Source organism: Manis pentadactyla, chromosome 9, assembly GCF_030020395.1.
Source record: "Manis pentadactyla isolate mManPen7 chromosome 9, mManPen7.hap1, whole genome shotgun sequence".
In the NCBI taxonomy this organism is placed as follows: Eukaryota; Metazoa; Chordata; class Mammalia; order Pholidota; family Manidae; genus Manis; species Manis pentadactyla.
The window spans coordinates 14,486,684-14,628,656 of record NC_080027.1 but is presented as its reverse complement, the minus strand read 5'-3'; the positions used below and the strand labels follow the sequence as shown (position 1 = coordinate 14,628,656).

At 48.8% G+C, this 141,973-nt stretch overlaps 4 protein-coding genes across 8 annotated transcripts; 1 reads left to right on the top strand and 3 right to left on the bottom strand.

The window, feature by feature from the left end:
* Window positions 1–2,002: 2,002 nt before the first annotated feature.
* SLC22A6 (solute carrier family 22 member 6) lies at window positions 2,003–9,274 on the bottom strand. The gene is made up of 10 exons (XM_036926428.2): window positions 8,639–9,274; window positions 8,215–8,318; window positions 7,807–7,961; window positions 6,442–6,610; window positions 5,840–5,963; window positions 5,568–5,683; window positions 4,317–4,531; window positions 4,098–4,206; window positions 2,565–2,768; window positions 2,003–2,279 (listed from the first exon to the last, which is right to left on the bottom strand). Exons 1-10 carry the CDS (start codon window positions 9,005–9,007, stop codon window positions 2,189–2,191), a joined length of 1,656 nt encoding a protein of 551 aa, XP_036782323.1. The 5' UTR covers window positions 9,008–9,274; the 3' UTR covers window positions 2,003–2,188.
* A 10,038-nt stretch (window positions 9,275–19,312) lies between these two features.
* On the bottom strand, window positions 19,313–34,096 carry LOC118931574 (organic anion transporter 3-like). The gene is given in 14 exon segments (XM_057506660.1): window positions 19,313–19,565; window positions 19,648–19,829; window positions 20,818–20,888; window positions 20,891–21,006; window positions 21,941–22,056; window positions 22,237–22,377; window positions 23,267–23,591; window positions 25,582–25,924; window positions 25,927–26,003; window positions 26,317–26,604; window positions 27,233–27,297; window positions 27,299–27,328; window positions 33,829–33,970; window positions 33,972–34,096. Coding segments are annotated over 14 exon segments (2,274 nt in total).
* A 62,197-nt stretch (window positions 34,097–96,293) lies between these two features.
* PLAAT5 (phospholipase A and acyltransferase 5) lies at window positions 96,294–111,425 on the bottom strand. The gene is given in 8 exon segments (XM_057506658.1): window positions 96,294–97,031; window positions 99,535–99,662; window positions 99,665–99,708; window positions 99,710–99,791; window positions 100,632–100,740; window positions 109,520–109,628; window positions 110,838–110,899; window positions 111,312–111,425. Coding segments are annotated over 8 exon segments (780 nt in total). The 3' UTR covers window positions 96,294–96,899.
* Window positions 111,426–120,763: 9,338 nt separating this feature from the next.
* On the top strand, window positions 120,764–132,117 carry LGALS12 (galectin 12). 5 transcript variants are annotated; one of them, XM_036926456.2, is made up of 10 exons: window positions 121,158–121,271; window positions 121,798–121,887; window positions 122,915–123,003; window positions 123,141–123,354; window positions 124,170–124,289; window positions 124,863–124,901; window positions 125,420–125,446; window positions 126,005–126,090; window positions 129,540–129,690; window positions 130,248–132,117. In XM_036926456.2, the coding sequence occupies exons 3-10, from the start codon at window positions 122,963–122,965 to the stop codon at window positions 130,392–130,394; spliced, it is 825 nt and encodes a 274-aa protein (XP_036782351.2). In that variant the 5' UTR covers window positions 121,158–121,271; window positions 121,798–121,887; window positions 122,915–122,962; the 3' UTR covers window positions 130,395–132,117. The 5 variants fall into 5 exon arrangements, with proteins under 5 accessions (XP_036782341.2, XP_036782335.2, XP_057362944.1 ...); XM_057506962.1 differs by having other exon boundaries at window positions 121,186–121,271; window positions 121,689–121,887; XM_036926440.2 differs by lacking the exon at window positions 121,798–121,887 and having other exon boundaries at window positions 121,080–121,271.
* The last annotated feature ends 9,856 nt before the right edge of the window (window positions 132,118–141,973 follow it).

Below are 141,973 nucleotides of genomic sequence, written 5' to 3'. Positions count from 1 at the left end.
ATGGGATGGGAGACAGTGTTTGGGGATGACTCCTGGGGGACACAGGTTGGAAGTCACCTACTGGTGACTTAAAAGGGGGAGGAAGGTGGGGTTCCATTTGGTCAAGGGCACGAGGTGAGCATAGGAAGTTCCAGGCCAGGAGCTGGGGAGATGGATTCTGTGCAGATGGCATGAGCTGTCTGAGTCACACCAGGACTTGGACCAGGTGGGGCCCACCAGGGGTTGGCTCTGATGGAGATGGAGATACCAGGTGACCTGAGCACAGAGAGGAGAAACCCACACCGGTCAGAGTATGTCAGAGTTGCTGGCAGGGTTTCGAGGCACGGATAAGGCAAGTCACTGGTCCCAAGATACCCAGATCTGTAGAATCAGGGCTAGACCCAGTGTCCTGCGTCCCAGGCCTGTCTCCCTGCTCACGGCTGTGAGAAGGCCACCCTAGGTCCCTCTTGTCAGCCTTGAGGGCAGTGCTGCACAGGAAATAGCAGTGGGGGCAGGATTGGCAGCCCTCGGACATCTATTGGGTCTATGATGGCTGAAAATTCTTGGGGAGCATGTGGAGTATCATCACCAGGAGGGAAGACCAAGGCCCCAGATGCTCTGGGGGGTGGGGTACATTAGGGATTTCAGCTGTGCCCAGTTTGTCCCTGAAGTCCTTTGTCTGAGCTGCTGTGAGCTGTCCCAGGGCTTTGTGGCTTTTCCAGAAGGAGCTTTTTCAGGCTACTTCTCCCCTCCAGGTTGCCCTGTCTCAGCTCAAGCCCTAGAGTGCCACCTGAAAGGCAACATGGACAACTTGAGAGGTGCAGATTTTCCTTGAGGGATGAGGGGCTGGGGGTCTGGGTCAGCCGCAGTGGAAATAGTAAAGTGTAGAGGAGGCAAGCAGGACTGAGCACGCGCATACACTGGGCGCTAAGGTGGCTGTCTTCTCCACGCCCCCAGGCTTCCCTGACACAGACCATTGGATACCCCCGGGGTTTGTTTTTTTTTGTTTTTTTTTTTTTACTGTGACCTTTAACCCGCCTTTCAATCCCTCCTTTCACATGGTTCCTACCAGGATCCCTTCTCTCTCTTCCTCCTTCCCCTCCCGCTTCTCTCTCTTTTTTCAGCCCAGAAGCCAGTCTCTGGGGGGTGGAGGAGGTCAAAGTCTCAGGGCCTTCCAGCCCTGGGGTTCTGCAGAGGTCAGGCGCACACATTCCAGAGCCAGATTTTCTGCATTGTAATCCTGACTCCACAATTTAGTAGCTGCGTGAACTTGGGCAAGTGACGGAACCACTCTGTGCCTTGATTTCCTTATCTGGGATAGCAGGTGGTACCTATGGGATATAGGTACCTCCATCTGGGATATATAGGTAAAATGGGGTAATAATAGTACCTATCTGGAGAAAGTTGGGGGGAGATTAAATGAGCTAATATATGCACAGTGCTCAGGACAGTGCCTGGCACCCAGTTAGCGCTCAGGGATGGCTGTCTCTGGCTGGGGTCCACCCTCCCCTTTTCTTCATCTGTCCATTCCGCCAGCCCAGGGTCCGCAGGAGGCCAGCAGCAGAGAAAGCCCAGGAAGTATGGCAGGAGGGCTTAGGGTAACCAGCAGGCTGAACCTCCAGACGCAGAGCTGGAAGTGGCAACCTGAGTCCGGACCCTGCTGGGGTCTAGAGGAGCAGCTTCCAGCGTCGCTGTTGTCCTTTTCCTGCCTTGCTGCCCGAGGTTCCCATCTGCCTTCAGAGCAGAAGAAGCTGGAAACAAAGCCTCTGCTTTCATTTCAGTCTGACGGGAGGGGAGGGCCACAAGGTATTTAAAATTCACAGAAACATTTGAATAGCTTAGAGAAAGAGGGTTGGGTTAGAGGGAGGAAAGGAGGGACAGGGGAAGGGGGCCACGGTTAGAGATTCGTCTCCAGTTGTCTGGGATGGTTTGTGAAGTCCTGGGGGACTGTGTGAGCTTCTGGGCTGGAAGCTGGCTGGTGCTGACTGGCTGCCACGTTTGGGACAGGAGAGATAAAGGGAGATGCTGCGCACAAACCTTTTAATGATGTGGTCTTGGTGGGGTCTATTCAGGGAGGGGGCTCCTGGGAGGTGCTTCCCTGAACCGCAGCCCCAACACTTGGGCCACCATGTCCCCTTTCCCTCTGGGTGACCCGGGATCTGCAGGACCCTCACTCCCTTTAGGGCTCTGTAAGGCCCCTTCTCAGTGCTTAGAGCCCGATCTTCTGCTGTGCTGAGGCCTGGAGTGGGACCATCTGCTTCTGCTTCTCTTGCTGCTGTCGCCTTGGTTTTCCTCTAGTCCTGGGGGGCGAGAGAACGGCACCTTGGGTGTGCAGCCTCCAGGCCCTGGGCTGGGAGCTGGGGCCTCTGCACTCCGCTGTGCCCAGCTACCAGGGCCCAGCCGCAAACATCTGCCACTCCCCTGGAGCCAGGAGCCCCAGGAAAGGCTGCAGGAGGCTTAGCCCACTGGGGAAGCAGACGAAGAGCCCTGGCCTGGAAGAGGATGCCTGGTTTGAGGTCCAGCACCCTGAAGCCTGGATGCAGGACCTGGGGGAAGCCCGTGCTCCCCTCTGGGCGGGGTCCCACCTGTTTTCCAGGTCTTGCACAGTGTCTGGCAGTGGCTGGCCCAGAGTCTCCGGCAGGAGGGCAGTGGCAGCGCTGGCAATCACAGGGACAATGCCGTAGATGAAGAGAGGCACAGAGTGGTAGAGGTCGGCTGTCAGGCTCACCAGTGGGCTCACGATGCTGCCTACTCGTGCCATGGTGCTGCCTATTCCCAAGCCTGTCTGCCTGTGGGGCCCAAGGTGGGAGGTACTGGTTAGTCTTCTGGCATGAATGCTAAGGTGTTAGCTGAATCTGGAGCCAGAGAAGCTCAGGACAAGCCTCAGCACAAGTCTTAGGACACCCCCTGGTGCCTCCTCTGTTCCCCATTTGATCAGCAAACCAATTTGGCATTTGTTTTGGAGATTTAAAAAAAAAGTTTGGAAAGCCCTCTGGCCAGAGTCAGACAACTGAATTTTGCCTCTGTCCTTAATTTGCTGTGTGACCTTGGGCAAGTTCCTTTTCCTCTTGGGTCTTGTTTCCTGAGCTGTCAAATTAGACAGGTGAGTTAGGCCATTGGTTCTCTGGTCACCTTGTGGGCTTTGAGCACCAGTTGCACACCGACCCATTGGGTTAGAACCCCCTAGGTGAAAGCACCTGGAATCTGCATGTCAAGAATATGTTCAGACCTTTCTCTATGAGAGTAGAAGTCAAAAACATTAACTCAGGAGACAAATCACTTGGGGTTCAAATCTAAGCTTCCTCACTTACAAGCTGTGTGACCTTGGGCAAGTCACTTAACCTTTTTGTGGCTCAGTTTAATAATCATATAACTACCTCACAGGCTTGTTATAGGATGAAATGAGTTGATTTTTGGAAAAAGCTCAAGACAGTGCCTGGCATATAGCAAGTGCTTTATAGTAAAATTCTTGGCCCTGAAATTCCATGAAGACCCAGAACAGTAACCATGACCCCTCAGGGTCCTCATTTGAACCCAGGGAAGCTTAGGGAATTCTAACCTAGGGAAGCCTGGCATTTCTTTGACATCTCATATGAATTTTGCATCCTGTTCTTAAAATAGACATGTGTTCCTTGTTTCTGAATGCAAAAAACCCTCTCCCCCCAGTCAAAAAAACTATGTTTATCCATGCAACTATTCAGTACCACCAATATTAATTGTGGCTCTTGTGATAGAAAATTACTTTCATGCTTGTGGTCTTTGATTTCAGACATACCACTTGGCTTATAGATGGAGTTTAGATTTGGTGGCCGCTTCTAACTTGTGCTTTGGAGATCAAGGGAGGATTTCAATTAATTGCCTCTGAGATGAATCATCTTGGCTCCCAACCGTGCCCCTGTTGGTGGCTCCTGAGATCTCCTTGGGTCAGGTAAAGGCTTAGTGGGCAGCCACATCTGTGTCAGCCACGAGGTGTATGCTGAGTGACTGATAGGCACCTTGCATGGAAAGGTGTAGGGAGGGGGCTTTGGGCTGGGGCGTACTGGACCATGCTTTGGGGCCTGACCTGTAGGGGGCAGAATGTCATGCTCCCAAACCCCTCCTATTAGGCTCCCACTCACCGGATGACTGTGGGGTACAGCTCCCCAGTGTACAGGAAGATGCAGTTGAAAGAGGCAGCTAGGCAGCCCTTCCCCAGCACAGCAAGGGAGGTTCGGACAATGGACTGATCTAGAGGGAAAGGAGGGGGTCAGTGGGAGCTCGGGAGTAGAGGCTGGGAAGTTGGACCATGTCTGGGGATGGGGCCAAGGCTGAGGGCCCAAAGCGCTCATGGTGCTCACCCTGGGGTACCACCCCATTGACCAGGATGCAGATGCCCGCCAGCAGCAGTGAGGCCATCTGTGCAGGCCGGCGGCCCAGAGAGTTGATGACAAGGAAGCTCACAAACTTGGCAGGCAGGTCCACGGCACCAAAGATCACCTGGATCAGGTAGATGCTGACCCCAAAGCTCTGCAGGTCCATGACCAGCCCGTAGTAGGCAAAGCTAGTGGCAAACCTAGTGGGGAGGGATGAGGGGTGTGGAGTTTGTTAGGAAAGCTTAAAGGTGGGGTGCTCATTCAAAATAGGGGTGAGCTGTACTGGATAACCTGCTAAAGAAGCTGGAATCTGCCTTGGCTAATATTTCTTCAGTTTAAGTATTGGGGTAGTCCTCCAACACCCCAAACTTCTATCTTCTGATGACTAATGTCCCCAGTGTGTTAGGGAATTTTCACTTAGTTGCCATGTAGGATTTACATACTTTTAGTCTTTATCTTATTTGTTGATATTGAGTGGAGGGCAGGTGGATATCGAAGCCACATCTTTAGGGTCAACCTATGGGAGAGGCCAGAGCCTTCGAGGATCTGTCCGTGGTCCTGAGATGGGTGCTGGGCTTCCTAAAATACTAAGCACCCACAAGATGAAGCTCAGGTAATTGAACAGAACCCACAACCTGGAGTAAGTCCCAAATGGAGTCAAAGAAATCGCTGGTAGGTTTGTTCCTTCTGCCCGTGCTCCTCCTGCCTGTCGCAGGAGTGCTGCGGTGATGGGGTCAGGAATGCAGCACATAAGGGCAACTGGATGTTGCAACTGGAAAGAAACATTTTTGGCTGATATCAGCCTTGGCCAAAGTCAACTTTTGGAGCTGAACTTTAGGCATCTTACTGCCTGTGCCTGTGTTTCTGGCAGACACCACAAGGCCAGTAAAATCTCCAAATGTTTTGCAAACCAGACTGGTGCCTGCCTTCACTCTGTACGTCAAGGGCCACTGATCCTGTTGAGGTGTTTCAATACTGGATCAGGTCTGATAAAAGGAGAAAAAGATGGAGAGACTGGTGCCCAGTTTGGGGACTGGAACTGAATGGAGGCTGGAGTTTCATCTGCTTCTTCAAGACTCCCTGGTGGACGATTATCGCCTCGCAGGGCAGGTCTGTTGTCTTTTCCTCCCTCCTGTCTGGCTTCTTCCATACACTGTATCCACTCTCTCCCTGACCAGCCTTTTGTCTCTTGGCCTGTCTGTCTGTCTGTGTTTCCGTCAGTCTGTCAGGGCCTACCACAGCATGGAGAGGCAGAGGAAGAGTCGGCGAAGGGCAGGGCAGCGCAGCAGCTCCATGGCTGAGGCCTGGCCATTGCCCATGGTCAGCTCCTTCTGCAGACTGGCCCGGAGCACCTGCCAGGACGGACAGGGCTCAGGGCCTGGGCTCCCGCAGGACCTCCTCCCAGCCTAGCCCCTTTCTCAGGGAAGCCCTCGGGTCCTGGGACCTGAGCTCTGGGTTTGGGGATGGAGCCCTGGTGGGTGGCATGGGAGGCCCTGGAGGGGTCTCACCTCCATATTTAGCTTGGCCCCCTCTTTCTGCTTCCCATTGATCCAGGCCACTCTCTGCAGGGCCTTCAGGGTGAGGTCTACTCTCCCAGAGGAGGAGTGCCAACGGGCTGACTCAATGAAGAACCTGGAAATGGGGGGGAGGGGGTCCGGGTGCTGACAGGGCTTCGGTTCCGGTCAGCTGGCCTGGGGTGGGGCTGGGGGCTGGGCTTTCCAGGGACCTGCAGTGAGACTTTATTTAAGGCCAGGAACCCAGGGACTTGGCCAAATCCCTCTCTCTAGGACCACAGAGCAGTGCCCAGCTTGGTGACGGCTCATGTCCCAGCCCAAGAGCTCAGCTTTTGGGTGCTGGATGAAGGGAGAAGTTTAGGCAGGGTGAAGAACTGGGGGAAGCCGGAGAACTAGGCGCCCTGGGGCAAATCCTTCCTCCCACAGCCTCTATTTCCCCATCTGTCACACTGAGGCACTGGCCTGGGTTTGAGCTTTTCGCTTTGACCTTCTCTGATTCTGTGAGGTAGTGTGTGCATCAAGATCTGGGAGATGTCTTGTCCCCTGCAGCCCCCTGGGCTCCTGTGGCACGCCCACCCACCCTGGGTCCCACTCACCAGGAGTAGATGAAGGCGGCAAAAAAGGGCGCAGAGACCATCAGCTGCAGATGGCGCCAGTGGGGCATGGCATAGGCCACACCGGCCAGGATAAACTGGCCCAGGCTGTAGACATAGCCCATCAGGGTGCCCACCAAAGCCCGCGTATGGATGGGCATCCACTCCATATCTAGAAGGAGGGGTAGAACAGGGTGGTGGTACAACTTACTGGGCTGCCAGGCGGTAGGGACCCCTGGGGCAGGCAAAGACCCCTCCCTCCACCCAAACTTCAGTCTGCCCCTAGGCTCAGTGGAAGATGCATCAAATGTGGTTGGGTGCCATGGCAGTGGAAGTGGGGGACTTCCGGTGGAGGTGGGGATGGGGAGGCGGCTTCAGAATCCCCAGGAATGGGCTCTTCCCCTCCACTGCTATGTCTCTGCTCCTCCCCAGTCTACTCTTCTGGCTTGGGCCCCCTTTCCCTTCAGAGCATCTTTGACCACTTGAGCCATCCTCAACAATGGCCATTCCTCTGGTCTTCCTCAGCCTGGGCTGGATTTAGTGGCCAGAGCAGCTCGGACCTGGTGGCGACCTTTCTGCTTCCTGGAGAGGCAGGTAGGATGGGACCACCTTTCCGCTGCGGTGTGAAGAGGACCTGATCCGGTTCCTGGGGCAGCAGCTCGGAAACTAAGGGCTTCCCAGCCGGATTCTAGGTGTCCTGCCCTGGCCCTGGCTCAGTCCTGGGTAATTCTTTTAGTCCATAGAATCCCAAATCCTTAGATACCCTGTTGGGCTTGAGGGATGACCCTCCTGGGATGACCTTTCCCTTCTCTCCACCTCAGGGTCCTCATCTGAGGACCAGGGGAAGGGAGGTGATCTGTGAGAGGGTACACATTGATGGCTCGTGGAGAGATCGTGCTCGGTCCACAGAAGGTCAGCATGATGCTGGCTTGCCCATGTTAAAAATATTAGATCAGTTGCCACCCTTAAAAAGCTGGGATATTTTACATTAATAAAAACGAGTGCAGAAGGTCCAATAGCCCTGAACCTCCTGGCGGGAGCCGCTAAGTGTCTTTGGCCCCTCTGGATGGGGTGGGACTCTCCTTTGGATATAGTCCTCACCACTCCCTAGTGCTTCTTGCACCTGGTCTCCTTCAGTCATTTATGGAGCCTGCCTGGCCCTGAAAATGGAGTTTGCCCATGAGGGGTCAGGATGGCTTGGGCCTGAGAAAGAGGCTGTTCTGTTGGCTGGAAGGGAAGACCCAAAGGAGAGGCCAAGGGCAGGCAGGACGCAGGGAGGGCGGGCCGGGAGAGGCTGGAAACAGGCTGCTAGGTTGGGTGGTCTGCGGGGAGTAGGAGGGGACCCGCCTGCCCCCAGGCATCCCTTACTCAGTGTCATGGTGTTGAGGGCAATGCCAGACATGGACATGCCTGTGAGGAACCGGAAGGCACAGTAGACGGAGAAGTTGGGAGCAAAGGCTGTGCAGCTTCCTGACACAGCTGCCTGCAGGTAGTTCAAGATCAGCAGCTTCCGGCGGCCCAGCCTGTGGGGAGAGGAAGCCCAGCAGCAGGAGTCCTGAGGACTGTGGGGGGCCAGCTGGGCAGAGCCGGAGGAGCACCTGCCCTGGGTGAGGTTGTCAGGTGGGGGTCTCTGGAGGACTGGGCAGATCTTGAGGCTGGTGCTGTGGGTCCTCAGTCCAGACCCAGCTGGGGATGCCGACCTTCCACCCAGCTCCCCCGAGCCCAAGCGAGGAGCCCCCGCCCCAGCCGGGCCCCTTGGCCCTACTCAGGACTGACCTGTCTGCCAGGTACCCGAACACAATGGCTCCGACAAGCACCCCCACCATGTACAGGGACTGAGCCAGATGGTGTAAGGCCCTGTGAGAGCAGACGAGGTCCCACTGCGAGGAGGGGAGGCAAAGGTCAGATGGCGATGAGCCTGGGCGCAGGGACGCTCCTTCCCCTCCTCTGGGTGGCCCCCTGAGGTCTGTGTCGCCCTAATCCCGACACTTCCCCTTGCTGTCTGCCTCCCTGGCCTCAGTAGCTGAGAGACTTTTTTTGACTCTGCAACTACCAGGAGCGCCTCTCCCACAAAGGCCCCCATCTTGAACCCCTTTCTCCATCTTCCCATCTTGGCCTCTGGTGAGTCTGAGACAGTCTGTCCCAGAGGACAAGGCATAGCCGACACGGTGCATGGAGCAGGGAGCCGCAGGCGCCTCACCTCAGTCACGATGGTGGAGGAGAAGGTGCTGTTGTCGTAGACCCAGCCGTCGATGCAGGGCTCTGTGGCCCCTGTGCTGTTGGCCTCAGTGCCATTGGGAAAGGGCAGTCCCTCCTGGGGGGAGGTGAAGCGGACGCAGGACTTGGGCAGTCCCTGCCTGTCCCTGGGCAGCCAGGCCTCCAGCTCCCCGTCCTTGCTGAGGTTGGCGTCGGCAGGCGGGCGGCAGTGGTGGGTGGGGATGGCGGCCGTGAAGTTCTGCATGGTGTTGTGGGAGGCCATCAGGAGCAGAGGGAGGATCACCAGGGTGACCTGGATCTGCTGGAAGCGGCCGACACCCCCCACCTGCTTCAGGAGGTCATTGAAGGCCATGAGGTCAAGCCTGGCTGAGCGGCTGGGGACCAAGGACTTCCAGTCCCAGGACCTCTGTCTGTGTCTCTCTGCCTGCTGCCCTTCGCTGGAGGAGAGGGGCTGCTGCTGTTTCCGCAGCTGAGTGGTTCCCAGAGCTGGTCTGGGCTGGCTCTGCAGGAGGACAGCAGCCGGCCGACTGCCCCTCCTTCCCTCTGTCCGAGTCTGTCCCTCCCTTCCCTGTGGGGGGAGAGGGGACTCGGCTTTCAGGGTCTGCTGTAGCCCTGACCCCTACGTGGGTAGTATTTAATCCTTGGCCTGGAGGGAATGAGTTAAAGTGTGACTTGGTATCAGAAGGATTAACCCTCGGGGTGTCCTTGTGTCAGTGGAATTTCTCCAAGTGGGAATAAAGGGCAGGGAGAGTGGCCTGGAGCGGGGGTGGTGGCAGTAGGGTGGGAGGGCCACATCTGGGCATGTGGGGTAGGAGGGGGCAGAGTGGGGTCCTTCTGTCTTCCTTTCAGAGAGAAGCCTGGCCTCTGGGAAGTGCAGTGGTCTCTGGAGGGGCTTCTGCCTTTTTTAGTGGGCAGGATCCAAACAGTCTGTCTTTGGGAAGGGTTGCAGAGAAAATACAGGACGCCCTGTTCAGTTGAATTTCAGATCAACAAACAAATATTATTTTAATGAAAGTATGTCCCTAATATTACATGGGACATGCATCTACTAAAAAGTTATTCATTGGTCTGAAATTCAAATTTAATGGGGCATCCTGTATTCCTATTTGCTGAAGATGGCCACCCTGGTCTTCGGTCTTCTGGGGACAGCTCACCGCTTACAGGACCATGGCCTTCGTCAATAGGAAGAAACAAGATGAGAGGCAGCTTTTGAGGGAGAGGGACCTGAGGCCAACCCCTTGTGTGATGGGGATCGGCCGTCCCAGGGTCTCAGCCCTCGTCTTCTTGCTTACCCTGAGTTAAAGTTTTCCCTTTGTCTTGTTGTGTTCTGTACATACGCTTTTTTTTTCTCTCAGTGAGCATGAACTTAGTTTATTTTTAGCCCCAACCCTAAGACAATCACTTGATTTCCTCCAGTAGTTTGACGCCTGGGTCCTGGTTGCTCAGGATCAGAGTAGTGGGCGTGCTGACTGGATGGGTTCCTAAGGGATCTGATTGGTTGCATCGGGGGTTGCAGCTTCTGGCTTTTAATTTGCACAGTATATATTATAGAAAATGGTTCTGGAGACAGTTTATTTGAATCTAAATCCTCACTCCACACTTACTGGCTGTGGAACCAGGGGCAAGTTGCTAAACTCTATCTCAGTGTCATCATTTGCAAGATGGGGATAGTAGTTGGGGCTGCTTCATGCGGTTGCTGGACGGTTAAATGAGTGGACACCACGAAGGTCCTCCAGCAGCCCTGCCCCGCAGTGCAGTGACTGCAAGCTGTTCTTTTTTGTACAAAGGTGAGACTATCACACTGATTTTAGAGAGAAAATATATCTAAGTGAAACTTACCCTAAGAACAGGGATTCTCCTCTGGGAGGGATTTTGTCCCCCCAGGGGATGTTTAGCAATATGTAGTGACACGTTTGGCTGTCCCTATTGGGCAGTACTATTGGCACCTGGTGGGTACAGTCTGGGGGCACTGCCGAACATCCTGCAGTGCACAGGATGGCCCCTATAACCAGGAACTTTCTGGGTCCAAAACGTCAGTAGTTCTAAGGTTGAGAAACCCTCCCCTAAAAGATGTCTCAGCCTTATTTCACGTAGTGACCAATCCCGTACCTGCCTGGCGGATAGTATTGCAGTCCTCCAGATGATTCCTACCAACGGATTTCTAAGAATCCCCATGCTCATCTGAGTGGGGAAAATGTCTGCAGGGTGAGGACGAGGATTCCTCCTCCACGCTCTGCCTGAGGACAGCACAGTCGCCTGGGCTCCGAAGCGCTGCAGCTCTTTCTCCGGTCAGGCCTCCCCAGCCAGTTTTGCCACTGGAATGGCTGAATCAGGATCCCGATCTTCCGGCTTCCTGTGTCCAGGCCAACACTCTTCAGCACGTTGGAGCTCGATTAGTGAGTTTTGGTTACCGTGTTCGACTCTCCCGTGCCCTTTGTGGTGTGTTTCCTTTTGGGGTCTCTGGCTGCCCCTCTGTAATCCGCCTCCTATTGACTGTCCCCCCACGCCACTTCAACAGATATTTTGGCATATGGCTGATCAAGATGAAGGGTCAGGGCTCCCCGGTTTTAGTCAGTACCCCAGGCCCTGTATGAATCAGCTGATGCAAACAGCCGTGAAGGGAAGGAGCACTTCTCAGTTCTTCTGGGCGCAGTTCCCAGGTCTTGTTGTTGAGGGGAAGCAGTTTGACTTCTGGCTTCTTTGGTAAGGACTCAAGGCGCCCTGTTGTCATTGCGCAGTTTACACAAACTACACTTTTGTGCATTAAGTTGGGAGGGTGTTTATTATCTATCGAGGCCCTGGGACACTTGAGGTCTTACACTGGTTCAAAACCTTCTTAACTGCCGCTCTAGAGGTGTGGAATGCCCAGCTAAAGAGGTCTTGGAGATCATTCTGTACAGAAGAGAACAGGGTAGGACAAGCGAGGGGTGTGCCTCAGTCCAGCCTCCCTCCTCCCACCCAGTGTTGGTTCAGAGCTGGAACCCAGTGGGTGTCCAGATGCCTAACAACATTCTCCAGGCCAAGGTACATAACAGCCTTGTGGCCTGGGGATGTGAAGACAGCTGGACAAATAGCGTGGGGTTCTGGGGCCAGCCTCCTGCTAGGACTTGGTGCCTTCATAGGGGAGAGGGTGGAAGGGTGAGGGCAGCAGGGGAGACAGTGGGCCCCTACAAGCACCCCTGTTTCTGAGCCTGGGCCCACCCTCACCTTGGAGAAGAGCACCCTCCCTGAGCCATATCCAAGGCAGACTGAGTCTGGAAAAGGCTCAGTTAGAGACTCCAGAGACTAAATTATGGTTGGCTTCTGGGGTCATCTGGTTAGCAAAGGGATCCACCAGCCTTCCAGATCATGGAGAGTTTCTAGATGGAAACGATCCCATGGCAAATGATTTGTAGAGTCAGGAACCATTCTGGGTTATTAAATACTCGGAGTTGGACTCCCTGTGCTGACTGAAATGTGGACTTAAGATCTGGCCATGCTCACTGAGAAGGGGTCAAATCCAGAGACTGCTGATTGGTCAAAAGCCACAGAACCACATGCCATCAAAACTTCTCTTTGTACAGATAAGGAAACCAAGGCCCAGAGCAGGCAAGGGATTTGCTCATGATTACTCAGCAAGCAAATCTAGAACTCAGCCCTCTTGATTCCATTGCTCTTTCTACCATGCTAACTGCCATCCCATGTTCCAGATTTTCTGAGACATCCAGATTTTGTTTAATTTTATTCTGTTAAATGGGATTTCATGTGTGTGACTACATGTGATTTTGATTTTGATTCTTTTGTGAGACTTTTCAAATGAATAATTTATAGATCAAAGAAAACACTTGCTCAGATCACATGCCCTAAGTGTGAGTTTGAAATGATTGACCTGGAGAGAAGTCTGGCCGACTCCAAGCGCCTGCCAGACCCACGGCAACATTTGATCAGAGAGCCAAATTGTGAGCTTTATGTCTCACAGCCTGGCCCTTGGGGTCGATGGATGGTGCAGAAATTAGAAATTCATCCAACGCCTGCCATTTAAAGGCTGAACACGAGGCCAGTCACCAGTGAGGTGGTGTAGTGTGAGGACTCTGCCCCGGAGAGGTGCTCCACCCTGGATGGCAAACACAGCCAGTTGGAGGCCTAGGTCAGGGACAGAGAGACTTGAATAGGGAAAGCAGGAGGAGCTGGAGTTGCAGAGGAACCAGCAGAGATGGGGAGAGGATGGAATCCAGAATGAGGATTCGGGAATGGCAAGAGGGGGCAATACATCCTGCCCGGCATCCCAGTTCACCAGGGGTCCTGACCTTGTGACTGGGAGATGCTTCCCTGGGGGTTTTCTCTTCCCTTCCTGTGCGTCTTTTCAGTAAACACCCTGAAACAGCACAGGAGTGGTCATGGCCAGGACATCCTGGGAGCTGCCCTGAATTCTGGACAACTGAAGTATAGGAGTGGGGAGAGGGGGCTAGTTCCCCATTGAGTCCAATCCTTGCTCCTGGTTGAGACCCAGCCAAGCCAAGGGGAGGCACTGGTGGCCCCATTGTCAGCTGACCCTAAGCCAAGTGCAGTGGGGGTCAGTGGGGATGGGATGGGGAGAGGTCAAGTGCTGGGCATGAATGAAGGGCAGGGGTAGGGGGAGGATGGTGCAGATTAGGAACTGAAAGAGGTGAAGTGAGGCTGTATTTCAGGGTGCAAACCTCACCGTAGAGGGTGTTCGAAACCGAAGCCATTGAGGCCCAAGTTTAGACTTCATTGCAATGGAAAGTTACCAAAGAGTTGAAGAAGGGATCCAGTATGATGTCTCTCATGCTCCTTAAGCTCTCTCTCACATATCTGGATACAGATTTGAGAGTGATTAGCTCTATGGCTGATAACTGAAACTCTGGAGTGTGTCTGAGTTGTACGATATGGTAGCCATGAGCTACTATCAAATGCGTGAATTGAGTCTGAATTAAGATACGCTGTTAGGGTAAAATACATACCAGATTTTGAAGATTTAGTTTGAATTAAAGGCTAGAAAACATGTCATTCATATTGAGTGTATGTTGAAATGATAATATATGGATATATTGGGTTAAATAAAAGATATTATGAAATTATTTTTACCCTTTTTTTTTGTGTGTGTGAAAACTATTCATTTATTAAAAACAAACTTCAGAGAAACATGCCTGCTAAAATACGGTTAATTTTAACAACAGGATGTCAGCAAAAAGTGTGCCAAGGAAGCAAGAATATCAGTTACTAAGTAATATTATATCCACTTCATCAATTATACCCCTGGTTATGTTGAAAATATAATGGTAACTCTAAGGACTTTAGACATAGCCCTGGGCTATATCATGATTTGCCTTTCATGTTTTATTGATTTCCAACATCTAAAGTATAAGCCAAAAGTGTGATATTTATGATACAGAATCAAATGCATATCCAAGGAATATTTTCCCCCTTTTTAAACTTAAAAAATTAGCTACTGTGAATTTTTTAATTGCATAAGTGGCGTGTGTGGTATTCCACTGGACAGTGCTGGTAAAGAGGATCAGAGGAAGAGGTCCTTGGAAAGAGTTCTGCGGAATGGTAGTGCTTATGAGATGATAGAGGGAGGGAAGCTACTTTGGAAATTGTTTGGTTACAAAGAACAGAAACCCTGGAATTTAGCTTAAACAAAAGGAGGAATTTATTCAGAGATTTCAGAACATGAATAGAACCCAGGGTCGGAGAGCGCACCCAGGGTTGAGGGGGTCTGAGACCTGGCATTGTAAAGAATCAATGCAAACAGTTTCACCAGCTCTTTTATCTTTATCTGTGCCCATGATGTGTCCTCTTTCTTTTCTTTCTCTAGAACTCACTCTATCTGCTCTGTTTGCATCTGGGTCAGCTTACCCTCATGCAAACTTGTCTTCCTAGGACAATGACCCAGGGACAGACTAGAACCTCCATGACTCAAATTCCAGCCCAGGAGAGATCATGGGATTTATGGGGTCTGGACCAGGGGTGCTGTCTGGGCCCATCTGTCAAGACCAGAGGTGTAGGGTCTTGTGACTGTTCAGTTAGCAGGTTCTGGGGCTGTACACCCTTGAGGAAGGGGTGACAGGCAGGACAGGCAAAGTGACCACTGTAGCATTTGCAGGAAACCCCAAAGGGCACAGCCAGCCTATGGGAGGGCGCTGCAAGCACACAGCATCTCAGAAACCAAGGAAGGAGGGTGTGGTCAGTAGGACACAATCTGCTGAGAGGCAGGAAGGGAGGGATAAGCGACCCAGCACAGGGGTGATGAGCGCTCTCCATGAAAGCAGTTTCAGGGGAGGCGTGAGAGCGGGAGGGCAGTGTGGAGGTGATGAGGTTAGAGAGTGGAAGCAGGGGAGGCAGGCATTTTCTTTATGAAGTTTGGTTGTGAAGGGGAGAGAGAGAGACAATGTGGTCCCCCTAGGGAGACAAAGCATCCAGGGAGGGTTTATTTGTTTGGTTTTTGTTAAGATAGAAGAGGCTTGAGCTTATTTAACTGCAGATAGGAAGGAGCCAGGAGGAGAGAATGGGCAGAGATCTAAGGGGGAAAGTGGATGGTTGCAGAACTGGACTTCCTGCTGTGGCTGGAGAGAATCTGGGAGCATGGCAGATGTCAACAGCATTCAGCCGCGGCTGCCATTTTCTCTGTTTAATGGGAGACAAAGCTGTTCAGTGGGCATGGGGCTGGGACACAGATCAGAGGGTTCTAGGTGTTTCACTGTAAAAATCTTTGCTGTAGACATCTTTGCAGGAAGCACTTTGCCATACAACTAATTGGCCCCAAGGCAATTTTGTCATAAAAGATAAAATAATGAAAAACAAAAGAGCATTCGAAAATCCATTAACATCATCCACCACATCAACAAAAAGGACAAGAACCATAGATGCTGAAAAAGCATTTGACAAAATTCAACATCCATTCATGATAAAAACTCTCAACAAAATGGGTATAGAGGGCAGGCAAGTACCTCAACATAATAAAGGCCATATATGACAAAGCCACAGCCAACATCATACTTAACAGCGAGAAGCTGAAAGCGTTTCACCTAAGATCAGGAACAAGGCAGGAATGCCCACTCTCCCCACTGTTATTCAACATAATACTGGAGGTCCTAACCACAGCAAACAGACAAAACAAAGAAATCCAAGGCATCCAGATTGGTAAAGAACTCAAACTGTCCCTGTTTACAGATGACATGATATTGTACATAAAAAACCCTAAAGACTCCACTCCAAAACTACTAGAACTAATATCTGAATTCAGCAAAGTTGCAGGATACAAAATTAATACACAGAAATCTGTGGCTTTCCTATATACTAATGATGAGCTAGTAGAAAGAGAAATCAGGAAAACAATTCCATTCACAATTGCATCAAAAAGAATAAAATACCTAGGAATAAACCTAACCAAGGAAGTGAAAGACTTATACCCTGAAAACTACAAGACACTCTTAGGAGAAATTAAAGAGGACACTAACAAATGGAAACTCATCCCATGCTCTTGGCGATGAAGAATTAATATTGTCAAAATGGCCATCCTGCCTAAAGCAATCTACAGATTCAATGCAATCCCTATCAAAATAACAACAGCATTCTTCAACAAACTGAAGCAAATAGTTCTAAAATTCATATAGAACCACAAAAGATCCCGAATAGCCAAGCAATCCTGAGAAGGAAGAATAAAGCAGGGGGGATCTTGCTTCCCAACTTCAAGCTCTACTATAAAGCCACAGTAATCAAGACAATTTGGTACTGGCACAAGAACAGAGCCACAGACCAGTGGAACAGAATAGAGAGTCCAGATATTAACCCAAGCATATATGGTCAATTAATATATGATAAAGGGGTCATGGATATACAATGGGGAAATGACAACCTCTTCAGCAGCTTGTGTTGGCAAAACTGGACAGCTACATGTAAGAGAATGAAACTGGATCACTGTCCAACCCCATACACAAAAGTAAATTCGAAATGGATCAAAGAGCTGAATGTAAGTTATGAAACCATAAACTCTTAGAAAAAAACATAGGCAAAAATCTCTTGGACATAAACATGAGCAACTTCTTCATGAACATATCTCCCCGGGCAAGGGAAACAAAAGCAAAAATGAACAAGTGGGACTACATCAAGCTAACAAGCTTCTGTACAGCAAAGGACACCATCAATAGAACAAAAAGACATCCTACAGTATGGGTTCATAAATGACAGATCCAGTAAAGGGTTGACATCCAAAATATATGAAGAGCTCACGCACCTCAACAAACAAAAGCAAAAATGGGCAGAGGATCTGAACAAACAGTTCTCCAAAGAAGAAATTCAGATGGCCAACAGGCACATGAAAAGATGCTCCACATCGCTAATCATCAGAGAAATGCAAATTAAAACCACAATGAGATATCACCTCACACCAGTAAGGATGGCCACCATTCAAAAGACAAACAACAAATGTTGGCGAGGATGTGTAGAAAGGGGAACCCTCCTACACTGCTGGTGGGAATGTAAATTAGTTCAACCAGTGTGGAAAGCAGTATGGAGGTTCCTCAAAAAACTAAAAATAGAAATACCATTTGACCCAGGAATTCCACTCCTAGGAATTTACCCTAAGAATGCAGCAGCCCAGTTTGAAAAAGACATATGCACCCCTATGTTTATCGCTGCACTATTTACAATAGCCAAGAAATGGAAGCAAACTAAGTGTCCATCAGTAGATGAATGGATAAAGAAGATGTGGTACATATACACAATGGAATATTATTCAGCCATAAGAAGAAAACAAATCCTACCATTTGCAACAACATGCATGGAGCTAGAGGGTATTATGCTCAGTGAAATAAGCCAGGTGGAGAAAGACAAATACCAAATAATTTCACTCATCTGTGGAGTATAAGAACAAAGAAAAACTGAAGGAACAAAACAGCAGCAGAATCACAGAACCCAAGAAGGACTAACAGTTACCAAAGGGAAAGGGACTGGGGAGGATGGGTGGGAAGGGAGGGACAAGGGGGAAAAAGGGGCATTACAATTAGCAGACATAAACTAGGGGTGGGGCACAGGGAGGGCTGTACAACACAGAGAAGACCAGTAGTGACTCTATAGCATCTTACTATGCTGATGGACAGTGACTGTAATGGGGTAGGAGGTGGGGACTTGATGATGGGGAGAGTCTAGTAACCACAATGTTGCTCATGTAGCTGTAGATTAATGATACTAAAATAAAAAACAAAAGAATAAATAAATAAAAAAGAAAAGAGGAACATTAAAAAGGACATGATGAAACATGAGAAAAATCAATAAAGGTAATTATTAGTTTCTTCCTTCCTTCAGTGTTGCAGATACTAGGATGTCTATTTGTAACTGAGCTTTGTGGTGCATTGTGAAAGCGTCCTGCTACACGTTGTTCATTCTTGGCATATGGGCACATGTCTGTTGATAGACAGTCCAAAGTTCTATGGAAATGTGGAAGAAATGCTAATGCCGCAAGGCCTTTCTAACTGAGCTTTGCTATCGTTGTATCTGATATGTAATCATTTTCTGGTTCAATATAGTGTGCAATCTGACTCTGTACTCTTTCATTTCACACTTCCAGTAAGTTTTATCACTGTATTTGCTATCAAGTTGCCATAAAGAGTTGTTTTCACCCACTATTTTGAGACTTCTCATGGTACAGACCATTATGAGGGCCAGCTACAATTTATGTAAGAATGTGAACTCTGCCAATGGAGAAATGAAACCAAACTGATAACCAGCTATTTTATCTTTTACAGTGAAATTGCCTTACAGCCAATTAATTATGCAGTAAAAATGTTTGTGGTGAAAATGCTTACAGCGAAAATACTAGACATAAAATCAGAGACTGAGGCAAGGGGGTTGGGGGATCAGGGCTGGGGAACCCCGGCTTCTGTCTGTAGCCACCCTGGGTTTGTTCTGTCATCTGTTCACACACACGCTGGACATGTAGATATGTATGTGGTATGTCCCAGCACAGGACTTGCTATGGTCTGCATTGTGTGCCCTTGCCCAAATTCATATGTGGAAGCCCTAACTTCCAGTGTAACAGCATTTAAAGATGGGGCATTTGGGGGTGATCAGGGTCAGAGGAGGTCGTGAGGGTGGGCCCTCATGCTGGAATCAGTGCCCTTACAAGGAGACACCATGTCTCCCTCTGCCATGTGAGGGCACATGCAGGGAGAAGGCAGCCGTCTGCAACCAGGACGGGGCCCCCAGCAAGCACTGAGTTGGCTGGCATCTAGGATTTCCTAGCCTCCAGAACTGTGAGGAGCAAACTGTTGACTAAGTGATCTAGTCTGTGGCATGTTCTAGCAACCCAAGCAGACTATTACAGGCTTGGTGTACACACACCTCAGCCTGCTCATGTTCACATCAGCCTTGTTTGCATGTGCCTGTACCTGCACATACATGCACGTGTGGACAGATGGATGTGCAGCTCACGTGTCCACCCGGTGGCCTCCCCCTTCCCCACCCCTATGCCGAGCAGCAGGGCCTGAGCTCTCCGTTGTGCTTATTGAGGCCTCCCATTGAAGAGAGGGGTGGGGAGCAAAAGCAGAGGCTGTCTTTGTTAGGATTGAGCCCAGGGGACCTCAGGGGAAGGGGGCTGGAACAATGGGGGGCAGTGGCCAGTGGGGAAGGGCTGGACGGAAGAATGGCTGGGCCTGAGCTACAGGGAGGATGTGGGCAAGGGGAGGGGTGTGGGTGAAGCACTCAGAAGACTTTGGGAAGTAAGGACCTTCCCAGGACCTCCTAAGGGGTCTGAGGAGCCCAGAGGCAGGCAAGCCAGGGACCTGGCCGGGATTGGCCTCTGGAGGGCGGGAAAATGGGGTTCTGCTGTCCTCGGCTGGGGCCCACGCCCGGTCCTGTGGGATGTTTCTACTGCTTCTGGTTCTTCCTTCGGCTCCTTTGCCCACAGGGACCTAGGGAAAGAGAGCTCAGGACAAGTTGGGGCCCAGACCTGCTTCCCCAAGGAGGAGTACCGGCAGGGCCAGAGGGACTGACCAGGTTTCCATGTCTTCTATAGTCTCTGGCGTGGGCTGATTGAGGGTCTCAGGCAGGAAGAGGGCGGCACTGCCTACCAAGAGGGCGATGGTCCCAAAGATGGTGTTGGGGACGCGGGGCTGCCACTTGCCTGTGATCTTCACCAGCGGGTCCACGCAGTGCTTATGCCCATACCTGTTTGTCTGGGAAAGTTCAGAGCAGGGATTGGCAGCCTGAGTGGGGGATTCTTAAAAGACGGCTCTGAGACCCCTGGGCAGGGGGCAGGAAGATGCCACAGCCCACCTGACCCTGTATCTTTTGGCTGGGCTGGCGCCAGGCCCAGCACCTCTTAGATAAGAGTGGGAGGCACGGGTAGAGGCAAGAGGCAGCTGAAGCAGCCTGGGGTGGTGGGGAGGGCGCTGGCATCCCTCCCCCAGCACAGCCAGTTCTGCCCTCAGGGTCTGCATGTCCGCAGGAGGAAGGAAATGCAGTGCCCCTTGCAGCTTGAAGGCACCTGAATGCTCTCACTTCTCAGCAGAACTCATTCCCTTTGCTTTGGGCTGCTGGAGAGCTCAGACCCAAACTTAAAGCTGAGCGATAGCCCCTCTGCTCTTCCTAGGGCTTTGCAGATGTGTGTCCTGCTGCATTTGTATTTTTTCTGACTCTGGCTCCCTATTCCCATTTACACTGTGTGGTATATGTTCTTGTCCTAAAATACCTCAAACTGCTTTGGAAGGATGTAGGGGTATCCACCCACAAACATCTGTATAAAAGAAACGTGACTTTTCCAAGGTCACGGTGGAGTAGGTTGTGGGGCCTTCCTTAAGCACTGGGCTCTGTCATTTCCCCATCCCAGCTCGTCTTCTGCAGCGATGTCACCCAGGCAAGCCCAATCCCTGAGCAAGTCTTCACACTGTCCAGGCCCCACCATACTTTGCTCAGCCTGAGTCAGATCTGGAAAGGACCTTCAAGGTCATCTAGCCCAACTAAGCTATTTTCTAGATGAGATGGTTGAGTCCCAGAGAATGCAGGGACCTATTCAGAGTAACACAGTGAACCGGAGGCAGGGTCAGCAGAACTGGAGACTTGGCATCCCACCTCCCAGCCCGTGAGGCCCGTGGACATGCTGGCCTGCATGGATCAGGCCCTTTCAGAGGGTGCTAGGCTAGCCAGTTTCTCACCCAAGGGCACAAAGATGAGAGCCAGGATGGACCCTCCTGCCAGGAGTAGAGCAGCAGCCTGGGTAGTGCGCCAGTCCAGATGGTAGTGTACTTGGCCTGGATGTCCACCCCACCAAAGATGGGCTGGAGGAAGTTGATGTTGACTCCAAATTCTTCCACACTCATAGCCAAATTTTAGTAGGCAAAATTGGTGGAAAACCTGAAGAGCAGAGAGGGATTGATTAGCACCTGCAGCCAGGCTGGGGCCTCTCCCCTTACTGGTCATTGGGTCAGCAGCATGATGAACAGTTTCATTTCTTGGCCCAACTGTAATGATTGGTAGGGGCTGCCTGTGTGCTAGTTTGAGGTCTCTGAGACTGTGTCTGGGCTCAGTGAGAAGGTGCTGCGGTTGATTGCTTATGCCTGACCTGGGCATGGCCTAGGCTGTGGTGGCAAAGATGCCACATAAATGACTCCAGAGAAAATCAGGCCTGGAGGTACTCTCAGAGACCCAAGGAGGCAGTGAATGATCTCTCTTTGCTGGGCAATAGTTCAACACCCAGCACGGGGGAGGTGGAGTCAAGCTGCCCACGTGGGTCGGATTCCACCCCTTTGCCTCTCAGAATTCCTCTTTTGAAGAGTTCCTGGATGAACTGGTTGGGGATGGCCTCCTGCCCTGTTCATGTGGGGATGGCCAGCATGGAAGAGGGCATCAGAACCAGGTCGCAGAGAGGGCTTTGAAGGAGCTGCAGAACGTCAGACATTAGAAAACATGCGGGAGAAACATGAGGTCTGTCTTCAAGTCTGAAGCCCTGATGACCAGCCTTGCTTTGTGGGGTCCTAGAGGGTAGAGATGGACAGAGAGGTCCAACATGGGCAAACTGCTGTGGCAGGGATGTGAGCTGGTGAAGGGCTCTGGAACACCTGCCCTGTGGGTGGAGTGGATGTGACCCCAGAGGGATACAGACCTGGTAGTCTGGACCTGAGTGTGAGGCAGGACACAGGGGGTTCTGGGACTGGGGCTGGGCTGGGCCGGCCCAGGAGAGGGGAGGTGGCCTCCTGCAGGTGCCCTTAGCCTTGTTTTCAGGTGAGCCCACTGGGGGCTTCGTTCATGCCCGCCGTCTGGGGTGTGAGCAGGTGGTGTGCTGGGGTACCAGGCTGGGGCAAGACAGAAGGTCACAAGGCACAGGATGGGCATCCAGAACAGGTCAGTGATGCTGTGATTGGTCTTGGCCAAGGAGATCTCCTTCTGCAGGTTGAGTGTGAGCTCCTTGGGGCAGAGGAAAGGGAGGGCAGGAGGAAGACAAGAAGGAGGTGCAGGCCTGGTGCCTCTAGAGTAGATGGCTTGGGGCATCATGTTGGCTTGTGAGCAGGGGAAACAGAGGCAAGAGGGGGGCACAGCCCAAGAGCAGAGCCCAGATTCCTGCCCCAGACGACAATCCCTGTCAGCCCCTCCCTCTAACGTGAGCGTCTCTCCCCCCTCCTCCTTGCCATTGGAGACAACTACCTGCTGGCGGGTCTTCGGGGCCTTCAAGGACTCCCCACCACCTAGGGTGCAGCCTCTGGTATCCATCTGGGGACCAGAATCACATCACAGCGGCTCCCCCCACACCTGAGGCACTTTAAAAAAAAAAAAAAACTCTCAAGATCTTAATTTTAATCCTAGAATATTAAAAGAAAAAAAGTTCATATAATCTATTCCATTTTATCCTACAAGTATGTCCTTCCTTCAATTTCAATACTAAAAAAACTGTTTTATGAAGAGATGCTGATAGAGAATAGCTGTTTTAATACTTGATATTAAAGTAGAAAGTTGAAAGTCTTATCATGGTCTTAATTTTTTTGACATTTTACTGGTCTGTGAAATCCAAACGTCTGGGAATGTGAATAGTCAAATCTCTCATTTTATAGGAGCTTCACATGGGAAGTCATCTTCTCATGGCTCAAGGACCTGTGTAGATGAATAAGGGAAAGGGGGTTACTCCATCCCCAAATACTTTGAGCATGCTGGATGGACAGGGTCTGGGTCACTGCTTATTTCTTTGACTACTTTATTCCAAAGAACCAGTATTCCCTGCCTGCCTTGGGATTCCAACATGGATAGTTTCAGAGTTTGTTCTATTTTAAATTTATTTTCACTGCCTGCTTTGTTAGAATTTCATACATTCAGGACGAAATGATACAGTGATGACATGCTTCAGTCCTCAGTTCTTCTCTGTCTCAGTAAATAGAAAGGAAACATAGCCCATCTGTCTGGACGTCCACCTTGATGGTGCACCTTCCAATGGCCGGCACAGCTTGGCGAACAAAGTCAACATCCACCTCTGTGGCACAGTCCCTCAGTTCTGCTAGAACCTGAGCAATGTTGGCTTGGGATGCCATACGAATCGTTATGTCCAACTTCTCTAGTTTAACACAGAGAGGGTCATTGTATTTCATAAAGAAGACTTTGATTTCCTGCTTCAAGATTCAGGCCGCACCATATTGTAGTAGTCAGAGTCTTTAGGTAACAACTCTAGAAATTTCATTAGGACTTTTGCTGCTGAAAGCACCACCACTGAGTTGCCATGAGATAGTCGGGGAGTTAGCCGCTCACAGATGCTCTGAGCCTCCCGGTCATCTTTAGGGTTGTAATTAGACAGGCAGTCCAGGATGAAAATCTGGCCCCCTTTGCTGTACTCACTCAGGGCTGTCAGAAGCTTATTAATGTTCTGTGGGTTCAGATCAAGTAAGTTGCTCTTTGGGTGAGATTCACTGATGTCAGGTGACGCTGCTACAGCGTTAGCCACCACCTCTGGGGTGGTACTTGGGATAGCGACCAAGCTATTCCAGACGAGCCCCCAAAGATGATGCCGGGGGTTCTTGTTTGCGGAGTCGAAGAATGAACTTAGCAAACACCCAAGGGTAGGAGAGCCAGGGAGAGGCTTTTACTGGAAAGATACAGTGAGAGGACAGAGCTCCTGGCTCGCACCAGGAGGGGACAAGAGAGCCCCTGAAGCACTTTTTGACAGGCAAGAAGAACATCAGCTTCCAGGGCCAAGGGGTGGGAGGCCCAGAAACCCCAGCTGCTGTACTGCAGATTTCCTGGAATTCAAACTTGGCATGGCTTTGAACCTCGGCTGCCTGCAGCCGGCACAAACTCCAGCATTCTCTTCTTTCCTTCCCAGAAGAGCCTTTCCCCCGCTCCCCCACCTGGGCTGCTTGTTATCATTGGGTGTCTTCCTTAGCTAGGAGCCTTGGGCCCTTGGCCAAGGCAGGTGGGGCCTGGGGAAGGTACAGCATGTTCTAGGTGGGACAGCTGGAGAGTCCTGCATGCCCACCCTGGCCTTCCTTGGGCTGCATTCCAGGGGCAGCCTAGGGAGGGGGCTAAGGTTAAGGCCTGAGGACTCTTGGATTCTTCCTGAGAAGGACCGACTCCGCTAGTTGGGTTGGGGGTGGGGGTGGGGCACGGGCAGCACAGGGTCTTGGGATGGGCAAGTGGGCAGCCGACCTCACTCTCCCCAGTGCTGGGGCTGTACTTTTGGGATCTGTTCGCCCTGAGCAGTCCCTGAGGGTCCCTGGGCAGAGAGGAGCGGAGGAGGCAGAGGGCTGGGGAAGGGGAGCCAGGTTTCAGGCTGGCCGAGGTGCGGTGAGCTCCCGCTGTGGCCGCACGGGCTCTAGCGAGGCCCCCAGGGGAGCGGACCCATTAGCTCAGCGGATCATGGAGGCCTCCTGGGACCACTGCCAGCCCCACTCCTGGCCTGGTGGTCCTGTTTCTGCCCTGACATTCTTCCCAGCCTGCTGCGCCGAGATTATCAGTGACTTCCTCCCAGACACCCCAGGCAGGGCCTGGCCTTCCTCCTCCTCCTCCCCCTGAGAATGAGGGTGACAGTGGCTTCCAGTCAGTGAGCCCTTCTGTGGATCAGGCACGTGTCACTCTGGGTGGCAGGCGTTATTATCCCCATTTTGGCTAGAAACTTCTTGAGGCTCAGAGTGGGTGAGGCTTGTCTCAAGTCATAAAATGAAGGGGCCTGAGCTCTTGACTAACCTGCTGTCCACCCATCCACCTTTACTTTGTCCCCAGACTCTGTGCTCCATCTCTATTCCATCCTGGGCTGCATTCCATGGCTCTACCCTGGACCCTCTGACCATATCTCTCACTGCAAAATGGCCCACCTGCCTTAGGCGCTCCTATTCTGATTTCAAATAGAGGTCCCATTCCCGTTCTACGTCCTTTCTGTGTACACCGGGCATTACTTCACTGCTCTGAGCCTGTTTCCTCATCTGTACAACAAGAATAATAATGCTTCTTCGTACAGAAATGGCATTTGGATCATGGAAGTCGATGCCTTGCGTGTAGTGATTGGTCATAAAGGGGTGCCCTAAGACTTCATTTCTTTTCCTGAGCTCATTCATTATTTCCTCTTTTTTGGCTCCAACTACCTTCTGGAGATTTGTTTTCTGTCTTCAATGTATCCTCAGGTTTGACACACTGATAATGAGCTCTCGAACCACCTTGGGGTCTCTGACCTGGACGCCCTGACTGCCCCAGGGTCTCAGGTTTGAGCCTTCCTTTCTTTATACCCCTTTGGCGGCTTTTTCCCCAATAGGACTTGATCCAGAAGTCCCCAAACTCTGGCTTTTTCCTTCAAAATGCCCCTCAGACTTGTCCCCCAGGCTCCTCCTGCCCACACAGTCACCTCCTTTTTTTCTCGTGTCCCCACCCACCTGGGTCTGTTCTTCTGAGCTGTTACATCACAACAAGCGTGGTCAGGCCTTTCCCCACAGGCACCTTCAGAGGTGTTCTCTGTCCTGCCACACGGAGCCAGGGCCACCCTGGGCTTCCATGCTCTCCGTGGCCTGACCCCATCCCATGCATCTCACCGCACCCCGCTTTTCCACTGCAGGCAGCCCCTGGGAACCCCCAGACAGCTGCTCCCCCTGCAGCATGCCTCTGTGTATACCACTCCGCCTCCCTGGAAGGCCCTTCCTGACTCCTGCCTGGTGGGGCTTGGGCCTCCTCCATTGGGCCCCAGGGCGCCTACGGAGGGAGGTCAAGAGGAGAGGGAGGGCCACGTGCCAGGACAGCAGGAAGAAGGCAAAGAAGGGAAGGGACGTGGTTGACTGTGGCCAGTGACACTGGGGGATGGCGTAGGCCGGATGAATTGGCCAGTGGTGTAGAAGCAAGCAGTTACAGTCAGCGTGATGCCCACACCTAGGTGGACGTCCCCTCGGCACCTGTGGAGAAGCCCAGGGACCAGATTAGTGATCTGGTGGCCCTGGGCACCTCTCTATAAGGGGCACCAGCTCCTGCCCCCCACTGGATACTTGATTGGACTCTGATCCTAAGGGTTCATTGCGCCCATTACACAGATGCTGTGACTGAGGCCCAAGAAAGCAGAGCTCAAATTTAGATCTGCCTGACTCCCAGGCCCACACTCCTGACTGCCTCTCCAGTGACAGATACCTTCCCTTGTTTTGCCCCAATTTCCTGCTCAGTAAAATCGGGACAACAGTATTGCCCACCTGTGTGGGGACCAGATTGGCTCGCATATCCAGCAGCGTCCGGCCCAGGGCAAGTGCTCGGCGCTGACGGCTGCTGCTGTCATGTTTGTCATGGTTATCTTCAGGGGGGGCCTCTGAGGTCCTCAGAGTGACAGCTCCTGGCCTGACCAAAGTCCCAGAGAGCCTGCGGTTGAGCTGGGCCCAAGACCCCACTCTCTCGGCTTCAGGCTGGGGTTCCCAAAACTCCTGTTCCCCTGCCCCCTCCCACAGTAGCTCTCTCAGATTCTTGATGGACGAGGGAGGACCATCTTGGAGGACGAGGGAGATGCTGCAGCTGCACAGGAGGCAGAGGACCAGAGAGCGGGAAGCGTGGGGCTGAAGGCTTCCCGGGCCACTGGCTGTCAGCAGCCAAGAGCTCCGGGTCTGGTGGGCTTTGGCGGGAAGGAGAGGAGGGGCTGGGTTAGCCACGGGGAGCCAGGTAAGGCAGTGACTCCACAGCCTGGGGGCAAAGGGCTGGCCCCAGCTCCCCACAAAGAGCCAGTGGGCATGTAATTTCCTCTCCAGAGAGCCTTGCTGGTAATTGCTGTTTTTGACAAGTTTTCAATTACAGGTTTGAGTTAATGAGTGATCTCCTCCACCCCCAGCTGGGCTGCCTGAGCAGGGGTCAGAGGACCAGCGTCTCTAGGCAGTCCCTCTGCCCCGCCCCACGGCCACACAGCCCGCACAGGGGTCTGAAGGCCTTGAGGCTTTCCCCAGGGCTCTGGGGGCTGGAGACCCAGGTTGCAGAGCTCTGGGGCAGGGAGAAGCCTGTGGCCAAGGAAGGGTCTAGGACTTGCCCAAGGCTACACGGCAAGGACCATCTTCTGCCTCCCCCAGCTCTCGGCCTTTCAGGGGGTGCGTGGGTGGAACACGGCGTGGGCCTTCCAGGGGTTATGCCTCCCCTTGGGAGGCCCTAGTCTTACCTGTTTCCCAGGATGAGGCCCCTAGTCACTATGTCGGCCGTGTAAATGGACTGGGTCACCTCCTTCGGTTTTCCCGGAGTCACACATCAAGTGCCACTGCGCAAAGGCAAGGCAGTGCCAGCCCGGCCTGGCCCAGCTCACCCGCTCTCCTGGTTCCCCTGACTTAGCCGAGCCTGGACCCCTGCTCCAAAGCACCATCTCCCCTCGCAGCCTGGCCCGGGGCTCTTTGGGTCCCTGACCTGAGGTTGTGCAATGACGGCTTCCCTCCAGGGTGGGTGGCCGGTCCCACAGCTTGCAAAGTCTGCTGTGCCATCACCGCCAGGCCTGTCCCCCGCCTCCTCCCTCAGCCCCTGCCAGCTTGCCTGCAGCCGGTGGCTCCCCGCTCTCCCCTCCCCACCTCACTTGTCCACAGCCCGTCCCTCTGCTTGCGCCCTGAGGACCTCGTGCCCTCTCCTCCATGGGGCCGTGGCTCTGTGGCTCCCACCTGCTCCCTCCTACATCCTCAGCCTCCCTGGCCCCCTCCTGACTCCTCCCCAACAGCATTTGCATGAGCTCAGATCTGAACGGCTTTCTAAAACACGTCTCAAATCGGATTCCTGTCTTGACTAAAGCACTCACTGGCCTGCTCTTCAGGTAAAGAGAGGCTCTGTTAACTTGGATTTATGAAGCCCTCGTGCTCTGACCCCTGCCTACCTGTCTGGACTAATCCCCTGGTAATCCCCAGCAAGTACCCTTGGTCCAGCTGCCCTGCATTACTTGTATAATGAAGTGGGGAATTGTATTCACTAGAAATGCCTCACAAGAATGGTTTGGAAGTAAAGCAGTGTGGGAGGAGACCCACACGTCCCGGGGAGCTCGCTCCACTTCCCCCAGCTGGAAGTGAGGGGCCTGGGGGGTGAGGACTCCGGGTTCTCCTGCTGTCTCAGAGCGGCCCAGCGTGGCGGCAAACCCCAGGCTCTCCTGGTGGAGAAGGAGTCTGCGTGGCATGGGGGTAGGGTGCGGAGGGAAAAGGGCAGAGGAGGAAGAGAAGGGGGGTGAGAAGGAGTCCTGCAGTGAGTGTCTGGAAGCCACAAGACATGCAGCTCAAGATGGGCCAGAATCGTGGTGGAAGAGGCGGTCAAGTGGGCTGGTCTGATAACAGGTCCAAAAGGTGAAGCACAGGCTTAGTCCTGGAGCAACAGCAAGATGACAGGCCCGGAGGCCCCTCGGCAGAGGCAGCAGGGGGCAGATGGAAGGTTACGGCAGGCCATCCAGGATGGAGACCGTGGTCAGCAAGGTGGGGGCCCTGCTCTGCGTGTGTGTAGGACACACATGGTCTGTACCCCCCAGAGCAGGAATGAGGGTAACAGCCTTCCCTAGCTTTGGTGTCTTTTAGAATCAGGCTGGGCCTTGAGGAGAGTTGCTGCAGCCCCTGTGGGCTCTCAGAGCCTACTGGTACCTGCTCTGGGCACAAGGGTGGGAGAAGATGAGCCAGGCACCTGGGGAGAATCAGAAGGGCATGAGGCTCCAGGTCCGCCGCTTGGCACCTGCGTGATCCTGGGTCAGTCACCCTCCCTCTGACTCAGTCCCCTGGTCTGTAGTATGGGGCTAAGACTAGTAGTACCTGCTTCTGAGGATCTTAGATGGCAGAAGGAGTGAAAAGCACCCAGCCCTACACCTGGCCCACAATCGGCGCTCAGTAGGTGGTAGCTGTTTGATTATTATTGCCCCGTGCACTGTAAGGCCTGTGCTCACGGGGCGTGTGCTACAGTAGAAAGGGCCTACACTCTGGAACGAGAACTCCCATAATGGGGCCGATGTCCACACTGTCATGGAAGAAGGAATGCAAAGCACTAGCCCAGGACCCTGCACACAGTAGGTGCTCACTGAGCTAGTTTCTGTCGTGGGAGGCCCCAGGCCCCTCCTGCACACACGATTGGTGAGGCTGTCACTGAGGCTCAGGCCGGGCCAGGAACAAGGCTGGGTGGGGCTGTCTGCTCCTTGCCCAGGAGTCAGAGTGCAGATGAGGGAAGGAGAGATGATGGGAGGGGTGCCCAGCGCAGGGCTGAGGGCAAGCACATGAGGATGCACAGCAGGTGTGGAGCCCGAGACAGGAGATGGACATGTGGTCTGGGCACTGGGCAGCATGGGGACAAGAAAGGGTGGAGGGAGGCCAGACACTCAGCAGGGGCATCTCCTCAGGGTGGAAACCTGCTCCCCGAGGATCCACTGGGCAGGCTGTCTGCTCCTCCAGCGGCTGACCTGGGGCCTCCACAGACTCGTGTGGAGACGTGACCGAAGGCTAAGGCCCAGAGAGGAATGGAGGGGCCCGAGAGAGAAGGGCCTGCTCATCCAAGGCCGACCCAGGCCTCCAAGGGCCACAAGGTTGCATTTGAGGACCCCCAGGCCCAGCCAGGCACCCACAGGGCTGAGGTTCAGAGGTGCAGGGTCTGTGAGCTACAGCTCCTCTCAGGGAACCCAGAACCACAGTGCACGCTCCCCACACTTCCCAGACTTCAAAGAAGTGCCTGTTTCCTCTTAATATCCTAGTAAAGCCCCTAAAAAATTCCAACCTTGTCTCCACTGAACTCCAGAAAGGAATGTGTGGTCACTTCTGCCAGGAAGGCTTAGCGGATCTGAAGGGGGAGGGCCACGTGCTCCTCTCTGGACCCTGTGCCCTGCTCACTCACACTAGCCAGGCCCTCCCGCCCCGTGTCCTGGAGGGAAGGTCATTGTCTCATTCTATACTTGTTGCATTTTATGGATGAGGAACAGAGACTTCTAGGGTCATGGCTTCCTTGGTAAATGGCACAGTCAGCATGTGGACTCTGCTGCCTGACCCCGGCTCGGCATCCCAAACTGTTCATCGGCAAGTGGCCCCTTGCCTCCACCAGCCAGGGTCACCTGGACTAAGCCGGTTGCCAGAGGCTGTGCCTTCCTACCACCCTCCCACCAGCACACCCAGAGCGCCGCGGCCACCCTGGAGACCTACCCCCTGGTAAGGCCCAGCCGCTGTCCCACCTCTGCCACTGTTGGGGACCGGCACCGACGCCACCCTGCCCCATGCAGACCCCTAGACAGGAAAATCATAGGGGTTGGATCTCGCTCTGCTGGAACCTGTGCCTGGCTGGGTCTGGCCACTGACCCTCCCTGGGCTGGCAGGGACCCCTCCTCCGGGCTCTCGCAGCTGAGAGTTCAGGGAGCCAGGCCCAGCCCAGACATGTCCCCGGGAGAAGTGCAGTCACCTGCGGCCTGTGAGCTGCTGTGCTTTGTCCGCACACAGATTCAAACGGCCTGACTGCAGGAATGGTGACTGGGCACTTGGCTGGCACAGATGTGAGTTGATGCTTGACCCAGGGCAAGACCTATGCCGCTGCCCTTGGCCAGGCTCCCTGGGGCGTGAGGTGCGTCCTGGAGGAGGAGCCACTTAGCCGTCAGCAGTGTCTGAGTCTCCCCTGCCAGGCTCTGAGGGCCACGGCCTTCATTCAGCAGTAATGAGCACCTAGCCCAGGACGACAACGACAGGCGGGCGAGAACTTCCCTCTGGCAGGAGCACTGCCAGTGGGGAGGCAGATCTGTGAACCACAGCCCCCTGGGGCCGCAGTGTGCAGGGCCCTGTCACTGGTCCCGGGCTGGGGCTTATTCAGTCTTCAGGAGCCAGGGGACCCTGCCTGCCGGGGTTTGACTCCCAACTCCACCACTTATGAAATGCGGTGCCTTGGGCCAGTGCCCTGGCCCTTGGTTTCCTCATCATTAAAAACGGGACAATAACGGTGCTAACTCCAGGGAGCTGTGAGGATGAAATGAATGAGTCCATGCCAAGTGCTCAGAGCCGGCTGGCTCGGGGTGTACATGCACAATGGTCGTTTTACCTAACTGCGCCCTCTGGGATTTTTGTTTTTTCAGCTAGGTTCTGTGTCTTTGGAGGACACAGATGGTAGCTTCCACTCCTTCCTCCTGTCTTCCCAGGCACCAGGTGGACAGCGAGCCACCCACACATTTGGAAAGCCACGTACAGGTGCTGCGGCATCTTTGACTCCCTCCTGGTCCCTCATCCCCCACGTCCATTCGGTCCCCGAGCCCCATGGACTCTGACCCCCTCACCAATCTGTTTTCTAGTCTGACTGCCCTTTCTATCTGTCATCTTTTTCCTGGATCCCTGTGGTGCCACCTGCTAACGGGTTTCCCTGCTGCTGGACCCAGACTTTTCAGAAGCTCTGTGGTTGGAGTGACCATCATTAGCAGGTGGTCTGAGCAGCCACTCTCCTGCTTAAGACCATTCAGTGGCTCACTGTCGCCCTGGGGACAGGGGCCACACCTTTGCCTTAGCATCCAAGCCCGGCCCTCCTGCTGTCCTCTCCAGCCCCATGTTCAGTGGCCTCCACACCCCACTGCGCAGCCCTCCAGCCTTCCTCTGTATTTTGCCCCCTTCGTGCCTCCATGACTGTGCGTTTGACTTCATACACGCTGTTCCTTCTGCCTGGGGCGCTTTGCCCACTCAGCCTGCTGGCTTGCTCTCACCCCTGCCCATTCTGGCAGGCCCCCCTGGGTCCCTCTCCAGGCTGGCTAGATGCCCCTCCTCTGGGAACCCCGAGCACTCAGTTTATAAGGCTCCTACTCATTCATTCCACATGTATTTATTTCACAGAGTGCCTCCTTGGGACCAGGCACTATTCCAGCTGCTGGGGACATGGTAAAGCCGCTGAAAGCCTACACCCCAGGAAGCTCGCCCACCCCACCACCCTGCCGGTAGTCCTGGAGGAGTGGTCCGCCTCCTCACTCAGGGCTCTCTGGGAGGGCAGGGAGGGCTCCTGTGGCCTTCGGCTCCACACCCTCCATATCATGCATGGAGCTCTCAATAAACGGTGCTTGGATACTGGATGCATTTCAGCCACCATGCTTGGTGCTGGGGGAAAAGGGCACATACGACAGGGAGGAAATCTAATCTCGGGGATGTGAGAGTCAGCAAGTGTGATGGTCAGGGGCACAGCTCTGGGACCAGGTGTCTGTGTTTGGGTCCTGAATCTGCCACTTCCTAAAAGGGCGGTGGGGGTGGGGGGCTGGGGGTGATCTTGACCATCCAGTGCTACAGCTACCCAGCTGGAAAATGGGCTGGTAATACTAACTACCTTGCAGTGTTGACAAGGTTAAGAATGTTAATATTTATAAAATGCTAGAACAGTGCCTGGCACATAGTAAGCAAGCACTTTATATATAAATAGATAGTCATAATTAAATACAATCATATAGATGCTGAACATGGATAGTCCTGAGTTCAAATCTTACCTCTTGTCATGTCCCAGCAGGATGTAGTCCTGGGAAAGTCAAGGCCCAGGCTGAGCCTGTGTTTCCTCGTCTGTAAACTAGAGATACTAATAATATTTCCCTCACTGAGATGCCCTGTCCTGGGATTCCAGGAGCCCATACATTAGCGTGCCCAGTGCAGGACTGGCAGTGGATAAAGACTTTGGAATGTAGCTCTTCTAAGGAGGCAAAAGCAGGATTCTGCTCCCAAGGGCTCATGGTCCCCGAGGGGAAATGAAAACACTGGCCTCTGCTCGCTGCTCAGATGCCACCTCCAGGAGGCCCCTCTAGAATCCTGAGTCTTCCCTCTTCTGAACTGCCATAAACGCTTGTCCCCCGTGCCTCTAATGAGCTTTAGCTTTAAATTCATTCTGAAACTGACAAGCTGTGTGGCACTAGGCCTTTACTTCCCTTCTCTGAATCTTAGGGTTTTTGACCCATCAGAGGAGATAAAATCGCCTTCAACAGAATACCTTGGTGGGAATCAGACTGTGGGAGACCATGTCTGCAAGGCACTAAAATGTGCCTGGCAGTTTGTAGATCCTCAACAAATGCCCATCCCCATTTCCTCCTCTCCATCCTACCGTCGTCCCTTGGCTGGCCTGACAGTTCATCCAAATCAGATTTCACCCTGTGATTCCTGGAGAGGGCAGGGGAAAGAATCAGGGAATAAACAAAGGGATGAATGAATGGGGGTGACCCCATGAATGAGCATGGGACGGGATGAGATGTTTTCTGGGTCTGCGCAGGCATGTTTCAACCCGCCACCCTGTCCAGTCCCTGCCACACACCCTCCCACCTTGGGGCCTGTGCACCCGAAGGAATTTCCTTTCCTCACAGCCTGGCTAACTCTTGGTGGACATTCTTATCTCAGCACCAGGGTCTCTGTTTTAGGGAAGCTTCCTCTGATGCTCCCCGTGCCACGCGCCCCACCAGCCCACAGACAGGCCATAGTCTAAGGTCAGTCCTAAGTACTTAGAAGTTATAATTTTACATTTCTTTGTGTGGTACTTTTGAGAGTTGACATGACCCCCTCCAGGCTGTGGATCCCTTGAGGGCAGCATCTTTGTATTCCCAGAGCTAAGCACTGTGTCTGTCACAGAGTGGGTTGCTTATTGAAGAAATGCTCGCGTGGAGTGTGAAGAACCAAACCTTTCAGCTGGCATGCATCTGCCCCCAGGCCCCTCCTCTCTGCCTGCCCAGCGCCCAGTCCTTGGGTCCTGGGGAGGCCAGGCCCCAGCCTGCAGTCCTGCCCATGGACACAGCAGGATGTGGCTGTGCACTGTAAGTGGGAGGGTTGCCTCTGGGCATACCGCAGGCAGAATGGACTCCCCGGTGCTGGTGTGGGCCCAGCCGTGCAGGCACGGCTCAGTGGCCCCCTGGGTGTCGTTGGGCAGGCTGGTGTTGAGTGATGTTGGAGCACCCAGGTCCCCCAGAGGCCTTGGTGGGCAGCATAGTAGCTGTGAGGATCTGCAGCAGGTTGTGGGAGGCCATGGCGAACATGGGGAGGCCTAGGACCACGTGCAGGACCTAGAAGGGACGCATGCTGCCCACATGGTCTGTGATCTTGGGGAAGGTCATCATGCTGGCCGAGGTGAACCAGAGCTGCAGGCGAGGCACCAGGCTTGGGGGAGTTGCAGTGCGTGGGTGTGTGGGTGGGCGTGTGGGTGGGTGTGGGAGCACAAGCAGAGGCTGTGTCCGGGTGGATGTGCAAGTTCAAGTGTGTGGGTAGCATTTGTAACAGGTAAGGATGTGGGGCTCAGATGTGTGTATCCACAGAGACACCAGGATGTACCCGACTGCACGTATAGAGGTGGGGCTGCTGGTGTGGTGTGTGTGCCCAGGTGTGTTTTCACAGGGGTGTCCACATGGTAGAGTTAGGCTGGAGTGTAAGGGCACAGCTTGGTGAGCACAGGTGTGTGGCTGTGTGTGTGTGTTTATTTGTGTGTGTGAGGATGTGCTGACCATCCAGGCTGGTCACACATGCTGCATGCATGGGGCAGGGCAGTCCACACAGTGGGACCAAGGGGCCCCGTCTTGGATGTTGGCCACCTGGGATGGGTGGCGGGGGTGGGTGAGGAGGTCGCTGGCCACCCCTGCTGCCTGCTGGGAATGTCCCTAAGCCCAGAGCCTCCTGTCCCCTGGGGCAGCAGAAGGGGCCCAGGTGGGTAGCAGAGGGCACAAGGACTTGACCAGGTGCAGTGAGGACACACGGCCTGCTCTTGGGGGCTTCTCAGGGTCCCTGGGGGCCAGGGCTTGGGGGGTGCTCCAGCCTCCTCACCTGGTAGCTGGACCGGGCTTCCCGGTGGGGCTGGTGGTCAGTGTGGCTGAAGCCCCCGCTCTGCCCCGGGCCTGGCGCTGCCGCAGCTGGGCAGCTCAGCTCCAACAAACTGTGGCTTTCCTCGGGTGGAGGGGTGGGGCTTATACAAGGCATAAGCTGTTTCCTGGGTTTGACTTTCTTTTGAGGACTAATGGCACCGCCAGGGACTGCTGACCCACCAAACTCAGCTTCCCTCGAAGGGCCACCTTACCAAAGGCAGGGCTGAGCCTGGCAGGCTGCTGGCTGGACAGTTGGACAGGTGGTCCGGCAGGCTCACCCGGGAGGGAGCCGATCTGAGCCCTGAGAGCCCAGGGTCCTGTCTGTGCTGGTATTCTGGAGACTTGGAGCCGAGGATAGCCAATGAGAGGTGCCCCTGCCTGTGGGCAGAAGACATTTCCCAGGACACCAAGCTCCCCTGCCTGGCGTCACCTAGCCTGGCCTTGGGCATCATCCCTGCCTGCTTTTAGCTCTCTGGCTCTGCCTCCAGGGACCCTGGGGAGCTGCCCCATCCACCTGCTCTGGACGCTAGGACGCCCTTCTTGGTTGGGGAGGGGGCTTCCTATTCTCTCCCCGGCCCCCCTTTCCACCAAGGCAGCATCAGCTTCAGGGCTCAGCCTGGGCTCCTCCCGGACGCCTCCTCCAGCCCCACCCCAAGGGCAGGGTAACGGGGGTCCAGCCCCTCCCCTCCACTCCTCCCCACCTGGCCCAGCCTTGATTGATGTTCTGAGTGCCTGGAGGCAGGGTGAGATCCGGAGTCAGCAGAGGAAGATTAAATTATGCTCCGAAGCCCCGGGGTTGTTTTAGGAAGGTTTTTGACGGTGAAGCTTGCAGAGAGCTTGGCTGTTGCCCTGAACCCCCCTCTTCTGAGCTTTCACCCTATGCGAGATTTTCCAGTTCCTAACTGGGCCTGGGTTTTCCGTCTGTTCTTGTCCTGGTGGAATGTTGTTTAAAGAAGCCTGGTGACTTCCCGTGGAGGCTGCTGGAGGTGAGCCAGGGTATAAATCCAAGCCCAGCCAGGGGCAGTGCCCCTCACCCCCCAAGTGGATGCGCTTGGATTCGTGATCTGAACCACGCGTTCTGTTAGCCAGGCGGGTGGGCATTGTGTCAGTGCCCTTGCTGTGTGACCTTGGGCAAATCGCCTCCCTCTGGGTCTCTTGTTTCTCTTTATTAAGTTAAGTGGCTTAAAAAAAACCCAGAAATCTTTTATTCAGACAATATATTGGGTTCAGGAGATCAAACTATATAGCAGATACCAGAGGAGGTGGTCTGGCTAAAGTGGAGAAGGGAGTGGCGAGAAAGCGGCCCCCCCATCACTGCCCTCTTCCCTCCCCAAGCTCAGCCTTCCCTTTGGCTTCTTTTGCTCCAGGCCACCCCTGCCTGAGGCCTTTCCATCATATCAGAGGATCCATCACTTCTTACCTGCTGTGATTCTTAATTCAATATATTGAAACTAAAAAAAAAAAATTTTTTTTTAAAGAAATGATGCATCTGGGAAGTCTTGCATGCTAAATATGAAAGGAAGGAGCGACACACAGCAGCAATTCACCGGAGAGTTCCACTTCATTGGGGAAAAGTACTAGGTTATATAGGGAGGGACATAAGCTGATTGAGGTGTCACTTCAATGGGACTGGTGGCTATTGGCCAGGTGCTGGGATTGGGGGGGGGGCGAGGGGTGATTGGGCCTCGGGTGGTGCTGGCGGGAACCGAAGACCCGGAAGAGAAGCAGGAAGTTTGCCATCTTACGGGTGGGGGCCCTTCATTCCCCCCTTTCTCCTCTATGGGGTGTGGACGTTGCTTTCTCTCTGACTGCTTCCTGCTGAACGAGGGCGGAGAAGGGAGTGAGGGCTTGAGGACTGGGAGGAAAGGGTTAATAGGACTCCCCACAGTAAGGACGAGTAGATGTGGACTTCTTCAGGTTGGACATCAGTGAAGGTTCCCTGTAACCATAGGTCGAGGACTTGTTGATTCCAATGGTGCCAAGAGGATACGGGTGTCAGGAGCCAGGCGTCTGCGGCCATCGTTTCCAGGATCAGTTTCCAGCGGAGAGAGGGGTCCGTCTCAGCGTGTGGTGAGGAGGTTATGTGAGGGTGAGGGATCTTCTGTGGCTAAAAGCTGGTAGTTCCGGAGTAAAAGCTGGTTGACTTGGGATTTGATGAACTTTAGGGTAAGAAGGCGAGAATGCAGGGTATATTGGAGTTGGGAGGCAGTGAGTTGAAAAGACTGCCATTACACCAAAAGAAGTGTCCTGGTTGTGTAAAAGTTTTAGAATCGGAGGTGGGGGTGTCGATAGAGAGGCAGTGAAGTGCGCTGGAGGGGGGTGGAGTTGGGCCTACACAGTGGTGGATGGTGTGATTATCTGAATGACTTTTTCGGAATGTCCGATATCTGATGCAACTTGAGAGATCTGGGAATGAGAAGGAACATACTCTCAAGAGATATGAAGGGTACCATGGGGGGTCGAGGACCCCCCGTAGTAAACTAAGGCTGTGACTCCAGCGGCCCATCTAGGGTCCCAGGGATCAGGGATTGATAAGGAGAATGAGCTGTGGGGATATTTTATGAAACGGTTGGAGGAGTAATACTGTGGGTACCGAGAGTCACCCATGTAGTGAATGGCGCAAGACCAGTAGGGACATCCCCCATAGGTGTCTGGCCACTGCCTGCATGAGGCTTGTTTTTGGTCGTAGAGGAAGCAGAGGTGGGGAGTGAAAAGGGGGCTGCTAGTGAACACTTCGGTGGAGGGAGGAAAGTGAAGGTACAGAGGCTCGGAGCAGCCTTTCAGAGGGCAGTCTGATGTGGCAATGAGGGCAGTGGCTTTTGTTTGATGCTGTGTGTAAGTCTGTCTGACCTTGAATCGCCATACAAAGGAGGCTGAGGTGACGGGGAAGCCGATAGAAATGAGGAACGAGAGCGAGAGAGCAGTAAAGGAAGAAAAGGTCATGATTCGGGTATGGATGGCAAAGGGGGTGAACGGGAGATGCGGAGTTTCAAGGGATCAGAGGGACGAAGCGTGGAAGAGTAGACAGCGTCTTGGGCTGTATCCGAAGGACTCTGGGTTGGGTCTTGGGTGTCCAGAGGAGGTGGGACCTGGGTGTTTGGTTTCAACCTGGAGATATGAATCCAAGGGGTGACAGAGTTATCAGGCAGTGAGAGCTTAGCGGCCGAGGGGCTGCAGAGAATGACTGGGTGTGGGCCTTCCCATTTTGGGGTGAGAGGGGGCTTATTTTCTGGAGGCTTATAAAACACTAGTTGACCGGGTCGTAAGACAGGAGGGTTTTGGGAAGCGGATGGATCCGGGAGGAACCAATCCTGATATTTCCATAATTCGGTGCGGAGGAGAAAGAGTAGTGGAAGGGCCATGTTGGGAGGAATTGGTCCTTTGTGGGGAGGGAGCCCCGGGGGTAAAATTGGGCGGCCGTACATGATCTCAAAGGGTGACAAGAAGGAAGGTTTTTTTTGGAGGGCCCGAATGCGGAGTAGAGCTAAGGGAAGTAAGCGAACCCAGTCGAGGTGTAGTTCTAGAGATAGTTTGGTCAGGATGTCTTTTAGAGTCCTATTGGCTCTTTCTACTTTTCCCGAAGCCTGTGGTCGATAAGGACAGTGTAGATGCCAGGGGAGTGAGAGTGACTTGGAGAGGTTCTGAATGATTTGGGCAGTGAACTCAGGGCCGTTATCTGATTGGAGGGAGGTGGGCATCCCGAACCTAGGAAAGATCTGGGTGAGGAGGTTAGAGGCAACCGCGGAAGCTCGTTTGTTAGTGGTGGGGAAAGCTTCGACCCATCCTGAAAATGTATCTACCAACACGAGTAGGTATCTGGTACGCCGTATGGGGGGGGGCATGTTAGTGAAGTCTATTTGCCAATCTGCCGCGGGGACATTACCCCGTGCTTGATGAGCCGGGAAGGGTCGGGCCTTCAGGGGGGTATTAGGGTTGGTGCGTCGGCAGATGGTGCACCTGCAGGTGATTTGGTTAAGTAGGGTTTTGTCTTCAGGAGAGAGAGAGAAAAAGGATTGTAAAAAATGGATCAAGGATTGGGGGCTAAGATGGAACAGATCGTGTAAGAAGCGGAAGAGGGACTCTTTGTCCTGGGAACAGAGGGTGTCTTGTGATGAGGCTAAAACCGCAAGTGCAGACGGATCGCTGTCTGGTGCTTCTTCTGATAGGGCAATCGACTGGGCTACTCTGTCAGCTTTATTGTTACCTCTTGTAATGGGGGAGTCGTCCTTTTGATGTGATTTGCAGTGGACTATGCCCAGTCGGTGTGGGAGTTGTGAAGCCTCTATAAGTTTGGTAATTAAGGCTGAATTAGTGATGGAATTTCCTTTTGTGGTGAGGAGGCCTCGTTCTTTCCATACTGCCGCATGGGACAAGAGAATGTGGAATACGTATTTGGAGTCAGTGTACAGTGTGAGAGACATGTCCCGGGCCAGAGTGCAAGCTCTGGTGGCCGCAATGAGTTTGGCCTGTTGATTGGTTGTACCGGGGGGTAGGGCTCGTGCTTCGATGACGTCTTCGAGGGAGACTACTGCGTATCCTGCGTAGTGGGTGCCCTCATGTTTAAAGGAGGACCCATCAGTAAACCAGATGAGGTCGGAGTGTGAGAGGGCTCCTTCGGAGATCGTGGAGTGGCACGGAAGGAAGTTGTGAAGGGCTTCCAGGAATCATGCGAGGGAGTATGAGGAGAGTAGGGTAGAGGAAGAAGAGTGGCTGGATTCAGGGGCGGGCAGGGGAGGAAAGAAATGTCTGGATTTTGGAGGAAAGAGGACAGTAAGGTCAGGAGTGTGGAGGGAGGGAGAGTCTGTAAAGGGAGGTTAAGAGGTCTTTTAGGTGATGTGGGGACAGAATGGTAAGGGGCGCCCCGAATGTCAGTTTATGAGCTTCCTTCTGCAAGAGCTGTCCAGTGGCTAATGCCCGTAGGCAGGGGTCCCATCCCCGAACTGTGGGGTCTAATTGCTTGGAAAGATAAGCTACTGGGGCAAAGGATGGGCCATAATGTTGGCCTAGGACTCCTAGAGCTTGACTGGACCTCTCATGAATGTATAATGAGAAGGGCTTCGACAAATCAGGAAGATGGAGAGCTGGGGCTTCCACAAGGGCTCGACGGAGCTTAACGAAGGGGTGTTGGGGTGAGGAGGATAATGGTTCTTCAGGGGGGCCCTTGCTGAGGTCGTATAGGGGTCTTGCCAACAGGGAGAAGTTAGGGATCCATGCTCTAAAATACCCAGCCAGGCCTAGAAAGGAAAGGATTTCTGTCTTGGTTTTGGGAACGGACAGGTCAGAGAGGAGTCATTTTCTGTCCAAGGTAATGGACTTTCTTTGTTGAGATAGAAGAAATCCGAGGTAAGTGACAGAAGGGGAAGAGATTTGAGCCTTGACGGGGGATACCCGGTAACCTCTGGAAGCTAGAAGGTTAAGTAGGGAGGCAGTGTCAAGTTGAGACTGTTCCCACGAGGGACTGCAGAGTAGAAGATCGTCCACGTATTGTAATAAGGTGGACTCGGAGTGATCATGATGAAACTGTTTGAGGTCCTGAGCTAGGACCTGTCCAAAAATATGGGGACTATCTCGGAAACCTTGTGGCAAAACTGTCCAAGTGAGTTGTTCAGAATGTCTTGTGTATGGGTCCGTCCAGGTGAAGGCAAAACAATCTTGGGAGGAGGGGTCCAGAGGGATAGAAAAAAAATGCGTCCTTGAGATCTAGGACTGAGAAGTGGAGGCCAAGGCAGGGATCCGCAATAAAAGGGTGTATGGATTTGGGACTAAGGGGTGGATAGGGACGATGGCCACGTTGATGAGGCAAAGGTCTTGGATGAGGCGGAAAGATCCGTTGGTTTTTTAACAGCTAATATGGGGGTATTAAACGGAGAGTGAGTGGGTCTGAGGTAATTTTTGTTTAAAAGGTCCTGAATGATGGGTTGGAGGCCTATGAGGGCCGAAGTGGTTAGGGGGTATTGGGCCTGACAGATATACTGTGAGGGGTCCCATAATTTAATAGAGGCAGGAAGACATAGAGCCATGGAGGGACTTGTAATGTCCCAGACCTTGGAATCTACAGGGTGTATGAGGGCGAAACTGGAGTTTTCATCAGATAGAGGGGGGATATCGTCTATGAGGGCCATCAGAAAGGGGGTACTGGGGGCTGTGGGAGTGGATATAGTTATGGAAACATGGAGGAGAGAAAGGATGTCCCGTCCTAGTAAAGGGATGGGACACTGGGGCATAACCAGGAAGGAGTGGGAAAAAGGTATGGGATTGTCCTGGATTGTGCATAAAAGGGGAGGGGTTTTCAATGGGAAGATCTGTTTTCCTCCTACCCCGACTATAGGAGTAATGGCTGGCGTGGTAGGGCCCCGGTATTCCCGCAAGACCGAGAAGGTGGCTCCTGTATCTAGGAGGAAGGAGATGGGGCGACCGTCTACTGTTAAAGTAACCCTGGGCTCCTGTTTGGTGATGGAAATGGTCGGGCGAGAAGCCCCCGGGCCCCATCAATCTTCTTCTGCCAGCCCCACTACGGAGGGCTTAGGATGGGGGTAGTTCGTCCAGCCTCCCCTTTGGGTGGTTGGGCAATCAGACCTCCAGTGGCCCTTTTTGTGGCATCTGGGGCATGGGGTGGTAGGAGGTCTGGGGGAGGGGCACGCCCTTGACCAATGTCCTTCTTTTCTGCACTTGAAACAAGCTCCTGGGGGGGGGGGGCTTGTTTGTGGAGAGGTGCCCAGGTTGTGGTTTTATCAGCTGGGCCAACATCTGAAAGTTGACCTGATCAGCCTTTTGTTTATGGCGTTCTTTCTCCTCCTCGCGGTTATGGAGGACTTTAAAGGCCACTGTTAGGATCTCAGTCTGCGGGTTAGGGGGGCCCTGATCTAACTTTTTGAGTTTAGCTTTAATGTCGGGGTAGCTTTGAGCCAGGAAGTATGTCATAAGGACATGTCTTCCATCCGGCGTTTCTGGGTCTAGGCTGGTAACTGTAATAGGGCTTGGGTGAGTCTATCTAGGAATTCGGAGGGAGTTTCTTCCTTTTTTTGAATTATGTCCTGGAGCTTTTGAAAATTGACTATTTTACGAGCTGCCTTTTTCAGACCTGCTATTAAGCAGGAGGCGAAAATATCCCGAGAGCGGAGACCTACGGCGGTGTTATAATCCCAGTGTGGGTCTTGTTCGGGGACAGCGGTGGGGCCAGTGGGATAGGTGGGGTCAGTCCTGTGGGTTTCAGTGGCGTGCGTTTGGGTGAAGTCCCAAACTCGTCTACGCTCTTCAGGAAGGAGGGTATTGGCCAGGAGCATGAAAATGTCATGATGTGTGAGGCTGTAAGACTGGAGGGTCCATTGAAACTCCCTGATATATGTCGTGGGATCAGTGGAAAAGGAACCTAGGCGTTTCTCAAGTTGGGCTAAATCCCCTAAGGAGAAAGGGACGTGAACGCGCACGATGCCTTTGGGTCCCGCCACCTCTCGGAGGGGGGGCGATAATTTGGGGAGGCCCCCGGGATCGAGTCTGAGGGGGACTGAAGGGTTCCGGCTCAGTCTGTCGGGGAGAAACAGGTGATGAGGGCAAAGACGGAGGAGGCCCCTGGGACCTAGTTAAAGGGGGGCTGAAAGGCTCAGGCTCAATCCGCGGGGGAGGGGCAGGTGAGGGGGCGAAGGCGGAGGAGGTGAGATGGGGGAGGAGATGGTGGGGGAGGAAGGGGGAGGGGCTGTTGTAGGAGAGGAGGGGGAAGGGCGTGGGCGGGAGGCCTCTGCGGGGGAGGAGGCGGCGGCGGCGGAAGAGGGCGGAGGGGTTGTAGGAGGGGGAGGGGCTGAAGGGGGAAGCCTGTATGGCGGAGGTTCATCAGCTGGGTCAAAGGTAATCGAGGAGGGACTGGAAGTGTGTGGAGGGGAGGGAGGCGGCCTGCAGGCTAGGAGAACTTGGGGCGGGGAACAGGTGGTGCAGAGGCTGGGATTTTGGGCTAGGAGGCGAAAAGCCTCGATATAGGGAATCTCCTTCCATTTTCTCAGGCGCTGGCAGTAGTTAAAGAGATCGCGAGTGATGTTAGGATCAAGGGTTCCCCCTGCGGGCCATTGGTTGTTATTGTCTAGGGGGTATGTCGGCCAATCTTGGGAGAAGTTTTGGTTTTATATCAGGCGTCAGGGAGAGGGTGGCTAGACGCTTGAGCAGGCATTCAAGAGGTGAACTTCCAGGGAGGGGTGAGGAGGCTCCCATGGCTAAAGGACAGAGAAGGAGACAAACAGGGGAAGACGAACGGAGACCCTCGGACTGGGAGCAGACGGCAAGGAGACAAAGGGCGTCCCCGGTGATCCTTGGGGGTCTGCGGAAACTCGTGTACGAGTCGGTTTCTTAGGAAGTGTAGGTCGTCACCCAGACTTCTCTGAGAAGGCAGAGTGCCGGAGTCCGAGGTACCTGGTACTAGGAGTTTTCAGCGGAAGGAATTTTCAGCGGAAGGAACGGAAGGGGGGGGAAGGGGGCGTTCTCATCCGCAAAGGAGTCACCTCGTTTATGGCTGTTGCAGGGGGGCCTGGGGGTCCGCCGCAGCCGTGAAGGCCTAAGGCAGGGAGAGCTCCCTCCTCGTCGGGGAAGAGCGGCCCGCTCCGGGGGAAAACTTACCCAAAGGCCAGAGAGGAGTGGGGAGTGTGAGGAGCCAGCGCCGGGAAAAGAGGACGAGGGCAAGCTGCTGCTGGTGTCGGGGGAAGACGGGCCCAGTTGGGGTGTCCCGTCTCCCGGGTTTCGGTACCAATGAAAGGAAAGGAGCGACACACAGCAGGAATTCACCGGAGAATTCTGCTTTATTAGGGAAAGGTGCTGGGTTATATAGGAAGGGGCATGGGGTGATTGTGGGGTCACTTCTACGGGGCTGGTGGCTATTGGCCAGGTGCTGGGATTGGGTGGGTGGCGAGAGGTGATTGGGCCTCGGGTGGCGCCGGCGGGAACCGAAGACCCAGAAGAGAAGCAGGAAGTTCGCCATCTTACGGGTGGGGGCCCTTCAAAGTGAATTTTTAATTCGGGACATGGAAGTTGATTTTCTCCCTCCTTCCCTCCACTCCCTTCCTCTCCCTTTCTTCCTTTTTCTCCTCCTTCCTGCCATCTTTTGCCTAAACACGTTCAGAGTCTCCTTTAAGCTGACCTGGGGTCAGTCAGCTTCCCCCCTTCCTTGCTGGGTCCCGGTATAGACGTGTCTCTGAGCTGGTAGGGCCCAAGGAATCATCATTCAATGCCCTCATTTTGTATCTGGGTGACTGAGTCCAGTGAGGGAGGAACGCAGATCTGAGTCCCATCTCCCCTTGCAGCTCCACCCAGTGCTGTCTTTCCAAATCTTACATTCCCTGAGGCAGAGGAGGGGATATGACCAATGAAACAGGGAAACCTTGTTCCCTAGGAGCCCTGAGGGAGTCTGGGTGTTCTGTCAATTACAGGTGTTCTGAACTTCCCGTGGGCCTCCACTCTACCTGTTCATCTGTTCATCTCTCCATCCATCCATCCATGGCTCCATCCATCCATCCATTCAATGTGTCTCAGGCCTTGCATGTATGAGGCCCCCTGCTAGGAGCTGTGATGCCTGCCCTACTCTCCAGTCTGCTTGTGAGAGGACTGCAGCCCAGAAATAATCACAGCACAGAGATGGACCTCAGTGCCCCAGGAGAGATGCACAGAGTTCCAGTGATCTCAGGACAGGTAGAAAATGATGAGGTTTGAGTGCTCAGATCAGGAAAGACTGCCCAGAGCATTTACATTGGGTTTTGATGATGGGGAGGGATCAGTAGGTGGAACTGGGGTGGGACCTACGGGCCCAGCGGTGTGAGTGTAGGGCCCACTGGAGAACGAGAAGTAAATTGGATAAACAGCAGGGAAAGAACCTCTCTTCCCGTTTAGGGTGGTGGCCTTGGTCTCAGGGGCTGGAACACCATTTTGACAGTCTGTCCCCTGCAGCTGGCAAGGGGGAAGCCTGCCCGAGGCTTCTGGCTCACTGAACCATGCTCAGTGGTGCCTAAGCTCACTTTGTGCAAAGCGTGGGTCGCTTGCCTGTCATAAAGGTTTCATCCAGCTGAGAAGGCCATTCGAACCCTCCGGGTGTTTCTGCTCCACTGCTGGCTGCTGCCTCCCTACTCGCCACCTCCTCCTGGGTTCAAGGCCTGGGTGGGGTCCTGTCCTGCTGCTCAGACTATGGCCGCCAGCAGGGATGGTGAGGCACTCAGTGAATTCCCAAGGACCAGGACCTATTCCTTCCCAGGGGCCACGCTGAAGCCCCCAGCCCTTATCGCTGGTGCAGGGGCTCCAGATTCAGCCCTTGTCCTTGGGCCACTCCAAAGGAATAGGCGGCCCAAAGGGATGGTGTCAGGCTGGACCTGGGCCGGGGATTGTCCTCTGTCCTCAAACCCTGAGCAAGCCCTTCTCCCCTCCATGGACTGATTTTAAAGTATCCTTCACGGGGACAAGACATTCCAGGGACGAGGGCTTCACAGGCCTGGATTTGAATCTCACCTTCACCACTTGCTAGTTGTGTGGCCCTGGCCAGGTGGTGTCACCTATTTAAATTTGTTCCCCACTTACAAAGTGGGAATTAATACCTGCCTTATGGGATTGTTAGGATTTTAAATAAAGTGTATTAAGCCCTGAACACAGTGCCAAGCACACAGTACTGAATCCGAGGGTCAGCTCTGAGGGAACAGTCTCAGGAAGATGATGACACCCAAGAGAGGAGGACAGAGGACGGGATAAGGGAGACCAGGAGGGGGGCGCTCTGGCCCCAGGGTCACAGGCTTACAGGGCTTTGAGAGGGGTGGGTTCCTGGGGCACCTGGAGAGTAGGTCCTGGGCCAGCCAATCACTGCGGAGCCCATCATGTTGCCACGCAGCCTGGGCCTCAGCTGTCCCCCCAAGTGGGAAAGGGCAGGGACACAGGGCCGTTCCCGGCCGCAACTGCTCAGCCCAGGCAAGGCCACAACTGGCGTGCGCGGGTGGCTCTTAAGGCATGGAGGGGAGAGTCGCCCCCTGCTGGTGCACACAAGGAACCGTCTCTCTCACCGACGGCGTGGCCGAGTTTTGGAGCCCTCCCACCACCTCAGCCTGGCACAGAGGACGGATTTCTGTGGATCGGGAGACCCCCCACCATACTGGAAAACTGCCATAAGAACTGAGGGAGGGGACTTCACTCTGACTCTCCTAGCTGCACGCTCATGCGACAGATGCCACGGTCCCCGTGTCCTGGGCATGGCTTTCTGCTCAAGTATTTTCGATCCGGGTTGGCCGGCTCAAATGCCCACAGGCCAGGTGATGTGAACAAGGCGGGTGGGCTGGGTGTCTGCCGGCCCGCGGGGAAGTGCAGAGCGCATGTCCGGTCTGGAGGGGGCAGCGGCCGCTCAGCACCAGCTGGTGTTGCCATGGGGATCTGCAGGCGCTGGGTTGCCAGATCTTCAGATATTTTAAAAATAGCTTGAAATCTGGACTTCTGTGTGAAATTTTCCAATTGTGTAGGCGACCCTTCCTCCCACCTTCTGGAATCCCTTTGTCTTTTCTGCTTCTTTCCACCATAAACCCCATCAAGTGATTCCTTGTAGCCTAAGGTTGGATTTCCTTGGGTGTGCCCTCACACTTCCTCCTTGCTGGACCTCAGGATTTGGTGAGCAGGGTCTTCGGGAGCTTGTTCATTTAGCAGACTTTATGCACCTGCTTTGGGCTGAGCCTTGTGCAGAAAGGTGTTGAAGATGAGAGGAAATGCAGACCCAGAGCATTGCTCTGGAGAGGAGGTCGCAGGACCCTGGAGGGACAGAGGGAGGACAGGTATCCATGGAGCCCATGCCGGGTGTCAGGCATCCTGAGGACATCGTCCCACATGCTTCCCCCGAGGCCTCATATCAGAGCCATGTGGTTTCCGCCAGAGCCGCAGCCAGCCTGGTGGGGGTGGATGGATTTTGCCCACTCTGCATGCTTTCTCTTAGCATCTTTTACACTCATTGTTCCCAAGGCCAGCTTCTTCTCAGCAACTCAAATGTCCCCTCCTCCAGGAGGCCTTCCAGGACACACTAGCTAGAGGAGTGCCCCCAACTCTAGCAACACCTTCTCTACCGGCCTTATGCCCTTTATTGCATTTATCACCTCCTGAAAGTACAAACTTGCTTATCATCCATCTCCCCTGTCCCTACCCCTGAGGCCCTGAGTGTAGGGCCTGGCTTCCATATACGTAAGCAGACTGGGCTTACGGCAGGAGCTCGCTGAGCTTGCTGAGCTCATGTTCAGCATTGCCCTCTGTGCACCAGCCCCCGATCTCTTTTCAAGTTGAGTCTTAGAAGAGGTAGAGCCCAGCCCTGAACTCCACTTGCTTAATTTTCTTACTTGCAAAATGGGCACAATGATAATAGTACTGACCTTATTGAGTTGTGTGTGTGTTGGCAGGAGGCGGAGGGGGCATGTGGTCCTGTGAAGTGGCAAGCCCTAACCCTGTCGCGGGTATGGTGTCCCTGGGTCCCGACTGGAAGCATGGAGCACATCTCACACCTCCCCCACCAAGCAGTGCATTTTTTCCATTTGCCGTGTTTCTTGCTCACAGCCCTCCACAGGCCTGCACCGCAGTTGGTCGCCCTCAGCTTGGCAGAAGAACTGAGTGAAAAAGATAGGCTGAGCCCCCAGGGGCAGATGGTGGGGGAGAGAAGAAGCCACATATTCATGGGGGGATGCTCAGAGCCTGAGAAATCCCAGCTCGGCGGCTCTGCCCTGGGCCTTGGGCTTCTAGTCTCCCTCCTGTGAAGGAAGAAGCTTCACTGTGGCGCTCTTGCATGTAGAGCACTTGGCAGTGGGGACTGGATCGATGGCAAAGATGGCAAAGACCCTGGGGCTGGAGGTGGGAGCAGGGAATGGCCAGGTGCTTTACTGCATCTGCTGAACCCACGGGGTGCAGAATCCTAGATGGGGTGAGGGGCAGTGGCTCTGACTTCATCTTCATTTCATGAGTGTTGTTGATGAAATTTAGACAGATCAACTTTATCAGGTTTGCAGAGAACCCAAGCTGGGGTATCTAAGTAGGAGGACGGTATCAAAATCCAAAGGGATTGGAGGGTTGCGTGCTGAGCCTGCCACTTCCCAGGTGCACCACTGCAGACAAGTCACAGAAACTTGTGAACCCTGGCTTCCCTTCTGCAAAATGGGGGCAATGCTGTGAGGGTCAGAGACAACTGCATGTACACCCAACACAGCGCCTGGCACATCGCAGGCCCACACTCACTGTTGGCTGTTGCTCTGGTTGACAGCGCGAACCCCTTAAGGGCAGGGGACTTGTCTTCTGGTGCTGTATCCCCAGGGCCTGGTACAGCGTGGGCACCGAACAAATGTTTGTCAGATGAATGAACAAGAAGAAATTTGACAGGGATAAATGTCAGTTCCTGGACTCAGATCCAAAGACCCAGCTGCACATGGATGCAGTGGGGGGAGAAGTGGATTTGCAACAAACAGCACATGTGAGAAAAGTCAAGGGATTTATGCTGACAGAAATTTTGGTCAGCATGAGGTGGCTTCCAAAACCAGGGGCAAACTCAGGTGGCATTATTAGAGGCCCCATGCTCAGAAAGAGGCACCGTTGTCAGACCAGCTTCAAGAACCACATACCATTCTGCACCCCTCCCCATCTCCACCCTCAGACCCACCACCAAGATGAAGTGGGAATAGGCCTGGAGACCACACACTGTGAAGTATGTGAGAAAGAAATCAGGGCACTGAGCTTGGAGAAGAGAAGTTCACAGGGGCCAGAGGGCACCATTCAGATCTTGCCTCTTCTACTTGCTGTAGACAGTCAGTGGCTCCAAGCCTCAGTTTCCTCATCTGTAAAATGTGCCAGCCAGAGGCTAGAGTCACCTGGCTGCTGGAGAAGGGCGGGAATAGGCGCTCAAGCCTTGCTGGACTCAGGCTTCCTGCATGCCCCACTGCTCCTCAGCACTGGGGTTATTCACAGGAGGACATGTGGCTGGGAAGCTGTGGGTGGCCACAACTATCTCCATTGTGGGGTTGGACCAGAATTACAGGGGCGACCCTCCCACCCTGACCTCTCCCCTTTCCTCCAGCTAAGGGTGATCCTATAGTTTATCTGCTTTCCCGCAGCCAGCTTCCCAGTCATCTGCAAGTTCTGGGGGTACACTCTGTGTGCAAAAGCCTGGGCTCCAGGTTCCTCTGCCTCCCCCAGACAGCCCTGCGCCAACAGCGCAGTTGCTGGGGTTCCGTGTGCGCCCTCTGGTGGTAACAGGGGGCACCGCGCTGAGCTCTGGGGAAGGTCTTGGAGCAGAGGCAAACGGATGGGGCTGGAATCAGACATCCTGGTGAAAATCCTGGTCCTCCATGAACAGAAGGATGGATAAACACAAGGTGGTATGCACACATAATTAAATAGTATTCAGCCTTGAAAAGGAATGAGATTCTGACACAGGCCACACGCGTCAGCCTTGAAAATATGCTTAGTGAAATCGGCCAGACACAAAACAAGTATTGTATGATTCCACTTATAGGAGGTATATAGAATTGGCAAATCCATACACACCAAAAACAGAACAGAGGTAACCAGAGGCTGGGGGAGGCGGACGTGTGGGGCTTTTGTTTAGGGGTACAGAGTTTCTGTCTGAGATGATGAAACTACTCTGGAAATGGATGGTGGTGACACCACACAACATTGTGAATGTACTCAATGCCAGTGAATCATACACTTGCAGATGGTTAAAATACTAAATTCTATGTTATGTATAGTTTACCACAATTAAAAAGTACCCCCCCAAACCCAAAAGAAAACCCTGGACTTGCCACTGAAAAGCTACATGACCTTGGCCAAGTCACTTAACTTCTCTGAGCCCCCGATTCCTTGTCCTTAAAATGGTGGGCAATAATGCCTACCTCACTGCCACCACAACGGTCCGAGCCACCATTTTCCCTTGCCTGGAGGATTGCAATTAGCCTCCTTGATGGTTTCCAGGCTTCCCACTTAGACCTCCTGTCCAAATCTTTTTCAGCTAAGCAGCCAGAATATCGAAAACCAGAAGTCAGATCAAGTCACCCTGCTGCTTAAAATTCTCCCCAAAGCCTTTCCCATGGCTGACAAGATCTGGGCCTGACCACTTCTCCTCTTTCAGTACTTTCTGGTCCCCCTTTTCCCCAAACGATCACTTTCCCCTCCTTCCTGCCTCTGGCCTTTGGCCTTGTCAGCTGTCTGCCTTGAACGCCCATCTCCCTGTCATCTTGTATTGCTGACTTCCTGTCATTCCGGTCTTCCGATGCCGTTTCCTGACGCGGTCCGGCCGCGCCGAGTCAAGCAGGTCCTGAAGTGCGGAAGGGGGGTGAAGCAAAGAAAGAAAGACAGAAAGAGCTGGGAGGGCTGACGCTCCTGCGCGTCACCAGCAAAGCTTTATTAGAGTCCAGAGTATTTATACAGCAAAGAAGCACACTATCCCAGGAAATAGCATTATCCAATAGACAATCAAGCACAGTATTGACGTCAGCGGTAGCCGGGCAAAGGTAGGCACAGCAGGGCTCCTTCAGTTGCTCATGGAATGAGTAAACAGGATGTTCTTTGTTCTCTATTCCTGCCACATCAGCAAGTGGGGGAAAGGGCATAGCCCGCTCCCCACATCTCCCCCTTTTTTATTTTATAATATGAAGACAGTGCCTGTCTTAGGTGCCCCAAGGCAGCAACTCTGATCTTACCCGTCATTGGTACTCCCACTCCAATGTGGAAGCCCTGTCTTAGGTTGCCAGAGGCTCCAGGGTGCTTACCCGTCATTGGCTATCCTGTCTTTCTTCGATAGTACCATACGGGGGGTGTTGTTTCAGGTGAAACATGAATTTCCGAACCCAGCTTTAAGAGGGATTTTAACCCAAGCTTGATAACACAAGGTATCAATAATATCATTATAAGAAGACATAGCAGAGCAGTCACAATGGATAACAGAAAATGGGGCAAGTCTCCCAACTTGCCGAAGGGAGAGGCTGCGTGCTTGAGGGTGTCTAGGGTATCTTGAGTGGTTTTAACAGGATCAAACCACAGTTCGGTCAAACCATTGACATAGATTGCAGTTTGTACATTCTCAGTTAATGCTACAGCTGCTACAGTAGAAGATACAATAAAGGAAATGAAAGATAACCCTACAATAATGAGGTCCACAGCTCTCTTGGGACGGTCTAGAGCTTTCTTCAATCTATCAACACTTATAGGCCCTTATCATCATACCAAGGTCCCGTGTGGTTCACAGGAATCAAAAGGAAAGGGGGTTGCTTAAGTAAAAGAACCATGGTATTGTTGGACAAAGAAGAGATGCAGCTAGTGAGACTGCAATTTTTACAGGCAATGTGAAACATTTTTTTCTGATAAGTCATATTAATAGAAATAGACTCTACCAACAGCGCATGGGGGAGGGGGCAACACAAGCCGCCACGTGTGTCATTGTTCATATGAACGCTTGTACTATTATCCCAATCTAACTCTCCCATAGCCACCCCTATTTTCCACCAAGAGGTCTGAGGGTACCCATCTGGAGTGTACCAAAGTCCCATAGAGAGTCCTCTGTATTGCGAGGCCGGCGTCTTTGAATTTGGTCCTATAGACGAGTCCACAATGTAAAGTTCTTTAGTGATGTTCATCTGCTGCGGCCATTCACCACCTGCGCCCGCAAGTGAAGGGGAGCCCTTGCACTTTGTCCAGGGTAGTGGCAATGTGTTATTTTTAAGTGAAGATGAAGATGTAAGCACACTGCACACAGGGTGGTCAGAAGGCAGGGTGCCGTTGCTCCTATTGCTAGGTGTTCCGATGGGCCTCCCAAAATGTCAGAATCATTGGAGTAAATCTGTACCTCGGGAGACTTCCAACTGACTGGATGGGGCAGAGGAGGGTCAGGAACATACACCCAATATATGCATTGAACTGCTTGCTCCGCTACTTGCTCTTCAGCTGGGGTCCTCCAAAGCTGGAGCAGGATCAGGAGGAATATGGTCTGCATGACGCACCAGCCTTTCTGGCAACCACCTCGGGCCCTCAGCATCCTGTGGAAAGACACAAACGTGTCCTCGCCCCCAAAGAAGGACGGGATCTGGACCTTGCCACGCCCCGGTCAGAGGATCTTTCCATCGCACCTATGTGAGGGGCGGACGACCGCCAGAGCACCAAAAGCGCTCTGCGGAACTGAGTCCCGCAAGGTCTAGAGTTAAAAAATTTTAAATATAGAGTGCATGGGATAAATAATTCAAAGGTGTAACGGGGTATAACTCCCCCTTCTTAATTTTATTGAACTGGGCTTTCAAAGTGCCATGGGTCTTTCAACAATGCCTTGGCCCTGGGGATTATAGGGGATGCCTGTCTTGTGGGCAATACCCCATTGCGCACAAAATGTACGAGAGCGGCTACTGGTATAGCCAGATCCATTGTCCGTTTTAATCAGCTTGGGAATGCCCATAACAGCAAAGCAAGAGAGGCAATGGCGAGTAACTTGTGAAGTGGATTCTCCAGAGAGAGCGGTACATTGCAAGAAACCTGAATAGTTGTCAATGGTAACATGAACATATTTTAATTTTCCAAATTCAGGGATGTGCGTGACATCCATCTGCCACAGGTGGTTTGGCAGGCACTGTTGGCATTCTCATAGGCCAACTGTGTGACTAGGGCGGTACTAACTAGCCTCTGGTTCTCCAAATGTTCTCCCTGCTGTCTTCAATAGGTGAGCTGCAAATTCTTGAAATGGCTCATCAGGCCCTTGCCTGATTTGAGACCTCCTCTGTTCTACTAGTACTTTCTGGGAGAGCCTTCCATGCTCTTCTAGCTGCCCCATTTGTTTGAGCATATACTGCTAATTGAAAGACCAACTGTTGATCCACCTCAGCATATTGGCCCTCTCCCGCCAGCATGTCAAAAACAATGGGTATTTGCTGAGCAGCGTTAGTCCTAGCTGTTTTCTGACAATTCTCATAAAATTCTGATTTCCATAGCAGATAATCTCCCCCTGTAAGACATGCATGTGCTAAGGACTTCCAGTCTCCCGTGGGCAAAGCCTCTGTAGTCATAGCTTCTAAGATAGTTAATGTAAACGGAGCAGTGGGGCCATATTTATTGCAGACCTCTTTCAGCTCTTTCAACTGTTTGAAAGGAAATGGCACATGTTGTCTGAATAACTCTCCATTGTCACCTGGCTGTTCTAACACTGGATAAGCAAAAAATTCTTGTGTGTCCTCTCCCTGATCTTGAGCTTGTTGTAGTACTGCCTCAAGAGGAGTAACCTTTCTCTGTCTCTTCTGCATATTAACTGGGAGCACATGAGGCTTTTCTTCCTTAGACTCTACAGGCTGTTTTTCTTTCTGTTCTAAACCCTTCTCTGTCTTTCACTCCACTGTTTTCTCTTTAGTTTGTTCTGAGGATATAGGCTGAACAGGATCAAAACCTGCCTTTTCAAGGGGAGTTGTTTCAGCCTTACTCACAGGGGAGTTTCTTCTCTCGGGGTGCGGCTGTCCCATCTTTTGCTGCGCTTCTAAGGCTAAAGTAAGCCGCTTCAGGGTGCCCAGAATTTCATTCCACCGCTCGTCAAAAGGTATTCCGGACGGGTCTGCGGCGACTGTCCGCGTTGCTTTGAGCGGGGATGGATAAACTTTCTTGCTAGAGCCTATGGAGGCTATCTCTATTGTTTGTATCTCCTTATCACAAAGTTGAACTAAAGCTTCCTCCACTAGAGGGCTCTGTTCCTCCTCCATCTCCTCGTCCGAGCCGCTGTACGGTTCGTGCTAAGATGGCTCCCGCCCTTCCGGCGCTTCTAATGGCGGAGCAGACGGGGAGATGGCTGGAGAAGCAAGATTGCTTTCATTTTCCTTAGTGGCTTGACCCGTACCAAGGGTGAAGAGCCCCCACCCATAAGATGGCGAACCTCCTGCTTCTCTTCCGGGTCCTCGGTTCCTGCCGGCGCCATCTGAACCCCAATCACCCCTCGCCCCCCTAATCCCAGCACCTAGCCAATAGCCACCAGCCCCATAGAAGTAACACCACAATCACCCCATGCCCCTTCCTATGTAACCCAGCACCTTTCCCTAATAAAGCGGAATTCTCCGGTGAATTGCTGCTGTGTGTCGCTCCTTTCCTTTCATTGGTGCCGAAACCCGGGAGACGGGACACCCCAACTGGGCCCCGTCTTCCCCCGACACCAGCAGCAGCTTGTCGTCTTTTTCCGGCGCTGGCTCCTCACACTCACCACTCCTCTCTGGCCTTTGGGTAAGTTTTCCCCCGGAGCGGGCCGCTCTTCCCCGAGCTATCGCAGCGCCATTGACCATGATCGTCCGGCAAGGCCCTGACGCTCGGGGACGAGGAGGGAAATCTCCCCGCCTCAGGCCTTCACGGCTGCGGTAGACCCTCAGGCCCCCCTCCAACAGCCATACACGAGGTGACTCCTTTGCGGATGAGAACGCTCCCTTCCCCCCCTTCCATTCCTTCCGCCGAAAATTCCTAGTACTGGGTTCCTCGTGACTCCGGCACTCTGCGTTCTCAGAGAAGTCTGGGTGACGACCCACACTTCCTAAGAAACCGACTCGTACACGAGTTTCCGCAGACCCCCAAGGATCACCGGGGACGCCCTTTGTCTCCTTGCCGTCTGCTCCCAGTCCGAGGGTCTCCGTTCGTCTTCCCCCGTGTGTCTCCTTCTCTGTCCTTTAGCCATGGGAGCCTCCTCACCCCTCCCTGGAAGCTCACCTCTTGAATGCCTGCTCAAGCATCTAGCCACCCTCTCCCTGACGCCTGATATAAAACCAAAACTTCTCCCAAGATTGGCCGACATGCCCCCTAGACAATAACAACCAGAGGCCCGCAGGGGGAACCCTTGATCCTAACATCACTCGCGATCTCTTTAACTACTGCCAGCGCCTGAGAAAATGGAAGGAGATTCCCTATACTGAAGCTTTCCGCCTCCTCCCCCCGCCTCCCCCCAAGTTCTCCTAGCCTGCAAGCCGTCTCCCCCGCAGAAGCCTCCCGCCCACTCCCTTCCCCCTCCTCTCCTACCACAGCCCCTCCCCCTTCCTCCACCACCATCTCCTCCCCCACCTCACCCCCCTGCACATCAAGCCTGAGCCTTTCAGCCCCCCTCTAACTAAGTCCCAGGAGCCTCCTCCGTCTTTGCCCCCATCACCTGTTTCTCCCCCACAGACTGAGCCAGAACCCTTCAGTCCCCCACCGCCGTGGGTCTCCGCTCTCAAGATATCTTCGCCTGCTGCTTAATAACAGGTCTGAAAAACGCAGCTCGTAAAGTAGTCAATTTTCAAAAGCTCCAAGACATAATTCAAAGGAGGGAGGAAGCTCCCTCCGTGTTCTTAGACTCACCCAAGCCCTATTACAGTTACCAGCCTGGACCCAGAAACGCCTGACGGAAGACATGTCCTTATGACATACTTCCTGGCTCAAAGCTACCCCGACATTAAAGCTAAACTCAAAAAGTTAGAACAGGGCCCCACCACCCCACAGACTGAGATCCTAACAGTGGCCTTTAAAGTCTTCCATAACCGGAGGAGGAGAAAGAACGCCGTAAACAAAAGGCTGATCAGGCCAATTTCCAAATGTTGGCCCAGCTGATAGAACCACAACCTGGGCGCCCCTCTACAAACAAGCACCCCCCAGGAGCTTGTTTCAAGTGTGGACAAGGAGGACATTGGTCAAGGGCATGCCCCTCCCCCAGATCTCCTACCACCCCATGCCCCAGATGCCACAAAAAGGGCCCCTGGGGGTCTGATTGCCCAACCACCCGAAGGGGAGGCTAGATGAACAACCCCCATCCTAAGCCCTCCGTAGTGGGGCTGGCAGAAGAAGACTGACAGGGCCCGGGGGCTTCTCGCCCGACCATTTCCATCACCAAACAGGAGCCCAGGGTTACTTTAATAGTAGACGGTCGCCCCATCTCCTTCCTCCTAGATACAGGAGCCACCTTCTCAGTCTTGCGGGAATACCGGGGCCCTACCACGCCTGCCATTACTCCTATAGTCGGGGTAGGAGGAAAACAGATCTTCCCATTGAAAACCCCTCCCCTTTTATGCACAATCCAGGACAATCCCATACCTTTCTCCCACTCCTTCCTGGTTATGCCCCAGTGTCCCATCCCCTTACTAGGATGGGACATCCTTTCTCTCCTCCACGTTTCCATAACTATATCCACTCCCACAGCCCCCAGTACCCCCTTTCTGATGGCCCTCATAGCCGACGACCCCCCTCTACCCAATGAAAGCTCCAGTTCCGCCCTCATACACCCTGTCAATCCCAGAGTTTGGGACATTACAAGCCCCTCCGTTGCTCTATGTCCTCCTGCCTCTATCAAATTATGTGACCCCTCTCAGTATATCTGTCAGGCCCAATACCCCCTAACCACTTCAGCCCTCATAGGCCTCCAACCCATCATTCAATATCTTTTAAACAAAAAACACCTCAAACCCACTCACTCCCTGTTTAACATCCCCATATTAGCTGTTAAAAAAACCAACAGATCTTTCCACCTCGTCCAAGACCTTCGCCTCATCAACATGGCCATCGTCCCTATCCACCCCTTAGTCCCAAATCCATACACCCTTTTATCGTGGATCCCTGCCTCGGCCTCCCACTTCTCAGTCCTAGATCTCAAGGACGCATTTTTTTCTATCTCTCTGGACCCCTCCTCCCAAGATTTTTTCGCCTTCACCTGTACAGACCCATACACAAGACATTCTGAACAACTCACTTGGACAGTTTTGCCACAAGGCTTCCGAGATAGTCCCCATATTTTTGGACAGGTCCTAGCTCAGGACCTCAAACAGTTTCATCATGATCACTCCGAGTCCACCTTATTACAATATGTGGACGATCTTCTACTCTGCAGTCCCTCGTGGGAACAGTCTCAACTTGACACTGCCTCCCTACTTAACCTTCTAGCTTCCAGAGGTTACCGGGTTGAAACCAAACACCCAGGACCACCTTTCTCTGGACACTCAAGACCCATCGGTCACAACCCAGAGTCCTTCAGATACAGCCCAAGACGCTGTCTACTCTTCCACGCCTCATCCCTCTGATCCCTTGAAACTCCGCATCTCCCATTCACCCCCTTTGCCATCCATACCCGAATCATGACTTTTTCCTCCTTTACTGCTCCCTCGCTCTCTCTTGCTTTTTTTCCTTATTCTTATTGTCTTCTCCGCCACCCCAGCCTCCTTTGTATGGCGATTCAAAATCAGACAGACTTACACACAGCATCAAACAAAAATTACTGCCCTCATTGCCACATCAGACTGCCCTCTGAAAGGCTGCTCCGAGCCTTTATACCTCCACTTTCCTCCCTCCACTGAAGTGTTCTCTAGCAGCTACCTTTATTCTCCCTACCTCTGCTTCCTCTATGACCAAAAAGAAGCCTGTTGCAGGTGATGGCCAGACACCCACGGAGATGTCCCTACTGGTCTTGCGTCATTCACTACACGGGTAACTCCCGGTACCCACAGTATTACTCCTCCAACCCATTCTCTTCAATACTAACAAACCCCTTCCTCACCTGGCTGTGGCCCATTGCAGGCCCTATAATCATTCTTCTCGCCTGTCTCTTCTTACCTTGTATAGTAAAGTTTATCAAATCCCAAGTCGGTAAAATCTCTAAACTTTCAACCAGCTTTTACTCAGGAACTACCAGCTTTTAGCCACAGAAGATCCCTCACCCTCACGTGACCTCCTCACCACACGCTGAGATGGACCCCGCTCTCCGCTGGAAACTGTTCCTGGAAACGATGGCCGCAGACGCCTGGCTCCTGACACCCGTATCCTCTTGGCACCATTAGAATCAACAAGTCCTCGACCTATGGTTACAGGGAACCTTCACTGATTTCCAACCTGAAGAAGTCCACATCTACTCGTCCTTACTGTGGGGAGTCCTATCAACCCTTTCCTCCCGGTCCTCAAGCCCTCACTCCCTTCTCCGCCCCCGTTCAGCAGGAAGCAGTCAGAGAGAAAGCAACGCCCACACCCCATAGAGGAGAAAGGGGGGAATGAAGGGCCCCCACCCATAAGATGGCGAACCTCCTGCTTCTCTTCTGGGTCCTTGGTTCCCGCCGGTGCCATCTGAACCCCAATCACCCCTCGCCCCCCTAATCCCAGCACCTAGCCAATAGCCACCAGCCCCGTAGAAGTAACACCACAATCACCCCATGCCCCTCCCTATATAACCCAGCACCTTTCCCTAATAAAGCAGAATTCTCCGGTGAATTGCTGCTGTGTGTCGCTCCTTTCCTTTCAAAGGGCATGCTCTTTCACATTTTCTATCTTAAATCCTTCATGCCTAAGATCTAAAGAATCTCTAATCAAGGTCCACAGTCCAAAAGTATCTACTGGAACCTTCTTTTGTCCGTGGGCAGAATAATAAGTTTGTAATCCCTCTCTTACCTTATTCCATAAATCTATGTCTACTGTCCCTTCTCCTGGAAACCACGGGCAGACTTCCTTAATAAAGTCTAAAATTCTTTCTAATTTGGGCTTTCCTACTATAATTCCCCTAATAGGCAATAATTTCTTCAACCCGCAGACATAAAGCTGTTTGCTTCCTGCCTGTCCCATATTAGACTCTCAGAAAAATCACTTACCACGTCCACGTTGCTTGCGCGCCTCTTCTCTCACGCGTCTTCTCTGGTTACCCTGGCCAGGGCTTTCTCTTCTCGACGTGGTGGCCCTCACCTTCTCCGTCCTTCAGGTCCCTGTTCGGGCGCCACTTGACGCGGTCCGGCCGCGCCGAGTCAAGCAGGTCCTGAAGAGCCTAAGGGGAGCGAAGAAAACAAAGACAGAAAGAGCTGGAAGGGCTGACGCTCCTGCACGTCGCCAGCAAAGCTTTATTAGAGTCCAGAGTATTTATACAGCAAAGAAGCACACTATCCCAGGAAATAGCATTATCCAATAGACAATCAAGCACAGTATTGACGTCAGCGGTAGCCGGGCAAAGGTAGGCACAGCAGGGCTCCTTCAGTTGCTCATGGAATGAGTAAACAGGATGTTCTTTGTTCTCCATTCCCGCCACATCAGCAAGTGGGGGAAAGGGCATAGCCCGCTCCCCAGTTTCCCTCCTTACCACCGACTCCCAAGTGCCTCACCTCCTAGTCTTATTCTTATTACCATTATCCCAGTTTGTTTTCTTTCCTTTGTTGTTACTTGAAATTGTCTTATCTTCTTTATGTAACTGGTCTGTTCAACCAGCTGGACTTTATAGGCTGTAAGCAGGAAAAGAGTTTGATTCCCCCCTCCTCCCCAACCATCCTAGCACTCATTCTGTGGCTTCTTTCTTCCCCCTCTTGGAAAAGATTTCAGCTAAGTGTAGCTTTCCGGATTTCCTTCAGGTGTTTGATCCGATTCAACTTCAGCCATCACAAAGTCTGAGTCTTTTAGGAGATGTGCGCTGAGGGATTTAGGGCTGAAGTGCCCTAATGTCTGAAGCTTGCTTTCAGATGATTCAGCCACACACACACACACACACACACACACACACACACACACACACACACGCACACAATACAAGCGCAATGGCTTTTGAATCTAGATGGTGAGTACGTGGGTGTTTATTACACCATTCTTTCAACTTTTTCTATGTGTTTGAGAATTCTTATAAAAAGTTGGGCAAATAAGAAACTGGTTTTGCTGGGTTAAAAACTAAACCTAGTCTTATTTAAATATAAATACTGACCTCTTACCCAGTATAAGCTTCTCCTATTCATGCTGACCTGGTTTTCTGCAGTGGGGAGGGAGGGGTGGCCCGTGCGTGGTCATGGTGGGTACCCTGGCTCTCTTTCATTTGCCTCCTTTCCTGCTGCTGGCAGCTGCTTTCTGCTCCTTCAGGGTCCAGAGGGGAGGAGGGATGAAAATACAGGGCGAGGGCTCCTTGCATACGCTAGCATCACGCATGCGGGGTGTCCTGGTAGGTCTGCCCACACCATTCCCTGACCTGGCTGACCTCTCGCCCCCTGCCCAGTTCTCCCGACAAAGCCTCTCCCTATGGGGCCACCGTGGGTCACAGGCAGCCCTGTTAGGTGAGGTCACATGGTGTGCTCTAGCCCCTAGCCCAGCTCTCTCCCTGGGTGTCCACTCTGGCCATGGGACAGGACCTCCTGTCCTGCCAGCACAAAGGTCACTCCGACCGCAGCTTCTCCCCTTCATTCTGTCGGGCTTGAGACTGTCCCAGGCTTCCGGTCCCATCTCTTCCCAGCCACCCTCCCCTGGCTCTGTCCTGGTGGCACCAGCAGTAAGCCCCTGAGATCAGCAGCTCAGCCAGCACCCAGGCCGGAGAAGGTGGAGCTGACATGCCGGGGTCCCCTCAGGTAACCCCCACCCTCCACAGTGGTGCTCCTGAGTTCCCCTCACCTGGCTGAGGAGTGTTTTTTTGGGGGGCATCCTTTTTGCCGCTCCCTTCTTCCTCCTGGGCCGACAATTCCCGCGGAAGAAACTCTCTGAAGAGTCTCTTTTGAACTTCTCACTGGGGCGGTGATGGGCTAAGGTAAAGGGCTTGGTTTTGTTTCCTTGGAGTAAGTCCAGCAGAGGCGGCTGTGCTTCTTAGCTCTGGGGCCTTGAAGGAGAGCCTGAAGGTAGGAAAGGTCCTCTTGGAGGTCCATTCCCCTCTTTACTTGTGGCGGTCTCTGCAGAACCCTGGCACAGACCAGTCAACTGTTATCGTTATTGGTGGAAGGGGAAGCCAGACAGTGGGCAGGCTCAGGTAAGTCAGGAGGCAGGATACAGGCCCAAATCAAGAGTTCACGGCCAAGAAACGAGGCGGGCCCAGATCCCTGGTCCTGCCCCAGGCTCAGCCTCATCCCTGCTCCTCACGCCCCTGCAGACTGAGCCAGATCCAGCCTTAACTTTCACTGAGTTGAGTCAGCTCAACCTGGAGGGTTAACCTGGAAAAGAGAATGGTCCAGAAAGCAAAGGGTAAGCAGAGCTTGTGCCAGAGCACGTGTACATGCATGTTTGTGCAGCGTGTGAGCCCAGGTGTGCAGTGAGGGCACAGTGCTGGTGCATGCATGTACCCCTGTGTGCACGTCTGCATGTGCTTGCACGCAAGTGGTGGCTAGCTTGCAGGGCCTGTGGGGAGGTGGGGGGGCCAGGGTGGTGTTGACGGGTAATGAGTGTTCGCTGAAGGTGTGTAAGGGCAAATACAAATTAAATATAAGAAAAAAAGTTTAATTCTCCCTGTTGAATTAAAGAGACTTCCTCCCTCCCTTAGAGCATTTAGTTTAGAAACCTTCTAATTGTTAAGTTCTGCCTCTTTGAAATGCACATAAATCTTTTCAAAAGCTAAATAAGCCTTTTGCCAGCTTTATATCCTAGGAATGTTTCCCCAGGACCCAGAAACCAAATCTTTGAAAATCCCCATCTCCACTTCCTGTGACAGAGTAGCAGCCTAACTTCAGCTGCCGCCTGGTCCCCAGCTGCAAACTTTCCTCCTGTCGTAAAGATCCGAGGAAGATAGTTTCCCTTTGCATAAAGGCAATTATTAAATACAGGTGGCCACCGCGATTACCTGGTAAATTTGGCATGAACTATGTATGACAGATGGTGCTGTCAAGTCCTCTTGCTGGAGGACTCAGTGTCGTTTATCTTGAGGACACGTACGTAAGGGGTTATCTCCTGGAGCTATAAAAGGGGGCGAGTTCTTTGCAGTCTAACTAATTGCCTATGATTGTAGTACATTCTGGGCGGACGCTTATGCAATAAGAAAACTGTATTCTTCCCCTTATGCTTTTATGGAGAGGTTTCCTGGGTTGGCAGGAGATTTTGTCTTTAATCTGTATTTCTCCAGCAGGTTTTTTGTGTGTGCATGCGTGTGCATCTTTTCCAGAGAGAAGCGGCAGCAAGTCTCCCAGTCGCCTGGGCCCCCAGGACCCCTGGGGCCTCCTGGGGCAGCCGTCCTGGAGGCAGCCTCTCTCAAAGGACAGAGGGGCCCCTCCCCTCCCCCAGGGAAACGGGGCTCATTCTGAGGGTTCGCAGCTATGGCGTCCGGACCGCGCCGGGCTGGTTGCACAGCGACGCCGTGTGGCCGCGAGAGGCTACGGCGGCGGGACGGCGGATTCCCTACAGGCCGCGCTGCACGCAGACTGCCGCCCCGGACGGCATCAGCCTCGGGGTGGGGTGGGGGAGGAACGACAATAGACAGCTGGGCGCTTGATCAACCGAGCGGGGAAAGATAGGGGCTATCGTCTAACACTGCTGACCACGGGAGAGTTCAGGGCAACAGGCAGCCCCGGGCCCTACTTCATTCCCAATCCCCACCCGGGATGCCGCCGGGGGTAGGCAGGCTCTTGGGTCTGGCACCGGGGTGTCTGTTTCCCACGCTACTCGAAATACAGATGTTGGTAGTTCCGTGGTGTGCCTCTCAGGCCGGGTGAGAACGTCGCTGCCCCGCGAAGGCAGGCTCCCGGCGGGCTCGGGGCGGCTCTGGCCCCGGTCATTCCTGGTGCATTCTGTGTCGTCCTCCAGGGGGCGCCTTTCACCCAGGGTCAGGAGGTGGGGTCCCTGGTTGTACACTGCGGTGGACCCCGCCAACGAGCGCAGGCAGGCCCTCGCCGGACCCTCCAAGGGAGGGGCTCCTTCTGATGTGTCCCAAGGGTCCCACTCTAGAGGGGCTGTTCCCTGCATGATTTATGGGTCAGCACCCACCGGTAGGACAGTGTAGCTGCGCCCGGGTTCAGTGCGCAAGAGTGGCTGAGGGGTTACTGTGTGAGATTCCTATCGCCGCTGAAACAAGTCACCACAAGTTTAGGAGCTTCAAGCAGCACACGTTTATTGTCCCACAGTCCTGGAGGTCCGAAGTCGACGATCAGTCCCACGGGCTGCGGTCCTCCTGGCGGCCCCAGGGAAGAGTTGTCCCGTGACGCGTCCAGCTTCTAGAGGCCGCGCATATTCCGTGGCTCGCGGCCTTCCAGCGCTCACAACGCTCCGGCTTGGCCTCTTTCTCACTCTGATTTAACTGCCTCTCTCTCGTAGGGACCCCTGAGATTACATCGGGTCCACCGAGATAATCCAGGATGATCTCCTCTCAAGATTGGCAGAAATCCCCGTAGCCATGTGAAGTGACGTATTCACAGGCGTTGGGGATTGGGATGTGGACCCCGCTGGGGAGACGTTCGACTGTTTAACACAATTTCCAACGTCTGGGTTCTCCTATGAACATACTGATCCATACATGGTTTATTTAGGATTTGGTCCCGGGACGCACGGTAGGGCAGTGGGCAAGTGGGCAGGGGGACCAATAAAGGGCATGTCATCAAGGCAGATCCCCCTGAGAGCCATGGGATCCGAATCCCAGTGGGCGACCGCGGGAGACAGCGTGGAGGCATGTGTCTGGGCTACCCCTGCACCCAGGACGTGCACCCAGGACGGGGAGGCGGGGATATTGTTACACCAACTCCGGTCAGCCACGGATTGAGTTCTGTAATATAGGCAGTTAATCTCCTGCCCTTCTAGCCTGCCATGCTGGGCAGGGCAGGCTCTGGTGGCCAGGGAAAGCCTGTTGGCAGAGATGCAGGTCCTGGCCACAGGAAGTCAGGCTGTCGATCTCTAAAGTGGTCAAGGCTGGTGGGATGTGGTCAGGGCGCTGACAAGTCTCTGCCAGTCTGCCCTGGTTGCCAGAAGGGGGGTGTGGTGGCAGAACAAGTCCCTGTCCATCTCTAAGTCGACAGCACTCCTGGAGGGGCGTGTGGCCAGAGCCAGCTGCAGTCAACCCACCTTTGCTCAACAGGTGGGAAGGTAGGCAAGGGTAGGACAGTGTCCCTTCCCTCAGCCTGTTCACAGCCACTGTCTCACCTGACCTCCTGTGACCTCCCAGATAGGACTTTCACTCACTTGAAAGTCAGGGTGAAGAGGCTTCCCTTCCAGGCCCTGGCGGGAGAAGGGAGGGAGTGGGGGACAGTGCAGGGAGAGGCGTGAAGAGGCCATGTCGTCTGGTGAGCGTTTGGGCAGGTACTGAGTGCCCACTACTACAGCCAAGCCCTCCGTCTCATCTGTTTTTGCCATTTTATTTGTCAGAAGCAAGTCAGTAAGCGCAGCCCACACTTAAGGGGCAGGGGTTACCCAAGGGTTCGAATCCCAGGCGGTGGAAATCATTGGAGACATCACAGAGGATGCCTACTATTGCCTCCAAATCTAATAGACCTAAGACACAGAATGGATCTCATTACCTTTACAGTTAATAGTGGACTTATTTCCTCATTTATGACAATAGACCTAACATTTTAAAACTAGAAATGTTTATGTTCCGGAATCATCAATTAAATCAACATCAAATGCCTCAGCAGGATTTCGAGTTAGATTGCATTATCCCTCCTCCCTTTGTTTTTCCAGAAACAACAAAGGGCTTCAGGAAATAAAACCGTTTCTGAAGTAGGCACAGTCCATGAGCCAGCACTGGACCCCAGAGGGATGCCAGCCCACCTCCTAGATGTGCCCTTTCCACTGGGCCACGATGCTTCTGGAGGGGACTGGATTTTATGGGAAACCTCAGGTGCCTCTTGTCCACTCAGGGGACTGTGCCTTAGTTTCCTACCACAGACTTTGTGGCTTGTGGTAGGAAATTGGAGGCTAGACGTCCAAAACTGGGGTGTCAGCGGGGTTGGCTCCTTCTGAAGGTGCTTGGGAGAGTCTGTTCCATGCCTCCTCCTAGCTGTGGTGGCCCCAGGCACTCCTTGGCTTGCATACACATTGCCCCAATCTCCCTTCTTCACATGACGTCCACCCCCGACCCCTGCCCCATGTGCCTGTCTTATTTTATTATTATTATTATTAAGGTATCATTGATATACACTCTTATGAAGGTTTCACATGAAAAACATTGTGGTTACTACATTCACCCATTTTATCAAGTCCCCTCCATACCCGATTGCAGTCACTGTCCATCGGTGTAGTAAGATGCCACACAGTCACTACTTCTTGTCTTCTCTGTGCTACACTGCCTTCCCTGTGACCCCACACACACCATGTGTACTAATCACAATACCCCTCAATCCCTTTCTCCCTCCCTCCCACCCACTCTCACCTTTGGTAACCACTAGTCCTTTCTTGGAGTCTGTGAGTCTGCTGCTGTTTTCCTTCAGTTTTGCTTCATTGTTACCCTCCACACATGAGGGAAATCATTTGATACTTGTTTTTCAGCGCCTGGCTTATTTCACTGAGCATAATACACTCTAGCTCCATCCATGTTGTTGCAAATGGTAGGATTTGTTTTCTTCTTATGGCTGAGTAATATTCCATTGTGTATATGTACCACAGCTTCTTTATCCATTCATCTACTGATGGACACTTAGGTTGCTTCCATTTCTTGGCTATTGTAAATAGTGCTGTAATATACATAGAGGTGAATATGTCTTTAAATCTGAGAACTTGTTTTCTTTGGGTAAATTCCTAGAAGTGGAATTCCTGGGTCAAATGGTATTTCTATTTTTACTTTTTTGAGGAATCTCCATATTGCTTTCCACAATAGTTGGACTAATTTACATTCCCACCAGCTGTGTAGGGGGGTTCTCCTTTCTCCGCATCCTCGCCAGCATTTGTTGTTCCTAGTCATTTCCATGTTGGCCATCCTAACTGGTGTGAGGTGATATCTCATTGTGGTTTTAATTTGCATTTCCCTGATAATTAGCGATGTGGAGCATCTTTTCATGTGCCTGTTGCATGTGCCTGTCTTCTTGCAAGGACACCAGTCATACTGGGGTAGGTCTACTCCAGTATGATCTCATCTTAACTAAATACATCTGCAATAACCCTCTTTCCAAATAAAGTCACATTCTGAGGTCATGGGGGCTAGGATATCAACATATCTTTTTGGGTGGAAACACAGTTCAACCTATAACAGAACCCAGTAAACTGAAAAGAGTAGAATTTAGGACATTCTGACTCAGGTTAAGAGCTAGTTAGAAAAACTGCTTTCATTTTACCTATTTAAAGGCGGTATTAGAAGTTGCTCATTCAGCCTGATGTTTTACAAACGCTTTGACTCTAGGGCTTGCCTGGCCAGTTAGAGGCTGTGAGAAACACACTCATTGGTCCAAATTCAATAAGTGGACACAGAGACAAAGAGAACAGCGGAACGAGGCTTTATTGACGGTCTTGCAAGATGGGGTATCTGGTGAGCAGGCACACCTGGGGAGGTTGGCGCCAGTAACGTATCTCCTAGTGCGCGAGTCCCTCCCCTGGTTCCTCATTGGCTGAGTATTACAGGGTTCACATTCTTTCCCGGATGTCACCTAAGCCAGTTATATCTTTCCCTTACATTTGTCTTAATTTTACTGGTAGGTTTAAAAAACTCAAACAGGTATAGCCAGGCCCTTACCAATTCCCCTCCCCCTCCCCCACTCTAAGCTTGAGCGTCCTCCACCACGTGGCCCTTTGTTAATACCTTACTGTTAAAATGTTTAAATATCCTGGTGGGAATAAATCACATTTAGGTTTTATGCTCTTTCCTAACAGAGGCTGTCCCAGTTTTAGCCACAGGAGGCATTTCACCACCTGGTCCCTTCTTTGCCCTCAGGGGTAGGAGGAGGGCCTGGAGGCTTGAGGGGAATTTCCTTTAGCAAGTGTACCTGGAACAAAATCCTGAGCTATTGGCTGGGGGAAAGGGTGTGCCTAGGACTGCTGGGGAGGGCTTCCTCCGAGGCATCTCTAAAGTCTCTTGGGGAGTGGCCTTTCTGGATGAGGGCCTGAGAGCCCCGACACGCCTGGAGGGTTCCTGGAGACTGGGAAAGCTGGCTCATCTCACTCCACTCCAGGCCAGGGGCCATATAAATTAAAGGCACCAACAAGCCAGTCCTAGAAGCGGGTTTCCTACCTGGTTTCGCCCACTCTTGGATCAAGAATCAGCTGGGTGTTAGGTGGGATCCATTCAGTCTAATCACCAGGACAGTTCCTTAAATTGGGATTTTGTTAAGAAGAGAAGATGATATATTGGGAATGATGGGACCCTTGGTCCCAAATGAGAACCATATATAAATCCTGGATTTTCTGCCGTTTTTCTGAAACCCTCTTCCCCATCTAATCCCCAGCAAGTCCTGTGGCTTCGCCTCCACAGTCAGCTGATCCTTTCACTCACCTCCTCCTTCACTGCTTTGGTCCTAATCCACACCACCTTCCCCTCTTGTCTGGACCTCTGCAGGAATCTTCCAGCTGGTCTTCCTGCTTCGTCCATGTCCCCAACAATCCATTTCCTACCTAGAAGCCAGAGCGGTGTTTTAGAAACCTGAGTCAAGCATGTGGCCCCTGCAAGAAATCCTTCACTCACTTCTGGCATTGAAAGTCCTTCAGTCTGGCCCCTGCTTACCTTCATCAAGCACCGCTTGTATTAATTTATTTTTTACTTACTATTATCTGTTCCTTCCCCCATCGCTGTCCCCTCCCCTCCCGTTAGAATAAATCTTTGAGAGCAAGGATCTTGTCTGGATCACGAGAGACAGAACCATGCCTGGCACCCTGTGGGGGCTCAGTCAGCGTGTTTATAGTGAGGTGATATAAACAGAAACTAGGCGATGATCCATGGTTTTTCTGCACTCAGTTCTGACATAGGCTTTCAGTCTTTTTCTCAAAATAAGAGATGAGAGTCCTGAACCAGGGGACGGAGGGAATGATTGGGGTTTCTTTTCTAAGGTCTGCTGATACCCTTTTGCGTGTCCTGGTATTGTTCTTGCTCCACACTGACCCCTGGTGACGCTTTTCACACATTGCCCTCAGCCTTGTCACTGCAGCGACACGATTATGCCGAGTACCAGATCCTTCCACGAGAGGGCAGTAGAGCAGCGTGAAGCGTGAGATCTGAAGGCAGGTGTTAAGTTTGCATCTCTTCCCTTCCAGGTGGGCAGTTTTTTGCAAGACAGGCTTTGAAATGCAGTCATTCTTCTGGGTAGGCCAAATTCTGTATTACGGAAGAAGGGGAAATGGATATTGGAGGTTAAATAGTAGTTTCTACCACAAATCCTCAAACCATCTGAGGTTAAACGGAGTTACGAATGGCCTGATTTTTAATTAGAGCCGGGGACTCCCCGGATGATTCAGACGGAAGCACTGGCCATTAGGCTTCTTTGACTGTAGTTTAACTTTGTTACATCAAGTGGATTTTTGGATTTTTACAACCTGGATCCTCCCCCAGTGACGTTCTTTAGAATTCTCCTTGCCTGTGTCCTGTCATTATGGTTATGCTGAGTCGGCCTGTTAGCATTATAAAACGCTTTTGTTTGCCTGATTAGCATCTTATATTTAGTAAAACCATATGGATGTTCGGTCTCCTGGGAGATGAATGATGGTGTCTGAGTCAGTCAGTTCTCTTCGTTTTCCATTTGGCTGATTAATCACTTGGGAACACACTGTTGCCCCCGCCCCTCCGTGTGGGCAAGTTGTGTAACCACAGGGCTGGCTCACGGTTGGAGCTTTGATCTGCCTGACTTCCCACTATGTGGATCAGTCTTTCCTGTTCTCTTTACACTTCATACTCTTCTTGGAATTTGACTTGCTTCCTTTTCTACTTACACAAATGGCAAAAGTGCATATTAATTAACTATACTTGTTAAAAGAAATAAGAAGCTTAACTACATAAATGCATTTCTGCTTGTTAAAATCAACAAAAATTAATCATTCACTTTTTGGGTCTTGTAATTCTCGTTTTTACGCCCCGCACACCTTGTGCTCGCTTTCCTGTTGAATGTTGTTATAAATTTTTGGAATTTCACACACTCAACTTTTATCAGCTTCCCGTCTTTCCCCTTTCTTCTTTCTACCCTCTCCTCTCTCTCTTCCTCCTCATGCTTATCCTTGAGGCTAAATCATTCCCACACTGCAGAAGGGAGCCCCTGTAAGCTGGCTTCCTGCTTCTTCAACATTGCCTCAGTGTTTCTGACATCATCATTGCTTTCTGGCATCAACAGGCTTATCCTGGATTTTTCCTATTTCCAAAATTCATGCAAATTTTCTTCAAAAAGCCCTGATTTTTTTTTCTTTCAGAGGAGAACAGTGTTCATGATTAAAATCTGGGGCTTAGGAAGTTTATATCTGTCTGTGGTGGGCAAAAAGTGCTACTTTAAGTGATAAAGCTGGAGAAGAGATTCCCTTTTTAAGGTTAGGAACTCACATAGTGTTTCTCTTCTGTGATATGCTCGTATGCTGAAGAGGTCATGTGTTCAGAATACTCAGTGGGCACCTCTGTGGGTGCTCCCACGTCTTGACTATTATAATTAATTCTGCCACGACCATGAGAGTCCAGATATCTCTTCAGTACTGAGAGTGATTTCATTTCCCCTGGACATGCACTCAGAAGTGGGATTCCTGGATCATACAGTAGTTGGATTTTTAATTTTTTGAGAAACCTCCATAGTGACTGCACCAAATTACAACCCTTCCAACAGTGCATGAAGGCCACCTTTTCTCCACATCCATACCCACACTTGTTTTCTCTTGTCTTTTTGATGATTGCCATTCCAGCAGGTGTGAGGCGATATCTTGTTGTGGTTTTGATTTGCATTTCCATGATCATTGGTGGTGTTGAGCACCTTTCACGTGCCTGTTGTCCGTTTGGGTATCTTCTTTGGAAAACTGCCTGTTTGTTCCTCTGCCCATTGTTTCAATGAATTTAAAATAATTTTTGTTATTGAGTTGTATGATGCCTTATATATTTTGGATATCAGACGTATGTTCTCCCAGTGTAGGCTGCCTTTTCATTTTGTTGACAGTTCCTTTAACTTCACAGAGCTTTTTAGTTTGACTTAGCCTCACCTTTTTAGTATTGCTTTTGTGGTTTGTGCTTTTGGTATCATATCCACAACGTGCAGACCAGGATTAAGGAGCATTTTCTCTGTTTTCTTCTAGCAGTTTTACAGTTTCAGGTCTTCTGTTTAAATCTTTCATCCATTTCAAGTTAATTTTTTGGAATGCTATCAGATAGGGGTCCATATTCATTCTTCTGCACGTGGCTGTCTGGTTTTCCCAACACTATTTACCAAAGTGACTCTCCTTTCCCCATCGAGTGTTCTTGGCCCCCTTGTCAATTACTAGTTGACTGTATATGTGAGGGTTTATTTCTGGGCTTCCTATTCTGTTCCATTGGTCTGTGTGTCTGTTTTTATGCCAGCACCCTACTGTATGGTCCCTATAGCTTTCTCAGAATAATTTCCCACAGACAGTATGTATGCAGCTAGAAGAATACTTTAATAAGCTTTATGAGGTGGCATCACTAGGTCTCACTTCCTCCATTTCTCATGCAAATGGGCCCTTAGCTCAGGACTTCTGTTTTGCTGAATAGAGAATGAAAGGTGGGAGTCATGGAATGATTTTTCAGAACAACAGAGAAAAGATTATACATCAGTGTCCTCCTCCGTAGCTTTTCTCCCAGGAACTTCACTTTCAAGAAAGGCCAACCTGCCGGACCGTCCAGGTTGTAGCACATCTTGGTTTGGCTCATTCAGGATTAAGATTCCTGCAGCCGCCTCCAGAGGTTTTCCTCTGTGCCTTGTTCTCTTGTGACTTAATCAGACAGACCTCTCTCTGGCTCACATTGGCCTGGTGGCAGGCCAGGAGCATTGATAACAAAAGCAAAGCACATGCCTTAGGTTAAAAGATTTTTAGCTCTTCTCAGCCACCTCCTTAGGGACAAGGGCCATCTGAGCTGCTTTGCCATCCGCTACAGTCACATGGGACTGCGTAAGAGTCAGCTTGGCCAGTCCAGCTACTGTATGGAAGCTGTGAGTCTGCCTGTTCTCATATGGGAAACAGCCGAAGCTCCTTCCTAGTTTTAGACTTCATTTACGATCTGACGCTCTGATCAGGGTTTTATCAGACAGTGAAGTCCAGCAAGTTTGCCTCCAAGATTCTGGCTGTTTTCTTGTCCTTCTAATTGCTGTAATTATGCATCTCACTGTAGGAGCTAATAGGTTCTAGATTGATGCTTCTCAGGTTTTAATGTGCATGTGACTCACTTGGGGGATGTTAAAACGCAGAAACTGATTGAGTAGGTGTGTGGAGAGGCCTGAGATTTTGAATTTCTAATGAGCTTCCAGGTGATGCTGATAATGATGGTCCCTGGACCACACTCTGAGTAGTAAGGTTCTAGATCAGGTGCAGGGGCATCCATGGTTTTCCTGATGACGAAGAGAGAGAATTTGTAAGGTCCTTCCTTATACAGTGTACATTCTGAGTTGCAAGTAAGAAAGCAGTAATGTTTTTCTCCCCTCCCTTTAGGCCAAATAGAAAAATGTTCATTCTGTCCCTCAGAGAAGAGTCAGCTGCGTATTTCACGAAGGATTTAGCTGTGTAGGACGTTCGTGTATAATTACTGGCCTATGTACTTGTGGGTCTTACAGTAGTTGGGCTTTGTTGCAAAGGATTTTTTAAACCTGACATCACCAGATGAAGTTCAATTTTTTTTTTGTAATTTTGTAAGAGATTATTTTTTGTTTTCACCGAGATATAATTGACATAGAACATTGTGTAAGTTTAAGGTGTATTGATTTGGTACATTTATATATTGTAACATGATTGACACTGTAGTGTTAGCTAACAAATCCATCACTAACATAATTATCTTTTTTTTCTGTGCGTGTCTGGTGAGAACATTTAAGATCTAGGAGTTAAAAGATCAAAACTTAGTAACTGTGTGGACTGTTGTGCTTACACAGTTTCCCAAGAACTGTAAGCAGTCAATGAAACAAGGACCAAATCAAATAAGGTGCAAGAAGTGGGAACCAGAGGGGAGAAACAGATCTGCAGAAATATTCAGATGTTAGAATGATCAGACACATGATAAAAACAATTATGCTTACTATATCGGTCAACAGAAAAACAAGATTAACGAATAGTTGCAGAGATAAGAAAACTATAAAACTAACAGTATAATAACTGAGAAAAAAGGGCAGGGCTATTATTTGAAAAATACAAAAAATATATTTGGCAGAAGATTGGATTTAGTTTTCTCTGAGATCCTAGAAAATAAAATGAGCCATCTGAGGAATACAAGATAGGTTACTTGACTCTAGCAGTTCTAACAAAAGAAAAAACCTCCCAAGTCCAAGAGATTTAATATTATAAACATTTTTCTTGCTCAAAGTGTAATGCAAGGCAGGCAGATTTCCTCAAGAAGGAATCTGGACTCCTTTCTATGAATGACTCTGATGTCTTGGGGTCTTTTTCTTTCTTACACGTGTGTGTGTGTGCAAGAAAAATCATCTTTTCAATAAGTGAACTAAAAAAGAGTTTAGGGGTATGCTGTTAATATTATTTATGCTTAATTTTTATTTTGTACATTTATTTAAACAGGTTTCAGGGCATCCACACTAGACATAAGAGCTTTCAAACATGATGTCTGGAATTTTTTGCATTATGACACTAGACAAATCACTTGACTGATATTAATAGTTAAAAAGCATTTGTCTCTAAATGATGAGAATAAAGGAAGTTTCAAGATGTTATTTTTCCCTCCACTGCAGGTGTGGATAGAATTAATTCTCAACCAACGAAAAGGCAAATTGGATGTAATCATTTTTGTTTTTTCTTTTTTAGCATTGGTTTTCAAAATACTTGGGACATCTGGATATGTGCTATGTAAGAATTTTGTTTAGATAATTTCAGTAAAGATCTAGTTAAAATCATCTTGAAATGAATTTGCAAAATTACTATCATTATCATGATCCTTATTAACGTGTATTTCAACATCAATTTTTCATCAACATCCAATGTGTTCTGTACTCGACCATCAGTCAATTATGTGTATAAATTAAACAATGTATGATTAAGGATAAACAAGTTAAAGTTCCAAATAGTCCAAGCTTGCACCATCTCTGGCAATTCAGTTGGGTGGGAAAACCCTGTAAGTGGTGAGCACACCCGTCTGATCCTGACCGGCCGTTCTACTTTACCGTGGAAGCTCTTTTTTGTTCCATTTTAAAAAGACAAGTGCTTTAAAACTATCTTGTTAATTAAAAGAGAGGGAAATCAATCGAAACACATTTTTACAAGACACAAGACTTAAACCCAGCATGTTCTATCGGTGCACATAAGAGACAAGTTCACGAAAAAACCCCAGTAAAACTTGATAGAAACCCTTGAGACAGAGGTAGATGAGTCACAAAGTGTGGGTGTAAACCAGCAGCAAGGCACATGAAGGGATGGACAGACCCTTCCATAAAGGGAAGACACTCTATTCTTCACCCTCCTATTGCTGAGGGTGGATTATTACCCTATTTCCTGCCATCTTATTTTTTTCCCCAGCTTTACTGAGATGTAATTGACATATCACATTGTGTTTGACATACAACATCATGCTTTGATATGCATATGTTTTATGAAATGTTTACTGCGATAAGGTTAATTAACATGTTCTGCATCTCACATAATTACCATTGTGTTATTATGGTGAGAATTTTAAATATCTGCTCTCGTAGCAACTTTTAAGTATAAAACACAGTATTGTTAACTGTAGTCACCGTGCTGTGCATTAGATCCCCAGAACTTATAGCTGGAAGTTTGTGCCCTTTGACCAATATCTCCCCACTTTGCCCAACCCCCAGCTACTGGCAACCACCACTCTGCTCTCTGCTTCCAAGTTTGATATTTTTAGATTACACCTATAAGCGAGAACATGCAGTATTTATCTTTGTCTGACTTATTTCAATTGGCATAATGCTCTTAAAGGTCCAGCCTTATTGTCACAAATGGCCGGACTGCCTTCCTTTTTGTGGCTGGATGATATTCCATTGCACATGTGTTCTACATTTTCTTTATCCATTCATCTGTCAGTGGGCACTTAGGTTGTTTCCATGCCTTGGTTATTGTGAATAATGCTGCAATAACCATGGAGTGCAGATATCTCTTTGAGATAATGACTTCCTTTCGTTTGGATAGATACCCACAGTGGGACTGCAGGGTCGTAAGGTAGTCCTGTTGTTCTTTCTTTGAGGAAACTCATGCTGTGTTCCATGCTGGCTGCATCAGTTTGCATTCCCACCAACAGGGCACCAGCCCCTTTTCCTCCACATCCTTACTAGCATTTTTTATCTCGTCTTTTTGAAAATAGCCATTCCAATAGATGTGAGTGCTGTCTCATAGTGGTTGTGATGTACATTTTCCTGATGATTAGTGATGCACCTTTTCACGTATTGTTGTCCACATGCATGCTTTCTTTGGAAAAATGTCTATTCAGGTCCTCTTCCCACTTTTAATCGGATGTTGGTTTTTGCTATTCAGTTGGAGGGTGAAGATCGAAGTGATGTGTCTATGAGTCAAAGAAATCCATGAACTGCCATCAATGGCCGGAGATAATAATCCTCTTTTATAGCCTTCAGAGGGCGTATGGCCCTGCTGACACCTTGATTTTGGATTTCTAGTCTCTAAAATTGTGAGAGAATAAATTTTTTTTATTATGGTATCATTAATATACAATCATCACATGAGCAGCATTATGAATTCTGTTGTTTTGCGCCACCACGTTTGCAGTCCGCTACAGCGACTAAGACAGCCTCTTCTCCCTCCTTGGCTCCGTCTCCAGCCACTCCTTTTTAGCATCCCACACTCCAAACGTACTGAATTTCGATTAGCTCTTCAAATACTCCAGGCACATGATGTCTACACAGTAGACTGACATTACTGGTGATATGACCAATGTTAGTTGTCAGAGTCATTCTACTTTTGTTGCAGAATAAAATTTACCTGCAAGTGATGTTCCACCTTGTAATTTTAGACCAAGCTAATTAAGAAACATTATCAAGTCTGCAGCACAAGTTCATTCCCAAAGTCTTTCGCCGTTTGATAATAGAGGATGCTTTTCTTTTCATTCAGAAAAATTTCAACCTTGGCCCTAAGTCCTCAAAAAATTATAATAGAATTAATTAACTATAATAAAATTAGCACGTGGTGGAGAAAGTCTAATTCAGCAACACACAGTAGACTCAGATATTTTCTGCAAAGTTCTTGCCGACGAGCAATAAAATTACCAACCGTAAGCTTTAAATATCATACATGTTCACCGGCTTTGTAAATCCCTCCAATTAATGCTTTACTACTCCTTTTACTAATATCAGTGTGAGACATCTTCATATTACACCTCATATTATATTCAATTTGTGTTCTATCTGTTTGTTTCAAAATATTCTTGCCGTGGGCAGTGGGCAGAGGATGGGAGACTTTTGAGGAGCATGACAGACAAAGCCCAGATTGCCTTGCGTGTTTGCGGGATGGTAGATGTTGATGATACTTCTGGGGAGGACTCATAAGGAAGTGAAAAGCGTGGTAGGAAAAATCTGTATGATCGTAGAGAACCCCTAACTTCTCATAAACAGACAGATGGTAGACAGACATGAACGTCACTGCTGATGAGGACTCAGGAACTGGAGGAAAGGGGATCCTTCATATAAAGTGTCAGAAAGCTTAGTGGAACTGCGTCCCAAGTTATGTGGTTATTGGCACCCTTGGATACACAGACGAGAGTTCCAAGCAAAGTGTTTAAGGTATTTGCTGGTTTCTTCTTCTGCTCACAGTCAGGTGTGAGAGATACAGTAAGGAGAGACCGTGACACCCGAAGGAGCCAGGTCTTGATAGCTGCAGAAATTCTCAGCCTCTCCAGATGGAAAAAGATGCTCAAGGTAGGAAATTCATTGTCAGGGAAACTTTTGCTCATGTCTTGGAAGATTCACAAGGCTAGACGTTGAGCATAAAAATACGGGATGGTGGACACCTACACGAATGGACGGCTCCAGAGATCGCCCAGGGTCAGCAGCGGGCCCTGCTCAAGGATTCAGCTGGACAGAGACTGTCCTGTGGATGTGGGAAATATCCACGGCTGTGGAGAGACCCACCCAAATGATTAGAGCTGAAAGCCGCTGGCTTTCACATCAGGTTGCAAATGGTTCCTATTCTTTCTAGGCTAGACAGAAAATTTCATAATTCAAGGATCACTGACCAGAGTACTAAGAATTTTGACTCAAGAGCGGTGGGAGGTACTTAACTTTAGATTATATGCTTCTATGTTTTTCTTATGAATGCCTAAAAACAAAGACCCAAGAGAATCAAACTACTTCCTAATAACAGAGGCATATGCCAGAATAGTTCAAGAATGAGTGCAGGAATAAAACAAAGAAATCAAGCATCTAAGTGAGTGAAATCATAATGCCAGGTATTGAATAAAAAATTACTAGGCAAACTAGCAAGAATGTATGACCCTAATAAGAAAAATCACCAGAGAAGAACCAGATAACCTGAATAGCCTTATACGTCTACTAAAGAAATGAAATTTGTGGTTAAATATCTCCCTCTGCCCACTTAAAAAATAAGACAAAACAAAGTAGCAATAAAACAATCCTGTGAGACCAGATAGATTCACTGGTGAATTCTACAAAAAAATACAAAAAGAAGAAATATTTTGAATTCTGCACAAACTGTTTCAGAGGAGAAACCACTTTGAAATGACTTCTGTGAAGCCAGAATGATTCTGAAACAAAACTAAGATGAAACTATTGCAAGAAAAGGAAACTGCAGACCCACAGGACACGAATATAGATAGAAAATCTCAACATAACTGTATGTCTTGCCTGAGGGTTTCAGCCCAGGGGAAGTTCACTGTGGATTTGTGAGACCAAGAAATGACAATAGAACATTCTTGGAGTAGAAGCGTTTAGGCCTGGCTTTATTCTCCCATTGACATGCCGAGCACTAGAATCACATCTGCACCCACAGTCTGCAGGTCCACAATCCACCTCCATCTCTGCCTCCACCCAGGGTGCTGGGCAGAGGTCTTTATACAGAGACTCAGTCAATGCAGCTTATTGCCAACAGGTGTGGAAGCAGTAGCCTAGCAGTAGGCCAATTACATCATCAAGTAGTTTAGGGTCAGGTGAGGATCCTGGCCATGGGAACTTTCATTTTCCCCACACTGTAGAAAGCCATTTCCAGTGTTATATAAAAACAATACATCATGACCAAGTGGCGGTTATGCCAGAGTTACAAAAGTGCTTTAACATTTGAAAATGAATCACTATAATTTTCCATATTAAGACACTAAAAAGGGAAAAAATCATTTCAACATATCTAGCAAATGACATCTGTTCTTGATAAAAACTTTCAGCATTGTAGGAAAAGAGAATTCTTCAAACTGAGAAGGGAATCGATAGAAAATTCACAAAGATGACAGCTAATACTGAAATATGGAATGCTTTTCTCCCAAAGACCAGCAATAAGGCAAGGATTTCGGCTCTCACCATTTCTTTTCTAATTGTACCAGTGTTTCTCACCTGGGCAATAAGACAAACTGAAAAGGGCATCTCCAGAATGAAAAGGAAGCTTTCTTGGCAGATGAAGGAGCTGGTATACGAGGTTGTACAAGCTCAGTGTTTTCTGAGTGAATAAAGAATGTATTGGAGCTTTTGATCCATGTCACTTTTTTTCCCATTTTTAAAAATTGAAGTGTCATGAATATACAATCTTATTTTGGTTTCATGTATAACACAGCAGTTCAACAGTTACCCATATTATTAAATCCTCACCCCCTCTAGAGCATTACTATCTGTCACAGTTGTTACAGAATCATTGGCTATTTTCTCCGTGCTGTACTACTATTCCCATGACCAGCTTATCTTATGATTGAGAATTTTTGTGCCCCTTTATCCTCTTCACCTTCCCCACCCACCCGCCCAGCCCCTCCCAATGGCAACCACCAGTCACTTCTCAGTGTCCATTAGTCCACTGCTATTTTGTCCATTCTCTTTTGCTTTGTGTTTATATTCCATTAATAAGGGGAATCATACGGTATTTGTCTTTATCTGCCTCGGCTTATTTCACCAAGCATAATACCCTCTAGATCCATCTATGTTGTTGCAAATGGCAGGATTTCTCTTTTTTATGGCTGAATTATATTCCGTTGGCTACATTTTCTTTTTAAGCCAGCTTCACAATGTGTTTTGCTTCATACTTCCTCCAACACTGTATGAGGGTCCATCTCACTGCACTTCGCCCACTTGGGAGAATGAATTGCACACGGGAAGTCTTTGCAGCTGTGGCAAATTAAAGTTGGTATTTCATCTTGGTGTCTATTTCTTTGGTCACTATTAAACTTGAGCACTTTTTCATATAATTATTATTCATGTGGCTTTTCCTCCCTGAGAATTAGTTGTTCTTGGTCTTTGCTCATTTTTGGATTGAAGTGTAATTTTATTTATAATGATATTTATTAAATATGTGCACATATATACACGTACATTTTGAAATCATTATCATGGCAATTGCCCTTTAATACTTGACAGTATTTATAATATTTTTAAATGATTCATGTTGATTGTTTAAGCTATGAAGCCAGAGAATAAAAGCAAAGGAAAAGCAATACAATTTTGTGACTTTGTTTCTAAAGAGCTAAGTCATGAGCTATTTATTACATGATCTTCCAATTTGGAAATGACTTTGGTACTAAAATTTCATACATTAAGTGCTTCTACATACTTGAGTTTGTTTCTGGAATAACTGATGCATGGCTGCCTCTGCAGTACTGTTTGGAGATTGCGATTTTATGGTAAAGTCCTGCATGTGCTTCATCATTTGCCAGCCCCACAGCCACTGCGTGATGCTCCTCTTCCTAAATCTTTATCTGGCTCTTATCAATTCCTAGATGAATTTGGGACTATTTTTGCGACTTCTTCCCCAAACCAAGTGATTGTTCACTGGAATTACTTAAGCTCCTAGATTATTTTGGGAAAGTTGGTTATATTTAGTGCCATAATTATAAATAGCCTCTGTCTGTCTATTATATTTTTGGCCAGTTTTTCAGAACTAAAGAACCAATATTGATATTTCCCCCTTATTTTGCTCTGCTTTTGATTAGCTCTTGCAAACTCTTTAACATTGGGTTACTTTCATGTAAGTATCTTCCTGCTTTGTTTTTCCTGAATTTTTTCTGCTGTAAAAAGAAATTCAAAAGAGAAAACAGTCAAAAAATAAAGAAGGTAGAGAATGAGTATATATGTGCTGCATGAGAGGACAAGCTGACCCTCCCCCCACCAACTCGGGGACCTAAGACCCCCTAGATATTGGCTCTGTTATGCTGAAAAAGCCCCTGATACCTGGGAATCCCTGGGAAGGCAGCTTTGAATCCTGCTATTCTCACCACTGTCTCTGCAGACTTTTGACCAATGACATCTTAGAAAAATCAAAGGGAAAAATTAAAATTTTTAAGGTTACTTTCTTATTTTTTCCTCATTTAAAATTCTGTGTTCCTGTTTTTTAACTTCCATTTCCAGACTCGCATTACCCATGACAGAGAACGTAATCAAATTGCAGCAAGCCCGGCTTCCTTTAAGCACACTGTCATCTCTGCGAGGATGAGCTCTCTAGTTCTCGGCTCCGCCCCAGCAATAATCAGGTTTGTATCTATGAGCCGGTCTCTTTCTTTCCCCACAATCGATCAGGCACTCATTGAGCTGATGGCTGATAGAACCAGAGGATGAGAATGAAGCATTTTTTTTTAGTCTTAGCAGATTAAAGAGAAAAACATCAGGCGTCTGTGTCTCCTGTGGGGGAAGGCAGAGTATGCACCCTTCCCAAGAGGACCATTTTGGCTTTTTCTCCACTGAAAATACTGGTGTTGGTGGTCTGAGGGCTCTGGAGAACCTCAAAGGGAGGGTGACAGTATTGTGAGTATGGCCGAAGCTGCTATGGAGCTAAAGGACACGCACACAGATTGAAATGGCCCAGGTCTGAGCCTGCATGAAGGACAGAGAGCCCCACCTGGCCCTCTGCCTTCCTAATCGCAGCGCAGGGACTCACAGCCTCTCCTGGCTCTGGTGACAGCCAGGGGTTTATTTACTCATTTTCCACCTCCTGGGTGGTAAGAAGAGGCTGATTCTTGGTTTCAGGAAGGAGGACAACAAGGCCACCAAGCCTGGAGAAGGTTCTGCAGATGATCCAGTGCAGGGGAGAGTACACTGCCGGGGTCAGGATGAGGGGAGCCAGGGCTGCCCCAAAGCTATTGAACATGGAATTGATTCTCCCAGCTTAGGGTGCAAGCTTAGGTTGAGCTTAGGGTGCAAACAGTAACATGCAGGAAATCTTGTAAACATCTACACATGTAAGTTATTATCATTTCCATTTCATTATGGGGGACAATACAGCAGAGTTGTTAAACACATGTTAAAACACATGCAAGCACCTGGGCTTTGACAGCAAGCCCTAAGTTTTATCTCTGTTTTTTCCCATTTGACAGTATCATGTGGTAACTGCTCTAAACCTCCGTTTCATCATTATTCAATAGCAATATCCAGAGCACCAATCCCGCAGAATGGTTCTTAGGGTTACAGGAGGTGATGCGTTGAAGGACTTGGCACAGCACCGCACACAAAGTCATCTCTAATAATCGTTGGTTGTCAGTTGCTATCTTAATTTCTATTACAATTCATTCCTCTCACAGCCAAGCAGGCTCAGGTTGTTTTCCCCACCGTAAATGTCAAGTAGTTCAGAAAGTTCTGTTGGGAAAGCAGACAGGTGACCCGTTAGCCCCTGTACCTGAGTGTGGTGGGGACCAATTCGGCCAAGTGGACATAAGAACAAGCAACGGCTGAAGAAACAGCACCAACTCCCAGAGTTGCTAAAGCCGCACACAGGGGCTGCATGTCTGGAGAGGGGAAGACCAGTGAGTGTCAGGAATTGTTGGCTGGAGAAATCTGCCAGCCCTTGAAGAGCCATGGAAGGTTTGCAAGTGTGAAACGGCTGCAGATCAGCTGCAGCGTGCCGGAGACCATGGCCCCGCCGCGGGGATGGGCTGCCCAGTGTCAGGGCTTCGGCAGTACGTGATTGTCTAAATCAGTTGCTTTAACTCTCCTGGCACATTTGAGTATTGCCAGTAAAGGAGGGGGTCAGGACATATTTATTTTTATTTTCCTAATATTTTCTGTGCATTTACTATAAGACATAGACTACATATGGGTAATAACTGAGGAGTTTATGACCTACACCTTGCACAATTTAGAATTAAGGGTGTAGGAACAATTTTTGAGAAGGGACAGGTGTTCCACCATATGGTAGTAAAGGGACTGGACTTATTTGGGAAGGGGAGCGTGAAGAAAAGCAAGCTCTAGAATAGTAATTCAGGGTTTAAAAGACCAGCACTGGGACTTCTTTTTGGAAATAATGTCAGCTGGGAACCACTGACATTGAAAATTCAAAAAGGCACCATTTTATTCAGTAAAAACCGTGTAAATAGAACTTGAAAATAATGGAGCAGGCTCTCCTATAAGGCAGCAGACTTGCTTCAGGGGAAGTGGGGTCCAGAGGACTGGGAGCCTGCAAAATATGCTGCGGCTCTGGGCACTGGGTGAAGCAGTGAGTGACCGTGGAAGTTCCTTGGTCGTTCCATACAGGCATCCTATTAGCTCAGTAAAATGGATTCTAAGGGAGGCTGGGTTAGGCTCTTCATCTGTTCCTTGTTCAAGGGCAGATTAACAGACATACTCAGATTAGCTTCTCCCCTTGTTCCTATGCTACACTTCTTTGCCTGAAGACAAGTGATTTTTATTTCATTGAAGCCAGGAGCCTCTCATAAAACAGCACTGCATTTTTGATAACCTATTACCAGATTCAAAAGTGAATATATATGGAGTAGGCAAGTTACAGAAGCCTTAAAAACCAGCAAGAGTCCGAGCCAGAGGAAGTAAAAGCATAGTGTCCCCACTTTGGGATATAATTGCAAGATCCAGCCTCTCCCTGATTGGTATGGGCCAAAAGGCAAGTGCTCGGTTGCTGTCCTAAAGAAATTGTCTGGTGTAATTACCAGGTTCTGAAGAAACCAATGTCCAGATACATCTTGGATGTGATAAAGAAAACCATGTGTCTGAACCACTCCTTGCTGACATTTATTGTGTAAGAGTCTAAATCCTGCAAACAGCTTTTTGCCAGAATTGGCTTTAAATCCTCATATTGACTTCAGAAAGTCCCTTGGCTTTCAGTGGGAAATGCCATTATTCTGACATCAAGCAGGTAAGACTAATGGTGAACACCATTTATAGAAGAGAATATCCTTATCTAATTATGTATTCTTGGCATCCTTGTCAGTGATCAAATTAATTTCAAATAAATCCATGTTAAAGCATGGATTCATTTCTGGGCTCTCTAGTCCATTCCATTGGTCTATGTGTCTGTTTTTATGCAAGTACCATATTGTTTGATTGCTGTAGTTTTGTGATATAATTTGGAATTAAGAAGTGTAATGCTTCTAGCTTTGTCCCTCTTGTTCAAGACTGCTTTGGGTGTTTGGGGTTCCATTTGAGTTTTAGAATTGTTTTTTCTATTTATGTGAAAAATGTCTTTGGAATTTTGATACGGATTGCATTGAATCTGTAGATCACTTTGGGTAGTATGGAGACTTTAACAATATTAATTCTACTGATTCATGAACAGGTGATATCTTTCCATTTATTTTGTCTTCTACTCTTTCATCAATGATTTATAGTTTTCAATGTACAGATCTTTCATCTCCTTGGTTAAATTTATTCCAATGCATTTTACTGTGTACTGTGAATAGAATGAACTGTTTTAATATCTTTTTAAAAATAGTTCATTGCTAATGTATAAAACACAACTGAATTTCGCATGTTGATTTTATATCTGCAAGTTTCCTGAATTTGTTTGTTAGTTCTAACAGTTTTTGGTGGAATCTTTAGGTTTTCATATATATATATATAAAAGACCTGTCATCTGCAAAGAGAGACAATTTTACTTGTTCCTTTCTGATTTGAATGCCTTTTGTTATTTTTTTTCTTGCCTAATTGCTCTGTCTGGGAGTTCAAGTACTGTGTTGAACAGAAGTAGCAAAAGTGGGTATCTTTATCGTATCTTGTTCCTGATTTTAGAGAAAAGGTTTCAACTTTCACCATTGAGTAATGTTGGTTGTGGGCTTATATGGCCTTTATTGTGTTAAGATTAAATTCCTTCTATATCCAAATTTATTGAGAGGTTTTTATCATGAAAGGATGTTAAATTTTGTCAAATATTTTTGTTGCATCTATTGAAATGATCATTTAATTTTATTCTTAATTCTGTTAATGTGGTGTATCACATGTCATTTGCATGTGTTGAACCATTCTTGCATCCCAGGAATAAGTCCCACTTGACTATGATGTATAATTCCTTTAATGTGATGTTGAATACAGTTTGTTCATATTTTGTTGAAGATTTTTACATGTATTCATCAGAGATATTATCTTGTAGTTTTCTTTTCTTGTAGTGTCCTTGACTGTCTTTGGTATCAAAATAATTCTGGTATCAATCAATGTGTTTGCAAGTGTTCCCTGCTTTTCAGCCTCTTGGAGGAGTTTGAGAAGAATTGGTGTTAATTTTTATTTAAATGTTTGGTAGAATTCACCAGTGAAGTCATCTGGCTATGGTAATTTTTTGATAGATTTTTGATTACTGACTTAATCTCCTTACTTGTTATATTGTTCTGTTCAGTGTTTCTATTCATGATTCATTCTTGACAGGTTGATGTTTCTAGGAACTTACCCATTTCTTCTAGGATATCCAATTTGCTGGTATATATTTCTCATGACAGCACATATGGCCCTTTGTATTTCTATGGTATCAGTTATAATGTCTCCTCTTTCTTTTTGAAATTTATTAATTTGATTCTTCCCTCTTTTTTCTTGTTTAGTACAGCCAAAGTTTTGTTAATCTTTTCAAATAAGATGCTCTTGGTTTCACCGATCTTTTCTATTGTTTTTCTAGTTTCTATTTCATTTATTTCTGCCCTGCTTTTTGTTATATCCTACCTCATGCTAACTTTGGGCTTAGTTTGTCTTTTTCTAGTTCCTTGAGATATAAAGCTGGGTGGTTTGGGGATCTTTTTCTTAACTTGGGAATTTATTGCTATAAACTTCCTGCTTAAAGCTACCTCTGCTGCATCCCATAACTTTGGGTATGTTGTGTTTCCATTTTCATTTGTCTCAAGATACTTTCTGATTTCTCTTTTAATTTCTTCTTTGACATATTGGTCGTTCAGGAAAGTGTTTTTTAATTTCCACGTATTTGTGAACCTTCCAATTTTCCACCTGTATTGATTTCTAGTTTTATACCACTGTGGTTGGAATAGATACTTGATGTGATTTCAATCTTTAAAAGTTTTTTGAGATTTGTTTTGTGATCAAATATATGACTTACCCTGGAAAATATTCTGTGGCACTTGAGAAGAGTGCCTGTCTGCTGCTGCTTGATGGAATGTTCTTTATATGTCATATAGGTCCATTTGATACATAGTGTTATTAAAGTGCACTATTTTCTCATTGATTTTCTGTCCAGATGATCTATCCATAGTTGAAAGGTGAAATACCAGAGTATTGAAAACCTCTGCTCTTATTGTATTGCTACGTACTTTTTCTTTTAATTCTATTAATATTTGCTTCATGTGTTTATGTATTTCAATGTTAGGTGAATACATATTTATAACTGTTATATCCTTTTGATGAATATTCCCCTTTATTAGTATACAATTACCTTTTTTATCTCTTTAGACAATTTATGACTTAAAGTCTGTTTTGTCTGATATAAAATATAGCCACCTCTGCTCTTTTTTGTTTACCGTTTGCATGGAATATCTTTTTCCATCTTTTTGCTTTCAGCCTATTTGTGTCCTTAAAGTTAGAGTCTCTTGTAGGCAGCATACAGTCAGATCTTGTTTTTTAAGTTTTTTGTTTTTAAATCCATTCAGCCACTCTGTGCTTAGTCTTGGGATCATAAGCCTCCTCTGACTCCTGCCAAGCCAGGCCAGATGCCCAGAGCCTCCTGTTTATTTTCCCTGAAGTTTTCAAGGTAATGTGCCCTCTCTCAAATCAGTGGGGTCAAACTTGCTGTTTCTGAATGTTCATGCATAATCTGCAGATGCTCATGTGTGCACATGGGGTGTTGGCTAGAGAGGGAGTTGAATGTGCAGAGGGCTGGGATAACACGTGGGTTGGTTGGAGCGGTCCGCAGGTGACACATCCTACCTACTCAGTTCATGAGTGAGCCTCTGGATGGAGTCGGTGCAGTAGTTAGAAGAATCTGCTGCCCTTTGTTGAGCTCCTTGCTTTCCCTTAGATGAATAGGGCAACAGCAGCTGCCTGTTTATTTAAAGTTAATTACACTTCTGCTGATAGTGATTTGTAATATCTATGTGCAAATCCATGGCAAAGGTAAGATCCATGTTTTTCACCACCCCTCCCTCTACGGTGGTGAATCCTGGGGACCAGGACAGCGATGTAAGACCCCATTCACAGTCTTCCAGCTCTGGCCGGGTAGTCACACCACAAGAACCCAGGCCATTGTGATTGCCAGGCCATATTTTCATTTCATCCCAACAACCAGCTCCCCTTTCCGGATCACCTCAATGGTTAGGGTCTCCTCAGTATTCTTTTTTCCATCACTGTGTGCAGTTCTTCTGAGTTCCTTTCAGGTTTCATCTGGTTGATGGGTAATAATCAGCTGCTGCACAGACTCCTCAAGCCCCTTGATTAAATAAGACAATGCAAGTGCAGGAAACAATTGCTTACCTTCCCCATAACCTTTAATCTGAGTCTTCTTTCCCCTTCCCTCTAACACAGACCAGTGCTCAGACTTCACTCTTTTTTTTTTATTAAGGTATCATTAATATACACTCTTATGAAGGTTTCGCATGAAAAACATTGTGGTTACTAGATTCACCCACATTATCAAGTCCCTCCTATACCCCATTGAAGTCACTGTCCATCAGTGTAGTAAGATGCCACAGAGTCACTACTTGTCTCCTCTGTACTACACTTTCCTCCTGTGACCCCCCCACACCATGTATACTAATCATAATATCCCTCAATCCCCTTCTCCCTCCCTCCCCAACCACACTTCCCTACTCCTTCCCTTTGGTAACTGGTAGTCTCTTCTTGGAGTCTGTGAGTCTGCTGCTGTTTTGTTCCTTCAGTTTTGCTTCGTTGTTATTCTCCACAAATGATGGAAATCATTTGGTACTTGTCTTTCTCTGTCTGGTTTATTTCACTGAGCATAATACCGTCTAGCTCCATCCATGTTGTTGCAAATGGATTTTCTTCTCATGGCTGAATAGTATTCCATTGTTTATATGTACCACATCTCCTTTATCCATTCATCTACTGATGGACACTTAGGTTGCTTGCATATCTTGGCTATTGTAAACAGTGCCTGAAAATATTCCATGTGCACTTGAGAAGAATGTGCATCCTGCTGCTTTTGGGTGGAGTTTTCTGTGGATGTCTGTTAGGTCCATCTGTTCTAATGTGTTGTTCAGTGCCTCTGTCTCCTTACTTATTTTCTGTCTTGTTGATCTGTCCTTTGGAGTGAGTGGTGTGTTGAAGTCTCCTAAAATGAATGCATTGCATTCTATATCCCCCTTTAATTCTGTTAGTATTTGTTTCACATATGTAGGTGCTTTTATATTGGGTGCATATATATTTAGAATGGTTATATCCTCTTGTTGGACTGACCTCTTTGTCATTATGTAGTGTTCTTCTTTGTCTCTTGTTACTTTCTTTGTTTTGAAGTTTATTTTGTCTGACACAAGTACTGCAACTCCTGCTTTTTTCTCCCTATTCTTTGCATGAAATATCTTTTTCCATCCCTTCACTTGTAGTCTGTGTATGTCTTTGGGTTTGAAGTGAGTCTCTTGTAGACAGCATATAGATGGGTCTTGTTTTTTTATCCATTCAGTAACTCTATGTCTTTTGATTGGTGCATTCAGACCATTTACATTTAGGGTGATTATCAATAGATATGTATTTGTTGCCATTTCAGGCTTTAGATTTGTGGTTACCAAAGGTTCAAGGGTAACTTCCTTACTATCTAAGACTCTAACTTAACTCACTTAATATGCTATTACAAACACAATCTAAAGGTTCTTTTTTTCCACCTTTTTCTTCCTCCTCCATTCTTTTTATATTAGGTATCATATTCTGTACTCTTTGTCTATCTCTTGACTGACTTTGGGGGTAGTTGATTTGATTTTGCATCTGCTTAGTAATTAATTTGTATACTTTCTTTACTGTGGTTTTATTTTCCTCTAGTGACAGCTATTTAGCTTTAGGAACACTTCCATCTATAGCAGTCCCTCCAGAATACACTGTAGAGATGGTTTGTGGGAGGTAAATTCTCTCAGCTTTTGTTTATCTGGAAATTGTTTAATCCCTCCTTCACATTTAAATGATAATCTTGCTGGATAAAGTAATCTTGGTTCAAGGCCCTTCTGCTTCATGGCATTAAATACATCATGCCACTCCCTTCTGGCCTGTAAGGTTTCTGCTGAGAAGTGTGATGTTAGCCTGATGGGTTTTCCTCTGTATGTGATCTTTTTTCTCTCTCTGGCTGCTTTTAACAGTCTGTCCTTATCCTTGATCTTTGCCATTTTAATTATTATATGCCTTGATGTTGTCTTCCTTGGGTCCCTTGTGTTGGGAGACCTGTGCACGTCCATGGCCTGAGAGACTATCTCCTTCCCCAGATTGGGGAAGTTTTCAGCAATTACTTCCTCAAAGACACTTTCTATCCCTTTTTCTCTCTATTCTTCTTCTGGTACCCCTATAATGTGAATATTGTTCTGTTTCGATTGGTCACACAGTTCTCTCAATATTCTTTCATTCCTAGAGATACTTTTTTATCTCTGTACCTCAGGTTCTTTGTATTCCTGTTCTTTAGTTTCTATTTCATTTACCATCTCCTCTACTTTATCTAATCTGCTTTTAAATCCTTCCATTGTATGTTTCATTTCAGATACTGAATTCTTCAATGTTTGTATCTCATTCCTGAATTCTTCCCTGAGTTCTTGAATATTTTTCTGTAGCTCCGTGAGCATGTTTATGATTTTTATTTTGAAATCTCTTTCAGAAAGATTGTGAGTTCAGTTTCACTTGGCCTTCTTTCTGGTGTTTGTGGGATTTGGGTTTGAACCAGTTTCCTTTGACATTTCGTTTGTGTAGGTGGCGCCCTCTAGTGCCCAGAAGCTCTAGTCTCTGGAGCTGCTCAGTCCCTGAAGCGATGTTGGGGTCGCAGGTGAGTGGTGCTGGTGCCGGTCAGGAGGAAAAAGCTCTTTCCTGCTTCCTGGCTGCAGTGCCTGCCACCACTGCCAGGGCCAGTGGGCCGAACGTACAGGGAGAAGCCACTATGCTTTGTACTTGTAGCAGCTGTAGGCAGGGCTGCCCTCTAGCTGGCCTGGCACAATGGTGGGGGCAGCCGATTTACGATCTGGTGCTGGTGGGAGGGAGGAAGATGCAGCAGGCTGCGTATCACCATGGGGGAGGCCTCATAGCTTCATAGCCAGTCAGAGGCATAGAGTGCCTGAAGCTCCTGAAAGTTCCCAAACTGCTGGGCAGAGTGCGCCCAATTTTGTCCACCTGTCCTTTCTCCTGAGCAGTAAGCTCTGTGCAACCCTTGCCCCTTAGGAGCCCTCTTGCTGTTAGGAAGTCTCTCAGTCTGCCCGCCTTTCTTTTGTCCCAGAGCAGCCAGTTGTGGATAAGTGTTTTCCACAAGTGGCTGGAATCTCAGTCTCTCCAAGTATTCTGCCTGTCTTAGCTTTCAACCCCACCAATCTCCAGAGCACCATGTAATGTAGGTTCGTGCTCCCAGAGCACATCTCCAGGGCTGAATGTCCAGCAGTCCTAGGCCTCCACCCACTCCCCACTCCATTTCTCTTCCTCCCTCCGGTGAACTGAGGTGGGGAAAGGGCTTGGGTCTCTCTGGATCACAGCTTTGGTACTTTGCCCTTTTCCTTGGGGTCCAGGTGTAGGCAGTCTGTGGCAGCCTTCTTTCCTGTTGTTCTTTCAGGATTAGATGTAATTTGCTATATGTGGTTTTGGGAGGAGGTTTCTGTCTCACCTCTCATGCTGCCATCTTTAAGCCTCTCGGGCTTCCATTATATAGAAACTCATGTTCTCATTAGGAAAAACACATCAGCCACAGGAAAATGTTGGGAGACATCCTCAGGGAGTCTATAGACATGATTCAGAACACAGGCTATGGCATTGGCCCTCTGATCCCCTTAAGCACCACCACTTATCCCCAGTTAGATTTATCAAAAAGCACATGAAGGTGGATTTTGAGGGTCTCTCATTTGTATAGGCCCCTTTCAAGGATGTAAGAGGAGTCATAGTAAATTTGTATTCATAATTTGTGTAATTTTCTTAAAGAACAGCCTCCACGTTTTGTGGGTTTCTGGCCTGTGAACTTTTGAGCTTCTGTTTCTGCCATGTGTACTGGAAACTCCCTGTGTGCTCAGGTTACTCATCTTAATGTCTGCCACAGATGTATCACGTATCACTGGAAGGTGGAGGCAGAAGGGTCATATGCCTTAGGATTGTTATGATGATGAGCTGGGATAATGGAAGAGCCTGACACGGACTATACCCTGCTCTCCATCTGAACTCATCTCACTGCACGAAACCTTTAACCATCTCTCTGCAGTAGTGTCATTTCTGACCAAATCTGCCTCCTCCACTGGACTGGTTGTCCAACGAGGAAGGATGTATTTGGCCATCAATAAGTGTTTGTGAAAGTAATTATAGAGAACACTGAGTAATGAACAGATAACATAATTCATCCATTTGCATTCCATTTTTTGGCTATTGATATATAATTCATAGGCCATAAATTAATATTTTTAGAGGGCACAATTTGGTAGTTTTAAATATAACCACAAGGTTCCTCAGCCATCACCAGTATCTGATTCCAGACCATTTTCGTCACTTCATAGAAACCCCTCCATACTCATTAGCCTTCACCCCCATTCCTTTTTTGCCCCACCCATGGCAACCATTTATCTACTTTGTCCATGAATCTTCCAATTCTAGATACTTCATATAAAAGGAACATTCAATATATGATCTTTTTAAAAATTAAACTGTTAATATACAATCTTATTTGGTTTCAAGTGTACATCACAGTGGTTCAACAGTCCTCATGATCAACTTATATTGTAATTGCAAATTTTTGTGCCTTTCTATTCCCCTCCCCCTCCCCCTCCCCCCTACACCCACCCCAACCCCTCCCCCTTGGTAACCACTAGTTACTTCTCAGTGTCTATGAGTCTACTGCTATTTTGTTCCTTCTGTTTTGCTTTGTTTTTATACTCCACAAAAAAAGTGAATTCATATGGTATTTGTCTTTCTCTGCCTGGCTTATTTCACTGAGCATAATTCCCTCTAGATCCATCCATGTAGTTGCAAATGGCAGGATTTCTTTTCTTTTTATGGCTGAATAATATTCCATGGTGTATATGTACCACATTTTCTTTATCCATTTGTCTATTGGTGGACACTTAAGTTGCTTCCATATCTTGCTTCAGCATATGACCTTTTGTGCCTATATTCTTTCACTGAAAATAATGTTAAGGTTCATCCATGTTGTAATACGTATTACTATTTCATTACTTTTTATGGTTGAATAATATACCAACTTTTTGTTTATGCATTCATCAGTTGATGAACATTTGGGTTATTTCCCCTTTTGGACAATTATGAATAATATTATAAATATTTGATAATTTTTTGTGAGCACCTGTTTTCAATTCTTTGAGGGTAGGAGTAGAATTGTGGGGTCATATAGTGACTCTGTTTGACTTGAGAGTCCTAACACCTGTCTACCTGCAGCTTTGGGAAAAATCTTGAGATGAGACTTCAAGGAATCTCTAACAGCTTATTTCCCCATATTTGGAGGATGACAGATCAGTCATGACACAGGTATTTCTTTGGACACTTTTCTTAATATTATGCATCTGCCAGGGCCCTTGTGTTTGGAGTCTGCCTCTATGTTCTTGATGGACAAGGCTTGGTGGCCTCCCTACCCCATGCTTCCTGAGCCCAGCCTTGCAGAGTTGACGGTCTTGAGTGTGAGCCCCCAGAAGGCAGTCTCATCAGTGGCCTATCAGCAGTTATGAGAGCACTGTTTTCCTGTTGCTGTGGGAAGTCCCACAGCCTTGCGGGAGATGCTTCAGGGATGCCCTGGGACCTGAGCACAGAACACAGAGGTATGGAAGAACAGAACCCCGAGCATCTGCGTGTGAGCAAGACATACTGAGACTTCTCGCTCTATCCACCTCAGCTGAGATGGTGGTGAAGCCTGTTCCCTCTACAGGGTGCCATACCCTGCTCCTGGGGATGCCAAAGCTACCCTCTGGAGAAGTTTGCATTCAGACAAGCTGTGCCGCAGCCACAGGCTGGGGGCTCTGTGCCAAATCAGTCCAAAGGCTGATTCCTACCAAAGTGGTTCTCACATTCCATGGCTCCCCAGTTCTCCCCTCACCTCCCCCCATGCCTTCGACCTCCCACAAAGAGGACACACCTTGTGGCTTCAGCTCTGTGTGTAGATACTGCATGTTCGTATGTCACCTAACCACACAGACCTGGGTCTGCTTGCCCAGCATGCAGCAACGCCAAACACTGATGTCAGGATATCACGAAAGAAAGAGTGGGTTTATTGCAGGGCACCAAGCAAGGAGAACAAGTAGCTAATGCTTAAGGTATCAGACTCCCAGTTGGTTCACAAGCAAGGGTTTTAAAGGCAAAAGTAGGGCAAAGAGTTAGAGGGCATGATCAGCTCATGCCCATTCTGACTGGTCAGTGGTGAGCTGACAGGAGCTGTTTGAGGAGTGTCAGCTGCCGAGCTTCTGGCTCTGCCCAGTCTGGGGTCTACATGCTGGTGGTCAGGAGGTAGGTCATCGGTGGGTCCTGATTCCTGCAAAATACCTCAAGGACATGTAAGTCAAGAGTTTTGTCTATGGCCTTGAGGGGGAACCAAGGGTGTCCTGTGTCTGTTTAGCTTTCTTAACCTCGGTTTGCAAACACCCATTTAAAAAATCTCTAGCCACAGTCTAATTCCCACAGCCTGGGTCATGAGTGAGGGCCTCAGGACTCTCTTTGATTTGTTAGTGAGAAGTCTGAGTGGCTTCTCCAAAAGGGGCTACCTGTGCAGGCACAGGTAAACACAACTCAGTGTCTGAACCCTGCAGAGAACTTTAGTGCTACATGTGTCAGAGATCAGCTTCAAAAGTTTATCCTGCTCACTAATACCTACTACTACACACCTCAGGACCAAAGTGACACTAGGATTCTATGCAGCTGGCTCTGGCTCTGCTGGTGACCCCTGTGGTGGGCGCAGCCCTCTGCCCCTGCCCAAACTGTCCTTATCGTCATGCATCTTTGGGCCTTGAGTACCTGCGTCTCCTGTTTACCTTTGGTTCCCTCCTAAGGCAGCTCTAGATCTCAATTCTCTTATTTCTCCAAACAGAGACATTACTGCTTTGAACACTTATCCACTGAAAGATCTGGATAAACCTGGTGGGGCAGCTGTCTAAGGGGCCACCGGGTCTGTAAGGGAGACAATGAACTCAGGAGCCGGTGTGAGTGAAGGTCCTAAGGCATTTCAAACGGCGCTGGAAAGGCAGGGGCACTCCGACAGTGTCACTCGTGCTGTCAGAATCATTATTTTCCCATGAAATGGCGGAGCGTGTCTGAGGGGGCTTCCGAGAGGGCTTCTGCTCTAACAGACGGCCCCCCACCCCCGCTGCCTCAAGCAGCTCTGGGCCCAACTTCACCCCAACCTGCTCTACTTTTATCCCTTTCATCCACCAGGCAGCTGGACAGCCTCAGGCCTCAAGGCTGCTGCTGGGAAGCATGGAGGCCCCTGCCGTGGAAAATAACTGACACTACAGGTTCTGGGTCTTTCCGATGAAGAACATCTCGCTGCCACCCCCATCACTGCTCGTGGGTTCAGGCAAGGGTGGGTAAAGCCATCTTCAGTCCAGGTGAAAAGAGAAGGGCGCTGTGACCTCAGCTGGTTTTTCCAAAAGCCCTTGTTCTGGAGCAGAGCTAGGAGTCCCCAGAATTACTGATGTGCAAAGCACCCCCCACATTGCTCTAAACTCAGATATGCTTTAACTTTGAAGTTGAACTTTAAGCAATCTTTCTGAAAACAAGCATAAAAATTAATATTTTTATATTTAACCTAGCAAAGTGAATAAACTGAATTACCAAAAAAAAAAAAAAAACTTTTTAAATAACCACCCTAATCAAGCTGAAAACCAAACTACTTCCTCTGTACGGAGAAGCAGCAGGGATTCAAAAATAGTTGTCTTCTCATTAAAGAGTCTGCCTAGCTGATGGTTGGCCTCAAATGCACTGAGAACAGAAATTCTGAGAGAAAAGAACTTCCAGTGGCTCAACAGCCTTCTCAGAGTTTTTGTAAACATTTCTTGTTCTGCTAAAGTGATGAAAGAAGGTTTGGTAAAAACAACGTGCGGTGAAAATGGTCTACGACCAGCAAACACAGCGTCTCCTTCACCACCGCCTGTATGTTGGGCTGGACTGTGTGATACAAGCATCCGGGACCTACAGGGCCCACCATCCAAGTCCTACATCCAAGTCATCCTTCCCTTTACAATTTTACCTTCTTGATCGAGCTTCCCAGAAATCCAGTCCTCTCCCCGAGTATTCCTGAGGCCCGGGACGCGGAGCCCCTCTTGGGCGGCTCACTTCCACGGATGCCCTCTGGTGGCCCCAGCCTCTTCTCTATAACTGTAGCCCTCTGGGGCCCCATAAACGATGCTTTCTTTATCCCCCTTCTCAATATGCGACTTGAATAACAAGGTAATCAAAAGCATAAGACCAAAGCTTCCAACCAGGAACTGGGGAGCAGTTTCTCCTACTCCTGGTGTCAGGGGGGTCCATTTCTCCCCTCACTGGGGGAGTCACTCCTTTCTATTCAGTTGGCATCCCAGACCAACATGTTTTCCACTTTTTATCTCCCACTCGCAGCCAGCAAAACTAAATCCATTATTGTTATAATTATCTCCGCAGGGCTTATTCAGTGTTTCCTGAGGTCAGCCTTTCAGTCGTTAAGCAGAACTGTTTTGCGGGCAGCACCTGCTGGCTCAAGTGTTGCTAATACGGGACCTCCCGACCGTTCAGGAAGCCGGCGCCTTCGAATTCTCTGACCTTCCCTGTGACTTGCCAGGTCAACCCCTGCCCCCACTCGCCCGTCCCCCCAAAGCGAAAAGGAATGAGCACTAAAAAGCAAGCATACAAACAAGACATCAGCATTTACCACCTTAGAAATATTTGCATTCAGATTACTTAGGATTTTCAGGACAGTGGGCATGTGCCTTCTATCTGCAAGACTAAAGGCTAACCAGAGGCTCTAAGGGTCCCACTCAAAGCAGAGATTTCAATTTTTACTCTAGAATTCAGACACTGCTGCAGGTTTTTTTTAACATCCCCTTATGAACCTGCCCCCTCACCTGCGAACTGCTGTGTGTGCATTCCAGAGCTCATGGCTTTCTGACGGCTGTAAGCAGGTGGTGCTGTCCCACGGGTGGTCTCCACCCCACGCCTCATTGTGGCTTGTGTCCTCCCAACCAACTCAGAGCTTCTCACTGCCATCCCTGACCATTGCTCATGGGTTCAGGCAAATGTGGGGGGAGCCAGGGCAGGGCACCTGACAGACACTCAAAAATGTTTGTGGATGAATGGGTGGACCTAAGCCCTGATATGCTCCTGGGGGTCTTTGCCTCACTGGATGCAAACCAGAAAGAAGCCAGGGAAGCATCTTTCCATGTCAAACATAAGCAAGAGATGGATGAGTCCTTTGACTAGAAGTTACTAAACACTCTCTGGTATTGGGGAGTTGTTTGTTAATCAAACATTAGTTGTTTGATTAATGATTAATATGGTCTATAGGTTCAAAGTCATCTTCAAATCACAAGGTTCACTAATACATGACTGAGTTCACTCAAAGTTCAAGGGAATATAATTTATAAATTCCTGGCACTTGGGTTCTGCTTCAAAGGAAGTCTCAACCTAGACCACAATGAATAAGAGACTGACGGGTGAGGTTTGGAGAACTAACTGGTTTTGGGGGCTGGGGGAGCTGGCTGGGACAGTGGCTTTCTCCAAGTCATGATTCACAGAAATGAGGGCATGCTCTACCTACCAGCACCCAGGACTGCCGTGCAAAGCACAGAGAGAGTGTGGGGAAAGTTGGGGTTCCTATGGCCAGGATCCTCACCTGACCCTGAACTACTTGATGATGTAATTGGCCTACTGCTAGGCCACTGCTTCCACACCTGTAGGCAATAAGCCATTATTGACTGAGTCACTATATAAAGAGCTCTGCTCAGTGCTCTGGGCAGAGGCAGAGACGGAGGAGGGTTACAGACCTGCAGGCTGCTGGGTGCAGAGGTAATTCTAGTGCTCGACATACTGCCAGGAGAACAAGGAGGGTAATAAACCCTTCCACCCCAAGAACGTTCCGTTTTCATTCCTCGGGCTCACTGAATCCATAGTGAACTTGTCCAGGCCTGAAACCCATTGGCAGGGCAGAGAGGCTGCTCAGAAAGGGCAGACGGGAGACAAAGATGCACACCCAGATGCCAACGTTTAGGAAATGGGAGGAGGCAGTCGAGTTTGGATTGCTAAGAAAAAAATGGAGATACTGAAGAGTTCCATTACTGGTCTATTTTCTCCAAATAGGAAAAAGACTCGTGGGAGATCCTAACATATTTGAAATGCTTTGGGGATTTCATCCTGCCCTCTGCCACATTCTCTATATTTCCTGGGTGTTTTGAGGGCCCTTCTCCAGCTTTCTTGGGTGGCATCAGCTCTCAAGTGGCACTAACAATCCCCAGGCATAATTTTAGATCTCCTGTCAAGGCAACATTCTTCACATCACAAAAATCCGCTCCTTCCTCTCCCTCATCCACACAGAGGTCCATTGATTACCTTATTTTAGATATTCATCTGAAATCATGAAAATGCAAATTTCTAATTTCCTGATAATTGTAAGGTAGAAAAGCAAGATAAATTGTCTTATTGATTATGCTTGAACCTGTTTTTTTTTTAAACAATAAAGAGTAAGGTTAATGTATAATTTTAAAATGAAAATATTTTGTGGGAGAGGAGTTCCTAGAATAAGATGTGGTGGGCCCTGTAGAGCAGGTTACAGATTTCCTTCAAGTCATCCTCCTGAGCCACCTCTGCACCCTGGGTCAGAAAGGCAGGGCTGGGAGGAACCCCACTCCTAGGGATTTACCCTGAGAATGCAGCAGCCCAGTTTGAAAAAGACAGATGCACCCCTATGTTTATCGCAGCACTATTTACAACAGCCAAGAAATGGAAGCAACCTAAGTGTCCATCAGTAGATGAATGGATAAAGAAGATGTGGTACATATACACAATGGAATATTATTCAGCCATAAGAAGAAAGCAATCCTACCATTTGCAACAACATGGATGGAGCTAGAGGGTATTATACTCAGTGAAATAAGCCAGGCAGAGAAAGACAAGTTCCAAATTATTTCACTCATATGTGGAGTATAAGAACAAAGAAAAACTGAAGGAACAAAACAGCAGCAGAATCACAGAACGCAAGAATGGACTAACAGTTACCAAAGGGAAAGGGATTGGGGAGGATGTGTGGGAAGGGAGGGACAAGGGGGAAAAAGGGGCACTACGATTAGCAGACATAATGTGGGGGGCAGGGGGAGGGCTGTACAACACAGAGAAGACAAGTAGTGACTCTATAGCATCTTACTACACTGATGGACAGTGACTGTAATGGGGTATGTGGTGGGGACTTGATAATGGGGGAATCTAGTAACCATAACATCACTCATGTAATTGTAGATTAATACTAAAATTAAAAAATTAAAAAGTAAAAAAGTAAAAAAATAAAAAAGAAAGGCAGGGCTAGGGTGAATGCAGAAAAGCTAGAGACGTTTCAATTCAATAAGAAGAACTTCTGAAAAGAGCCCTTCATCCCTGGGAACGTTTAAGCAGAGGTTTCCAGGGTGTTTTAGACCGTATTCAAGCATCACAGACCAGGATCAGCCTAAGACACGAGCAGGGGCCCCTCCCACAAAGGGTAACATGAAGTAAGCATACGACATGCGGAGCACAGGACCTGACACCTAATAGATGCATAACAAATATTAGGTTCTTCCCACCCTGAGAGCCTATGGGTCCACGATCACATACATTGGATGTATTTCTAGAGGGGTAATTGAATACACTCTAGATTCTTCCAGAAGCTCACAATTTTCTTATATGGGGCCCTTGAGAGAGGAAGGCAAGGGGAGGGAAGGTAGCTTGTTCCTTTGCCAGTGTCAGTGGCTCTTCCTCTGCTTGGAGTTCTCAGCACCTTCAGGAGTGGCTGGCTCGGGCCGCATGCGGTCCACCACAGCTGAGACGACTGCTCCCGTGGCCTCCGCCGCACCCTCCGTCAGGGCGTGCTCGACCTGCAAAACACATCAGTGCACAGGGTACTCAGCGGGTGGCCTGGGCCTGGGCCCTGCCCCCCTCCTCCCCACCACCCACCTCGGGAACTCGCCTGCCTGGAGTCCTTCCCTGAGGTCCAGCCCCTGCTGTCCTATGTTCCCAAAGACCCAGGACGCTTGAGAGGGACGGCTGAGCCAGACACCCTCCCCTGCTGCCGGGGGCACTCAGGGCTCCTGATCCCCTTCCTCCACACAGCTAGTCAGCCCAGGGTCTGCCTCTACCGTGGGGCTCGAGGCAGAGTATGTCAGAGTGGCCAAGCCACTGAGGCGCCCCCTCTTCACACAGGGAGTGGGCCAGGGAGAGGAACGCACCTGGAGCACCTGGACGAAGCCCCAGAGGGGATTAGCGTCAGATCTGGGCTTGCGTCTCATGAGTGCCCGGCCCACACTCCTCAGGAGGGTCCCCCCATCGCCCTCGTGACCCCTGTGGTCTTCTTTTCACGTACAAATGCTCATGGGATGGGGGCTCCCTCAGAGCAGAGCTCACCGAACCCCAAGGCCCGGAGAGGAGCAGAGAACAGAGGAGGAGGGAGTGCGTAGGGGCCGGGTGGGCGGCCAGCTGATGCTCACTGGGGGCTGGGGTAGCAATAGCACAGAGCCTGGACTGGGATCTGAGCCCAGTATGTTAAGAAAACATAAGAAACAGAAAAGAACATGAAAAAATTAGGTTTTGCCTTTAATCCTTTTTAAAAACTATTAAAAAGGCAATAATAAAGACTTTCTCTGCTCATCTCACAATGTTAGGCAGAAAGTCAGACATGAAGGGGGTGGAGAGAGAATGAAGCCAGTATAGCCCAATGGAAGGGACTCGAAGAGTCAGCCAGATAAACTCAGAGAGCCAGCAAAGACTCGGAGCTGAAGTCAGTAGTTGGAGTTTCAAAGGCCAGGAGTGAGTTGGAATGCCCCGATATTCCCCAAATAGAGAAAAGTCAGTCAAGGACTTCTCTGCCTTAGGTAGGGCAGGGAAATAGCACAAGGGTCATGCCACTGTAAAATCTACTTAGCCTGCAAAAAGAGCCCAGCCCGTTCTTTAACTTAATCTACATGCCGTAGTCCCTCTTCTTCCAGCCCCTTAATCGAGTGACATTGTAATCAGGACAGAGCTCCGAAGCGTAAGTAAACCTGTGTGGAAGGAATGCCAGGACCCGGACCAACACAGTCACTTAAATAACTCTGTTCCTAGGACAAAAATCAAAGGAGTTATGAATCACCCGTGTACATCATGCCTTATGCTGGCCCTTACCCAAAAGGCATCATAAAACCCCAGACCCTAAACCCTTCAGTGCGCCTCCTCTCTGGGGTTGCCCACACTCACCTTCTTCGAGTGTGTCACTCTCTCAGTCCCACTCCAGGTAAGTAGGGAGGGGCTGCTGAGAGCTCTGATTTGGGCTTGCAAGTTCTGGTCACCTGGGGACCCCGACAGGACTGCAGCTCTATGACCCTGCTCTTTAGGAGCCTGCCTGGAAATCTCCTTTCTTTGCCTTTGGGAAGTTCTCAGAACATAATCTCACTCCATCCAGTGCTCTGTGGCTCCCCCAAATCCTGGGGTGGTGGGGGCTTAGTTCCCATGCTGTGCAGGTCCAAGTGGACACTGGACGCCAGGTGACCCTGGTTTTAGGAGTTGGCAAGGGATGTGCCCAACGCCGAGCAGGAGTTCAGTGAGCTTGGAGTGTATTCAAATAAAACTTTCATTCCATTTTGGTTCACTGTGTCTCTGCCTTTCAGTTCTCTGTTGCAGGCAGGACAAGAACTGAGAAGAATAAACCCAGCCCCTAACTATGAGGTTTTAGTAAGGATCAGATCTCAAGAAGAGCTGCTCAAATTGCCACAGATATAGTCTTGCAAAGCTCTTTCATATGCATTGTACCAAATTTAATTGATCCTCACCCTATATGGCAGGAGGTCCCAAACCCCCATGCAGTATGGGCCAGGCAGGTAGTGCAGGAGAAGCTGGTAGGTGGCTCACCTCCCCCGCCCACTTCTTCTAAAAGGGGAGCCCGGATTCAGCCCCACAGGGTGTCAGCAAGCAGGTACACAGGCCCCACGGCCCCAAGAGGCTGGGAATCCAGATCTTGTTATATAAAATTTCTATATTTTGTATATAGCATATACTTACTGAATGCTGGCAAGTAATTCCAGTTAAAACAAAAAAACTAGCCATCTGAGAAAAACATCTCTGTGGGCCAGATGTGGCCCACTGGCGGCTAGTTTTTGCAACTTTTGCAAAAAAGGATCTATCTCAGCTTATCCCTTTTGTAAAGGAAGGAGCAGGCTCAGAAATAAACTGATTGGGTCTCACATTATAGCCCCTGCCTGTTCCACTCCTCTGTGGGGTAAGAGAGGTGGAAACATCTCCTGAACCAGGCTCTGCTAGTCCAACAAACAGTAGGAACCCACTGATCACCAATGATGTGACCGGCCCCATCTCAGCAGGAAGGCGCCGTCAGAGCGAGTGGCAGCCCGCCTGCTGGCTCCCGGGCTCGCCATATCTGAGGTGGTTGGCGAAGCGCCCGCAATTCCCTTCAATCAGGCTGTATGGCACTATCCTGTTGACCATCTTTTTTGTGCGCTGCATGATCTTGTCCACGGGCAGGGCAGGTGGGTCCCGTCCAGCTTGTTGTTAATCTTACGGGAGCAGCAGCACATCCTCCAGTCGGCTGTACCTCACGATGGCTCGGCTGCTCAAGACGGAGGTGTTGCTGCCCACCTCAAGCTGCTCACCTGCGGGCCAGATGAACGGAAACTGGAAAGTAGCCGGGGGCAGCGGGCAGGGCGCAGGCTCCCTCTAAGGTGCTGGGTAGGCCACGTCCCTTTGGGGCCTCGGTTTCACCATCTGTGAAAGGCATGGCAGAGGACGGGGGGTGGATCAGATGGGCTGCCAAGGAGCAGCCTCCCCCAGAAGCCTTCTGCCCTGCGCTGGCTGCCTGCCCGTGGGTCAATCCCCGCAGCAGTCCCTGTCTAAGGAAACTCTAGAAGCATCTTACAGTGAGGCCCCGGCCTCCACTGTGTTGTGCTGGCCTGACCAAGTCCAGGGTTTGGGTCTTACTTTCCTAACCAGACACCAGTCATCTTCACAGACATGGTGAGGAGCCCCCTGCGTGTAAGCCTCAGCTCCTAGGAGGGGGCTGTCCTCTCCCAGAGGGGCCCAGAGGTAACCACGCAGCTGGAAGCAGCATTTGGGGTCATTAGGAAACAAGTGACAATCAGAACATGACAGCATCTGCAGCCCTCCCAGGGGATCCCCAGAACAAAGCGGAAGGGTACTGAACCGGTGTCCAGGAAATGGAGGCTCAGATTCCTACGTGTCTATTTTAAAAGAAAGGGTGGTCTAGGTGGTCAGGGAACTTAGGGGCAGTCTCCGCACTTGCATCTCTCTTAGGGCTGGACGCTTGGTGGTTCTGGTAGAGACCACACCTTATCACACGGTAAATTAAAATCCAGTAATGCTGTGGGCTGTGCTATTGCTGGAGAAGGGCAGCAGCCGAGGAGCAACAAGGAGCCGAACTGCTTTCTGCTTTGCTAACATCCACATCAGCATTTCAATAGCATACCCACTCTTACTCAGGGGAGCCAGATGAACCACACAATCATCTTCCACATAGATGGCCCAGTGCTCGTAGCCAATTCGAAAAATCTCAATCAGGTCTCCGGGTCTGGATCTTGGTTCCCCCTGTGATGGAAATAGTAAGATAAAATAAGGAAACTGCACATACCCAAGGACCTCCAGAGACCCTGTTTGGGGATCACCTGCAGCCCAGCCCAAAGACACTGCGTGGCATCCCTTTGTAGAAACCCAGGCTGCAAAAAGCTCTCTTCACACAAAGGACCAAAAGCTCTGCCCCACCCCTGCTGTCACTGCCATTATTAAGACCACTGACGCTAACTGTGCCAGTCAGCAGTGTAGTGCCTCTTGGGTCTGCATGCACACTCTGTGTACGCTGTGACAAGTGACCGACGCCTGTGTTTCTACTTGACAGTGAGTGCCATGTTAAGCGTTCTCAATAGAGGGCACTGGAGGGACACTGCCCCAGAAAGGGGCTCTCCTGCAGTCGCTGGTTTGGGGCAGGGGGTGATGGCCAGCAGTGTAGATGTGAGGACACGGGGTGGCGCTCTGCCTGAGCCTGGCACCTTTCATCCCCGTCCACCTTGCGGCCTGGCTTGGCAGTAACCTTTCTGGGGCCCTTTTCGCACAGAAATCAGTGCCCAAAGCCTCCTTCGCCTGCAGATCCCTTGCACTGCACACCTGCACGGCCCAGAGGGTCTCCCCCTCCTCTGCCCGCCCAAAGCACGAGTTGCTGGTAGCCCACTCCCCACCTATTCTCCAAAGGATTGCACTTGTCCAGCACCTGCAGTCCAGCTCCAACCTGGCCAAACCAAGCTACTCTGCTACCCAGTGGGTTGACCAGACCTCTCCAATGAGGGCTGAGCTTCTTTCTGTCTGTGCTTCCTCGAATACTCTCCCTCAGCCCCTATCAAGGTTCCCTGTACCTTATAGTCACTCTTTTACACAGTTCAGTAATTCTTTATATTGAACTTCCCGTTTAATCCACTATGTAGTTTCTATCTCTTGCTTTGACCCAGACTGCTGATACTTCAAAGAGGCCTGGGGGAGACACTGTTCATCTAAGAGATTGTGTGTGTGTGTGTGTCTGCATGCGTGCACATATCCCATATCCCTCCTATGCCAGTACTGTGCATCCCTCCCAAACTATCCCCAGGTTTGTTCGGGAAAGAGCAAAAAGAAAAGGGCTCTGCTCACCGATTCCTCCCGGAGAAGGCCTGCAGGATGGTCAGAGCCAGCAGAGCGCCACCGCCCCGCCCACCCACCCGTCACACTGGTACTTACCCCAAGCTTGTGGCAATTTGCCTGCTTAGTCAAACTTCCTCAGGACTGTGTCTCTGCCCCCAGTTCCCAGCACTGTTTCCCTGGCTGGGAACAGGCATTTGCCAGGGCAAAAACTCGTAGAAGTGAAAGGGGATTTTCACCTGTGTCTTTGCTGAATTTGTGTAATCACCACCACAACCCGAATTTAGAACATGGATTGTTCTAAACATCCAAAGAGATTCCTCATGTGCACGCAGGCATTCCTGTCTCCTCTCCCAGCCCCAGACAACCTGGTACCCACGAGCAGTCACTCACCTTGTCTCGCCTACCCTTTCCTCTAGCCTCAGGCAACCACTGATCTACTTTATCTCTAGATTTGCCTGTTCTGGACATTTCATATAAATGGAATCATATAATATGTGGCCTCATATCTGGCTTCTTTCATTGGCATAATATTTGCATCTTTTTACATCCTTTTACTTACAACCTACTTATGACTTTGAATCTAAAGTGTGCTTCCTGTGGGCGGCCTGTAACTGCATCTTGCTTTACCACGATGACCCCTGCCTGTTTTGGACTGTTTAACTGCTTCACACTTCTTCCTGTTAAGTTACTGTCTGGCATCCCTGATCCAATATAAGTCCTTTTCAGTCCCCCACCCCTTGTGCTATTATTGTCATATTTGCAGGTTAGAAGGCCACCAATAGAATTTTATAATTATTGTTTCATTAAATTGTCTTTTTTGTCAGAATAAAAGATAATATGTTTACACTCTTTTATAATAACAACCTATGAACTACCATTAACCGGTGCTTTGTATTTCATTTGGATTTAGAGTTACTATCTGATGTGACTTCCTTTCAGAACTTTTTCTTCCCTGAAGAACTTTGCTATTTCTTGTAAAGCAAGTCTTCTAGCGCCATATTCTATGGGTCATTTATCTGAGACTACCTTTATTTCACCTATCTTTTTGAAAGGTAGTTATAAGATAAATTTTAGCCAAAATAAGCAGGCAAAGAAAGGCAACAAAGGGCCAGGTAGTTTATTTGAATGCCACTCCCGGGTGATTGTTCTGTGGTCTGGGTACTACAGGCCGGGGAAGTCACACCTGGTCAGGGAGGTGGGGGCTTATAAGGGGTTAGGAGGGGGAGGAGTGGGCAAGCTATCCTAGGGGGTATGGAGAGGTATGATTGGCTAAAGGTGACATAATAGACAACTAGAAACTTTTCTTCCTTCCAAGAAGGAGGAGGCTGACATCCGGGTCTTAGTTGGCACATCAGAAGGATGGAATTCAGGAAGAGCTGTCCCCTTTCCATATAAGGCACGGACCTTGGGGTCTGGTCTGTTCTCCCCCTATGGCATCTCTCTGTTCTGTTTGCATGTCCTTGTTTTTCCTTCCTCCAGCCTAACAGTAGTTTATTGGATATAGGATTTTTGGTTGACCGCGTTTTTCTTTGCAGAAGCCATCCCACTGCACGATGGCCTCCATTGTTTCTGATGAAATATTGGCTGTTATTTTATTGTGGTTCCCTTGTACATAATACATCTTTTTTTCCCCTCTTTCTACTTTCAAGATTTTCTCTTTGTGCTTGGCTGCCAACAGTTTGGATTCTGATCCCCCTCTGGGCTGGTGGTCTTTGCCATTTGTGTGTCCGTTTAGTGGCCTGCCTGAACTAATTCTGTGTCTGTTTCCCTCCCAGCTTGCAATTACTGATGTTTCTGCTTAGGGTTTTGCTTTGTTTTGTTTTGGGTTTTTTCTCTTATCTTTAATCCTAGTTTCCTGGATCAGCACAGCTTAATGGTCAGCCAGTGATGGGTTAGAGGTTGAGCTATGTCTTCAGCCAGGAAGGCTTATGGATCTGTGTGGTTTGAAGAATTCAAAGTTCTGAAGTTTACAAGTCCTTCCCAGCTTTCAATTTCTGCATTCACGAGGCCTCATGTTCCTCCAGCACCTAGAGACTCCCACAGGCCCCCTTCAGCCTCCTGTGTGTGGGCCTTGTGCATCCCTTCCAGATCTCCAGATATACGGGCGGCTTTCCCAGAGCCTCTTTAGCTGTCTCACTACCTGAATTTCCATGTCACATTTCTGGCTGCTCTGTTAATCTATTGCTTGTCCCAACCACATTGCAACCTCAGGCTAGCTTGCAATATAGGCTGCCCATGATTTTTGCCACTGAGATACCTATTGTTTTCAACAACATCCCTGGACATGGCATTTTTCCATACTTTGCTCCAATTAAAGTCAGTTGCCCTCTACTGCCACTGGCAGTCCCTGTGGCATGTCCCACCCACTGGGGTACAGCATCCCTACTGCAGACCTGGGGAGGTAAAGAGACGGGGTCTTTGCTAAAACACTACAGACTTCCTGTTCTGAGATTCCAAGATTCAGTAGGCTTTCCTCAATATATTGTGTGCCTTTGGTCAAATCCAGAGTCATTAAATGGTTTCCTTTGACAATTTTGTCCAGCTTTATCTCTGCTTTAATGGGGAGATTTTCTGAGATCCTCATTTATCCATTTTAGAACTCCTGCCAGCTTGAGGGAACGAGTTTTTATGGGCACGAAGAATACCTACAGTACAATATCACACAGAAGCAACTGAGGTCAGGAAAGACCAAGTGCATTGTCCAAGGTCTCACAGCATGTCAACAGCAGAACCGCCAATTCCTCCCGCCTTAAAAAGAAAATACAATGGCCATCAAGCACCCACTAGAGGGCGCCCCAAGCCAGGCTTCTCATCCAGAAAGCAGAACGCCGTGGACTTCACTTTCTTTTACCACAGGCCCAGGGAAAGAGATGTGGCTGCATCCCTCCCTAAAACCTAGAGGGTGGCAATATACTGAGGAGGCTGACAGCTAAGGGTTGGGAAGAGAGCACATAAACGATGGCAGAGATCAGGAGAAGTGATGTGGTAGTGGTAGATGGACATGGAGGACCAGAGGGCTGGGGCAGGTGCAGGTAAGAGAGGCAGCAGAGAGAGGCCAAGAGCAGGGGCCTTCCTCATCCTTTGAAGGGGATTAAAAAGAAATATTGAAAAATGAATAGGTTCCTCCTTGTGATTCAAATACTAAGAACCAATCATTTAAAGTGAATGCCTGTGTCTTGATAAATGGCAAAGGGATCAGTGCAGCATTTTCAAACCTTTTGAAACTTATTTTTAAAAACTAAGTCTGGCCATAAGAAAGAAACAAATCCACCATTTGCAACAACATGGTTGGAACTGGAAGATACTATGCTCAGTGAAATAAGTCAGGCGAAGAAAGACAAGTACCAAATGATTTCCCCATTTGTGGAGTATAACAACGAAGCAAAACCAAAGGAACAAAACAGCAGCAGACTCACAGACTCCAAGAAGGGACTAGTGGTTACCAAAGGGGAGAGTGGGGTAGGGTGGGTGGGGAGGGAGGGAGAAGGGGATTGAGGGGTATTATGTTTAGTACACATGGTGTGGGGGGATCACAGGGAAGACAGTGTAGCACAGAGAAGGCAAATGTTGAATCTGTGGCATCTTACTAACCTGATGGACAGTGACTGAAATGGGGTATGGGCAGGGACTTGATAATATGGGTAAATGTAGTAACCACATTGTTTTTTCATGTGAAACCTTCATAAGAGTGTATGTCAATATACCTTAATAAAAAAATTAAAAAATAAAAAACAGAAAAAAAAATAAGTCTGGTTCAGTGTTTACATGTGCTGACATAGGCAGAGAATTAAATGCCTTTGATTTAAATATAAGTATATACAGATCTTTGACTCATAGATTTTCTAATTGTGTTTCACTTCTGAGCAAACATAAATGAGGAGGAGGAGAACTTACTAAGTCTAATGGCTTCACAGAAATGAACACACTAAGCTGAGGCCATTTTTGCTCTTTGTCTACAGGTGGCACAGGAAAACCCACCCTCACTGACACTTCACGTAGCCTGAAGATCATTAACATCTAAGTCCTGACAGATGTTTCCTAGGCAGAAAAAAAGGGAAGGATCATGGACAAAGGATGAAGGATAACAAATAAGCTCCTGAAGTGCAGGAACGCAAATCGATTCAGACTATTTCAGGCTATTTCTGGCAAGGATGGGGGCAGATGGGGCGGTGGTGATAGTAATGTCATGGGGCAGGTTTTGCTGAGTCAGTCCAGAGGGACTTTATGTTATCCTTGAACGAACCCTTGTTCTATTTCACTCTATTGAGTACAACCTCCAATACCTGAGGGTGATGATCAATGTCATTTGCCCTCCAACCAAAGTATATCACGGAAGGCAGGGTGCTGAACGTCCGCCGAGCCAGGTGGACAGACACTCAAGTTCTTCCTAGGAGCGTGCAGGCCCCTCTATGGACCCACTCCCCACCAACCAAATAGTCAGTCACTTCTCACTCTGCCTGGCCAGGTCATCCCCAGGGCCAACAATAGCCGCTCAATCAATCAGCATCCTTGCTGTTATTTCCTAGAATAACTGCCTGTTGGAGGACAGCCTGACTCATTGCAATGCCATTATGAGCAAGAAAAATATCAAAAATAATCCATGTGCTGGTCATCAAGGATGTTGAACAAGCTTTTTGGTATAGAAAATAGAGGGAGTGGGGAAGAGGAGGGAATTTTGTAAGTCTGAGAAATTTTTGTTTGTTCTTTAATTCTCTCCATCGGCAATATTGCCACTGGGTAGAGACAAAAAAGGTGAAAAATTGGTTGGGATTCACAACAGACTTCATAGTCACTTGGCATTACCACTCTTGCTGAATTTTCTCCCACTGTAAATTGATTATATTGAGCATTGGGTCGCAACCTTGGTTGCCATGGAAATGATCCGGGAAGATCTAAAAAATTAAGATGATCTGGAGTATGGCCTGGGAACCAGAGTTTTAAGGGCTACCCAGGTGACTTTAAAGGCAGCCAAAACTACAAAGCCAGAGCCAAGGATTTATAACATATGTTTAAGTATAACGTATGATCACAATACAATAAAGCCAGGTGTAGTAACACAAAAGTAAGCTTTTTATACTATATATAAAATATAAGAAGTATGAAGTATAAAGCCAAGTTCCCAGTATGGCCTGGGAACCAGATTTAAGAGCTACCCAGGTGACTTTAATGGCAGCCAAGGTTGCAGCCACATTGGAGGCTTTTCCCAGGTTCCCATCCTTCCCTTTTCCTTTCCTTTTCTTCTCCCCAGCATTGCATGACCCTCAAAGGATCTGTCTGGGTCCTCCGGGACGACCTCCAACCCCACCTGATGCTCCAGTCTCCCATTCCAGATTAAGGTTTCTCTGATTTTTTCTTTCTTTGGAAGAAGATGTTACTTCAGAACATTCCATCCACCTGCTTTGTGTTTACTTTTCACAGACTGGCACCCAGCTCTGACCCTTCCCCAAGAAACAGGCACCCACTTAGAAAAACTGGTCTTTCGTAAGGCCCCTTGATAATACAAGCGCTGAAAGTCGCCAGTCTGTGCGGCGCAGGGAGGTGGATACAGGGTTGTGCCGCCCGCGGCACGTGGCAGGGGGGCAGGAGCAGCTTCACAAAGAGCGAGCATTGACTTGAACTCCTGGGAGTGAACATGTGAAGCCCCCAGACAGTTTCTGGGACACACTGGCTCCTGGGTCACGCTCCCCAACCGGACCAGGCATTAGAGCAGATGTGAAAACTAGGAGCAAAAGAACATCATCAAGACACAAATACTAGAAACTTCACTTTTGGCTCCAACCTTAACCCAGACAGTATCTCAGAAATAAAACCCCAAGCCCTCAAATGTTGACGCGACACAAGAGGGAGAACTCGAGTTAGAGGGGCAGGCCGCTGCGACCCGGTGAGCCCCACAAACACTATGCCGGCTGAAAGAAGCCAGGCACCAAAGACCACACGTTGTATGATTCCATTTACATGAAATGTCCAGAATAGGCAAACCCACAGAGACAAAAAATATATTAGTGGTTTCCAGGGTCTGGGTGCAGGAAAATGGGGGCAGGGTGGGGGGGTGACTGCTAATGAATGGAGTTTCTTTTTAAGGTCATGAGAATGTTCTAGACTTACATGGGGATGATGGTCGTGCAACTCTGTGAACAAACTAAAAACCACTGCATTATACACTTTAAAAGGGGAAATTTTTCATGTGAATTATATCTCAATAAAGCCTTTTCTCTTCTCTTTTTTTAAAGATAACTGACAGCTGAAGCAAAAATAATAGCCGTGTAGACTGGGATTTATAACATAAGTTTAAGTAAAATGTATGATAATAGTACAGTAAAGCCAGGTGTGGAGACCTGAAAGTAAGCCTCTTTTACTATATATAAAGTGGTATATTATCTCCTGAAGGTAGATTGTAATAAGTAAAAGTGTATAACATGAAAACTAAAACAAGAATTAAAATTACAAAACACAAAGAACTATACATAGTTAATAAGCCACAAATGAAATACAACAGAATCACAAGAAATAATCAAAATGAAGTCAGAAAAAAAGAGGAGAAAGCAAACAAAGATGGGCCAAATAGAAAATAAATAGTGAGATGATAGCTTTAAATCTAACTGTATCAATTGTCACAGTAAAGTACACAGTCTAAACACTCCAATTAAAAGGCAGAGATTGTCAGACTGGGTAAAAAACGAAAACCTGACTCTATGTTGCCTACAAGAAACATGTTTTAAATATAAATGCATAAATAGGTTAAAAGGAAGAAAATTATATACTAATACATGGTAATTACATACTATTTCTATGCTAATTTGTATAAAATTATGTGTGCTAATTATGTATAAAAGTATATACTAATTATGTGCTAATATTAACTGAAAGAAAACTGGAGTGACTGTATTAATGTAAGGCTATATTACTATCAGTCTTTTCAAAGCACAGTCACTTTGGAAAATAGTAAGTTGAACATTACACCTACCGTATGTCCTAGCTATTTCGTTCCTGAGTATTCACCCAAGAGAAACAAAGACATGTCTGTATCAAGACTTGCACACAAATGTTCATAGCAGCTTTACTTGTAACAGCCCAAAACTGAAAACAGCCCAAATGCCGGTCAACAGGTGAATGCATAAACCAGTAGTGGTGTATCCCACTGGAATACTGCTTGGTCCTAAAAAGGAATGAGCTATTGATAGCATGAAGCAACAACATGGATGTAACTCAAAATAATTATGTGAAACTAGGAAAGGAGGCAGACAAAAAAGAGTACATATGGTGTGATTCCACTTATGTAAGTCTCTAGAAAATGCTAACTAAAGTATAGTGACAGACAGCAGATTGGTTGTTGGCTGCGGATGGGGGTGAGAGGAGGGAGGGAATTACAAAGGGAAATAAAGGAAGTTTGGGGAGTGAAGGGGATGTTATCTTGATCGTGGTGATGGTTTGTTTCATGGAGATATACGTATATGTCAACATACCTAGTTGTATATTCTAAATATGTACAGTTTGCGGTGTGTCAGTTTATAGGTATGTCAGTTATTCTGCAATAAAGCTCAGCAAATGACTCAATAAAGCTGCTTTTAAAAAGTTAAAAAGGTATAACCAACACTCCAAATCAGTGTGCCACACAGTCTAAATAGAGAAAATACAGTATGTAGAGAAGTCGCTGGGATGGTAAAGATATGCACCGCCTACAAATTCTTGCGACAGGCACCTCAGCTGCCTGCTTTGTTGATTTGCCTGCACTCCCAGGCTTTGGGGTGGAATTTGACTCTGCTGTCTCCTGGGTGGGTGTGGTCTCCAATTTAACTACAGGCTTCTTCCTAAATGAATTTTAGGATCATATAGTTAACAAATTTTTGGAAATTCTGTATTTCTTCAGCTTTGTGATTTTAAGATATTTCTGTTTTGAGACTCTAGTTTTTCCCCTGAAGCTTTCCTTCTGTGTTGCCATTAAATGTCATACAGAACAATTGCTGTTTCCTGCTTTTCAGATCATTCCTAGCAACAAGTAGCTTCAGGGTTTTTTAATTTGCTAATCATCTTTTTTAAATGTTCATCAAAATGAAACTCGCACACAGCTTTCAAAAAAGCGGTAACAGTTCACAGCGGCTTATAATGAAATGCACGAGGGCCTCTCTCCTCACTTCTCACTCCCAGTCCCGCCAGCGGCAAGGGCTTGACCCCTGAGCTGTTTTTTCCACTGAGTGGCTCCGTATTTCTGAGAAATCTTACTGAACCACAACACTGTAACTGCAAGTAATGTGAAAGAAATCGGTATATTTTGTCCCTTGAAACAAAGTATTCAGGAGAAGACTGAAATTGAAGGCAAGAATGTGCTTTTTTGGGTAACTATAGTGAAATATATCGAGGCAAAGAGACCTGGGTTTGAATTCTGACACTGATACTTGCTGTCCAACCACGAGCTCGTAAATTAGCCTGTCTGAATTTGAATTTGTCTGATTATCTGTAAAATATAGATGATACCGTTTGTCTCAGAGTTGTCAAGAGGGTTAAAAGACAAAGCATATGTATATACCTGGTACATTACCAACCCGAAAATGGCATTTTCTTGCCCTATACTTTAATTCTTCCCCAAAGTAGTGTATGGGGAGGAGGGGCCCCTCATTTTCGGTACAGCTCTTCTAGAGACTTTCAGCCCCTCAGGATTGTGAAAAGAGGCAACCATGTTTTTAATGAAACAGAACAGAGGAATTTCCAAGAAGGTCACACCATTCCTTAGCGAGACCAGCCGGCAATACGGTAGGGGTCCTCCTGGGTTCCTTTCTCAGAGGCCTGGAGAAGGCCCTGTGGCTAGGAACTGCCTCCAAGCACCCCTCCTGCCAGTGGGTCCCAGGCCTGGTCATAATCCATTACCAGGAGCTCACCAGCCTTCTGCTGATGGGTCAGTGGTAGGCTAGTTATCACAGAAACCACCTCAAAATGTGTTTTGTAGATTTGCCATTAAAGCCAGTTTCCAAAGCCTGCCACCCCAGAGACCCAGCCCTTCCCCAGGAAGGGAAGGCTCTTACCCCTGCTGCTGGCTCTGTCCCTGGTCTGATGTGCCCTGCTGCGACTGCTTGGGCAGGGGGAGCTGGACCAACGTGTGAGGCCCCACAGATTATTCTAATTCAAGAAAACAAGGGCTATTTAAACCATCACACCTTCTGTGGGGGTGGCACCAGGAGAAGGGACTTTGGAGCGAGCACCTTGACGGCTCTACAAAGGTGGGCTGGGCACTCCAGTCTAGCACCGTGCCTGGCTCCTGGTTCACCCCCAACAAATTTTGGGGTGAACGGAAGGGGATTGTGGGACTAGGTGCTGGAGAGGGCTCAGTCCCTCTGGAAGGAGAGGCTGGAACTCCTTGGGAGAGGGTCAGGGAGAGGATGAGGTGAGATGGCAGACATCCTAGGGGCTAAAACCCACAGCAGAAGCGTCTGCGGAGCTAAGCCCCAGAGCCCTTCCTGCTACCCCCGCACGGGGCTGCCACCTCTGTCCCACTTCACCTGCAGGCCAGCAGCGGGGGAGACACGGACACGGACACGGGGGCCAGGGCTCGCTGAGGTGATGTTACTAACAGTGAGCATTCCAAAACAGGCAATCGTTTCGGTTAACGGCATTTCGCACCATCAACAAATATCTACCAGAAGGAGCCTTGAAGGCAACTCTGGTGACTCCCCTGGGCGTCCGACAGTCCGCCCGACCTGGAGGACAGCCTGGAGGACCGCCTGGAGGCCGCGGCGGCTCGGTGGGGGTAGTGGGGGGCGTTTCCGCACAGCCGAGGGGCCGCAGGGTGACTGGCGCTGGGCCCTGACCTGCGGTCCCCGGGACGGGTTTGGGGCGGGTTCCGGGGAACCCAGAGAGGTGGAACCGGCGCTTCCCCGCGGAGGCCGGGCTCAAACCCATCCCGCGGCTGCGGCCGCGCCCGTCCCCGGGCCTCTCATGGGGCAACGTGCCTGGCCAGTTCCCAGTCGGCGGCCCCCGGTGGGCGCGGGCTAGAGGGCGCTGCGAGGAACAGCGGGGCGCGCGGACAGCAGGGCCAGGGAACAGAGAGGGCGCAGATGCGGCCCTTGAAGGCCCAGGAATGGGGGCTCTCTGATGGGGAAGGCGGGAGAGGCGGCGTAGGGCTGGGAGGTGACGCAGCACGTGGGCGGAGGTGTCATCTAATGTGGCTGGAGAGGCAGAATGTTATGGGGCAGAGGAGCGGCAAGTGGAGGGGGCGGTGAAGCCAGATGAGGAGGGCCTGGGGAGGCACGCTCAGGAGTTAAAATCTGGGGATCAGAGTATTTTTTAATTATGTGTATAACTTAAATTGCATATTATACAGTTAATTATATAGAATGCACACATGTAATATCTAATCTATACAGAAGAATACATGAAATACATGTAGTTGTGAACATGGGAATAACACCCATGAATACTATGCTACGTAAGAGCTAGAATGTCCCTTGCACCATGCTCCTACCTGTGTGTTGCTCCCTCATGTAAAAAACTAAAACCCAACTCTGTGTTGCCTTATATACTGCTTGGTCCTAAAAATGAATGAACTATTGACAGAATGAAGGAACGACATGGATGTAACTCAAAATAATTATGTGAAATTAGGAAAGGAGGCAGACAAAAAAGAGTACATATGATGTGATTCCACTTATATAAGTCTCTAGAAAATGCCCTTACCCCGCCTCCCTGCCTCCCTCCACCGGAGGTAACCTCTCAGCTGAGTTTTTTGTCTATCATGCTCTTGCTTTTTAAAACACCTTTTTAAAATCACTTGTCTGTATCCCTAATACACTGTTTCATTTTGCTTATTTGACACTTTATAAAAATGGTCTGGTGCTGTATGTTCCCTCCTGAAACTTGCTTCTTTCCAAGCTGTTTCTGTAGTATATACACATTCCAGTATAGATTTGTAATTCATTTTTACCTGCTGGAAAATCCTGCGTTATGCGACCATACCACAGTTTATTATCTGGTGATAAAGCCACTTGATTTTTTTTTTAATTTGGAATTAGAAGCTATTGAAAAGAGCCCAAATTGTGTCCTCATGTATGCAAGCAAGAGATTCTATAGGATTTAGAACCTAGAAAGTGTTCTACTTTACAGTAGAACACTAGCATTTTCCCAATTGATGGTCTGCATTTCACTTTTCCAGCAACATGTAAGAATTCTTATGGATTACATTTCACTAATGCTTAGTTGTCATTCATTTTTCCAGGTGAGTAGGTATAAAGTAGTATTTCACTGAAGTTTTAATTTGCATTTCATTGATCAGTAATAAGATTGAGACCTGAATATTTTTTAGCCATATAATAAATACATATTTATTAGCCATTTAGATTTCCTCCTTTAAAAAATGCCTGTTCACATCTTTTGCCCATTTTCTTTAGGGTTGTCTTATTGATTTTAGGAGCTGTTTATGTATTATTTATTTAAATTTATTTTGATTTTTTAAGTGAAGTATATTTGATATACAATCTTATAATGGTTTCAAGCATTATATTTATGTATTGATACTCATCTTTGGTCAGTTATGTTTGTTCACACATATTTTTTGCTGTTTGTGGCTTGTCTTTTCACTTGCTTTATAAAGTCTTTCTCATCTAATTGATCTGGAATTGATTTTTGGGCATGTGTGAGATGGGGATCCAATTTTATTTTCCCCCACACAAATAATTGTTTATCTCAGCATCACCTGTTGATAGACTTTCTTGCCCCTGGAGATGAGCAAGGCCACCTTTTTTGTTGTTGTTGTTGTTGTTTTATCCAGATAATTGCTATTCTGTAATTCTGTGCTTGTCTGATATAGCTTTTTTAAAAAATTTGAAGTATCATTGGTATACAATCATAGTTTCAAGTATACAACACACTGGTTCAGCAGTTACCCACATTATTAAATCCCCCCCCAACCCCCCACTAGTACAGCTACTATCTGTCAACATAGGAAGATGTTACAGAATCATTGGCCGTATTCTCCGTGCTGTACTACCATCCCCATGATAAACCTACATTATGACTGAGAATGTTTGTATCTCTTTGTCCCCCTCAACCTCCTCACCTACCCACCCCAGCCCCTTCCCCATGGGAACCACCAGTCATTTCTCAGTGTCTGTGAATTTACTGCTGTTTTGTTCATCTGTTCAAGAAAGGCTGCCTTTGTCATGTGACAGGCTTTAGTGAACGAGCAGGAATATTGTTGGCTCTATTCAACTGCACTGGTAAATGTGTCTGCGTTTGTGCTACTATCATGTGATCTTAATTCCTATATCTTTAAGATAAATCTTGATACACGGCTGTCTTGAGATTGTCCCCTCAACCCCACCATTACTTTTCCACAGAAGCTCCTGGTTATTCTTGGCTTTTTCCCTTCCATAAATATTTCAGAATTAGCTTGTTAAGTTGCTCAAAATACTCTGTTGACATCTTTTTTCCAAATCTATTACTTTTTATTGTTAGTGTATTATAGTTGTGATGCATAATATACTACACATGATGTTCCACTACTGCTTTTTGCCTATTATGTCCCTGGACAGCTTTCCATATCAATACATATACATTTTTTTATACCTTATGTTGTACTTTTCATCCCTGTGACTTATTTTGTAACTAAAAGTTGGTACCTCTTTATCCCCTTCACCTATTTCATGCAAGCCTCCCACTCCTCCTGCAATATAACAAGTCATAAGTAATACATATTTGGCCGTTCATATATATTTCTCAGGTATCTTTGGTCTTCATTCACAGCTCATGAAGACACTTTAGAGCCTTATCTGTGAAATGGGTGTCTTGTCATGTTAATGGAAGACTTTTGGACCCCACCCAAGGGCAGGGGCTGGGGGTTGAATCAACCAATGGCCAAAGATTTAGTCAATCATGACTATGCAGTGAAACCCATGGAAAGAACGTCTCTCTCTCTCGGCATTTTGCTTCTCTGCTGGAGAGGGCTTCCATGCTTGGGGAACCAGAAAGCTCCTACGTGCCACCAAACCAGCCCCCAAACTCCACAAAGATAGAAGCCCCTTTATTTGGGACCATGTGGCTGGCTGGTAACTTGTATCCTTTATTTAACTTGTTTTCCTGAGTTCTGTGAGCTGCTCTAGCAAATTAATTGAACCTAAGGGAGAGGCTCCTATCTGTAGCCAGTAGGTCAGAAGCACAGGTTAACTGCCTGGGGCTTGTGACCGGGGTCTGGAGTTGAGGGTGGAGAGCAGACTTTTAGGAAGGAGCCCTTAATCTGGGGAATCTGGTGCTGTCCCCGGGAAGACAGCATCAGAATTGAGTTGAGTTCCTGGACACCCTGCTGGTGTCCAAGAATTGCTTGGCGGTGTGTGTGGGAAGACTTCCCCCCCAACACTTGCAGCGGAATCCGTCTGGCAACCCAAAGTGGTTGCGCTGTTGAGTGTGTGAGACAAGCTCACCTCACCTACGGCGACCACCGTTTGGTTCTCTGTGTTTATGAGTCTAGTTTTATTTTTTAGATTCCACATAAAAGTGAAATCATATGGAGTTTGTCTTTCTCTGACTTATTTCACTTAGCATAATGCCCTCCAGGTCCATCCATGTTGTCACAAAGGCAAGATATCATGCGTTTTTATGACTGAACTCTGTTGACATCTTGATTCAAATTACATTGAAGCAACAAGTCAGTTTGGCAGTTTTGACATCTTTACAAAATTGTCTTCCATCCATTATATGTTACATATCTCTATTTACTACGCTTCTTTACCATCTTCCAATAAAGTTTTATAATATTCTTCATAAAGATCTGATCTTAGGCATATTACATTTTCCCCTCTACTCATTTAAAAGTTTACACTCTATTATTTATTGCTCTTGAAATTTTAACGTGCATGCTCAAAGTCTAAAACTAATATGTTAAACACCCCTCTGAAACAATGCAAGAACTTTAGAATTTTCTGTGGTCTTTCCCTCCCAGTCTCACTTCGTTCTGCCCTTTGAGGCCTGAATTCACAGGATCAGTGTCACCAGCACCATTGCCTCACACAGTTTTTGTTTAGATTTGCCTGTGTGTTTGCCACTCCCTTTGTCCATCCTTGTGTCCCCACTTCCTTCTGAGCTCATCTTCCTCCTTCCTAAAACATAGCCCTTTGAAGCTCCTGCAGTGAAGGTCTGTTGGTGGTTAGCTCCTGGCTCTCCTGGTGCCCAGATGAAGACCCCAGAGGATCTTCCATCCATTATATGTTACACATGTTACAGAGGATCCATCATGTGAAGGAGCTGAGATGGAGAAGCAAGAGCCACGGGCCAATTAGACAGCCAGGCTGGGCTGGAGGGCTGCACGGGGAAGCACTCCTGCTTCTGGAAGGGCCAAAGGGAGACCCCGGTGCCTCTCTGGAGCGGTCCTCAGCATAGAGAGTGTAGGAGTGAAAAGACTTTGCCTGTACACTGTCTCTACCAAGACCACACAGGCGGAGGCCCCCGGAACTAGCACTAGAGCTGCACAGAGCTAGAGGTCCCCAGGCCGCCCACGGCTTCGGGCGCCTGCCGACTCCGCTCCTCCTCCCCGCCCCCACCTGCAGCAGCTGCCACCTTCAGCCATTCGCCGTTGGGGGACACTGCCGTGGGGGTGTTCCTCCACTTCCAGCCCCTTAAGCCCTGCGTTTTGCCCCAGGTGAATAGGCTATGAGATGAAAAGCTGTACAATTGTGGCTTTTGACTGGGTCGGGTGTCCTGTTTTGTTTGTTTACTTTTTATTATGGAAATTTTCACACACAAATCAAGTAGGGGAAACAACAATGAATCCCCATTTATTACCTTTCACCCACCTCGTCCAATTATCAGCACTTGGCCAGTCTTGCCTCCCCCATGCCCCCCACCTACTTCCTCTACACCCAGGTCATTTTGAAGCACATGCCAGATGTCATATCATTTCATTGGTATATATCTCAGATATATTTGTATATCTGAAATATGTAAAGGTACATTTATATCAGACTTATTAATACCTGAAATATTTATACATATTTCTAAGATATAAGGAATTTTTAAAAAGAAAGATGACTAAGGAAGCACCCAAAGTGTCCATCAGTAAATGAGTAGATAAAGGAGATGTGCAGCATGCAGAGAATGGAATATTATTCAGCCATAAAAAAGAAAGAAATCCTGCCATTTGTGACAACATGGATGGACCTAGATGGTATCATGCTGAGTGAAATAAGCCAGGCAGAGAAGGACAAATATCATATGATTTCACTTATTTGTGGACTCTAAAAACAAAACAAAACAAATGAACAAAGTAGCAGTGGACTCATAGGTACTGAGAAGTGACTGGTGGTTACACTGGGGGAGGGGTTGGGCTGGGTGGGTGGTGAGGGTGAGGGGATAAAGGGGCACAAAAATCTCAATCATAATATAAATTGGTCATGGGGATGGTAAGGCAGCATGGAAAATATAGTTCATGGTTCTATAGCATCTTCTTTGTTGACAGATAGTAACTACCCTAGTGGGGGTGAGGGTTTAATAATGTGTGTAACTGTTGAACCACTGTGCTGTATACTTGAAACCAATATAATATTGTATATCACCTATACTTCAATAAAAAGAATAAAAATAAAGAAATAAAGACCACAATGCCATTAGCACATTTAAAGGCATTTTAGCAATTCCACATGTCATCAAATAATCAGTGTTCACATCTCCCTCCCTGATTGCTTATGGCAAAATCAACGGAAACTATTTTCTTGAGAGTATATTAACATGCTTTCAGACAAAAGCACCTTCACTCCTTCAAGAAATACAGGATCATCCCCCATGTCCAGGCTCCATCCGGATGGTTTCCCGTAGCCCCACCTCCTCCAGAATGGTCTTGACTGGAATCAGCCAGCTTACTGCCCCTCCCGATTATACCCACAGCCTCCTTGTGTTCCCATTAATGCCACCAGAATATTCCAGATTGTTTGTTGATGCTGGAGTCACTTCCCAGCTTCTTTTCCTCATCTCCCTTATCCACCCAGCTGAGGTTCTGTTGGTTCTTCCTGCCGTGTGTTTTTCCCAATTATCACACCCCCTGCTCCAGACAGTGCAAATCTGCTCCTGTGAGAAAGAGGGTCCATGAGGGTTTCCAGCAACCTTAATGGGAACCAATGGAAGAAAGGGGTAGAGATGTAGATCGAAGTAGCCTCATCTGTGCACCTGGGCCCAGAGAGTCAGGGAGTGTGAAAGGGGCTGCTGGATCAAGGAATGGGGGAAAGTAGGGCACCCCAAGGTCCCTGACCACAGGTTTCCCGGGCTGTTAATTGGTAATTCATAGGTATCAGAGAAATAGCCTTGGTCACAATCCAGAAGAGTACATGACTCATTCATGCTTGGACCACAATTCCACACCTGGGGGAGAGACAGAGAGGGAGGCAGAGACTGGACAGAAGCCACGAACCATCACCTGTTACAGCCGTTCATTGTTTAAACATATTCTCAGCACTTGCTCTGTGTCAGGCATCTGCTCGGTACTAGGGGTGTAAGAATAAATTTGCCCTTGTGAATTTATAATCAGGGAGGAGGAAGAATGGGGAAACAAACATTAAATAATTCTTCAGTACATGATGACAAGTTATGGCAAGTGTTCTGTGGGAAAGCACAGGCTGTAGGAAGCTGGGGTGGGAGTGGAGGAGGCCAGTCTGGGGCAGGGAATCCAGTGTCAGGGTCACGATCAGCCCTCTGCTGGGCCTCTCCCAAAAGTTCCCCCTCACTCTGGCTCAGAAAGAGAGATTTGTCCTCCCCTGCCCTGGACAGACTGACAGACACTAAAACCCTCTCTTATTCTGGAGCCCTGCATTTTCAACAAGTTCTGGAGTTGTGCTTAAGCCCAACCAGGTCCCTCCCAGCTGTCAAAACCTGGGGCCACCTGAAAAGAGAAATGAATTCTGCCTCCCCCGCCCCAATGCAGGCCCTCATCAGCCCCCCACGCAGACTGCTGCAATGGCCTCAAGTTTTCAGAAAGAGAACAGTTAGAGCTACTCTTCGGACTTGATGAATTGTGTCAATGTCCCCCCACATCCCCCTTTCTATGCTGAAGTCCTGACCCCCAGTAACGAGAATGAGACTATTCGCAGATAAGACCTTTAAAAGGGTAATTATGGTAAAATGAGGCCATATGGTCAGGCCCCAATCCAACAGGTCAGGTCTACTGAGAAGAGATTAGGACGGAGACACACAGACTTCGGGGTGAGCCAAGGAGAGAGGCCTCAGAAGAAAGAACAGAAACCTGCCAACACCTCGATCTTGGGTTTCTAGCCTCCAGAACTGAGAAAAAAAATGTCTGTTGCTTAAGCCACCCAGTCGATGGCTTTTTGCCGTGGCAACCTGACTAAGGCACCTTCCTTCCTCATTCGGAGGTGGGGACTGAGGCCGGAATGGGGCGTCAGGAGGGTGCATGAACGGGGCTGGCCAAGAATGGGGCTGTGAGGCCGGGACCAGGAAGCAGATCTGACTCCCCTCGGCGGGGCCCCACGTCCCTGCCCGGCTGGTTTCTCCACCTTGGCTTCCTCCTCTCCCCTGGGAACGCAGAGCGTTCTTCCTGAGCGCGCCTCCGGTGGAAGTTCCCCACACAAACACCTTCAGCAGTGCGGCTCCACCTACCCAGCAAGATGTGAGCAAACTCCCTGGCTCCTTACCACTAGAGTCCTCTAGGACAGGTCTGGGTGGGGCCCAAAAGTCTGCATTTCCAACAATCTGCCAGGATAGCGCTGGCCAGGACGCTTTCCCCAGGACGGCCCAGGCACTACCCCTCCACCGGAGCCGCCACGCGCTTTTCCCTCAGCACCCCATCCTGGAGCCTTCGCCTCGCCTCACCCTGCCAGGAACTCCCTGCTGCCAAGTCTGCCCCTGTGGTCAGATCCCGGGACCTCCCAACTCAGGCTCAAGTGGACAGGCTGTGCTGCTTTTTAAGAGAAGGCCTTACAAGATTTGAACCAGAACCGGACTGTGTAATCACAAGTCCAATCACACACCTAAGTGGGCAAGTTGCAATGGGAAAGTGCTTGAAAGACCAAAGGAAAGATCCAGAGACGCCATCTAAGACCTGAGGGTTTACTGGGACTTCATGTACAGGAAGTCCAGGAGCGGCCAGCTGGACAAGGTGGTGCACCTCCATCGTGGATGGAAGGGGGGCTGCTTATACGGGGTGAGGGGACAAAGACTACGTGTGTGCCAAAGAGAGCAATTTATGCCTATATTACTTGTTATGCCAGAAGGAATCATTCCTGTGTGACCAGCACCCTAAGGAAGCAAACCTTCAACAAGAGGTCTGCCTTACAATAAGGTGTGTCCGTCCACAAGGCAGGCCTGGGTTGGGCCAGCACCAAGCCATTAAGAGACCACATATTCAGCATACCACCCGCACATGGGGGCCATGTGGACACATGGCTACTTGGGGGCAAAAGGTTACAGGTGGGCGGTGCTTGTCCCCAAGCGGACAGACTCTAATCCAAAGGATTACAGGGGGAGCTTGATAAAACTGCAGGTGTCTGGGCCCAGCCCCAGATACACGCTTCCCTTGGACACGCATGGCTGTAGTCGCTGTATCAATACGCAGATGAACCAAGGGAGTCCCAGAAAGACGAGGTGCCTTGTCCCAGGGCACGCAGCACGCTGGAGCAGAGACTGAGCAGGAGCGCCGGCTCTCCACTGCACCTTGCTGCCTTTCTGAGCCTCATCTTCTCAGGGGCTCTCAGCTCTCCCAGCCCTTTTCTCACCTCCCCCACCCCACTTTCCTGTGACCCCAGCTGGGCCCTGGCATTTCCTGCTGCCTCCCCAGCTGCAGGCTTGTCAGCCCCCACTCCTGAGTGTTGTAATAGCCTTGGGGTTTCAGCTAATGCTGAAATGGCGCCCCGGGGACTATAAAACTTGCAAAAGGGAGAGGAGTGGAGAAAGCAGCAAACGAGGGAAAGAGGTAAAAGCCTTTTGCGGGTAGGGGAAGAGGGATCAGACAGCCACTCACGCTGGGGCGGGGCTTCTCCTGGGACCTGCCCACACGCACCACCACCCCTGCCTCTGATGGGAGGCCAGGGCTCAGATGAGCGCCAGAAACCACAAACCCTTGCTGGCCCCAAAGGAGCCAGCGCCTGACTTCCTTCTGCGACACTCTGTGCTGCAGACCTAGAGGGTCTGGTTACCTAGTGCAAGCTTCCCGCTGCTAGACACAGATTTCTGCTGATACCCAGTTCAGCTGGTGAGGCTAGAGCTGGGCTACAGCACCAGGGGTGGACCACTGCCCTCCCAGGCCTGCTCCAAGTGGCATTAGGACCCTGCCAGGCGCAGGGACACTAACAGCTGGGAGAGCTCCCAGCAGTTAAGATTGGCTGGGTAATGCGAATCAGGCCAGTGGGGGCAGGGCTCCTGGAATCAAGATCTGCAGCCCAGTTGGAGGCACCCCACCCCTCATGTCACCTGGAGAAAAACTGGATCCACTTCCTGACCCCTTCATCCTGCAGCCGCCAGTCTTCCACCCGGTGAGCAGCTGCTCTGATTTGGAACCTTCTAGGTCTCAGAACTCCTCCCTCCCATCTAAGCCCAGACTCCCTCAGTCTTGGGCCTGCTTCCCCAGCACCTGCCCATGGCTCTGGAGGGCCCTCCAAGCTTAGCAAAGTGGCTGACCAGCTAATTCTCACTTGGGTGTGAATGGTTGTTGGGCCCACAGGGTCCTTGCATTTTAAAAGTGGAGGAGCCTGCACACACCCTGCTGTGCCCCTACTGCATGATAGGTGGCTAGGAGGTTCTGGGAGGGAGGGTAGTGTCCTTGCCGGGGACACTGATTACTAGAAAGGGCAGTCTCAGCTCCAGCCAGGAAGGGAGTCAGGTCAGAAGGGAGTGGGGGTCCCTGGCTTCCTCCTTCTGCTCAGTGCCCACACAGATTTTCTGGCTTTCAGGAAGGCTGACCTCCCAGCAGACACCACCCTCCCACCAGTGGCCACTAATTATCATCCTCTACTTGGCCCTCTCCTCCCTGGAGAGCTGCATCAGCTCCATTAATTACAGGCCAGGCTTGGAGCCTGGGAAGCCGGAGGGACTGAAGTGCTGTGCACCCTCTGACAGCCTGGCATCTCCTGCACCTCAGCAGCTGCCCGGGTGCCTGGTAACGGGGTGAAGCCGGGGCCCAGGTTGCTGTGTTCCTTGATTTTCAGGCTTCCAGCAACCACAGGAGGGCTGCGCTGTTGGGTCTCTGCTCTTTCTAGGTGGTTTGGGCTTCTGAAGGCTGCGGAGAGTTGGAGCACACCAGTGAAGGCCAGTCCTCACCAGTGATACAGCCCAATGTGGACCTGCTGCACATTCACACTCATTCTGCAAACACCCAGTCAGAGCCCATGGCTGCCAGGCACCGAGCTCAGAAGGGAAGGACAGGGGCTTGTGCTCCCACCCCCACCCCCACCGCACACACAGCCAGCCGCACACCTCCCTGCGCACCAAGTGGGCCACGCAAGTGAAGTGCTCTAGGGATACAGGGGAGGGAAGGAATAATCCAGGCATCAAAGTGGATGATGCTTGAAGAAGGTGTTAGGATCCTTGAAAGTCAAGTCAGATTTCACAGGGTGGAGGGAGAGCAGAGGAAACAACCCTAAAAAGGCAGGGAATTGTAAGAGTGTGCATTGTGTTTTAGGAATGCCGCACTGCTTCTGTGGGGCAGAGGTGGGCCGTGGTTAGGCATCTCTCCAGGCGTCCACATCTGGGGCCACCGCAGCAGGTCCTAACTTGGCCGTCCTTCTGCCTCCCAGTTCCAGGGCTCTGGCCAATAAACAGTCTCCAGGAAGCCTCAGTACAGACTTCTGGAGGCCAGGCGGCATCCAGTGGACAGCAAGCCTCACTGGGGACACTACTGTGCCCTGGGAGCTGGGGAGAAGAGCTCGGCTGGTGCTCCAAGCGGGTAGTGGAGCTGCACTTGGCTTCCTCGGTGCAATGGGGCTTTGACATGTGAAGGTCTGGGAAAGGGAAGCAGGAAGAAGAAAACATTTCAGAGAAAACTAATTTTTGCCCGTAAGGACATTGTCTGTCTGGCGCAGGAGAGTGAGTTTTTGTCTTCTTTACTCCAAGCCCCCTCCATAGGGGCCCCTAAGCCCTTTCTCCAACCCTGTATGGACGGTTTTCTCCCCTTTATCAGGTGGTTCCTTATGTCACGACAATTTTTGGTGGCCTGCGTGCAGGCAAGATGGTCATGCTGCAAGGAGTGGTCCCCCTAGCTGCACACAGGTAAAGGGGTGCTCCACATGGGTAAGGGGATTTGGAGCTCAGCTCCAGAGGCCTCGAGCTGCGGGTTCTCCCTGCCTTCGTGGTCTCTGAGGGGGTCTCAACCAGCGATGCCCTTGGGGAACCTCACTTCCCACCAGGTTCCAGGTGGACTTCCAGTGTGGCTGCAGCGTGCATCCCCGGCCAGACATCGCCATCCACTTCAACCCTCGCTTCCACACCACCAAGCCGCATGTCATCTGTAACACCCTGCACGCTGGGCGCTGGCAAGCCGAGGCCCGGTGGCCCCGCCTGGCCCTGCAGAGGGGAGCCAGTTTCCTGATCCTCTTTCTCTTTGCAAATGAGGAAATGAAGGTAGGTGGAAGGGATGGGCATCAGGTGTCTAGAACTTTTGTCCTGCTGTGCCCCCCTTCCTTCCAGTGAACTCCCCAAGCCATTGTGTTAAGGGATACTGGGGGGAGGGATGGATTACCAAGAGGACCGAGATGCTGCTGAGCCCAGTTCCCAGCTGCCCTGGTAGCCCTGCTGCAAGAAAGCCTGGCCCTGGAGGGGGCGCCATAGCCACAGTCTCAGCAAGCACAGGGGTGGGCTTGCACTACGCCAGGCACTGTTCCAAGCTTCTAAATACCAGCTCATTGAGAGCCCATGAGGAGGGGACCCTCTTTCTTCCCATCTCCCAGCTGAGGGAGCAAGGGACAGGGACAGGGAACTTGACCTCAAGGCTTTCACTGCTGATGTGAACTCCCTCCAGAGAGATGACAGGACCTTCAGACTTCTCCAGAGGAGAGGGGAGCTGGTGGGAGGCAGCAGTGGCTAGAGGGGCCCGAGGAGTAGGGGTTCACCCAGCCCCCTGAGCCTGCCTCTCCTCAGCTGTGGACGGGGAGGCTGCTGCTGGCAGGCCTGCTGAGAGGCCCAAGGAGGGACAGCGTGGGAAGGTGCCCTGTCAGGGGCGGGGGCGCACTCAGAGGGGCCATCTGTCAGCTCTGCCCCCTCGAGAAGGTCACTTGGGCTCCCCAGGCCTCAGGCCCCTCGTCTGCAGAATGTACCTGTGCCACAGAGTCAGTGTGAAGGTCAGTGAGAACTCCGGTCAGAGTGCTCCCCAAAGCCTGGCCTGTGGGTGTGAATTCGGAGTATCACCTGCTGCTGAACCAGCCTGTCTGTCTCTCCAGGTGAGCGTGAATGGACAACACTTTCTCCACTACCGCTACCGGCTCCCACTGTCACGTGTCAACACCCTGGGCATATTTGGTGACATCTTGGTGAAGGCTGTAGGATTCCTGAACATCAACGTAAGTTCCCTCGGGGTCAAGGACTGGGTGGCGGCAGCCTCTGGCTGCCCCTGAGGCCCGGACCAGCTGGACCCTGCCTGCCGGGGGCAAGCCTGTCACACCAGCTGTAGCCAAGACAGGGTCCATCAAGGTGTCAGATATGAGTGGGTGAGGGAAAGAGAACAAGACCCCAGGAGGGGCCAAGAGCCTGGGGCAGAGGTTGATACTGGGTGGAGGGTCTGGTCACCGCGGAGGAGCAATGGCCAGGAGGTGAATCACTAGGAGGCTTGGAGCAGGGGACCCAAACCCAGCAGCTGGCTGTATCGTTCCCACCTAAGGAGCTCATTAAAATGTGGATTTCTGGGGTCTATCACCAGAAATCCTGGTTCAGTCAGTCTGAGGTGGAACCTAGGAATCAGCATGTTTAAATGCCAGGTTTGAGAACCACTGACAAGGCCTAAGGGGAGAATGAAGAGAATCAAGGCCAAAGCCAGCCTCCGCCCACCTGCCAGGCACAGGCAGGAGCCAAACAAATGGCTCTGAGGGCACACCCCGGTCCCGCATCCTGCTTCTCCCTTTCCTCTTTCCCAACAGCCATTTGTGGAGGGCGGCAGCGAGTATCCGGTTGGACACGTGAGTCTCTTGGGAGTCTGTTCCGCGGCTGTGGTCTCCTGAGCCACTGGTTCTCCCCCCGCCCCCGCTTGACTGCCGGGCGCTGGGCCGCTGCTCATGTTGCAGGGGCCCAGCTGCCCTGCCCCACTGCGGTTGCCGTGGACACAGCTGGCCCTCCCTCAGTCCCTGGCGCCAGGGCCGGCTTGGGCGGACGGACTGGGCAAGGCCCCAGAATTCCTCTGAAAAGGTCCGTCCCAGTATATGAGCTTTCAGTCTCAGCCTCAGAGGCTGGCTGGGAGCAGGGGAGGCCCGTGTACTTCCTAAGGCCACACAGGCCCTCTGTCTAGTTCTTCCCCATCATTCCAGGGCTGGGGTCCATCTGAATTCAGTAGGCCTGCACAGGGACTCCAGTCCTTTACGTATTGTGTCTGAGAGAGACACCCCCCCAGATCCCCAATTTTTAATAATAATATCAAGAGGCCCCCTTTCATTGAGCAAATGCTATGTGGCCTCCATATACCTCTTTCTTTCCTTGACAGCCTTTCCTGCTGACGAGCCCCAGGCTGGTGAGTGACCTCCCTCCTGTTCCTGCGGGAGGTGGAGTCCCTCACCTGCTCCGTCTGGGGTCGGGGGCACCTCCACCTGGTGGGAGATGCCCTCAGCACAGGGTTTCCCCTCCCTTATAGACCTGCAGGTGGAGGGTGGACCGGGAAGCTTCAGGCTGGGGCCCCAGCTTCATTTTCCTTTTCTCCATCTATCCTGCGCACAATTATTTGACACTTTTCTGTGCCAGGCCCTATTCCAGGCTCTAGGATAGAGGCACAAGCCAGCCTCTGCCCCACTGTTACTCACAGGCTGGAGGGGAGGCCATTGCAGGTGGAGGGGCAGCAATGGGGAACATACGGAGGAGACCAAGCTCAGCCTGGAAAGGCCAGGGGAGAGCAGAGTACAGGAGGCCAGGTGTGCAGCAGGTGTTTAATAGGTGAGCAGAGCCAAGTGTCCTCCTGGCTGTGGGCCTCGAAGCAGAGCCTTACCTGCCCCAGGGCTCCCACCCCCTGAGGGTGGCCCACGGCCGCTCCCGGGGACTGTGAGTGGCCTTCTCAGTCACCTTCTGTGTCCTTCAGGAGGTGCCCTGCTCGCGTGTCCTTCGGGGTCTCTGGCCCGGACAGGTCATCGTACTGCGGGGGCTGGTCTTGCCAGAGCCCAAGGAGTAAGTACCCAGATGGGGGAGAGGGAGCAGCCCGTCTGCGCGGCTGGGGCTTTCTCAGCATTATTGGTTTATCTCCTGCACCACCAGGTCATTCCCTTTACAGACGAGGACACAGAGGAGCAGAGGGCAGTAAGCTGCCTGGGCTGCAGGGCCTGGGAGAGTGGGCTGGGATTGGGACCAGGGCCCGGGCTGCCTGCGTGGCCCAGCAGCCCCAGTTCTGGGAGCATCCTCCCTGCCTGTGACCTGCTCCAGCCACAGGCAGCCAGCCTCCCCTCACGGGTCTCAGCTGCAGCCTCAGGAAAGGCTGCGGAAAGACGTAGGCTCAGACCCAGAAAGAGGATTCAACCGCCACAGTGACAGCTCCCCAGTTTAGGAGACACAGCCAGGGGGGCCCAGAGGCAAGGCCTGGTGCACACACTCCCCACGTGGGCGATGCCTAACCTCTCCCACAGGGGGCGCTCCAGCTCCACTTCCCAAACCCGTGGGCGCCAGGCTGGTTAGACAAGGTCTTTCCTTTTTCCTTTCTGTTCTTTCTTTTTTCCTTCCTTCCTTCCCTTCTCTTTTCCTTCTTTCTGGATTGGCATTGGACTTCCTGACCTTTCTGGGCCAGGTGGCCTGGGTTTGACTTCTGCTGAGGACACTACCCACGCAATCGCAAGGCAGTTACTTTTCTTTTCTATGCCTCAGTTAACTTGCCTGTAAAAAGGGATAATAATGGTGCCAGCTTTAAGGGTGGTACAAATGCTTAGAATTGTGCCAGGCCCATAATAAGTGCCCACAAGTGTGGCAGTATCAGAATTCTCTTGGCAGAGGGCCGGGGAGTACAGGGAGCGCCGCATGTTCTCCCTGCCCAATCCCCTTTTGTTGTGCTTTTGTTTTTGAAGTTACCCACTTCACTAAACCCTTGCCCTGCATGCTTGTGGTCAGACCTGCAAATTCTGGGGCAGTCGTGTGGCATGAGCCTGGACCGTGCAGACCTCTAAAGCCAGCGTTACTGGGCTGGAGTCCTGGTTTTGCCTCTTGTAAACTCTATGGACTTGGGCAGGTCACTACCCCTCTCTGAGGCCGAAGTCCTAAGTTTCCCCATCAGAAAAAGAAAGGAGCAAGATAATCCCAATAAGGAAAATGAAAACGTTCCCAGTGATAAACTACCTGCCCCCAACCTTGGAGACATGAGACCAAGTTCATACCCAAGCTCAAAGTCACATGGTTGTTATTAGGGACACAGCAAGTGATCTAAAGGCTCTTTCCCAAGGGACATGAATTCCCATGCCCTTGGAGGCCTAACATCACATAACTAGTGAGGCTCCAGGCTGAAAAGGTGGTGAGTGAACAGAATATTTCCATAAACCTACTTGTCTTGCCAATGGGTTTCGGCCCCGGGCAAGTTCACTATGGATTCAATGAGACCAAAGTAATGACAGTGGAATGTTCTTGGGGCGAAAGGGTTTATACCCAACGTTATTCCAACTGTGGCAGGTCAATCACTAGAATCCTGTCCACTCAGAGCAAGTCTGCGTGCAGCAAGCCCGTCTCTGCCTCTGGGCCTCTCTGCCCCCAAAGCCATCTCAGTCTCTGTCCTTGGCACTGCCACCACTCCAGCCTCTGCTCTCCTGCAGCCGTGTAATCCCTGCAGCTGTGCCACCATGCTACCATGTCACCCAGAGCACTGGGCGGAGCTCTTTATATGGAGTTAATAACAATGTATTGCCCACAAGTGTGCAGTGAGCTAGCCGACCAGGGCCAGGTGAGAATCCTGGCCATAGGAACCTTTACTTTATCCACACCACTCATGCCAGATCTTCTGATTAGTTTTAAAGAGAAACTGGAAGCTATCTTATATATAAACTCTTAATTTTTGAATATGGTATTTAAAGTTGAAGAATATTATGGACCAACCGGAACATTTCTACAGGCCAGTTCAGCTGTGGGCCCCCATCAAGATTCAGCACAGCGCCTGGTGCTTAGTCAGCCTGCAGGAAGAGCGGCTGCTGCGGTGGTTGTTTTCTGAAAGCCACTGTGGCTTGAATCGGACAGAGGGAGAGAGTGTTGGAGGGCATGGGGTTCATTTGCATTAAAAATCTGCCCGTTCCTCTCTAGCCCCTGCCTCAAGCACCGAGGACATGGGCGTCCAGTTACAGCCTCCAAGAGCCTCAGCGGGCATCTGGAGGGAGTTCATTACCCGGCCCAGGGCTGTGCTGGGCTTGGCCGAGGGGACATCGAGGCCTCCAGGAGTTGTCAGGCCAATGGAAGACAAAGCCTTTCCCGGGGAGGGGTCTGCGGAGGGGCTGGGGCTGGAGGCTTCACGCAGTCCGCTGTCCAGGGTCCTTGCCTTCCCAGCTTCTTCCCGGTGGGGTCCCCTGGCAGCTCTTCCCAAGGCTGGAAATGGACTGGGCACCCTCCTGGAACAGACAGGCGGGTCCCTGAGAGGCCCACCCAGGGTGGCCTTTCCTGCTTTGCCCGCTTCTGCACCGCGTCTCCCGCGGCTGTCCGCCGCATCCTGCCAAGGAGGTGGTCAGCCGCAGCCTCAGGCACGGCGTTTCAAGGGTGGCGGAAGCTCCCAAGGCGTGAAACAGAACCTGCCGACGCTTTCGAGGGGCAGGTGCCAGGCAGCCCAGAGACCCCCATCTCCAGAGGCCGGTCTGGAGTCCCACAGCTCTTACTAGTAACAGCAATGGGTTATTTCCATAAATTTTCTGGTCCTCGTCTATTAAATGGGCTGATAAACCTCACACCTCAGGATTTCATGAGGACTCAGGAAAAGCAAACAGTAGCATCTATAAAACACCTATTGTGTGCCCCGTACTTGCTAGATTTCATGTACATTATCTCCTTCTTGCTTTTGATGGCCTTGTGAAGTAGGTATTGTATTATATAATTTTTAAACAACAGGCTGTGATATGCATACTTATTTCATGCTGGGGGCTGTCCTAAGCGCTTTACATGTGTTAACTCATTTAATTCTTCCTTCTCTGGGGAGGCAGGTAGAGTACTATTGTTCTCCCCACATTTCAGATGATGAAACTGAGGCACAGAGACTTGCCCAAGCTTGCAGGACTAGAAAGCAGCAGAGCTGACCTAGGCAACCAGGCTCTAATCTTATGCTATTTGCAGAACACTTAAGACAATACCTAGTACAAAGTTAGCACTCAACAAATGTTAGCTAGAGTAATAGAATTCTCCCCGTTTTGAGGAGAGGAACCTGAGGTTCAGGCATGGTAATTTGCTCTTTATGGTTCTCCAGCCAGTGGGTAGAACCGTGGGCATTCAAGCTCAGGCGTGCCTAAGACTCCACCAGGTGTATCCAGCCCTCTGAGCCCTTAGCCAAATCTTCAGCAGCTCCCACCCAGCCATCCCTCCCCTCAGGGCCCAGCAGCCGCAGCTCAGAGAGGTCAGGGAGACAGGGCCCGGGGCCTCGGACGCTGAGCTTTCTGGGTCCATCTCCGCAGTTTCACTCTGAGCCTGCGGGATGAGGCCGCCCGCATCCCTGTGACTCTCAGGGCTTCCTTCACCGACAGAACTCTGGCCTGGATTTCGCCCTGGGGCCAGAAGAAGCTGATCTTGGCCCCTTTCCTGTTCTACCCCAGGCGATTCTTTGAGGTCAGTCACAGTCAAGTGGGGTGATCTCCCAGCTGGAGGGCAGAGCTGCACACCCAGCAGGGAGACGGGGGCTCCTCCCGGGCCTGGCCCGCCACGTGGGGCTGACCAGCCAGGGCCTGCTGCAGGGAGAGAACACCACGCCACGGCTGTCAACCCTCCCTGTTGCTGCCTGCAGAGTTTTATCTTATTATTTCAGAATAAGTTTACCATTTTGCATTCCTTCCAGCACCGTAATCCATTGGGACTGACCCTGGCATTAGCCTTATTAAAAGCCCCCTAATGATGCAAACACGCAGCCAGGGCTGAGAACCACGCCCTCAGGGGAGGCGTCCTCTATTCCTGATGGTGAAATGGAGGCCCAGGGCTGGGAAGATCCCTGTGAAAGGTCACAGTGGGCTGGTGACAGGCTGGGCACCTAGTCCTATTCTTTTGCACGGCTGGGTGCCCTATGGGGTGTGGTGGGTGTGTCCTTTGTGGGGAGGGCTCCCTATGTGGGGCATCAGCAGGCAGCAGAGGGTGTGCCTGGCAGTCTGCAAAGCTCTCCTGTCCTTTCCCAGGTGCTGCTCCTGTGCCAGGAGGGAGGACTGAAGCTGGCACTCAATGGGCAGGGCCTGGGGGCCACCAGCCTGGACCAGCAGGTCCTGGAGCGGCTGCGGGAGCTCCGGATCAGTGGCAGCGTCCAACTCTACTGCGTCCACTCCTGAGGAGAGATCCAGGGGCACGCTAGGGAAGGAGGGCCAGCCCATAGGATGCCCCACAGATGGCCCAGCTCTCCTCCCCTCATTAAACTGCCACCTCTCACCACCACCCGAGTCTGCGGAGCTTTGGGCCCCAGAGAAGAGAGAAGGCCAGACTGCCAGGGCTCCTCGTGTGACGCCGCGCCCTCCACTAGGAGCCTGGGATCGGGCTCCATCCTCCTTCAGAGCCTAGATAAGGAGGCAGATCTTGTAGCCAAACAAGGACACTCAAGAATACAGTGGCTTAAGGAATTTAGACACTTATTTTATTCTCATCTAACAGTTCTGGAGAAAATGGTCCAGGGTGAAATGCTGAGTTTTAACATATTTGTAGATTTTAGTAACCCCACCACCACAGTCAGAACATGTAACAGCCCCATCACTCCAAGAACACCCTGGTGTTACTCCTTCGTAATCACACCTCCTTGACCCCAGTGACCCAAAAATCTGTTCTCCATTACTACATTTTTGTCTTTTTGAGAATGTCGTAAGTGAAATCGTACAGAATGTGACCTTGTGAAACTGTTTTCTTTTTGCTCAGTATTCTTTTGAGGTTAATCTGAGATGCTGTGTGTATCAGTTACCCATTTCTGTTTATACTCAGTAGCATTCCATTGTACCACAATTTGTTTACCAACTGACCCACTGAGGGAATTTTTGAATTGTTTTGAGTTTTTGGCAATTATGAATAGAGCTACTAAAAACATTGGTATACAAGTCTTTGTATGAACATAACTTCTCATTTCTCTAGGGTAAATACCTAGTACTGGGATTATTGGATCATCTGATAAATGCATGTTTAACTTTGCAAGAAACTGCCAAACTATTTTCCAGAGTTTTATTTTATTATTTCAGAATGGGTTTACCATTTTGCATTCCTTCCAGAGCTGTATGAGATTTCCAACTGTTCTGCATCTCTTTGTACTTACTACTGTCAGTATTATTTTTTTTGTCAGTTACTAGTCACATTTTATTTTGTTATTTGTATCATGGGTACATAAGTGCATATTCCTTATTAAAGCTCCTTTCAGGGTTTTTGTTTTTTTTTTTGAGAGGGCATCTCTCATATTTATTGATCAAATGGTTGTTAACAACAATAAAATTCTGTATAGGGGAGTCAATGCACAGTCATTAATCAACCCCAAGCCTAATTCTCATCAGTCTTCAATCTTCTGAAGCATAACGAACAAGTTCTTACATGGTGAACAAGTTCTTACATGGTGAATAAGTTCTTACATGGTGAACAGTGCAAGGGCAGTCCTATCACAGAAACTTTCAGTTTTGATCACGCATCATGAACTATAAACAATCAAGTCAGATATGATTATTCATTTGATTTGTATACTTGATTTATATGTGAATCCCACATTTCTCCCTTATTATTTTTTTTAAATAAAATGCTGAAGTGGTAGGTAGATGCAAGATAAAGATAAAAAGCATAATTTAGTGCTGTAAGAGGGCAAGTGTAGATGATCAGGTCTGTGCCTATAGACTAAGTATTAATCCAAGCTAGACAAGGGCAACAAAACATCCACGGATGCAGAAGATTTCTCTCAAAACAGTGGGTCAGTTTTTTTTATTTTACCTATCCCCATTGGGGTGGAGGGGTACCTCGTTGTGGTTTTAATCTGTAGTTCCCTGAGGCTGAAGATGGTGAGCATCTTTTCATGCATTAAATTTGCCATCCATGTGTTCTGTCTGGTGCAGCAAATCTTTTCTCCATTTTTTAATTGAGTTGTTTGTTTTCCTGTCATTGACTTTTAAATGTTCTTTATATATGCTGGATAAAAGTCCTTTATCAATATTTATAAATAATTTTTACCAGTCTCAGCTTGTCTTTTCATTCTCTAAACTATTTCATAGACCAAAGCTTTTTCGTCTTGATGAAGTCCAATTCATCAATTTTTTTGGCTGACAGATTGTACTTTTGGTGTCATATCTGAGAAGTCTTTGCCTAAAGAAGTTTTCTTCTGAAAGTTTGACACTTTATAGGTGACATTTAGATCTATGATTCATTTTGAGTTAATTATGATGTGCAGTTTAAGCCAAAAGTTTTTTGTTTGTTTTTTGAGAATTTTTTGCCTATGGATATCCAATTATTCCAATAACAGTTTTTGAAAAGACTAGCTATCCTTCTTTGTTGAAGTGCTTTTACAACGTTGTCAAAAATCAATTGACCGTATTTGTGCAGTCTTATTTTCTGGACTCTCTTTTCTCTTCCATTAATCTATATGTGTATCTCTATGCCAATACCATACTGTCTTGACCTCTGTATTTTTACAATAGATCGTGTAATTCCTCCAATCTTATTTTTCTTTTTCAAAATTATTTTGGCTATCCTTGTTCCTTTGCCTTTTCATATAAATTTTAGAATCAGCTTGTCCATATCTACCAAATATCCTGCAGGGATTTTGATTGCAATTGCACTAAATTTTTAGAAGAACTTGGGAAGAATTTGCTTCTTTATGTGCAAAGGGGCAATTTTACTTCTTCCTTTCAATCTGTATGACTTTTATTTATTTTTCCTGCCTTATTACTGAATGAAGAGAGGGGATGCGAACTGAACAGTCCAAGCAGGTTCATTGCTGAACCTGAGAGGGACCCCTCTGGCCTGGCCAGCAGAACAAAGGAGAGAGAAAGTCTCTTAACAGGTTAAGAGCTTTTTACGGCCAGGGTTTTTGGCGGGCTCTTTGAGGGGAGGGGTCAGGGAAAGGTGGGCTTGTGGCTTGCTGACGTGTCCTCTGGGGGATGCTTGTAGCCTCAGTAAGATGAAACCTAGGTCTCTCTGAGGTGGTGGGTGGGCTTATTCAAAAGGCGGTATTCAGGTCCGGATTCTATCAAGTACGCTGGCCAGGAATTCTAGTGCAGTGCTCAACAGGAGGAGTGAGAGTAGATAGACCTCTGCGCCTTGTTCCCAGGATTAGGAGGAAGCCTTATGATATTGACTGTAGATTTTTTTGTAGATGCCCTTTTTTCATATTGAGGAAGTGATTCTCTATTTCTAGTTTACTGAGAGTTTTATTATTATTACAATGATTATGAGAAGATGTTGAATTTTGTCAAAGGCTTTTTTGGCATTAATTGATATGAACATATGGTTTTTATTCTGTAGGCTATTAATCTGGTGTGTTACATGGTTGATTTTCAAGTGTTGACCTGGACCTGTATTCCAGGTCAACACTTGCTTGATAAACTTGATAAACTGCTTGGCTGGGACGTAGTATTCATTTTGAAAATAGCTGGATTTGAAATGCTGATTTTTTTGAGGATTTTAATATCTTCATTCATGAAGGATAACGGTCTCTAGTTTTATTTTCTTGTACTATTGTTATCTGGTTTTGGTATCAGGATAATGCTGGCCTTATAAAATTAATCAACTATTGTCTCCTCTATTTTCTGGAAGAGTTTGTGAGAGTTGGGAATATTCCTTTAAATGTTTCATAAGATTTACCAGGGAAGCCATCTAGACCTGGATATTTCCATTTGGAAGATTCTTAATTACAAATTCCATTCCTTCTTAATTACAAATGAAATAGTTTGTTTCATCTTGGGTGAGTTTTTGTTAGTTTGTGTCTTTTAAGAAATTGGTCCATTTAATCTAAGTCATCAAATGTATGTATGTAGAATGTATTGTATTGTTTTATCATTTTAATAATTATGGGTCTTTAATGAAAGCCTCTCTTTCATTTCTAACATTGCTAAGTTGTATCTTTTTCCTTTTTTTCCTTGTCAGTCTCCCTGAAGTTTTATCAATTGTGTTGATCTTTTCAAAGAAAAATCTTTGACCTTATTGATTTATTCTATTTTGTTCTGTTTAATTTAATTGGTTTTTGTTCTTATCTTTATTATTTCCTTCCTTCCGCTTGCTTTTGGTTTATTTTGCTCTTTTTTCCCCTATTCTCTTCAGATGGAAGTTCAGAGTACTTATTTTAAACTTTTCTTCTTTTCTAACATAAGCATTTAATACAATAAATTTCTTCTCAGCATTTAGCTATGACCTACACATTTTGATAGTTTGTATTTTAATTTTTGTTTGTTTAAAAATATTTGTTAATAGCCATTGAAACTTCCTCTTTGACCCATGGATTAGAGTAAAGTGTGTTATTTAATTCCAAGTGTTAGATTTCATTCTGTTATTTTTCTATTATTGAGTTGCAGTTTAACTCCATTATGATCACAGACATACTTTGTATTATTTCAATTGTTTAAAAGTTTTTAAGATAGTCTTATGATCCAGGATATAAATTTTCTTAGTAAATGTTCCGTGGGTACTTGAAAAGAAAGTGTATTCTGATGTTGGACTGAGTGTTCAAAAAATGTCAACCAGATCCAATTTGTTGATGGTGTTCAGTTCTTCAGCACCCTTACTGATTTTCTGCCTATGGGTCCTATCAATTATTAGAGGAATGTTCAAGTCTCCAGCTTTACAAAGAAAAAAAATTGTATTTTTGTCTATTTCTCCTTTCAGTTCTGTCTGATTTTGCTTCACTTATTTTGAAGCTCTGTTTTTGGGTGCATATACATTTAGGATTATTATATTGTACAGAAAAAAAATTATCATACCAGCTCTGAGACGGCTATTCTTAGAAAGGCTTGTTTGCAAGATTGGTTCTTGGCTAGTGTCTGGGAACTTAACTGTAAACAGTTCCCTGTACTGATATAAAATATTCCCTAAATATTAAGAGTGGCTTACTGTGCCCAAACTGTGCAAAAATGTACTTTATGCTGCATACCTGCTTTCCTTCTGGGAGTCTAGAATTTTGGTACATGTTAGGCAGAGGATGCCTACATGACTCACCCTTGATAAGAACTCAGAACTTCTAGGCTCAGGAGAGCTTCCCTGGTAGACATTTCACACATGTCACAACTCAATGGAGGAATTAAATTAAGCTCATCCTATGTGAATCTCCTAGACAGAATTCTTGGAAGCTTGCCCCTGGCCATGGTGTCCTGCCCCATGCACCCTTCTCTTTATTGTTTTTGCTTGTTATTATAATAAGTCTTGGCTGTGAGCATGACTCTATGTTAAGTCCTGTGAGTCTCTCTAGGGATTGCTATACCTGGGGGTGGGTCTTGGGGATCCCCAACACATATATCTTCTTGATGAACTGACTTTTTTGTCATTATGTAAAGTCCCTAGTTATTCCCTTCCTTTGAAAATATCCTACTTTATCTGATATTAATATAGCCACTCCAGCTTTCTTTGATTCATTTCTTTAAATTTCTTTAAAAGATTTCTTTAAATCTTTTTGCACTTTTTTTTTTTTTTAGATTTAACCTATCTGTATCCTTGTATTGAAATGAGTTTCTTGTATATAGCATACAGTTGGGTTATGGTTTTAGTTTTTGTGTTTGTTTTTTTAAATCCATTCCGACAAGCTTTTTCTTTTAATTAGTGTGTTTAGACTATTTACATTTAAAGTAGTCATTGATATGTTTGGATTTAGGTGTACCATTTTATTACCTGTTTTTGGTTTGTTCCTTGTTTTTTCACCCTCTGTTTTCCCTTTCCTGCCTTCTTTTAGATTATTTGAACATTATTAACATTCAATTTTAATTAACCTATTCATTTTTTACTATATCTCTTTGCATAATATTTTTGTGTTGTCTCTAGGCTTTGTCTACATACTTAAGAAGTTTTTTTATTGAGATATAACTGACCTATAACATGATACTAGTTTCAGGTGTACAACATAATGATCCAATATTTGAAAACCTTGCAAAATGATCCGACATTATGTACCTTTTGATACATGCTTGACATTTAACAGTGTACTTAGAATCGATATTTTACCACTTGAAGTCGACTATAGAAACTTTATCACCATATATTTTCTTTACCTTCCCTTCCTTATATTAAACCTGCAAGGCTGTCATTTTTGCTTCGACCAACAAATATGTTTTTAAGAATTCAAAAGGAGACTAGTTTGTTTTACGGTTTCTCAAGCTCAGAACATTTGAAGCCAGATAACTGGGTAGGCACCCCGCGCTTTGTAGAATGATCAGCGGCGCTCTCCTCCACCTATTAAATGCCAGTCGCAACCACCCCCGCACCCAAATCAAAAATATCTCCAAACGTTGCCAGAAGTCCCTTGGGGAACAAAATTGCCCTCAGTTGAAAACCACTGATCGATTGTATTTACTTGGATATTTTTCATTTCTGTTGTTCTCCATTCCTGATGTTCTAAGTTTCCCTCTGACCTCATTTCTCTTTTTTTCTGAAGCATTTCCTTTAGCGATTCTTTTAGCGCAGATGCTGGCTATGGACTCTCTTAGTTTTTCTTCATTTGAAGATGTGTTTTGTACACTTGGATCGCCCTGTGAGTGGGGTTGCTCAGTTGTACAGTCAGTGGAGGTTAGTGAGCGTATGAGGGGGGCGGGAGTGGGGTGGCAAGAAAGGGTGGGCAGATACTCGCCCGGAGGGAGTGGCGGCAGGAGGAGGGAAGAGCAGCTGAAGCAGGAGCAGGAGGGCGGGTAGGGGGAGCCCCGAACTGAGCCTGAAGAACAGTCTGCAAGATAGATTCGTTTTGACAGACAGGCTGGTGGTCTCGCAGTTTCTTACCAACTAAACATACCACTTACCATATGTCGAGCAATCCCACTCCTAATTTACCCAAGTGAAATGAAGAAATAAGTCCACACGAAGACCTGTATTTGAATGTTTGTAGCAACTTTATTTATGGTAACCAAAAACTGGAAATAATCCAAATGTCTACCAGTAAGTGAATAGATAAAAACAAATGACAGCACATCCAGATAATGGAATACTGCCCAGTGGAAATCAGTACCCGACTGATTCATGAAATATGGATGAGTAATAATTTTTAATTATATATTTATATTCAATGAAAGAATCCAGACCCAAAAGGTGACATCTGGTTGATTCCATTCATATGACATCCTGGAAAAGGCAAACTACAGGGGACAGAAATCAGAGCTGTGGTAGTCTGAAGGAGGAGGGGTTGACTGCAAGGGACATAAGGGAACTTTGGGGGTGATGAAATATTCTCTATCTTGATTACGATGGTGTTCACATACTTAGATATGTTTGCCCGAACTCATACATAAAAATTGGGAATTTGCTGTATGTAAGTTATACCTCAGTAAACCCAACTTAAAAAATGAAAACACTAGTTAGTGGGAAGTAAGAAAATGATAATCACCCAGCTAGTTCAATGCTTTTATAAGATGATTAGAGAAGGAAACTCGATTTTCTTGCCGAAATATTAGCAACACTATATTAAAAGCGAAGTTTAAGTGGAAGTACAGTTCAAAGCAATCTCCGGGACCATGGCACAAATATCTTGAAAGTAAGATCAGCCACTGCGAATTACAGCCACTCCCTGACTGCACATGGCAGGCATCTGGGGAGTCCTTACAACATGACAGTGCCCGCTGCCCACGCCAGGCCAGTGAACTCTGTGTGTCTGGGAGCAGGGCCTGTGCCTTGGTATATTTTAAAAGCTCCCAGGAGATTCTGACATGCATCTAGGATTAAGAATGACTGTTTCAGCCCTTGAAGCCTCTGGCAACCTCCATCATATCCTTTTGTATGTGAGACTGTCCTGAGGAAGGAAATGCCTCATGCCTTGGCCAGAGCAGTTCTTGGTAACAATTAGTTAACAGCCAGGTGAGAGCAAGGCCTGAGGGATGGACCCAAGCTATGACTGGGTTGGGGGTAGAGGGTAGGATGAGGTAGCAATGCCAGAGAAGTGAGGACACCCCAAATTAGGGAGCCAAGACCCCAGAAGGAAGAGGGGAGAATGTGCCAGCCTCAGAGTGGTAGGATCCACGTTCCTGAGCCTTAGGTAAACCACGTGACCTCTCCGAGTCTCAGTTCCCTCTGCTGTAGAACAAGGGTGGTAAGTTATTGCTCAATCACCCCCGATGTGGGGACGACACACCGTAGCAGTGGCCCACATTTTAGCTGCACTGTTTTCTAGTACTTTACCACGCGTCTCCTTCTTGTAGGAATCCTGTGATGTAGACGGTACAGAAGGAGGACGCATGACTGATGGACTGGCAGCACACACAGCTCCGCGGACTGGCAGCCAGACCAGCTCTTCCTGCCTCTGGGTCAGGGCGCGTGCTCAGGGCTCTCCACCGACACTGCTGTGGCTGTGGCTCCCTAAGCAGACAGGGCTGTCCCAGGAGGGGACACCGACCTGAGTTCAAATCCTGACACCTCTTTGAAATTAGATTCCATGGGTTGGGCAAATACAGTGCATGCATATGGAAAGGTATGGGAAATGACATCAACCTAGCAGGGTAGTTGTGAGAATTTATAATCCAAATTATTTGAAATGCCTCATACTGAGTTTGGACTCTATCAACACTGGCTCTTCCTTGTAATGTGAGACATAATACATTGGCCCCACTGATGTTGCTAACACCCCTTTGCCCAGCATGAGCAGAACCCTAGAAAATGGGGCATCTCACCAAAGGGGTCTCACCTGTGGGGACATAAAGCAGATCAAGTGAGAAGTGCTTCCCAGATGGTTTTAATATCCCCCCTTTGCAGAACTGAGGGTCTGCTGTGGGCTGTGGGCTGGTTTGTCATCCTATTGACCATTGCTTCTTCAAATACTTTTTCTGTACCAGTCTCTTTCTCCTCTCCTTCTGGGGAATCTCATTACATGTTGAGGTACTTGATATTTATTGTCTCACAAATCAGCAAGGTGCACTCATTTGTAAAAATGTAATCTCTCTGGGCTTTAATTTTAGTATTTTATATTGACTTGTCTTTGAGGTCACTTATCTTTTCTTCTGCATTTAATCTGATCTTATTATCCAGTAAAATTTTCATTTAAGGTATTGTATTTTTCAGTTTTTAAATTTCCATTTTGTACCTTTTCAGAATTTCCATTTTTCAAATGAGACATTTCACATAACATTCATGTTCAACTTTAAATATTCAAACATATTTATAGTAGCTCCCTTAAGTTCCTTGCCTGTTAACTCCATCGTCTCCACTGTTTCTGAGTCTGTTTCTAGTTGCCAATCTACCTCCTGGTTAACGGTCCTCTATCTCTGTTTCTTTATATGTCTTTAGTTTTTATTGTATGCTGGACATTTGGAATGATACATTATTGAGTGTATTTTGCCTATGTGAATAAGGAACACTATGTTTTCATTTCCACATGGATGACCCAGTGCTCTTTGTCAGAACATAGAATTTCAATCATATTTCTGGAATTTTGTTTTGTTATAGTGTCTTTTATGGGAATAAATGGATATTGTTGCAGTCGGGGACTGCAAAAATGAGAAACCAAGTCAGAATGACGTTTAATGCAGAGGGCTTGGACTGCCTCTGGAGACTAAGCACTAAGTCAGCGCTCCCCTGCGCTTTTATTAAGTTACAGCAAGAAAAACACAGGATCATAGGATGAATTTTTTTATCAGGCTAAACAATTGCAAACTAATACTCTTAAAGTTTCTCTTACGTCTTGTCAAGTCATCCGGCCACGTGAGTCTCAAGGTGTGTTCCTTATCTGGGTTTGCCTCAGAAAGGATCACTGTATGCGGTCCTTGTCACGCCACTCATGACTCACACCAGATTCCAAGACGCAGCACCTTTTGTTCTTTTCTCTTAGATTGGTTTCGGCTATAGATTCAGCTTAAGCAGGAACTAAGTTACAGCGAGGTTAACTGCTGGGGTATCTACAGGATATAGATAAATCTGAGTCCTCCTTGGAAATGCCGGATGCCCTGGCTGGGGTACATCTATAGCTCAATCAACAAGAAAGAGAGCCCCTGACAGAGGAGATCCCCTCCCACTGTCCCTGTCCCTGACAGTGCTGAGACTGGAAAAGATCCCCTTGGGCCTGAGAGTTGACCCAGGATGTGGGACCCACTGTGTCCCTGGGCTGAGCACGTGTTAAGAGCGTGTGTTTTGCTTACCGTTGTGTCTGTGTCCTTGTGCTTCTGAGTGGATGTGCATGTCAACCCGTGCAGAGGTGTGCAGGCACCTTCAGAATGTGTCACAGAGCTCTAGCCAGTCCTGTCTGGGTGAACTAGAATTTAGTTGGCCAGTTGGAAATTATTGAGCATTTAGGTTTTTCCAAGTTTTCATTATTATTAAAATAATGTTGTGAATAACTTTATGCCTTGTCTGATTAAGACAGAGAACATCATTTTCTAAGTATTTGTTCCTTTCTGCCAGGCATTCATGCTGGTTGCCTTTTTATATATTATCTCACTTAATTGCCTCCATCACCTTAAAAGGTGAGTATTATTATCCCCGTTTGTGGGCTATGACGGTATGGCTCACAGTCACCACCGCCTGTAGATAGCTGTCCTGGTGGAGGGATGGCTTCCTGCATACTCCCACTGTCCACTGTGCTGACTCACCCAATGTTCTGACATGAAGATGAAAGTGTATAAAATAAGACACGAAGGTCTTTTATAGTATTTGACATTGGGAACATAAGAATAGTGGAGAAGAAACAAGGTTTGAAATGAACAGAGTCAGAAGCTAGTCTACAGAAAATTCTTCCAAATCTTACAGCTCATATATGAAAGAAACTTGATAGGAGTTTTCTCACATTTGACAACCAACCAGAAATGTATATATTGCCAATAATGAATTGAGAAGTTGAAATGAAATGAATCCCAGAAAATGGCACAGAAGAATTGTGTGTCTCTGCCAAATTCTTGCCCGCCAGTCTGATCTCACAAAATGAAGGTTCCAATAGGCTTTTTTTTTTTGCCAGCAAAGTTTGGACATTCAGACTAGCCTTAACTTCAAGGGGGTCTAGGAAATGAAATATAATATTGAAATCTTTCTTATAACCTTGATTGAAAAGGGTGCTAAGCGAATGCACAGTATCTGTCATTCAAGGTATTTAATGCCCTCCTGCAACTACTGCATGGGTTATATTACGTTGTTTGAATCTGCAGAAAACAAGAAGGCTAAGAAAACCATCTATGGAACCAACTGAACTACTTATAGAAAGTAAGAGGACCTTGTTACTATCTGTTACAAATCCTCCTTCCTCTCTGATAGTGGACACAGTGTTTTGTCAACCTATCCACTGAGCCTCAAAGAAATTAACAGACATTTCAAGGTCTCTGCTGAGCCATTGTGCAGCCAGAATTTGGAACCAGGCTCGCAAGCTCCAAGAGCCCAGCCCTTCCTGTTACCAGGCTGACACGATGTGGATCATTTATAAAAGAGGTTCTGTTTCTGACATTTCTCTTACATCCTGTCACCTGGCACATTTGAGACACATGAGACAGTTTACCAAAAATGCAACTCAACTGATATAGGACAAGTTCCATTCTACAGTGAAGAAAGATCTATATTATTTTATTTCCACAAGGACAAGTTAATCGATTCATCAGAACATAATACTGATGTTAGATTACCAGAAATTCATACTTCTAAACTCAGGCTGACATTCAAGTAGAAAAATGTGTCCCTACCTGGAGAAGCCACATGGACTAATGACGGTCCTCCAGTGATCATAGCCAGGGTAAGAACTGCAATCAGGTCTCCAGGCCCCGGGACTGTCTTTGATAGACAAGCCAGTCGGTATAATTAAGAG

Bases quoted from the DNA above. Each gene is read 5' to 3' on its own strand.
- SLC22A6 (XM_036926428.2), bottom strand. From the start codon at position 9,007: ATGGCCTTCAATGACCTCCTGAAGCAGGTGGGGGGTGTCGGCCGCTTC. The intron at 7,962-8,214 runs GTCAGTCCTGAG...CTCTCCCCACAG, and splicing joins TTCGGGTACCTGGCAGACAG to GCTGGGCCGCCGGAAGCTGC. The intron at 4,207-4,316 runs GTGAGCACCATG...CTTTCCCTCTAG, and splicing joins CAATGGGGTGGTACCCCAGG to ATCAGTCCATTGTCCGAACC.
- LGALS12 (XM_036926440.2), top strand. From the start codon at position 121,203: ATGTCACCTGGAGAAAAACTGGATCCACTTCCTGACCCCTTCATCCTG. The intron at 123,004-123,140 runs GTAAAGGGGTGC...ACTTCCCACCAG, and splicing joins GTCCCCCTAGCTGCACACAG to GTTCCAGGTGGACTTCCAGT. The intron at 124,290-124,862 runs GTAAGTTCCCTC...CTTTCCCAACAG, and splicing joins TAGGATTCCTGAACATCAAC to CCATTTGTGGAGGGCGGCAG.